General features: G+C 41.4%; 4 protein-coding genes across 8 annotated transcripts; 2 read left to right on the forward strand and 2 right to left on the reverse strand.

Annotated features, from left to right (window-relative positions):
* Positions 1-3,976: 3,976 nt before the first annotated feature.
* atxn1b (ataxin 1b) lies at positions 3,977-18,920 on the forward strand. Of its 3 annotated transcripts, XM_084943012.1 has the most exons (4): positions 6,604-7,010; positions 7,852-7,989; positions 10,548-12,615; positions 14,217-18,920. In XM_084943012.1, exons 3-4 carry the CDS (start codon positions 10,810-10,812, stop codon positions 14,910-14,912), a joined length of 2,502 nt encoding a protein of 833 aa, XP_084799138.1. In that variant the 5' UTR covers positions 6,604-7,010; positions 7,852-7,989; positions 10,548-10,809; the 3' UTR covers positions 14,913-18,920. The 3 variants fall into 3 exon arrangements, with proteins under 3 accessions (XP_084799139.1, XP_084799138.1, XP_084799137.1); XM_084943013.1 differs by lacking the exons at positions 6,604-7,010; positions 7,852-7,989 and adding an exon at positions 3,977-4,000; XM_084943011.1 differs by lacking the exon at positions 7,852-7,989.
* Positions 18,921-20,543: 1,623 nt separating this feature from the next.
* On the reverse strand, positions 20,544-62,732 carry itga8 (integrin, alpha 8). The gene is made up of 30 exons (XM_084943010.1): positions 62,284-62,732; positions 61,878-62,008; positions 59,083-59,183; positions 58,249-58,372; positions 56,479-56,540; positions 55,979-56,024; positions 54,014-54,139; positions 52,602-52,646; positions 51,236-51,279; positions 49,813-49,869; positions 49,619-49,671; positions 49,328-49,533; positions 45,760-45,957; positions 41,455-41,500; positions 41,259-41,366; positions 36,026-36,081; positions 35,035-35,192; positions 34,783-34,914; positions 33,783-33,850; positions 33,114-33,261; positions 32,360-32,452; positions 28,471-28,550; positions 27,903-27,983; positions 25,645-25,750; positions 24,347-24,505; positions 22,678-22,794; positions 22,453-22,566; positions 22,235-22,336; positions 22,025-22,147; positions 20,544-21,937 (listed from the first exon to the last, which is right to left on the reverse strand). The coding sequence occupies exons 1-30, from the start codon at positions 62,475-62,477 to the stop codon at positions 21,848-21,850; spliced, it is 3,168 nt and encodes a 1,055-aa protein (XP_084799136.1). The 5' UTR covers positions 62,478-62,732; the 3' UTR covers positions 20,544-21,847.
* A 1,929-nt stretch (positions 62,733-64,661) lies between these two features.
* On the reverse strand, positions 64,662-90,818 carry mindy3 (MINDY lysine 48 deubiquitinase 3). 2 transcript variants are annotated; one of them, XM_084943022.1, is made up of 16 exons: positions 90,706-90,818; positions 89,901-90,228; positions 89,507-89,586; positions 88,638-88,698; positions 88,309-88,515; positions 88,059-88,110; positions 87,255-87,369; positions 87,004-87,077; positions 85,208-85,287; positions 84,891-84,961; positions 82,493-82,573; positions 72,884-72,956; positions 69,355-69,427; positions 67,419-67,506; positions 66,461-66,532; positions 64,662-65,565 (listed from the first exon to the last, which is right to left on the reverse strand). In XM_084943022.1, the coding sequence occupies exons 2-16, from the start codon at positions 89,989-89,991 to the stop codon at positions 65,416-65,418; spliced, it is 1,368 nt and encodes a 455-aa protein (XP_084799148.1). In that variant the 5' UTR covers positions 89,992-90,228; positions 90,706-90,818; the 3' UTR covers positions 64,662-65,415. The 2 variants fall into 2 exon arrangements, with proteins under 2 accessions (XP_084799148.1, XP_084799149.1); XM_084943023.1 differs by lacking the exons at positions 89,901-90,228; positions 90,706-90,818 and having other exon boundaries at positions 88,638-88,666.
* Positions 90,819-90,880: 62 nt separating this feature from the next.
* Positions 90,881-116,819, forward strand: LOC146377640 (uncharacterized). 2 transcript variants are annotated; one of them, XM_084943019.1, is made up of 11 exons: positions 90,881-91,385; positions 91,533-91,645; positions 91,766-91,912; positions 92,026-92,178; positions 93,235-93,344; positions 93,439-93,562; positions 94,601-94,693; positions 95,381-95,449; positions 101,857-101,910; positions 108,493-108,645; positions 116,467-116,819. In XM_084943019.1, the coding sequence occupies exons 1-11, from the start codon at positions 91,196-91,198 to the stop codon at positions 116,644-116,646; spliced, it is 1,386 nt and encodes a 461-aa protein (XP_084799145.1). In that variant the 5' UTR covers positions 90,881-91,195; the 3' UTR covers positions 116,647-116,819. The 2 variants fall into 2 exon arrangements, with proteins under 2 accessions (XP_084799145.1, XP_084799147.1); XM_084943021.1 differs by having other exon boundaries at positions 91,536-91,645.
* The last annotated feature ends 7,661 nt before the right edge of the window (positions 116,820-124,480 follow it).

Genomic DNA, 124,480 nt, shown 5'->3' on the forward strand with positions numbered 1-124,480 from the left:
GAATGGCAACATACTGAAATATCTATCCAGCTCTGAGCTACAGCTCAAGAGTCACAGAGGCTGATGAACTGCCCCCTGCTGTGTGAGTTTGGTATTGAGCCTACAGTCCAGTATGGCGGGAGGAGCTGGCAGTCTGTCACTGGGGTCACTGAGGTCACTTCAGTCGATGATGGATTTCTTGACATGAATATTCAAATGTTGCGCTCATAACAGAGGAAATGTGTCTGTAGTAACTTTGACTCTGTCGTAGTGATAAATATAAGAAGATGGTGTTATTAGGGGAGGTTATTACTCATTACTCTTTCCTGTCTTGGCTCACAAACCACCCAGCAAAACACTTGTGAATGTCTTCAGAAACTGCGATTAAAAGGCCAACATTAACTTTACTTCCTGGCTCCACAGTGTGCTTATTTATTTATTTATTCACAATTTGGTGTCTTTCTGATTCATTTGGTTCGTGTGTTTGAACGAACCCCACTGAGCTCCTGCAGTGGCTGTATTCCTCCTCCACAAATCACTCCCACCCAATCCTTTAGTTGCCTAAACTATGTTCTGGAGATGTGCGTAAGCAGTGGCTTGCTATTTTCAGCTGAATGAAAAGAGTCTTGGCACTTGGACTCAGGATGAAATCTGTTTTGTTCTGCTGAATTTGGCTCCCACCACATGCACAGTATCTACATGAAACAGAGTTAAAGAACTCAGTTTAATTGTGTCCTGCAGTAAAACCACCACCATCTGACTGAGAGGAATGACTTTTAGAGTAATGTTTTGTCGCCATGGGAATCTGTCATATATAACGATGGCAAAAATAAACCCATTTTGATAGAATGCATTTGTTTGATGTCTGTTGAAAATGTTAATGCTAATCTTTCTGATCTTTCTGATGTAACAGGTTGATTAAAAGGTTGTCTACTCCTCCACATCAAGCATCAGCTGCTTAAACTATGAATCATTTTTAGCTCTTGTGTTTTGTAGGGAAAACCTTCAGACCCTGAATCAACAAAACATTTCCTAAAATCTACAGCTGACCTTGACACTATGAAAAGTTTTTTCAACGGCTTATTTTTTTAAATGTGCTTATTTTTTTTTTACAAAGACCCAGGGTAACATTTTTTGAAACATTTCAGTGCTTCATCCTCTCGCTTACACGTCATTCCTTTCATCTTTATATACCCAAGGACTCTGTTCAAGGTCACTATGAGCACAACAATTGCTCTATTGTAATTAAACCTCCACTCCTGTGATAATCTCTCACAGAAGCCCAAAGTGTACAATATCCCCTGTTCAAAACAGTGAAAACTGAGTCGATTTAATATTCGCACACCTCTCACGAGAGCACGCAGGACCCAAAACAAGAGGACGGGTCGGTATCGCCTGCCTCGTGGACCTGCTGTCCCTTTTTGCTCTTTTCATTAACTGCTAAATTCACTGGCTTTCAATAGGCTCTTTCAGCATGTCATGCTACACCACCACTGAGCTACAGCCACGTTGCCACCCATCTTTCTTAATGGGGACTGGAGACTGTGGAGCTGCCTTGTTGCCATGGCAGCAAGCGCTTTCACATTCTCCCCACATAGAGTGGAGTATGCATGTTGTCCTTCCGAACTGGAGCGCGCCACAGCAGAGACAGGTCTGCTCTCAGACAGGACTGAGCCAGGGTTATTTACCTCCTGCTCTGATACCAACTGCCCTCCTAATCCCACCGCCCACACTCCACTTTCCATTCTCGTCATTACTTATGCATAGTGTTTCCCTGTGGCTGCTCTCTCACAGAGAACTTTGCTCCAACAGGTGCTTTTTAAAATATTTCTTAAAGCTTGCTTGTTATTTTTCACAAGGTTGTAGCAGTGAAGTGGAACTAGTCATTGGGGACTAGGAACTTATCTATTGTTTAGATGTTGTGAAGGAGCCTTAAAATGAAATAAAAAGTCTGGGTTTTTCCCCATCTTAGTAAAGATAATGTTAAGAATAATACATCAGTAGCCCTTTGAGTGACCGGTAATCTCCCCAGGGTGTTCCTGGCATTACACACCTTGTATCTGTTGCTGGCTTTAGCCCCCCTACAATCCTCTAAAAGATAAGAAGGTCCACGGGTGAATAAATTAGGTTTGTATTATTAATAGTTTATTTAATTCATGTTACTAATATATCTCTCCAACAATAAAAGGTAATACAAACATAGTAAATCCTGGAATTAGAGGAGTTGGGATGTTTAGTTTAGTTGTTGTATAGTTTTCAATTGTTTTTCTTGAAAAGATTAAACAGTTATCAAATTTGATTGTTATTTCCTGTCCATCAGTCCACCAAGGAATCTGTTCAAGGTCACTGGGAACACAACAGCTGTTTGTAATTAAACCTGCATGGGGACATGTGCATGTTTAAAGCCAACTTTTTCATGTAAAACTAATGAAGCCTTAAAATACTGACAAAAAAATTATAAAAGGCTGACATAGAAAATATGGGTAAAATAAAATATTGGGTTTTTTTGCAAACCTCCTTATAACACAGTAATAGTGGGTTTATTACAAGCATAGAGTGTCTAACGAGTGCTGAAAAGAAAGTAGCCCAATTACAATTCAGAAGTATTGTATTTTTATTTAATTTTGCATGCTACTTCATCTTATTATTAATGTGACACTTTCCACCCCACTCTGTTCCCCTGTACAGGTGACGTTTTTGATCAGACTACTTTTGCAGACAGCTGATTCATATATTTGTTTCTTCTAGGCTGGACTATTGTACATTCTTTCTATAATGTTCTTCTAAAAGTTCCCTGAATAAAAGCCTGCAGATGGTAAAAAATGCTGCAGTGAGAGTACTGACCGGGGCTACAAAGACAGATCATATTTCTCCCATATTGGCTTGAATTTAAAATCCTTCTTCTCACATAAATAGCCTTGAATCCCAATAGAGCACTTCACTCTCACACTGCTGACTTAACTGTGGTTTCTGAAAGTAGAATGGGAGGCAGATCTTTCAGCTTTCATGCACCTTTTCTGTGCAACCAGCTCCCAGTTTACACTGGGGAGACAGACAACATCTCTATTTGTAAGATTAGGTTTAAAACTTCGCTTTTTGATGAGTCAGGACTGGATGACATGACCCTGAACTGTAGTTTAGTTATGCTGCAATCAGCTCAGGCTCCTGGGGACTTTCCATGATGCACTGACCCTTTCTTCTCCACCCCCTCTTTTCACCACCCACATAATTTACTACTGCTTGCTATAAAGTTTTGTCTTCTCTCTCATGTTTGTGTTCTGTCCCCGTTTCGCCAAGCCGTCCTTTTTTCTTCTCCCTAACCGGTCCCGGCAGATGGCTAGCTGCCTTCACCCCGACGCTGGCTCTACCAGAGGTTATACTTCCTGTCAAAAGGGAGTTTTCCCTTCCCACGATCACTAAGTGCTTGCTCATAGGGGATTTTATGATTATTTTCCCTCTAACAATTTTTTATGTGTCTTTTACCTTGCAGTATAAAGCAAGATGGTGTTGTAAATCGACGCTATATAAATAAAACTGTATAATTTCATAATTCATAATTTTTTGATGGGGGATTTTTGGCTAAATATTTATTGCATTATGTCAGTGCTGTTTTAGCTCTCTGGTTTATCTGAGTGTGACTTATTGTGTGGAACACCTATACCTGCTGAGCTCTTTGGACAGATGTTCTGGGGAACATTTTGAGAAACGATAAATGACCTAATGGCTACAAAAACAACTCACTATGGAAAAACAAACAAACAAACAAACAAACAAACAAACAAACAAACAAACAAACAAACAAACAAACATTTCATGGTCACATGATTTGGGAAAATCATGTGACCATTTGCATCGTGCAGGCTTCCCCTTAGTTGTGTGTAGTAGAAGCGCTTTTGCATGTCTGGACATGCCTTCCGCAGTAGTGGATGCTCACTTATGCCCGGTAAGTGGTGTGGATGCAGGACGGAATGCGGGTAATGATGCTTGGATAATTGTTTCTTCGACACCCACCAGGTTCAAGGTAGGCCTAATATGATGCATCTCTTTAAATTTAAAGCTCAACCTTGAAAGAGTTGCCCCAGAACTTAAATTGGTACTTGGACATGTTTGGCTTTGGAGTGAAGGTCACACAGCGTTATTGCCCACAGCAAGTGGAACCCACTTGAGTTTTCACGGTTTTTTTTCCCTCGCTGAAAACGACTGAGTGTGTGAGTAGGAGAGAGCGTAGACTCAGTGTATAGGAACATGTGTGTGTTTACAAATGAAAGGGTACGTTGTTTATTTTGTTAGAACGATGATATGCTGCTGCTAAAATCACTATCTATTACTAGTGCAAGTACTCCAGGACTATTACTGTCGCTACTACTACAGTGTAAACATTTGGTTTCATGCACTCACTCTCATTATGTGTGCACCATACTGAGAAATGTTGCTTAGACTATGCAGCTAGGCTAGCAAAACAAACCTATCGGGTTGGACCACAATAATCAGCATCCGATATTATTCAGTGTCTGTGAAGATGTCAACAGGGACTCAATATTCTGATCTGTGGTGAAGGCTTTCCCGACATACTAATGCAAGGAAGCCCTTGATCGAGATACAAACAGCCAGACACATTTGAAAGCTCTGTCTTTATGCGACTTCACGCTTGATTTGATCTCCTCTATACACTGCACATTTATTTCACCCCATGCAACTTAAGCTGGATTTGTGAATTCTCGGAAGGCAGCGTGTCAGATCACTTGTCTGACATTAATTCTGACCTTCAGTTTACAGTGAGCCATTTTATGGCAGTGCAAACCTCTGTTTGTTGTTGATGTCTGTTTCACAGCGGTTTTTTTTTTTTTTTTTGCCATGCTGCTTTCGGTTCCCTTTCTGTGGGGATAGTGTTGGTCCTGAGGTTTACATTGGCTTGGCAGTGTCTTGGTAGTAATATCAGTCATTGTAGGAAGATGAGGCTGTACCCCTTTGGCAAGAAAGACACACTGCAAGTTTATTTTCTTTTTCTCTCAGGTTCAACAGCTGGAAAAACACAGCTTCAGTTTGTACATTCAGCATGTGCTTCTGCATGCTTGTGGTCATTTGTATCTCTGTCTTCCATCTCGCTGAAGTTTCTGGCAATATATCAGGGTCTAATGTCTACATGGAAAAGTATGCATTTATGGTTTCACCCGTGCAACTCAAAAATTACAACTTTATACATATATATATTCATAGGTCCCACATCCTTTTCCTGCAACACTGGGATTGCAAATATCTGTTACACTGGGATTACATTTGCAGTAGCATTCCAACAGTTCCCTATTCTCATCGGTTGTGATGCCTTCTTGTTCCACTAGCTCACTTCTCATCAGAATGTCCTGGTTCCTTAACACGTGCAGCTGTGTTCAGTCATATTCTTCTTGATTGTACCGAGGTAGACTTGGCGGGCCTTGCCAGATGCCACAAGCCCTGGTTAGGATTTGAACTCCTGACCTACAATCAAGTGACGCCCTATGAGGAAGCACTTGGTGACAGTGGGAAGAAAAAACTCCCTTTTAACAGGAAGAAACCTCCAGCAGAATTGGGCTCAGAGAGGGGCAGCCATCTGCCACTAATGGTTCTGTATAAGGGGTAGAAGAGAGGAGAGAAGATACACTGTGGAAGAGAGCCAGAGATGAGTAATTACTAATGATGAAAGAGTGGTGTGTAAAAACACAATGTGCGAAAAAACATGAGTGAAGAAGAGACACTCAGTGTATCACAGGAAGCCCTTGCAGGCCAAGGCCTATTGCAGCCTAAGTAAGGGAGAATTCAGGGTCACCTGATCCAGCCCTAACTATAACATTATATATATAATTTTGTGATTTTGCCTGTGTATTACTGGGCTTATTGATGCAGTAGAAATGATTTGCTGTATTCTATAGCCTGTTTTTTTCCTCATTCAGCATCCATCTTAGAGCCTCCCCTGCTTGCCTCACCTGCAGAGGCCCAGGAAGCTGGCTGGTCTGGTGCTGAGTGCCTCCTTGTCTTTCTGTTGTGAACTGCACAGGATATGCAGGAAGCCTTGAGGAGGGCCCTGGTGCCAACTGGCCCTCCCTGCCTGCACCAAGGGAAATATCTTTGGGGAGTCCTGGGGAGACCTATGGTGGGTGTACTCTGAGCCATTTTGCAGCTGAATAGAGGCTGAGAAAGTAAACTGTAGACCAGCTCATAGGGCAGATTAGGAGATTTGGCTCTACAAGAGGAAAAATGCATATGAAAATGAAAAAGTGCAAGGCGGAGCATTAACAAAGCTTTAGTGTACTGAGCACCACAATCCTCTGCTGGCTTGTGTGTGTCTGCATGTATGTTTGCAACATTAATATCCCACGGTTGTTCTCATCCATGCAGTATCTGCCTGTGCAAACCCTTTCTGAATCTCCAGCTCTCCCTCCCTCGCCCTCCGTCTGTTGCGCCCTCCCCCTCCCTGCTCTCGCTCTCTCTCTGTGTGAGCGTAGTCTGGGCGCTGAGCCAAGTAGAGTGTGTTTTTTTGAATGAATACCTGATGCGGCTGATGAGGCTGGCTGGGGGAGGAGCTGTGTCAGTGGAGTACTGCGAGAGAAAGAAAGAGGAGGGAGGGAGGGAGTGGGAGAGAGGCAGAAACACACACTGAGTGAGAGAGAGAGAAAGCGAGAGAGAGAGAAGCAACCAAGCAGAGAGGGAGCTGGCGGTCTGGTGGCCTTGCATAACACACGTTAGAGCAGCCTTGCACGTAGGTCTTGGTGTGAGCTCTAGAAGTGGGGAACTTCCTTTACCGTCAGCTCGTTGCAGGGGCAGCATACCCTCCAAAAACCGGAATTCAGAGGCAGAGACAGAGAGAGAGGGAACGAGAAGGAGGCAGAACAGGAGCAGCTTTACAGCCCAGGCTCCAGGAGAGGAGAGCAGCACAAAGGAGAGAAACGGGAAGAGGAGTCCTACTAGGAAACACGTCTCTAACACAGACGCACACGCGCTGACAGGCAGGAAGAATCCTCGGACATGCTCTGCAAGCAGTGGCTGTGGTGAGACTGGTGAGCTATTCTTAGTACTTTAAACAGAGGAGAGGAGGAGGAGGGAGGAGGAGGGGGGGTCTCTCTTTTCTTCTTGATTTGTGGCATAGTAGTATTTTCTGCCCTGCTACTACACTCATGCGCTCTCACTGTCATCCTTAAGCCCCCCAGAGGCTACAGCTACAGCCACAGCATCAGTCCCACTGATCTGACCACAGTCACAACCAGCCGCTGGGACTGAACAGCAGTGACCACGCTCATTTGCAGGGGTTCTCGCTGAGAAGGGGACGCATGTATGCATGCACCCGTCTGCTGTGTGTCAAGCCGTGATGCAGAACTCTGGAGTCATTGTGAAGACAAACAGCCTGAACCCCAGTGCCTGTTCTTACTGTCTGCTTTAGTCTGCCACACAGTCAAGTCCGCCTCTTAAAGGCACAGGCGGCACTGTTGTACAGAGAAGCGGACAGTAAAATGGCTCTTTTGAATATTAGAAAAAGCAGTACGCTGTATTGATTTTTTCCCCTGTGCTTGAAGCAGCAGTAGGTGAAGTGAGGTCCTATTTGCGTGCAGCAAATCATAAAACCGAGGCACACATTGTCTTCCACAATACCTCCCCCTTCTGTTTCATGCCAGAGCTCAGATTGATAATGATGTTTTTGTTTTCTATATATAGCCATTTGCTGTGCAGGGTATTCACTAACTGTCTGTGTCTGCTCTAGCAGGTGAGCCATGATGTATAGTCTTGACAACAGGTTCATCACCCCGGGGTCATTGCACTAGCTTTCTGTGTAAATATTTGCCTAGATCTAAAAGATATTGTCATCAAATAATGTCAGTGCCTCTCTGCATAATCTGACTCCAGAGTAATGCTGCTGCTATGAAGCTGTGATCAATGCAAGGAGTAAATAGTAGGTCTGGGAGAAGACTCGGAGCTCTGGCGGAGGAAGTTAAGAGGCGGGGGGACTGGAAGAGCTGGCAACTGCTGCATAAGAGAGGAGATGTAAGTCTGCTCGGGGGGGCCTCTCACCTGGAGACAGCACACAGAAGAGGCTGAATGAAATCACCTCATCCGGACACACACCGCTGCACAAACCTATTTCTGTGGTTTATGTAGCTTTTTGTGAGTGTGTGTGGGAGTATGAAAAAAAGGGAAAGGGTGGCTCCATCACTCAGTCTGCGCTGAAAAGCATCAGTGTGATGAGTGGAACAGAGACAGTTCTGTCCACCCTCTCTCTCTCCCTCTCTGTTGTCATCCCTCCATGCATGTCTTAAAGGTGTCAGTCCCGGTCCGGGAGACTGACTCAGGGATCCCGTGCTGCGTGGCTCGGTGTGACACTCACATCTTGAAAGCTCGCCTTTGTTCTCCATAGTATCGCGTAGGCCTTATGTTTGTTGGTGTCAGTGTTCTAATAATAGGCTGACGGTGGAAAATCTAGAGAGGTTTTGGCTGCTGAGCCGTATGCGTGTGTGTGTATGTGTAACTGTGTGTAGCGAGTACCGTGTCCAGGAAAGGAGAGACAGCTTCCTGTTTTAGTCTGTTGACACTGATGGTGTGTTTTTGTGGCGTTTGAGAATCAAAGCATGCTGGCTTTGTCTTCCAGTGCTGCTGTGATGATAGGAGGTCCTTGTGCTTCAGATGTGATGTCATTACGGTGTTGACATGGTGTTGCTGAGGTGGGGTTGTTGCCACCGAGCGATGCCGCACAGTGTCTCTCAGACTATAGCGGCGGCTGCGTCGCCGATCGGGGATCTCTCAGCGAGGCGGGGGCAATGGCGCTCTGATGCTGCAGGCGCTGCTTAATGTGGGTCAGGAGAAGCAGCGTTCTCTGTCTCCTTCTCATTCCCTATTATTCCTCCTTCTTCCCAATTCCTAATCTTCTTTTGTCTCTCCCCTCGCTCCCTCGCCTCCTTCCACATCCTGTCGTTTTGCATTGCATTTCTCCTTCTCCTCCCCCTCATTCTCCTTCTTTCTTTTTCTGCTTCTGTTTCTATCTCTGCTGTTTTCCCCCCCTTTGTTACATCTGGTGGCTCTACTTGTCTGCAAGGCTAGATAAATTGCACAGGGGTTGTTGCTGCTTTTCGAGACAGTGACCTTGCCAAAGCTGGTGTCAGGGGTAGATGTGTTTGAGTAAAAAAGGACCAAGATCGTCTTCTGTGCATTTTTTTCCCCCCTTTTTTTCTTCCTTCTGTTTTTATGTAACATGTCTGTGGTTGCCTGCTGTAGTAAACCTCGGCCGTAAGATGAAAATACACTTTAGCATTTTCCAATAGTGGAGCTTCTATGAAAGGAATGGAGGAAGAGAAAACGAATGGATGGATGGATGTGTGTGTCATATAGTCCATTTCAGTTATTCCTCTGGCTAATGAACAACTCAGAGTCTTGTGCATTAACCCAGAGATAAGCCTGAAGGAAAAAAAACAGTCTCTCAGTAAAAGAAATAAAAGAAACACAAAATATGAGCCAAAATACTGCATGTTATTGTTGTTTGAATTTATGGAATTTGCATTGCCTTCTATGTGCATGTTTAACAGATATCATATCTGCGAGTACAGATGCCTGAATCTAAACTGAACCTTCCACTAGCTACTAACTAACCGACCCCCTACACATCAAACTTTCCTCCCTATTCCTGTGAATAAACACATTGTTTCACTTCTCATTTAACTCAGCTTTCACTCTGCCTCTTGCTAAACCGGACTGTTACCAAACTCATTCATTGTTTGTTTTCCGTCCTGTATTACATTGAACTTTGATACACTTTATAAATAAGGTATAGAAGAAAAAAGAAAATCAAGGCTCTTGCAGAATGTAATACAATCAGATTTCAAATTGTTGAAATCTTGTGTGCATATTGTTTTCGCTTCATTTTCTGAAGTACTCATGATGCCAAGGTCTTAGACTCTTAAAGTAAAGACAAAAACATATGGTCCTCTGGGGCTGTTTCTCTGTGTGCTGCTATCCCTTCACTCTGCCCTGCTTTCTTACACTAGACCCTGGAGCAAGATAACAGCCAATAGCAGTGCACATGAGACTGCACACAGACATGAAAACACGGCAGTTCTGAAAACTCCTGCCTGGTGAAAACATGAGAAACCTTTTCCACATTATGCAAATGATGACACACAGCATTGCACTGTATTTTCCTGTGTATTGCTCGTGGAAAGGCAGGCTGAGGGTTGAACTATGACTGACGAGTCTTTGTAGATCCTTGCAGATAGTATTTGGAGTCTACTCACAGAGCGTCGTGTAGCCTACACAGACTGCACTACGTGTTGTGTTCAAGCACATAGACCGACACGAATTACCTGCAACGCTTACACCAGCTACCACCTAGTGGCAAAACATGGAGCAGTAGCTTCACAAACATGGAAGCAAGGGGGTAGTGGTTTTGTTTTTCTTGTTTCCACCTCTGCAGAGCATTTTGAAAATATGTTTAATAATCGCTGCCTGAGCAGACTGGGATATTTCTACAGTGCCATTAGACTAATGAGATTTAATTCTAATTTCAGTTTATTTGTTTAGCACAAATGCTGACGTTAGCTTCTCTCTGCCTTCAGATTCCCATTGACATTGTGGAAGAGGCGGATCGATCAGAGATGATTCCTCATGAAGTCTTTGGGGCTCATTTTGTGAGCAGGAATGGCTCCGTCTTCTCCGGTGTGAGACCCTGAACAGTGAAAACAAACAACAGAGGCAGAGTCACCAAGCCCAGAGAGGCTGGCCCTGCATATAACCACTGAGGGGAGGTGAGACAGAGAGAAAGTAGCCTCAGAGGGACCTAGAAGCAGTGCCAGGGAATATTAAAACTGCAGCGGCACAATGAAATCTAACCAAGAGCGAAGCAATGGATGCCTTCCTCCTAAGAAGCGCGAGATCCTGGCTATGGAGCAGAGGCCAGTGGTAATAGCAACAGCAACACCACCTGCTGCAGTTGCATCTGATAGTCCCCACACAGAAAACCTAGCATGGCTGGCCAGTGTAGCCAGTGAACGCTGCAAATCCAGGGAAGTAGAAAGCCCTAGATGTCCCGTCTCCTCTGCTTCCTCCTCTTCTCCCTCTACTTCTCTTCCTTCTTCAGCCACACCTATATCTGCCCTACCCTTGGCCTCTCTGCCTGCAGTTTACCCCACAGCCCTACCCCAGCAAGCTGGAACAATCCAGTTTGCTCAACTGGGACCTAATGTTCAGTTCATCAGCTCTGGGCCCTATGCAGGATACATATCCTCTCATATTATTTCAACAAATGCTAATACTGTGCAAAACAGCTCGACCATAGTCGGACAGCGTCCCCAGCTGGATGGTTACACCACTGCCCTTATCTCGCCCAACACCAAAGGGGAGCAGCAGTTTCAAATAGGCCTCTCCCCCACTGAACTGGCCCCCGTGTCACTCCCAAGCTCTCCTCAAGTCACCAGCCAGTACATCCACCTGGACAGCAGAGCACCTCTGACTGTCAGCGGAAATGCCGTCGCCTCACCTACGGCCCAACTTCAGCTCCACCCTCACACAGCCGTCCTCCCCCAGACGCTTACGCTTGCTCCTTCCCAGCTCGTGGTCCAGTATGCAGATGGTTCTGCTGGAAAGAAACCAGAAGGGCATGCTAAGGCTGTGCTGAATGGGGAAGTGGAGGCAGCCAAACAGGCAAAAGCCACTAGTCAGCCAGCAAACCATCAGCAGGTGCAGAGTTATGAGGCCAGACATATCCTCCTACCTGCTGACTATGGCCAAAACCCTGCAGGACTCCAGACCTCTTTGGTGCTTGTGGCCCAGCCCAACCATGGAGTTGAGCACGAAACTGGCTCAAATAAGATCTCTTTAGTCCAGACTGAGAAAGGAGGGATTTGCTTGGGAAAGCCAGTGTCCAGACCTTCGTCTTTTGCCTCCTTTTCTTCGTCAGAAGTGGTGAAGTCTGTTGCTCCACATACTGTCATTCAGACCACTCTACCCCCTGACGAGATGCCAGCCAGTCTCTACTCTTCCACACAGGCACCGATCATTGGCTATATCACAAGTGCAAACCAGCATACTGTCAGCTACCACGCAGCACTGCCTCCACATCTGGTCATCCCGAGTGGCCAATCCCTTCTCATTCCAGTCAGCAGTTCCAATAACTGCACAGAAATGGAGGTTAGTCGTACTGTAAGTGCCCTCACCTCCACTACTACCCCTCAGATATCCACCGCCATGCCTCATGCCTATCTGGCCACAGCCCTGTCCAAGTGTGAGGCACTAGGGCCAGATGGAAATCAACCACCCAACGCAGTTGCACAGGCTCCAGCATTGTCAGTACTGCCTTCAAACCCGATTCCTGCAGTGGTGGCTACTCCCTCCCCGACTCCCACTCCGGTTCCCGCTTCTGTCCCTGCTGCCATCCAGGCCTCCCCCTCGGTTTCCGCTTCCTCCTCTCCTGTGGCGCTTCCTCCTTTCTTCATGCGGGGCTCCATCATCCAGCTGGCCGATGGAGAGCTGAAGCGTGTGGAGGACCTCAAGACAGAGGACTTCATCCAAAGCGCTGAGATTAGCAGCGAGCTCAAGATTGACTCCAGCACCGTGGAGCGTATTGACAGTGGTCAAAGTCCTAATGCTGTGGTTATACAGTTTTCTGTAGGAGAGCTCAAAGCCCAGGTAAATGATGTCACATTCATTTTATTGTTTATTTTTTAAGAGTCTTTGCAATCTCTAGTCTTTGGCACCCCCTGGTGAAAATCTCAAAAGATACATTGGCAGCAAAAATCTGTATTGCTTCCAAACGATGAAATCATGAAATCGTTGACAGCATTTCTGTAACAATCCACTTTTGCTTAAAGCAGCTGCAGTGTTTCAAAATTCATCCATAATTTAGAAATGAGGAAATTAAAAACACTCTTCCTGCTGCGCATCTTTATTTTCCAATCCTCTAACTCGCTGTTTTAGAACAGATGCTAAAAATAGATTTTACACAACACAGCACTATGTTTGAAAGGCTAAAAGTCATTACTTTTATAGATGGGTGAATCTGGGCATGTTACAGTTGTTTTAAAAGCCATATGGACTTCAGCCTGACTGATTCTAGAGTATTAAGGTCAACGAATGTCACCACAGCTAAAATAAATAAAAAAAATCTGACAGAGAAATCGATGCTCAAGTGGAATGTGTATGTATGTATGTATATGTATATATATATATGTGTATGTATATATATATACATATATATATATATATATTAAAATACATTATATTGAAAAAAGTCACTGCTGCTCAGATTTTGACACTTTAAAAAAACAAACAAACACTTTTTATTTCAGTCAATTCAGTTCAGTTTTATTTATATTGTGCCAAATCACAACAACAGTCACCTCAAAGGTGCTTTAGATCTGTGAGCAAGCACTTGGGTACAGTGGGAAAGAAAAACTCCCTTTTAATAGGAAGAACCATCCAGCAGAACCAGACTCATGGAGGGCCTGCCATCTGCCTCGACTGGCTGTGGGAAGAAGGGAAAGAAAAAAAAAAAAGCAGACAAGCGAATCATACAGTAGATGTGGCATCGCTGTACTCTTTTTAGTTGGTCATTAAGTATGGATTTATGTTAAATATATTATAGAGTGAACAGCTGATGTTTATGCATCATTAACACACACTAAACACAACTTTGTCATCTTTCATTACCGATGCAAATCTACCAATGCCGTTGACTTAGGCAATCAAGCATTTGTTTTTCAGTTGTTTTTTAATTGTTTTTTTAATTGTAAGGTAAGCATTTCAACTCCAGGTCCCTATGACTCAATTTTTTTCCCAATTTCTTTTGCCTTTGTCTCTTTCTTAAGTGAATTATTTGCTGCTCTTGGGGCTCACTTCAATCCAGCTGGCCCAGTAAGCAGTGACAGTTTGACAGTGAGCTACCATCCACCTTACGGGGACCCTGACACTGAAGCAAAAATAGAATCCACCCACTTTAAACTATTTTTTTTGGTGCTTTTTCTACTTTTCTTTTATTATTAACATGCTGTATGTATTTGGCTTACGATGGTTTTTGTTTTCCTGTGGTGGACTAGCGACCTGTCCGAGGTGTGCCCCACCTCTCACCCCAGGACAGAAAAAATAGACTCCAGTTTCCTTGCAACTTTAAGTTGGACAAGCAGTTCAGAATATAGATGGATCATTGAGGTGGATGAATAGATGGTTAAATGTTTTCTGTGTGTCTTTTGCAGAAATCTGACTGACTCTGTTGTGCTTGTTCTCCTGTCCAGGTGTGTGTGGAGGTGCTGGTGGAGTATCCTTTCTTTGTCTTTGGCCAGGGCTGGTCATCGTGCTGCCCTGACCGGACCACACAGTTGTTTGAGCTGTCCTGTGCTAAGCTCTGTGTGGGGGATGTGTGTGTGTCTCTGACCCTCCGTGGCATGAGGAATGGTTCTCTAACAGACAGCTCAGCTTTGGGGAAAAAGCTAAAGCCTGGCCACCTCTCTGACTCCTGTCACAACATGGATCCCAATCTAAGGAACAGTATGAGTGCAAACTCTGTGGGCAGTAACAACGGTCTTCTCATGAAGGCTTCCAATGGAGACAGACTGGAGAGGCAGCAGGCCACTGGTCCGGGACCAGGAGTAGAGCTACCAGCAGGATTGGGAATACTTCCAGGACAGGCAGAAGGGATCTACAGAGCTGGACCTGTGCTGGCAATCTCTGGGACTGGAGACACAAGACAGGAATCAGTGAAAACAGACGTGTCTACTCTGTCTAAACAACAATGCAGTGAGACAGAGAGACCTGCAGTCCGCAAGAGACGCTGGTCAGCACCGGAGCGAGACCAGACTGAGAGAGCTGAGGACGAGCCTCCCGTGACTCTGCCCAAACCTTCCTTCCTCCCTCACGAGGTCAAAATCAGCATAGAGGGCCATTCACGTACAGGGAGTGAAAGATGCTTGAACAAAAGAGTAGACTGTTGAGAGAATTTTAAACACCTGCAAGATGCGTTGTGTTTAGTCCCCACCCCCAGCCTCCTCCTTGTTTCTCTCTATCCAGACTACTGTAATATAAGACTAAGTTTACGCAGTATTTACATGTTTTCTTTTCTTTCATACAAGTCTGATACATATAATTAAGGACAGCGGAGTACCTTCATAAGTGGTATCACACACAAGATCAGTGCAATCAATGCTGAAAGCAAAAATGAATGCAGAGTGAATGTTGAGTACGAATGGCTGGCACACATCTGAGAGTCATTTGGTTTGCGTGTCACATATCATAAGCTGGCTCTCCGTTGGAGATGGACTTTAAACATGGTGGATGCAGGTCAGTTAACCATTTAACAAGAGCGAGCACAGACCCTGACGTCAGTGTTTAGAAAGTTTGGTTGTGATTCACTGTTAATTTGGTGTGTTGTGGTGCAAGGGAGTCGAAGAGAGACCTTCTGGTGTTTTGATGAGAACGCTCAGTCATAACAACGATAAACTCTGAGTTTTCGGGTTTTTTTAAACTTTTTATGCCGTTACAAATCCATATGCTACTGCAGGTGGCCTTGTCTGTGTATGTGTGTGTGCGTCACTGAGTGTTTGTGCCTGAGCGTTGGTCTCTGTGTGTGTGATTTTTTTTCCATGTCTGTTAAACAGACCACAGGATTAAAGCGTACATGTTGCTGGAAGCTATGAGCTCAGTTGTTAACCTGTAAATCAAGACTGATAAGGCCTGAATGTAAACCACTCAGTCTGTCCTCAGTACTGACTCGCGTTTGCCACGCCACTCACAAGATAAGGTGACGGCAGCTGCACATAGATGCATTCCTCTGGTAAAGTTCCTTTGTTGACTTTGCCTCAATACCTTGACCTTGAGTTTTAGTCTCATACTCCCTTTCAGCGATTGCGTGCTTCACTAAATTACATCTGTCGTTAGCTGTGGCTGCTGTGTACAGTGTTTCAGATCCAGAGATAATTCAAGTTTCAGCTAATTCCTGTGTGGATTGAGCCCTAATACTGCAATGCAAAACATAGCTGGCTAACTGCATTAACTAATGAGGCGCCCGAAACACACAGAGCAACATTCATTTGGAGTGTTTTTCAGACAGCCAGGAAGACGTTAAGTCCACTTTATCATACTTTTTAGCTTTTTTTTGTAACCACTTCCTGAAGAGTATATCTGGCGCTTGCTAATCTCTGCATCACCAGCTAGTTGCTGAGACGCTTGTCTGCTGTTTGGTGCTGGACGAGTACAAGCTAACTGAAATCAGCTGCCAGTAAGAGCGTAGAGAGTATGTTGCAGGCCACAACTGCACAATATTAAACTGAACGATGCTGAACAGCTCTGTGGCTCTCTTATTATTGCAGTGAGCTTACTTTCATTACAGAATCTATGGCCTTAGATCTATAGTATGTATCTAGTTCACAGCAGCACATGGTTCTTTGGGGTTTTCTGTTAAAAACCTTAAAGGCGGTGTGCCTTTCTTAAGCCCATACATGTATTTCAGAGCACTGCTGTTCCGATTAAAACAGCAAACTTTACTTTCTGACAGTAGATTAGTGGACACGTTATTTCTTTCCTAAAGAAATATCCTACAATTCATACTCAGGAACAATATATGTCTGTGTGCGTGTGAGCAGCCAGTGTATGCTGTGTGTGTGAGTGTGTGTACGTGTAGGCCTGAAACAATGTCGTGTATGTCCACAGTCATGTGTACATGTGTGTTTTGACAGCAGCACTTTGATGAAGCGTCCGAATGGAGTGTGGTGGTGGTGTCCCTCCTACTCAGCTACTATGAGATATTATGAGAATAACTGACTGTTTTTCATCGCATCACATGTCCTAAAGGTTTATCACTGAGAGAGAGAGAAAAAGCATTATATAGCGGAGCAGGGAATGTAAACACACATTGGGTAAACTTTATTTTTGATGATTTATAGAGCTACTATTCAGAGAAAGAAAGAGAAATGCAGAGTTAACTAGCCAGCTAGTGTTGATCATGTACAGTGCATTGTAATCTAGAAAGTGTACAGTGTGTATTTAACCCTTATGTAGCCTATGTACTGTATGTGCCACGGCACCTCCTTCTTCAATCATTCCATTAATGCACCAAAACCAAGTGGTCCTATCGTTTCCGTCACTTCTGGTATTGATCAAATGTCAATGAATGTGCTATACCTCTTCATAATTAGGGCCTCCTCAGACGTAGTTTGATTTGCACACTGCAACATTACAGTATGTGTGAATATGGACTGCAGTTTCTCATAATAGCCATTGAACTCCTAAAAGGTGTTTATTGTAAACCCAAGTAACCAGACTGTTCTGTTTGTGTTTGACTGCTCAGGCTAAACACTGCCCAGTGACTGTTCTCCAAAGCTACGTGGTCTTATATCCTACTCACTGTTACAAAGCAGAGCTCCTGTTTGATCCATTTCCTTTTCCTAGCCTGGCCCATGTTTGTATTTCCCTAAAGCAAATTATTTTTCAACTGTAAGGACTCCATGACACAAGAAAAAAATATTTGAAATGTCAAGTTAATGTTTAAAGGAAAAAAGTTTTTTTTTTTTTTTAACTTTTTCTTATTGTCAACAAATCTCTTCGCTGCCCCTTGTCTGTGGCATCAAACTATACTCGTTCCTACTGAATAGTTGGTGTTAAAGCTAAATCATAGTTTATATTTCATTGGACATAAATTAGGAACTGAACCATATGGACAAAAGTACCAGACCACTGCACATTGGACCTACAGGAGCTGCTCGGCCACGGAAACCCATGCTATGAAGCTCCACTTTTGAATGTTAGTCATGATTTCCTTTGATTATGAATCTTCATGTTTTTTTCATGTGTTTTTGTTGACAATAAGAGAAACATGTTACCAGTCTTAACGTCAAAAGCCCTGCAGAGTCACGCAGTTATTGTTGGTAGTCAGTCCTCTACTCAGCTGTGCGTGCTGTGAATTAAATGGTGTGTATTAATAAAGGTAAATAAAGGTAAATCACACTAACGGGGGGCAGAGTTTGTACTTGAAAAGGTTGGTCTGCACTTGTAACCACACGTGTAAGCGCTTTACTGCAAGTTCAAGACCTTTGGTTTCCCCCCACAGCAGCCATTATGACACAAAATGATACGTAAACGCAGAAATCACATGAATTATAACGCTGCACCTAAACAGAACAGATGGTTCATTAATGTCAATAATAACTCCTGCGTTTTCCACCTAATTCATGCCAGAATGGCTGCTGTGAAGTAGGTCTATATCACACTGTTGGAAGGGTTTAGTAATAATATAGATCCAACCCCTTTAACTCTAATTTATATTCTAAAGATGGGCCCCTTAGAATATGTAATTTTCACAGCTGTTCTGTACAATGTTGAATATGGCATATAGGTGCTGCATTGTGGTGATCTATGGAATTGCACTTTGACATATGGGTGTGTGTGTGTGCGTGTGTGTGCGTGGGGAGGGGTGAAAGCGTAACTGATAAACACAAGTAATGTACAGCATGTCTGGGAGGAATTGTACGCTACCTGTACAACATCTCAGCGATTTGTAAATAGCCAAAGTCTTCCATTCTAACGTTGGTATGACCTTGTTGCCAGTGGAGAGGAAAAACACTGATCCCCATGTACAGACCTTTAAAGTGACATTTTATTTCTATAAATACTTCATCATTTATTTGACAAGGATACAAGATACTGCTTCACCTAAGATATTTTCTTTTTGCACCAGCTCAAAAACCCAGGAAATAACGGGAGTCAAAGACTAAAAAAAAAAATTAAAAAAAATATTTTGTAATTTGGGTCTGTTTGGATAAATCTTAGCTAAGATAGAGTATGTCCTATATGCGTACATTATGTAGTAAGTATCAATAATGTTCCTTTATTTTGATGGTGTTGATATTTGCTAGTCAGAAAACTGTTAAATCTTTACTCCAAATGTTTGATTTTACATTTGATCAAATATATTCAAAGAAATAAAGAGATGATAAAGAATAAATGCAGCACGTGTCTTTTCATGTTTCCTTTCCACAAGATGTCCTTGCTTACCGCATTGTAAGGGTGAAGGTGGGGAGGGGGTGTTTTTGTGTTTGTGAGTGACAGAGGTAGAAGGAAAGGGTCCGTCAGCTGTGTTTTCATGTTCAAATGAGGCTTACCATCTGTGAGAATATGATAAATGTTTCCACTCGAGAGATATCCGATAACGCCTTCGCTTCCACTCTCCTGCTTTGATATTTCTGACAACGATCTTTCATATTCTGAATAGCAGTCACAGCGCTGCAGAGAAGCTCTTTGAAGATTGTGATTGCCGAAATCTTTGCTAAATAATAAAATCCCATTTCGTTTCTTTCTCATAAAACACCAAATAGCGTGGGTTTAGTGTGGCTGCCCATTAAGTCTCAGTTCATATTGAGCACATGCACACATTCATATTAAATGAGCAGATTTACCTCTTGCAGGATATTTTATCAGGAACATCTTCGTGTCCTGAAAACCGAGAACTTGTAGTATAGTAAATTTGAAATTGCTGCTCCTTAATGGAGAAACTCCAAGGAGCAACACTACTCTCAACAGATGTGTTTTCCTCTTCAAGGTAAGAAACTTCAATGAAGAAATCAGCTTTGGAAAAATAAACTGTATACAGAGTGTCTGTACATCAAACTAATTTTACATTCTTAGCCACACCCACTTAAATCTTTATCTTTCTATGTGATAAAGAAATGCTGCTGTAGTAAATGAAAGAAGTCTCTCAGTACGGCTTTTTGGCCTTAAACTGTAAGAAATAAACATGGAAAATGACAGAAATTTATTTTTTAAAGCAACTGTAAAAACACACATTTCTATATTAGATAAAGGAACAAAACAGGAACTTTCTGTAATTTAATTGTTTATCTATTACTTATTTACTTGGTTCAGTATGAGAGGCCATAGGTGAGGTCTTCAGAAGGGACGATGCAAAATGTATGAAAATACATTTAAATATCCAAAGTTTATGCCTTCCTCCACTTTTACCAAAGCCGCCCCGCAGGCCCCTGGACCTTATGTTGGACACCTCTGACACAGAGTGTTGTAAATAACTGTAAATGAACTATAAAGGGGGAGTTGCTTGCATGTTCTCCCCGCACTTTTGTGGGCTGTCTTAAGGTACTCTGGCTTCCTCCCACAGACCAAAGACTTGCATGCATTTGGTTAATTAGCGATTCTAAACTGATCGTAGGTGTTAACGTGAGTGAGAGCAAATGTCTATATGCGCCCTGTTGAATTGGATAAATGGAGTATTAAAAAAATGGATGGATGAACTATAAAGCCCTTTACATGCCATCATTATCCTCTATGCAGAAGGTGTATGGCAAATGCACGGCACGAGATGGCACTGTGTTTCCTTAGATAACAGTTTCTTTGCACAGACACTTCTACACTCCACCACCTGGGGGAGCAAGAGTCCTTCCTCTGATTTGGAGACAGTCGACTTAAACACAGAGGACTGAAATACCCAATTTATTTATTATCCTTGGGTGCAAAACTTCTTTAAAACTTTGTAAAGAACTGCAGAGGCTGTCATATTGGAAAATGAACTTGTTAACCTTGCTCCTTTGACAAGGCACAAAGCTATTGTACACAGTCTATCATGTACAAAAGTTCTTTACTGGTTTTCTGTGCACTTTGCAGAAAATACATTTACTATTTCTTTAACTTGTAAGCGGACACGGCAATGTGAAGTTCAGCAATCAATCAGTAATCAAGCAACACTTTATTCTAATAAAACTTCCCAGGCGATACAAAAATCGGAAACAGCTCAAACGTACACGTTAACTTTTAGATTTTAATTCAGGGAAATGCTGATGTTCTCACTGCTTTGTTCTGCATGTCTGTGCAGGATACAGATAATTAACAAACATTAAACGCACTGTTAAGTAATACACAGTGCACGCAGTAATGTACACCATCTCTGTCTCGGACTGCGTTGCGTTTCTGATACGGACTGTGGCTTTGCAGCAAGTTTTTGAAGTCTTGTCAACCGCTATTTTTTTTTTTAAACATCCAACATGACAGACAAAACTAATTATCAGGACAGCGCTTCAGCCGTGAATATGCGGCCTGTTCCTCGAAGATAAATTCTATACTCACTATAAGAAAATAATAAGTTATTTTGTTCTTAATGGTATCGCTTTGTTCCTCTCTTTTTGATTGTTACGTGTTGGCTTAAATCAGTCTAAAGAAACGCTCCATTCAGCAACAATAATATCACAATTAATCACTTACAGTATGCACACAAACAATGGAAACGTTAAGCTCTAATAAAATAATGCCAGTGTAAACAAGCTTAAGTATCACACAACTCTCAAATTATTGCACATACATTCATAAATATACACTTCAACTTTGTGCCCTTTCTGTTTATGCATGTGGCTGCATCTCATGTGTGTGTGGGTGTGAACTTGGATAAATTAAATCTGGTGGTGATAGACATCAGTAACTGAATGACACAAGTGACACCTATTAGACACGTATGTACAGTACCTGCACACACACCGACTTACACATACACACACTCACAACAGCACTTGTCCATAGATCTAAAGTCTCTTTCTCTGTTACTCAAACAAAAATGTGCAGTAACACATTTAAAGCATTGTTTTGGTAACAAAGTCCAGTCTGTCTTCAGTTCTGGTGCTTCATCGCAATCTATAAACAAAAGACATGTGTGTGTGATTGAGCTTGTTAAGTGTGCTGGTCCAACTTTGCTTTGGTCCCAGTCTGTGTGGAGCTGCAGTTTTCAGTTTGTCCTTTCAGTCCGGTTGATTCACAGAGAGACCTCCAGCCAAGGAATGTAGGTCCCGACTAATACAGATCCCAGATCTGATTTAAGTCATTCAGAAGGTGCGCATCCCTCCCAAACCGCTGTCTTACAACCAGCAGCTGTCATGTCTTATGCATCACCTGTTTGATCAGACGTCAGTTTCTCCTGGTCAGAGATGTCATCATCGGCAGGTGGCCGCGCCCGGTCAAAGAAACCACACTGAGGGAATCACATTAGCCAGTTAGTAGAGTTTTTAATAATTAAACTACCACAAGGAGTTCTGAGGATAGTGGATGATGTATGTACCTTCCACATGGCTAATGTCAGGATGGCCAGGACCAGCAGCCCCAGCAATATGGCCAAGATGATGACCCAGAGAGGAACAGCGAATGATACATCAGGAGTCCCCCATAACACCAGAGTCCCCATCTGCAGGGAAAAAAAAACTGTCTATAAATTTTTCCTTATTTCTCAAAGCTTGGCATAAAGACTCATTTTTATTGCTTTTTATCATACCGCGCTTCTGTGCTGAGGCAGCGTGGCGGGTTGGATGCGATAAGGCATCGATGTGACCGCAAAGGACACGGTAGAGTTGAGAATGTAGGGGTCATTACGCCGCTTTAAGATTAAAAAGTTATTATTTTAAAGGTGGCGTGTTACATATCAGACCTTCCTGCTGAGTGAGTTGAGCGATTAAAGTAAAACACAAAGTTAACACAAAAAAATCAACTGACCTGCAGGAAAGTGTGCGCCCAGAGTCGCGATCGGATCTTTACCACAGCACTCTGCCCGCGATCCAACCGGCCGACCACACACATTATCTTCAGACAGGAGACATTAGTGCAGTTCTGCATAAGGAGAGGGTTGGTGGAGGGAGAAGAAATATATCAAACACCTGTGAATGGCTAATGAACATTTGGCTTAGTTTGTTTTCTTTAGAGACTTTACAGTTGGCTCACCAAGGTTTTATTGCTGTAATCCTGAGCGGTGCTGATAGATCGTTTGTGGCGGTGAGGAGGACTGCTGGTGTTCCTCAGGAAGCCCAGTAATTCTGGTGTGTCCTGGAGAGTGGAGATCTGAAACAAACGGGAAAATGTTATCAATACTTATTGTTCAAGCAAGTAAAAATGATCATTTTACATTTGAAAGAAAAGAAAATTTGATATATGATTCTCCAACTGGTCGCGGCAGATGGCTGCCCCTTCCTGAGCCTGGTTCTGCTGGAGGTTTCTTCCTGTTAAAAGGGAGTTTTTTCTTCCCACACTCACCAAAGCACTTACTCACGGGGTGCCATATGATTGTTAGGATTTTCTCTGTTTTGTCTGTATTATTGTAGGGTCTTTACCTTACAATATAAAGCGCCTTGAGGCAACTGTTGTTGTGATTTGGCGCTATATAACTAAAATTGTCTGCCTTCTTGTATGAAAGGTACCTTGTAAATTAACTTGCCCTGTCTGTTTCAGTGCTTACAGTTCATAGTGCCAATTTAATCGTACTCTAACATGTGTTAGTGTATTCTGTCAGTCCAGACACCTTATTAAAACTCGTTGTTTCACTGCGGCCTTTTTTAGGATTTTCTAAGATGTTTTAGAAGACATAATAATATTACGCAAAACCTCCAGCAGAGGAATAAAAAAAGCAAAATGTTAAGAAATCTCATCGCTGATCTTTAGTCGATTGAAGGGTTGAAAACAATTTAATTTCCTGGTCATACCATGAAGCTGAGAACAGCGAAAAGCAGACACGAGCGAACAACCTGAGACTCTTGAAGTCACAACTCTGAGATTACAGATAAAGAGCCAGAATGGTTTCTCCTCTAGGTGTTTGTCTTCACTGTATAATTACATTTAAACATTTTAAAAACTGGACCAGTTGTGCAGGAGATGAAACTACTATGACTCTTACATCAGCTAAGAAAGCAAAGGATAGCAACAACAGGTATGCCTTTATCTTCCTGCAGCTCAGTGATTAGCATCTCTGCCCCAGAGATGGCACTCAGAAAACAAGCCACAGATGCACGGCTAACTGATTTACCGACTGTAAGTAACACTGATGTTGAGACACCAATTACATAGAAGGAATTTGGAGAACATTATGTGAATCTCTTTGCTTGTGCGATCTTGGTATAACACTTCGCAGTCAGGTGAAAGAAGTAACTACTGTAATCAGTCTCCTCAGAGGATCTGACACATGCTGCTGTTTTCATAGATTCATTCACATTTTCAAATAACTCCATGTTTTCTTTTCCAATTATCCTACGCGTGATATCATAGATACCGGAAATGATTCCAGCTCTCATTTCTGCTTGTAAACATAACAATGCATCTTACTTGTATGGAGCCTATTGGGTGAAAAAAACACACAAAGAACACAAGAATAATTTGGAGTGAGCGGCATAAATGGTGCCATTAAGGGATAAAAAAGATATAACTAATGGTATAAATAAAAAAATGTACCTAAGCCGGTTTGTATGAGTAAGTGCTGTAAATGATCAGTTAGAAATGCACAATGTGCAAACATACTCATTCTTATTAAAAGCAAAACACCCACATGTCATTCTTGAGATTGTTTTTTGGCTGCATACTTGTGTTGTGCTCTGTGTATTGCGCACTGTATATTTCATGTTACCTCTAAACCATGCGGGTTAAGGCTGGTGTTTGTCCGGCAGCTCACTGGTCCGTCAGTTTTAATCTCCATGGCATACAGCAGGTTCTCATCGCGGAAGCGAGACGGCCAGCCAACGTGAAGCTCAGCCTCCCTGATGCTGCTGGGACCGGAGTTATGGAGCTGCGGGTGAGAGCGAGGCGGCAGAAAAAACAGCGAGACTTGTCAGTATTCTCCGGCCTCGGTCTCAAGCGGCCAAAGCTCTAATCAGGTTATCATAACTGTGGGATGATGAAACGGGCCACCTGTGTTTTCATAATAATGAAGATAATACTAATGCAGCCTTGAGTCTCTCGGGATTGAAATACAAGACAAGTAAAACCTTCACCATCACCAGCTTCATCATTCCACATCTAATTTAGGATGACTGAATTATGAGCTTAAATGAACCATCAATTCAATAAACCCTCTTTTGTACTCGCCCCTTTCTTTGTCTATCGCTCTCTCTCTCTCACACACACACACACACACATATATATATATATATGTCCTCACATATACACACGGTCATTAACACTGAAGCAAGTCATCCAAACAGGACATGATCCTGTTGCTGCAGGGAAGGAATTCTGCAAGAGGAAAAGAAAAAAAACCCCTCTGTCCTCTCTAACTAGAAGCAGCTGCCCACTGGGAAAAGTACGGCAAATGAAAATCATTATCAGCTGCGGGACAGACCAGACACCACAGCGCTCCGGTTCATTGAAGCTGCCATCCATTTAAAATAAAAAGAAATCACATGTATAGGAGACAGATGCACGTATGCACATGCCCCTATTGTTAAGTGTCGCCGGCCTGTCTGCCACCCCCCCCACTATCCTGTTTGACCTTGTTTTTCCTCTTAATAATTATTATTTATTACACTATGACCCCAGTTAAGAATGTTTGCATCCATGCTCCCTGCTCGCCTTGTTTCCTCGTTGCTCCTGGTTCCCGCTGTCTTGCTTTTTCCTGCCTTTGCAGCAGTAATTGCTCTTCAGCTGGAGACCTTCGATCAGCCAGAGTTTAATTCTTTATAGAGCTACTGGTTTTACTGTGTCCTTCATCTTGCAGAGCCCCTACCCTTTGATGTGGCCTAATACACAAGTTTCCACACCTATTTTCCACTCTTTTCATCCAAGACGAGACTTTCTGAACAGCACAATAAACACAAAATAGCTCACCTTTCCATTTCTCAATCTCTTCATCTACAAATTCATCCTGTTCATTTCCTCACAGCTGATTAGACTGCCCAGCTGTGTTTCAGTGTAAGGGAGGGAATTTACCTCATAGATGTGTGTGACTTGTGGTCCAACATCATCCTCTTTAATGGGCTTCTCTTTCGGTTCCCAGTTTGGGAATGGCAGCACCACCTGAGAGGGATGAGACACCCTGGAGAGAAGAGAGAAGAGAAACAGTGTGGTGATAATAATGCATATACACATGGATAGGTTTGGACTTTTTCTAAGTGCATTTGCACATATAAATCCTGATTTAATACTTTTCAGTTTTTATTAGAAATATTGTGTTTAAAGGCAACGGGAACTTTCTAAATTTGTATTTTTCTTATTTCTAAATATGACAAGAACAGACCATTTAAAATATCCCTGACAATGCTGCCTGATTATACGGTGCAGCACCAATACTAACTACCTTAGTTTTAACATACACTCACTGGCCACTTCATTAGGTTCACTTGTTCAACAGCTTGTTAGCACAAATATCTAATCAGGCAACCCCACATGTGCTGCAATTCAGCACATTTAGACATGCAGACATAGCCAAGTCGATTCGGTGAAGCTGAAACTGAGGATCAGGAGATTTACGCAACTTTGAATGAGGCATGTTTGTTGGTGCCAGATTTTCTCACACAACCATCTCTAAGGTTACAGAGAAAGGTCCAAAATGAGAAAAAATCCAGTGAGCTTTGCTGATGTCAAAGGTCAGAAAACAGCCAGACTCCTTGAAGCTGATAGGAAGGCAACAGTAACTCAAATAACCACTTGTGGCAACCAAGCTTTGCACAAGAGCATCTTTGAATGCACATGAACCTTGGACCACAAGACCACACCAGGTCCCACTCCTGTCTACAATTCGCGTAGACTCACCAAAATTGGATAAAAGAAGACTGGAAAAGTGTTGTCTGGTCTTATGAGTTTCGATTTCTGCTGCAACACTCAGATGGTGGAGTCAGAATTCGTTGTAAACAATTTAAAAATTTAGATCCATCCTGAATTGTTGTGGTTTGGGCTACTGGTGGTGCTGGTGTAATAGTGTGGAGGATATTTTCTTGGCATACTTTTGGCCCCGTAGTACTGAGTAAACACAGTACTACAGCATGTCTTTTATGATCACGATGTACCCATCTTCTGTTGGCTGCTTCCAGCAGGATAACACACCGTCATAAAGCTCAAATCATGTCAGATGGTTTCTTGAAGATGACAATGAGCTCATTGTACTCAAATGGTCGACACAGTCACCAAGTCTCAATCCAACAGAGCACCTCTGGGATTTGGTGGAACGGGAGATTCCCATCACGGATGTGCAGCTAACAAATCTGCAGCAACTATGTGATCCTATCGAGTTAATATGGACAAAAACCTCTGAGGGATGTTTCCAGCACTTTGTTGAATCTATGCCATAAAGAATTAGAGCAGCTTTGGAGGCAAAAGAGGAACCAACCCGGTACCAGCAAGATGTACCTAATGAAGTGGCATTGTTAGTGCAGTTTTATATATATATGTATATATAAAATAGTAAAATGTTTGAAGATTTTTCTGGTGTGGAAATGTCAGTACTGTAGGCTATAATTGCCTCTTGATGATGACATTCTGATAATTTCATGGTAGTCTAAGCTAAGTGGGCAAAAATGTTTACATCCCCCACTGTGGGCATAATGTTTGCAGCTAAGTGGACATAACTGAGCCAGTTTAGCAAACAGCAGCTCTCCATGATGAGCTTAATTAAAATATCTTACTTAATTCCAGGATTAAAGTAGACATCGCATCAGACTGAAGCAAACACCACCCCCACTAATAACAGAGAATTCAAATGTGAATTGCTAAATTTTAAATGTTCATCTGAGCAGGGACATTTTTACAGTGCAAACATAGGAGCATGCCCTCGTCTTGCTTATACCAGGTCCCGCTGTGTTTGTGTGTACGGCTGACCACACCCAAACAACAACAAGCAAGGTTCCAAGCTTTGAAGTGTGTGTGTGTGGTGTGTGCGCTTGTGTGCATCAGCAGGCATACGGGAATCCATGAACATGCCAGCGGCTCCAAGGTTTTCCATGTGCACGTGATTAGCTTAGATTTATGACTAGAGATGTGTTTTTATGCTCTTTGTTTTTATCTGCAGATGAACAGGGAGCACAAATTCAAGCATTTTAATAATATCCTACAATAAAAATAAAGAAGTTTAGCCTGAAACAAGATTGTCATATTAACAAATTATCTTTAGGATAATTAGAATAATGTTTTGTTTCAAGGCAACAAAGCATTCGGCGACCGTGTCTCAGAGACTTAAGCAATGGTTGACTCACCCACGTAAATCAAGCTGAGCTTGGGCGGTGACAGACAGATTCAAACTGACCAGGTTGCTGTCGGAGTTATCTTTGTTGGAGCTGTGGAGACATTCATACGGTTAAAATAAAAGAACTATAAAAAGAACAAACTGATTTTATTATTTCCAGTGAGGCTTTGATACAGTGCAAATAGAACCAAAACTCAAGATGAACTCATAATAAAGCCGGATTTTCAGGTTCAGATGACTCTGACAAGAATTCCCCTAGCAGGGGGATTGCAAAAGTCAAACATCTGCATCTAGCGATGTGAGATATTGAAAATAACGCTATTAAGCACACAGTGGGCATCTTGTGTAGAGCTTGTCTCCTGTCTGGAGCTCCTCGGGGCCATCTGTATTTTTCTGCGTCTGCGGTTAGTTTCATCAAACCACAGACAGCAACATGATCGGGACAGACACGAAACGTATTTACATGGATCAGATGAAACACAAAAACACAAACGGCTCTTTGTGCGTGTATGAAAGAGACAGAAACAGTGACGATGGTTGGGGGGGGGTATGAGCATGACTGCTGGTGGGTGTGTCACCTGTGGATCTGTAGTTCAAAGCTGATTTTTGGTCCAGCATCTTCTAGCCTTTGGACTGAAAACCTCAAGCCAACAGACAGCTGGTGAGGGCAGGAGCATGTAAAAAAAACACACAAAAAACAGGTTGAACTGATCAAAAACATGACAGAAAGAATGGGTGTTGGGGCAGGGGCTGTTAAAGAAAGATGACAGAGAAATAAAACCCATCTGTACATAAAAAGTCACATTCTTTTTTAAAGTGACCAGTAACAGAGAGTAAAGCCGGCGTTAACTAGATCTCTTTCTGGGTTCTCAAAGGCAGATTATCAAAGTTGTGTGTGTTGATAGCGCGCAAGATTCTTAAATCTGAAAAAAGCCAGACTACAGACACACAGACACATAAAAGCCACAGTTAAGTTTCTTGTGTCTCCTCAGTTTAAATCCTCTGTCCTCTGGACTAACTCGAAACACATGCAGGAATTAGTTCATCATCGATGGCATGGCAGCGTGCGCATGTGTGTGCACGGGTATGTGAGTTCTGCTGAACAACAGGTCAAGCACATGGATCAGAGAGGAAAATGACAGCATGCAGACGTGCGCTTCAAGGGGCAGGCCTGGGGGAGGAGAGGGGGAGTGATGGTGGAGTGTGGGACTACAAAGTCAAGTTATCTTTATGGATACACATGTGAGAGATGAGCAAGGCAGAGAAGCTCTACAGAGACAGGCACCAAGTGAGAACAAACCATTTGGAGAGAAGTCGTCACTTTTACCTCCCGTTTCAGAGAGGGTGAAGCTAAAAATCTGTCTTTAGGGCACCTGGAACTCTGTGGTTGAAAGCTGGGAGTTAATGTTTGCAGTACTGTCCTTCAGTCGCTGTGGTCAGCTTGAATTTAGGTCGGTTAGAAAATGGGTTGTGCTTTCATGGTGCAGAAAATCTTCAAAACATCCACCTAAACCTTCTCAAAGCAATGCATCTTTGTTATATTCTCTGCCTTACGTCAGCGCACTCTGTGTATTCCAAAAACTGCAGCTTGGCTAAAATACTCGGCTCCTGTGTTTGGCAGCCACAACGCTTCGCGCAGTGTGTTTAGCTCATAATTTAACAGAACAATGATTCTTTGGAACGACAGAGTGAGAAGTGGTTTATGCCAATGAAGTGGTTTGAGGGTTTTCCACTGACACTGTAATACTTCTTGTCAGCATCACAAGGTGGTCACTATTATTAAAATTTCAACTGACTGTAGCGACCGTGTTTAAAGACGGATGAAAGTGCAAACTTTGAGCAACCAGCTGGGTGGTTAAAAGTGGTTTGATATGCAAAATGGTTAAGATGAAGGACCCTTGAATTCAGGCCTGTGAGGCATGCCTGAAGTGAATGTTAATAACATCAAGAACATTCGATCTATGTCACAGTGTGACTGATGTTTACAAACTCAAAATCAAGATCATGGATCACGTTGAACTCACACTCCTCTCTTTTTCCCTGCACACCTGACTCTAAACTACGATACCTGAACAAAAGTACACATTACTACTCATCATTGCTACAAGAGCTGCTTGGTTAAATACCATGAAGCTCCCGGCTCACATTTTGTGTGCTGATGTTAACGTCAGAGGTTTGGAGCTGTTACTGAGTCAGCAGAAAGTTGGTGATTTTTACACACTGTGCGCCTCAGCACTAGGCAACCTCAGTTTGTAACTTTACGTGGTCTGCCACTTTGGGGTTGAGTTGCTGTGGTTCCTAAATGGTTCCAATTTGCAATAACAATTCAATTCAATTCAATTTTATTTATATAGCGCCAAATCACAACAACAGTTGCCTCAAGGCGCTTTATATTGCACAGTAGATCGTACAATAATAGATACAGAGAAAAATCCAACAATCATATGACCCCCTATGAACAAGCACTTTGGCAACAGTGGGAAGGAAAAACTCCCTTTTAACAGGAAGAAACCTCTGGCAGAACCAGGCTCAGGGAGGGGCGGCCATCTGGTGCGACCGGTTGGGGTGAGAGAAGGAAAACAGGATAAAGACATGCAGTGGAAGAGAGACAGAGATTAATAACAGGTACGATTCAATGCAGAGAGGTCTGTTAACACATAGTGAGTGAGAAAGGTGACTGGAAAGGAAAAACTCAATGCATCATGGGAATCCCCGGCCGCCTACGTCTATTGCAGCATAACTAAGGGAGGATTCATTCACCACATAACACCACTTACAGATGATCATGTAATATCTAGGAGGGACAAAATCTCATGAACTGACGCGTTTGAACAGTCACATCCCATTACAGCATCATGCTTGATTTCAGTGTGCTCTTTAGAACGAGCCACCCTTTCAAAATGTTTGCAAACCGACTGCATGGCTAGATGTTTTTGTACAACTGTGGCAATGAGACTGAAAAAAACCTGAATTGAGAGATTAAGACTTCTGTGTGTTTGTTTGAAAAACAAATGTTTTTATTCAAATGTGGAATTGGCGACTTCTTTTCCAAATGGTGGAACAAACCGAGTAGCTGCAGAAACTCTACTTTGGAAAAGAAAAAGAGCCACAGTGTCAGAGTAGTCACAAAAAAAGATGAAGCAAGAGAGCGACAGAAACTAAAAGTAGTGCAAAAGAAGAGTGAACCACTAAAGTGAAATGTAAGATTCAGATTTCTTCCTTTGCCTTATATATGTGAGCAACAAAAGCGGTTAGCTGAATACATCTGGGTGTTTTAAACCTGAAATCAGTCTGGATTCAACGGTGCTAGGGTGGGGAGAGTTTTTTTTATTGCCATTATAAATAAAATCTGTATTTCTGATGTGATGTGGCTAGAACTGATACTTATGTTAGATCACTTTGTGGTTTGGAAACTGTGTACAGCCATTACTCATTCCATTAATGCTCTCCAGTAGCCTCCAGCTACTATAAATATGATGTGTGTATAACTGCATTTCTCTTATAGCAAAAACTTGCAATCAATTAATTTAGTATTTTTCATTTATATTTTGCTCGAATCAGTAATTTAAGCACTGCAATTTTGTGAAACACTAACAAAAAACATATCTTCAAAGTAGGACTCCACTGATTGATAAATGACTGAAACTAAGATTTTGACCAGTAGAGGAAGAATGATGACAGAGATGCAGGCAGGCAGATGAATGCAAATACCAAAGCCAAAAAAACTGCTTCCCTTCAGGCGTGTACCCTTAACTCATCGCTCTGTTCATGCAGCAGAGGGTTGACCACCAGTGATGAGAACTATTTAGCTGCACAATACAACCAGAATCTGTACGGGGGACATGGAGGTATGTTCTGCATCAGCTCATGGATTCCTGAACGTTCAATGGGGCAAGCGCAGAGTTCAATATGGGAAACATCTGGATAGCTGGAGAGCTGCGCACACACACACACACACACGTGTATGCATGCCTTGTCCTTTTACACGCTCTTGTTATGCTCTCCTCCCCCAACAGTGAAACATGACCGCATAATTGATTTATCAGAATGCTATGTGTCACCTCCAAAGAGCAAATGCACCTCTCTGCCAGCCTTGACGCCTTTAAAAAAACAACAAAAGCCCACATTCACACACATGTCATGCTTTGTAGCACATCTCTGTGTATCTGAGTGGTAGAATTTCATGTAACATGGGACCGCTCTTTACTTTACAAAGCCTTGGCTTCCTGCATGTGTCAGCCACGCACGAGCTAAATGGATTATTACTACACATGCACGCTTGGACTGAATGCAAAGCCTAGCCCTGAGAATCAGACTGTGTGGAATGGAGGTCAAGGTGAACATCAGCAATCACTGGAAAGCATCAATCAGGGCGAATTAAACCTGAGGCCTAACAGTTGCGCCTTCTTAGCGTGAGTGTTGTTGAAACGTTTATGTGTGCGTTTGCGCTTACGTGCGAGAACTCACCTCCGTCTCGGCCACCATCGGGTTCCCGAGGTCACACACCACCATCCTGGACTCATTGATCAGCTTGTACTCACAGTTTAACTGAGAGAGAGACTAGAGGAGATCCAAGGTACGGAAAGACAGTAAGAGTGGGACAAGAACAGTGAATGAAAGTGACAAATAGAAAGCAGTGAGAGTCAAGTGGTGAGCGAAAAGACAAAGGGAGGGAAGTATAACATCATCAAAGGGGGATGGGAGTGAGAAGGGTGAAAAAGAGAAGGAGAGAGGCAGGGGGGAGGACAGGAGAGGAAGAGTGATGAATGCTCTGACAGTAACAATATCATCAATCAAACAGCCCCATTACACACTCATTAGCGCACACACGTGCAAACACACACACACGCAGACGTAAACACACATACGCACACAGAAGTTGACCCTATCCATTTCCGTGGTCACTAATGCAGCTTGTAAATCATAATAGGGGCTTTTGAGCTGTTGCCAGTAGAGCATACCCGGCTGATAGCCTTGCCTTAATCATGTCTAACAAACACAAACCACAAAGACACAACAGGATGTGATGCTGGACTGTAACTGAAGCCTCAAATAGCCCACTTCCCAGTTTTTGAACTTGGCTTCAATGATGATGAGACAGCAGTTTTGGTCTTATCTATTTTCAGCATCCACCCTTCTGGCCCTTGACATTAAACTGGGATAATTGATGTCAGACAAATCTGTGTGCAATGTGTGTAAAAGAGTGTGCGTGAGTATTTACCTCCACCCTGCGCTCTACTCCGATGTAGTCAGCTTCAGGCGGTAGCAATGTGTAGAGCTCTGTCTCGTAGGCTCCCTCTCCTCGGTTCACCGCAGTGATGGTCAACATGACCAGGTTGTCATCTGCAATCACCACCTCTGTGCGGTCCCTGTGTTTGTGCGTTTTATTGCAGGAAGAGAAAAAAGCAGAGGCAGGAAATAAAGCACTTTGCTGTAATTAAATATAAAAAACAAATGTATTTTTTTTTCCTGTAAATTTTAGTTAATAATTTTCAGGACTGGACATGTGCAATCTCATCAGCTGCAAAGAATGCAGTACCTCCGACCCCAACAATAACCCCACCAGCGCACGCGTGTGTGTGTTAATCAGTCAGTAAATGCTGACAGGATGTTTGCATAATGCTGCCATGGAGATATCGAACAGCTGGAAGCACTGTGGAGAATAGGTTAATTCACATATGCAACATGCACACAAGCACACACACAAACACACGCTCCGTGGTAAATGGGGCCATAATGTGAGCAACTTTAGTGTAAACTTGGCGCATTGTGTGAGGAATAACAGACACAGTCGCTTTGGTTTCGCTTTGTGTGCGTGGGTGCCTGCGTTTGGCTGTCTGAAGTGTTGGGTGTTTAGAAGTTCAGGTCAAAGGGTGCCGCCGCGTCTTACATGCTGGCAGAGAGCTGGAGGTCCGGGATACAAATATTGTCGTCGCCGCAGTCGAGGAGGATGTAAGCCTGAGAGGAAGAGGGGCACAAAGAGAGGAGTGAGATGAGGACACGGAAGGATGCAGGTGCTCTATATATAACATATACACATTCACACAGGCCTTTGGTTTGTTGACTTCTGTCTCTCTGTGGCTACTATGATAGTCCTCGGTTTGTTGCTGTTTTGTTTTATTACGACACTTAACGTCCAAAAATTTAAGGAAGTGCAACTGAGTGAGCTAATTTTAATGGAAACAATAAAATAAATCCTTCTTATTAAAAACGATAAACAATATGGGCAATGCTCCTCTTTTCACCATGACCTCATATGATCCATGTTTCCAGTGAACATAGTTCAGTGCTGAAAAGCTTCTTAATATTTATTTTAACTCAATTCACACATGGGAGCGCAACCAAATGAGTGCATATTCTTCCATCATACCAAGTCTGAAAATGGCCTAGAGCTGGATCTTAGCGTACATCAGGGCCTTTCTTAGTTTTTTGCTATTTTTATTAAGTAAATATACTGCTCCAAACTCTAGATTATAACAGTTTCATCTGCAAAGGTAAACTGCGCTGTCCCATTCCGGGAAATGATAGACTCCAAGTTGATTTTAGGTGAATCAGATGGTTTTTATTTGGGAGTCAGTCTTTTTGTGTCCAAGACAAGCATTTTAAATCAAGCAATGACTGAATGAAATATGATCTCAGGTCGATTCCTGATCTCTTTTGGGCTTAGCGAAGTTGAGTTAGTTCAATTTTTTACAGCCGAGTGTCACAAATCACAAATTTGTTCCATAGGTCTTCAACAACCTAAAGCCTCCTTTCTTCTGATAAAGAAAAGCTCCCCCAAAGAATCCATTAAACAGGGCCAACTAAGGAGAAATCCTTCTTTGATGTGCCGTGTACACTGTACTGTACAGCATTATGTGTTTATATGTACATACAACATATATGCTTACATGCTCTTGGAGGAAGGTGCTGCTGTAGTGGTTAAGGACAGGTGGAAGACTTTGGTCAACAGTAGGTGGAGCCAGGCTGTAGTTGAGAGCGAGTGAGATGGGGCTCAGCTTGTCCCTGAACTCATCCTCCTCCTGGAATAAAGTGTGAATGAGAATGATAGAAACGTGCTGTCAGTCATTCACAACCTCACTTACAAAGCTCATTAACTATTTCTTGTATGTGTGTTCGTGTGCACGGTTTGATTTGCTCACTCTGAGGTAAATTGTGTAGCTCAGGCATGCACGTGGGCGACTGTGACCCAGCCTCAGGAGTCCCATGCGCTGAGGCTGCTCGGTGTCCAAGAAAAGCACTCTCTTCACTCCACCCCTGGAGCCTTTGAGCCAATCGAGCTGCAGCTCCGCTCTCAGGTCTGCACAGAAGATAATAATAAATAAGTAAAGATTAAATTTGAGTTAACAGGTAGACGATTCAGCCAATCAGACACTACTTAACTGCTGAACCTAAAGCGGAGATGTCAAACTCATTTGACATCACGGGCCACATTCAGCCTACTTTGATCTTAAGTAGGGCAAAGCAGTGAAAGACATTTAACTAAATATTTAATTCCAGAAAATTTCTTATTGTAAGTAAAAGAACTGCAATTTCAACAGTGGGTGTTTTCTTTATAATAAATAGATAATTACAGGAAAAAATCAGTTAGCAGATTGCCCAGGGTGCCCTGTACAAACAGAACATACAGTTTTTATTAATTCATATTTTTCCACTGTGGACCCACTGTAAAAAAAAGTAATATAGTATACAGTGAAAAAGAGGAGCTTTTCTGTCATTTCATGATTTATCTGTGACTTAACTACTTGGTCATAGTATGAATGGCAGTGGGGGAGGTCTTTATGAATAGAAAAGCTGTAAACTTGATGAAAATACAGTTAAAAGTTAAAAATCTGTGCACTACTTCACATTTTCCAAAGTTGGCCAGTGGGCTGAACTGAAGTCTTTGTTGGGCCTTATGTTTCACAGCCATGCTCTAAAGGGTCTGGGTTCGATGTGACTTTCCATTAGATATGGAATAAAGTCCTATTTGCATTTGCGTGTTTGTGTGTCTTCTATCTCATCTATTGCTCCTCACACCCACCTTTGTTCTCCACTCTGATTGGTGTATAAGAGCAGAAGTTTCCCAGCAGGAAACTCTAATAATGATACAGTATGTACTACAGAGCCAACTTCAGCTACACAGCTGCTTACCTACAGAGCTGGGGATGCCCACACCACTCACGGCTGCACAAACATCCACTTTGAGGCTACAAGAAAGGAAAATTGGAAAAAGAGACAAGAGGTAACAAATTTGAGTCTCACACGTGTTCCGATGGTAGTTCTAGTTAATTTGTGTGTAAGAGAACGCAAACTGGTGCACGCTATTTATATACATGACTGGAAATGTCAGGGTTTTTTTAAAAAAGGATTTCCCAAGTGCTGTTAAACAGAGAAAGGATTTTTTTAACATGGCTTTTCCAAAGATCCTAGCTAGAAGTTTCATTTTAATTTAATTTTATTATTTATTCATTTATTTGCTGCATGTGTGTTCTCCACACATTCTCATGACATTTGTATAAATGTTAAAAAAAATCTGAATGACTAAAAAAAACCAACAACCCACAAACAAGGCACTTCTTCCTTCCTGCACTCCACGGGGCACTGGGAATTACCACAGTGCCCCCTGCCCATTAGACACACAGATATGGGAGACTGGGAAACACTTCTGCATTTCCTCAATTTATGTGGGTATTACCCTATGTGCAAGTGTTTTTCTAAGCGTGCATGTGCGTTATCGCCTCTTTAATCAAGAACAGGAACTCTCACACAGGAAGGCCTGTGCTGTTAATAACCACTAATCTGGGGAAGCTTATGGATGCAACGCTCCTCTTACACTGACGACTCAGCAAGTGTGAGCCAGTGTGAGGGAATTACAGTGCTTCATGTGATCATTATTTCTTTGGTTTCAGTTCACCAACACTAACAAGCAGAATGCAGCTGTTGCAGATTCCTGTGTTTGCTAATAATTAGGTTCCCAATTAGATGACACAATGATGATGAGCTGGTTTTTCTTCAAGTGTGATGCAGATGTTAGTTTGCGTGTGTGTGTATGACAAAGTGCAGGTTCTCTTTTGTTAAAAAATGCTCCCCTGAGTCATTATAACCTCTTCAGGTAGTTTCACACGTAGTAAATATGTGTTGCATGTGTGCGGTGTTTGAGGGTATGCTCGAGTGTGATGTTAATAAGCACTGTGTGCCAAACTTAAGTGCACGCAACACAGAAATGACCCCTAGTTTACTGCCGACAGCCCCGGCTCTTTATTTAGCTGTTACTGTATTGAACTTTCCTCCTCTAGCCTTAAATAAGTCACAAAATAGTTGAAATTAACTGATATTCTGCATCAGAGCTGCTTCTGAGGTTGCACAGTGTCGGAAACCCCCCTCCCCCAGACCATTATGACATACAATTGGAGAGGGGGGGGGTTAATGGTTTCTGTTGTCGCTGCCCCTCTTTTTTATGAGTGTTTCTCTTGACCCTGGCCTTGAGTGTAGCCATTTGGTTCATATATAAACACTTACATTTCCAAGACGACTGGATAACATGTTGCGCAGTTCTTTTCTAAAACAACAGGCCCTAAAACTTGTTACTGACCAGTCACCTCTTTCTCTTTCCTCTACTTCTTCATCCTCTTTTCCCAGCGCCAGTTTCTGCCGTATCTTAACCACTACATTGAAATCAGAGAGCTGAGCATGAGATTTTCTGAAAAAATAATTACCAGCTAATCTTTAAAAGGGCTGTTTAAGCTTGGGACAAATTGTTTTTGGCCTCACAAACAAGCTATGAACAGAACATGCCGTTGCCTCTTGGGTTCATAGGGAAAACATGTCAAGGCTCAGTCACACCAGAGTAAAAATAAGATCACATCCTCTTTGTGTCTAGGAAAATCGGTGGCTGTCCGGTGATCGCACCGAATGTTTTTGCTATCACAGGCCGATTGCAAGTAGCTGCAGCCAACACTTGTGATTGCAAGGCAATTACAGATGTCACAAAGTGAGATGTCACTATTTGCGGGGGGATTTTAGAATTCCTGTTTCAAATATGTGAGGTTCTGTCCATATATGAATTTCTGTTTAATGTGAATTTCTGTGTCTGCAGATGGCAAAGATCTGCGATAAACAGCAACAGATTTATCACATTAACTATTATCAAAAACAGACTACGTGTAATTTCCAACTGGACCCCATTCAGTTGCAGACTGAGAGCAGACTCCACCTTATGGCTGACTGTGAGTGGTCATAGATCTGGTAACCGCCATCGAAGCAACCATTGGAAAGGCGATGAATGAGTTTGCACGAAGTCACAATCATTTTGTCATTGTTTTCCCTCGTGTGACTGTAACATCAACAAAGATTTCCCTACTTACCACCAAAGAAGTGAGTGGGTTTCCTTTTAAACTTTGCCTTTTCGTCTCCTCTAACTGATCTGTCAAGCTAAGAGAACCCACAGTTAAAAAGCTCATTTCCCTCACATTTAAAAACTGGATTCCAAGCAACAACAACCTAATCAAGGAAGCTGGAAATGACATTTAAAAAACATGCAAACATAATCGACGTATGCTTTAATTTCAGTTCCTGTTGTGCAAGAACCTGTTTCATCTAAAGCAACCGTGTTTGTTTGTATTTGAGGGAGAAAAAAGTACAAATGTTTTATTCTTTTGATCCTGGAGCAGACAGAATATTTTAGAAGACAGCGGAAGCACTTCAGACAAACACTCAGTGTTGTTGTACCACCTTCAGAGTCAAAGACCGCTGGGTAATTATTTTTCAGGAAATCAGATACTTAACTATGTGACTGAAATGTAATGGAGATGTATAAAGCACAGGCTGGCGCTATCACCCTTTATGCTCCTTTCTAGTTCAAATTGCAGGGAAATGTCTCTGAAACACAAGAGACTCAAACAGCCTTTAATTCTATCGCTGCTGTTTGAATCACTGCGTGTTTGCGTATGTCCAAAGTCCTATTTGATTCCATACCTTGGACCATAATTTTATAGCGGTTTATTTAAATAGGCTGAGTTTTGTTTTGACAATACTCCACAGTATAAGGCTCTATGTCAATCCAGCCCAAACCCCTTTCTTTTTTCTCTCACTGCCAATATTCACACACCACTACGCAGACACCGCGATGGCATAAAGCCGAGCCCACTTCTCCATCCAAACAGTCCTACAGCAGTTCCTGTCCCAAAAAGTCAGGACCGACAACAGACTGAAGCGAAGCCGCAGGAGCCTTTAGACTGGCTCCCCTCAACTAAACTCACCCCCAGACCGTTCAAAGCCAGCGTGCTCACCCCCACCAACAATAATATAATCAAAACAGAATTATGCCGTTTCAGATTAATTGCAGAGCCCCGTAAATCTGAGGTTCCGGGTCATATGAGTGTGCTTTTTCAGTGGGCTGCTGTGTTATTGCAGCAGAGACACTGACAAACAGACTTTGGCCGATGGCAGACATCTAGAGCGCAGAGGTGAAATATTTGTCACATCTGTCAGTGAGGGTGTAATTTGTAAAATGGGAAACTTTATACTGCACAGCATATTATGATACAGTACGAGCAGGATGGTTTCTGTTACAGATCTGAGGTTCAGAGCAGCAGTGGGCCTCATTAGTCTTATGTTTGCTTAAGACTTTGATCCCTTTAACTTTCATTCACCTGCACATGCACTCACACATCTGCGCACACACAAGCACACGCAAGGTCCGTTTCCAAACTGCGAAATAATTTACAACTGACCAAAGGCGTTAACGCTAGAAAAGTGTCTAATTTAGGTACTAAGAGCTGTCACTCTTCATTTTTAACTCGACCGTAGGTGCAGATTTGACTGCCTTTTTCTCACCATGCCATGCCAAACGGAAGCGGCAGAGTGACCCTGCTGGAAAAAATTACAACAAACTGTAGACTGTGGTGACGAGCTGGAGAAACATCTCACAAAACAAAAGGAAATCAACGTTTTATTCTGTGGGAAAGGAGTCGCCTGTTTAATTGCAAAATGTGCAGCAGAGTCAGAATCTAGCTTTCTGTAATGATGCACATTCTTTTATTGTACTCTTGTAGATTTCAGTTTTTCTTTGATTTTGTTTATTTAACCTTGAAAAAAAATCTGACTGAGATCAAAATCTCTTTTTCAAGAGGGACCCTGCCAAGAGCGCTGCATGAAAACATTGGTACAACAATAAATATCCAGTTAAGATGTATAAATAGGTCCGTTTCCAAAAGTCAGATTGAAAGTAAACAATGGCAGTGAAATTAGAAGAGGATGAAGGAGGCTTTTGACTAACCTCCTTCAAGCTCAAGGAGTCAGCATCTGGTCAGAGTAGTACTGGTTTCAAAAAATGTGTAACGTTTATGTCTATCGGTAAGGAGACGGCAGCCCAAGAAGAAGTTAATACACTGGTGCTTTCAATCACAGTTAATACACTGCCTGGCCAAAAAACAAAGGTCACCACCTGGATTTAACTAAACCAACAGGTGAGAGCCTCCTATTGGATAATTACTGCAGTGATTAAAACATTTCGGCTGGCAACTGCTGAAACTAAACGGCCAACCATCTTCAAATTAGAAATGTAGATGGAAAAAAATCTTGACTGTGGGAAAATCAGACTGTAAAGAAATCAACAGTAGAACGTTCATGTTTAACAGTGAAGGTAAAAACATTTCCACATGCACAATGTAAAGACGGCTCATGGAGTTTGGGACTAAACAGCTGTGTAGCCTTAAGAAAAACACTTATCAGTGATGTTAATTTAAAAAAAAAGTTTCAATTTGCCAGGAAGCATGAAGATTGGACTCTGGAGCAATGGAAAAAGCTCATGTGGTCTGCCGAGTCCAGATTTACCCTGTTCCAGAGTGATGGGTGCACCGGGGTAGGGAGAGAGATGGAGTGATACACCCATCACGCCTGAGGCCAGATTTACTAACACTGGATTTTGGCAAAAAATCCAGTGTTAGTAAAAAAAGAAAGAAAAAAACAAACAAATAAAAAAGAAACTGCATAACTTTTGTAACCACAGCTATGAGCACTATTCAGGGATTGTGTTCACACACAACTTTGCCCCGTCTAGTGCCTGTCATACAAGCCTGTGGGGCCGTGGAGTCAGTTTAACTATCTGAATATACAGACTCATCAGGTTTTTCCATCAACAGATTTTTCTTCCCTGATGGCAGGGCCACATCTGTATATGATAATGCTGAGATTCATCAGGCTCAGGTTGTGAAAGAGTGGAGAATATTATTGTAACAGTGCAGAAGCTTATCGAGACAATGCCATCGTGAATGCGTGCCGTCATCACCTGAAGGTGGTCCATCAAAATATGAATGTGTGACTTTACTTTGACCAGGCTATGTTATATTAATACATAGTTATGAATTGGAGACACTGTAATTACCAGGTAACCATGATATTCATCTGAGGCAGGTGACACTGTCGGTCGTCGGGATTAAGGATTTTGGGGGTCAGGATCATTTCTGCTTCCACAGATACTACAGCTTGCGACCTGCATATACACAAACAAACAGATGCATACCTGTAACACGATCCAAAATCCAAAAACTTGGGAGTCTTGCACATTTTTTTGTGTTTACCTGTACACTGACACCTTGCCCACGCCAAACGCCCCCACGATCAGATCTGCGTAGTGAGAGAGAGCAGCAGAGAGCTTCAAAGAATGCCACAGATGGGACTGATTTCAAGGTCTCCAGCAATCTTCATCAGACACAGACTTCTCAAATCAACTACACACAAATCAGCTACACACACACACAGACTGTCATATAGAATTGATATTCTGATATCGTGTTGCTTTGCCTTTCACACATGACCCTCTTCAGACTAAATTCACAAACAGCGTTTGCACGACTGTGTCATGCGTGTGCTTTCCCTGTGTGTTTGTGCTGTCAGACAGGGATCCTGCATTCCAAGGCCATTAGAAAGCTCACAATCACATTTCGCTAAACAGCAACATTTCCCAACAGCCCGCGTAGCAACGACTCCTAATTGCAAGCAGCACCAGATTTCATCTATATGTGATTTTTATTTGTTTTCATGGGATTTGTGATGAACACACACTTTTAATTGGCTCTCAAAGTTTAAAATGGAGCCGGTATTTAATGGCTGCGGTCGGGGGACACATACCAATGAAAGCCGCACGCCGACACAGACTCACATATACACACACACGAGAGCTGATTAAAACAATGTGAAACTGAAGAGAGGCACTTAATGGATGCAAGCCACCGCTGCCAGATGCAGCAGAAACCTAAGCCGTGTGATGTTGAGAGAGACTGCACAGCGAGAGGCCACGGGGGCTACAGCAAATGACTATTTTCATTATTAATTCATCTCTTATTATTCTTATGATTAGTTTATTAATGTTGGGCCTTTAAATAATTTAGTCTCCATGGTTGGGTATAAGGGCAAAAGTTCAAATCTCCACGGTGGAAAAATTGCAGCATCTCAGATTCCATCTAGAATTTCTTTGATATATCATAACAAAACTGTAAAGACAAACAGCGAGAGACACTTAATCGGTTTTGTGCTGATAGCATCATTAATCAGCTGACTATTTCAGCACTAATATCAACTACCAGCCCCTTCGTGTTGTGGTAACCTGTTGCATGAGGACAACGGATGGAAGCAAGTGGAAGTGTAGTCTTGTAACCCTCGCTTGTCATTTGCTGTGCCACTCCTCTCCTGTGTATTTAAGAAGAAAGGGACTAATTGAATCTGAGTTAGGCACATCTGTTTCTGCCTTTGGCTGCAGTCACAGAGTCCCCCTGAAACCACAGCATTAAACATTTAGGCCTTGTCTCTTTTCTCCTGGGGTGTGCTATGTCACTATGTAAGTGTGTGTGTGTGTGTTATACTAAAAATGCTACAATGAGGACGGATGTGAAGATGTTGGTATTTTGGAGTTTGGGAACGGAGGGGGAAAAGCAGAAGAAGGTGAGGTGTAGACAGAAAAGGATGATGTTTGGCTTTTAAATCACAATCTGTGAAAGCCATCAGAACAAGGTGTGTTTTTTTTAGCAGAAACAGAGAAGGAGGTGAGAGGGAGAGCCCATCCAACTGTAGCAGTTATGTAACCTGGAAAATGTAACTCCACTCATGACATCAGCTGGCTGTTTTATTTTAATGCTTGTGTTTGCTAAAAAAGGCTTATTTGAGGATAGGGTGCCTTCAGGGTTAAGAGTTTAAGTTTGCACATGGCTTCATCCGGAGCTAAATCAACCAACGGCCTACTTTCCTTTTCCATGTTATTTCCATTTCCGTATACACAGGAAAGCTTGCCCACCACTGTTGATTTGAGGTTGGTGTGTGTACAGAGACCCACTGAGCCATAGCCACACACGAGCAGGCTGCATCACTCAACGAGGGCATCTCTAGGTGCAGGTATGATTTCGGTAATTGAGCTGCTAGCTGATGGTGTCCATCCTGGGCTATGAAAACACAACCTCCATCCAGAGTTTAGACAGACTGTCAAGCTGTCAGTGGATGTATGCCCTGAAAGCTGCGGGGGATCGGACACGATGATGAAATGCCAAAGATCAGTGGCTCTCAGTGGAAAAAGAGGTGGTTTTTCAGAGAGAGGTTTTCCTCATTCTTGGATTCATGTGTGGTGTTTTAGGACAATTCAATAAATTGCCAGCCAATACACATATTTGAAACACTATTTTTACACCACAGAGCAGGGTAATTGCCTGGATTATTTCTAGATTGGATAGTATGGCAGGTTTTGTTTAAATTGCACCTATGACACACTTAGTGCTTCTATTTATTTTGTCATATATAACCAGGGGTGTTAAAGAGGTGGTTTATATTAAACACGTCAGAGATAGTAATCCCGGTGTGCCAAAAGCTCAGATTACTCTAAATGCTCTGTTTCGGTCAGTTTTTGTTACTTTCTAGGCTCTGTGAGGTGTCACTGAGAGGTTAAATCCTTAATATGGTGATCTAAGGCACTGAAGCGCCACCCACCTGCTGTTCAAAAAACCCTGAGAGGGGCAGCCAATCAGAGGAAAGTTACTTAGAAGGAAGGTTAACCTGTGCTAGACTGAGTGGCTGTACCAAGGCCCTTTTTATTCTCATTTCATGCATGAAATGAGAATAAAAATGTGCGCCAAATATTCGAGTTGATTTGGAGGCCTTTAGTCAATTTTGCACTTTCCAACCAAATAAACACGAATCAAAAAGTCTTTCAGCGAGAGTGACTGTCAGGTAAACATTGTGGGTTTTTGGCCTTTAACCCGTTAAATGAAACCGAAATTGCATTTGAAGGCAATGTGACCCTTAAGATACACAACTGACCCCGGCCTTTTTGCACAAAATCAGATATGTCTGTGATTTAATGAAGCTTGATTTGAAGCAGTGAGCTGTGTGTGTTATTTTGATCCCTGTACCGCCTGCTTTTTCAGGTTTTGTCCTATCTACCTTTCATTTAGTTCCACGCTGCTTGATCTGAAATGCAAAGACAAATATCTGAAATGATTCTTAAAGATAAAAATCCATAAAACTGGAGCACAGTCATCATCCATCTTCCTGTGGTCGACTAATGACATTTAATCACAATGAGAGCGCATGGCAGCTGTAGCAGGTCTCCCAGACGCCTTTGCAGTCCTCTCATAATGCTGATCAAACGTCTCAGGCTCCTTTGAACAGTGTGACTTTACTAGCCTGCCAACGACACACCGTGTGCGTGTGTGTGTGCCTCACTTCCGTCAGCAAGCTCTCTAATGACAGACGACACGAGCCCTGCACGTCTGTGTGCGCGCGTGTTTATACGCCATGTTTGTGTGTGTGTTGGCAGAAAGCTGTGCCACCCATGAGTTTCTTCTCTGCGTGCTCCTCCCAAAGGGCCTCCGCCAGTTTTAACCTGTAACTCCTGTGTGTGTATTTATTGTACACTGTTTTTAATTCTGATCTCTGATTTGCAGTGGGTCTGCGCAGGTCTAACTATGACCTGGAGCCTGGCCCGTGCTCAACATACACTCTGCTAGCTGCCAGTGAAACTGATCACAAGCCATGCATGTGAACTTGCGCGTTATTATTTCCCTTTGTATCCTGTTTGTGGAATGAAGAAATCTGTTATTGCAGCAGAATGAAAAGGGAAACCGCCAAAGAGGGGGTAGGAGGGGGCAAAGACAAAAGGTGAAACTAAACAAATTCTCATTTTCAGCCCAATCTGTGGAAGCTTTAAGCAAAATTAATGCTGGGAGCCGGATGGCTCCAAATTGGGGAGAAAATGAGGTAGTAAAAGCGTGGTTTTACAGACCTGCTTTGTTTCAAATCTTTTTCGTGGACTAGAAACTTGTGTGTTCTACAAAAACCTCCAAATGGCCCCTTCTCTGTGTGTTCCAGTTTAGTTTTGACTTTATTTTCAGAAGACATAAGGTGAAGGTGTGTGGTATAGTAAGAAGGTGCCAAAAAAGGCTAGGGAGTTGCTGCATGTAAGTTGATTGAATGCTGCTTTGTCTGCTCACAGTTTTGAGGTTATACACAGAGGCTTGTAGGTCTGGCAGACTGAACATGAGGAGAATGTGTTATTATGCTTCTTCTTTTTTCTCCCACTCTCATGTTTTCTCTCCTACTTGAGTACTGTAAATCTCTAAAGAATGGATGCGGCAGAAGTTCATGGCACAAATCCCTATACCCGCTTCTGATGACTTTACCAGAGAAAAGGAGGAAAGCAAAAATGGGGAGAACATGGAGATGGTAGTGGAGGGGTGCATGGGGGAACGGTGAAATGTGGAGGTTAAGAATGAAGAGGAGGAAGGCTGTAATGAGAGGAGCTGGAAGGAAAGTGGAGAAGCGAAAGAATGCGAGCCTGAGAGAGAATTTTGATTATAACGCGGGGAGCTGAGTAGAGACGGGCCGATTTGTTGAGTATTTACCAGGGTACTGATTGTTGTCCACATCTTGGCCTCCTCTCAGAGTGAATCCAAATCCAGGCAAACTGTCACTGGGGGCGTGGGCCGCCCTCAGCTCCTGGCTGAGCGTCATACCTTGTGTGGATATGTCTTTGTTGCCATTAAAGATCAATACTCTCCCTCCACGCTCCTCACCTCCGAACGGACAGCCCACTGCCACGTCTGAAGGATGACAACACACACACACACACACATACGCATGGTTTAGACATCAACAGGGTTAAAGTCCCTTTGAGACAGGAGCAGAGGAAATTATACAGGTACGAGGAAATGGAAAGAGGAAAGGAAAAGAGCTTGACCGTCTTAAACTGAGCGATCATGGCAGCTAGGCCATTTACTTACGTCTTTTTTTTGTTTGTTTTTCTACTTTTTTTACAAATTTATTTTTAATCTTGGCTCAGCTTTATCTATCCTTATCTCTATAAACACTGTTTATGTTATGCTCAGCATGGGAAATATTTGTTTAAATAGGAAATGGAACAAGGTACCAAGTCATGGAAACAGAGGAAAAAAATATTAACTCGTTTTCTTATCTGCTTATCCTGATGCTTAGGATTATGGCAGGGATGGAGCCTATCTTAGCTGTCACTGGGTGAGAGGCCAGATGAAAACCGGAGCATAGCAGTTAACCTGGCTAAATGTAAACAAACCTGCCTACCAGCACCTCTAAATTGGAGTCATTACCACCGTATGCTTTAAACTTCTAAAACAGTGCATAAACAGCTTGCTGCATTTAGCTGTTAATGTCTTGGATGAAATATTGTACTCTAAGTGTAAAGTGTAAGTGTAAAAAGTAGGTAGTTGTATTTTGTTACTGTGGAACATATTTTCTGATTTAACTCTCAAGAGGAAAGCAAATAAGCACATCGTTCACCAAAATATTAACCTTTCCTTTAGAAATATCTTCAGACATGTAGATATATACACAGCCAATCACAAGGCAAACTCGATGCATTTAGGTGTAGACATGGTCAGACAATTTGCTGAAGTTCAGACTGAGAGTGATCAGAATGGAGAATAAAGGTGATTTAAGTGACTCTGAACATAGTATGGATGTTAGCACTGGTTAGGATGGTTGGCTGAGTATTTCAGAAAGTGCTGATATACTGAGATTTTCCCATACTCTGACATAAACATGCCTTGTTTATGTCAGAGGTGAGAGGAGAGTTGCCAGGCTACTTCGCGCTGATAGGAAGGAAACAGCAATTCAAATACCCACTCGTTACAACCAAGGTATGCACAAGAGCATTTCTGAATGCACAGCATTTTGAACCTTCAAGCATATGGGCTACAGCAGCAGAAGACCACACCAGGTGCCACTTCCATCAGCTAAGAACAGGAAACTAAGGCTACAGTTAGCACGTGCTCACCAACACCGGACAATAGAACACTGGAACAACGTCGCCTGGTCTGACGAGTCTCGATTTCCACTACAAAAACTGCTGTAAACAACATGAAAGCATCTTGCCAAATCGCAATAGAACACCTTTGGGATGTGGTGAAATGGCAGATTTGCATCACGGACCTGACAAATCTGCAGCAACTATGTGATACAATCATGTCAATATGGACCAAAACCTCTGAGGAATGTTTCAAGCAGACTGTCGAATTTATGCCATGAAGATTTAAGGTAGATCTGAAGGCAAAAAGAACCAACTCGGTACTAGCAAGGTGTGACTAATGAAGTAAGTATCTGTAAAGGAAAGGGGGATCTAAATGCAAAGAAAGAGATATAAGCATTCGGATACAGTAAGCTCCTGTGCAGATGAAGTAGAAGCAGATTTGAGTTTATTGTTTTACCTCTAAATTTCTGTGTCACACCATCCTGTATTAAAGTACCCATTAGCACTGTAGCTGTCCAAGCACCTCGAGATATCCTGTTTGTCTCCGGACCCCCCCTCTCTCAGTCTAAACAACTAGTTCTACATGAAGCAGATTGTGGGGTAGAGAGGATAAATGCAACCATGTGTGTGTGTGCAAGTGTATATATGAGCCTGTGTGAGAGTCTGTATGTCTATGTGTGGGTATGTGTACATAACTGAATAGCTGAGTTAAGAAATTTTTTTTAAAAGTCTTCACATAATGTGAAAGTCACTCATGGGCATTGCTCAACAACATCTCCGAATGTGCAGCAAAAAGAAGAACATCAAGAACACCCACTGAACACCCACTGTGATCACTGAGACCAAAACTACAGAACTGTTTCTCAGACAAAAACAGGCCGACACTTTGTGAAAAATACTGACAGCGTTGGCCGATAAAAATGAAAAACAAAAGAAACCACATGGAAAATGAAATTAGCTAAATTGCAATGTGTTGACAGTTGACAGCAAGTAAAGCCACGGAGATGAGACAAAATGGGTATGGTTCCACTTTTAAGAAGAATCTTGGAAATGGAGTGATGATCATGATGTGGAAGAGCTCATCGGAGAGAAAGAAAGCGGTCTGTTTCTGATTATATACGGACACACGAGGGCACAGGTATGGTCCACGGTTTGGGTTTGACATTAGCAAAGAAAAGCCGCTGAAAGCCTTGATCACAGTCCCTCCTTTGAGATTCTACACTATAATACTGAATAATGAAATCATGCACAGACGTGGACGTGCACTCAATAGATTAACTCTCAGTAAGTACTTTGTCTCCATGGCACTTCAGGAGGCAGATCTTAGGTCACATCAGTGCCCCTCAGAGACCGTTGCACGCTAACAGAGAGCAGATGTTATTTACATTTCTAGTCTGAAAAACCATCAGTATTGATCCAGTGGTTATTGATCTAATGGTTAATGACTTTAAAGGCGTGGTAGGCTCATTAACACATGCTGTCCATGAATAAATAAAAGACAATTCAGCAGGATTGATGTGATAGGAGGCTTAGATGCGCCTTCATTCATTTAATTTTTTTATAGCCGCAATCAACAAGCCTTAGTTCTGCAGAACATTTGGGCTCCAGGCTGCATGGTGTGCGTTTGTGTGTGTGTGTGTGTGTGTGTGTGTGTGTGGCTGTATTTGTACAATCAATATGAGGATAAAACAAACACATCGAAGAGGAATGAACTCCAGGCTGCAGGACAAAAACTCCCAGATGATTTTTATCTCAGGGCACATCTGGTGAGCTAAAAATAACTCAGACACACATAGACACATGGCCTTTGGCGGATCGTCACAGGAAGACACCACTCACACGGACAACCTTTCATCACTACACTTCCTGATTGGCAGGAGAACTTTAGGATTTCTCACACAGCAGCATCTGATAGTATTTCCTCAGCCAGTGACATAACCATGCAAACAGCACAGGAACAGAAAAAAAGATTTGTTCTTTTATCACGTTAACCTGAAAATATTGGCCCATAAAAGAAGGTTCATTCAGGTTTAGGAAAAATATAATCAAACTAATTTTCCCTTCTCCATATCTGTCCCCTTCTATAGCTCTACTTGTATCTTTTCATTTTTCTGATTAAGTTAATCCATGTCAATTTATCTTTTTTCTTTTTTTTCCTTTCTCCTTGACTTGGAAAGTCTCAGACCTACCATTGAATCCATCTTGGTTGACATCTCCTAGCGGTGCGATAGCTGTGCCGAAGCGTCCAAAAGTGTAGGTGCCGGTGAGAGCGACAGGTTCAGAAAAAGTGAGCGGAGCCAGCTGGAGGTACAGGTATACCCTGCCCACCTCCTTGGGTTTGCTCTCCGTCTCTCTTTCCATGAAAAGTGGTGCTCCAACCAGCACGTCATCTGTCCTGGGAGGGTAGGGTGAAGAATTAGTGATCGTACATAGAATAGAAAGTGTAAGCATCTGGAGAGACCGAGATGTTTTCTACTTACTCATCTCCATTTAAGTCAGTTACAGCCACAGAGTAGCCAAAATAGGAGGCCATCTGATGGAGAGACAAGGAAGGAAGGCTACAGCACTTTAACCAAACCCCGACAAAGCTGCATGACTTTCATCTAATACTAATTTCAAATACGCTGCTTCGTATATGTGATAGTCTGAGACTGTGATGTGTTGATGGCCCTACCTGTTCCCCTGTGAAGTTCTGGATGAACGTCATGTTGGTGGAGTTGATCATCGCCACCTAAAGCAAGCAGACATGACTAATAAGGCACCGAGCTTTGTCCCCCTAGTGTACGAGCAGTAAACATGGCGGAGCAGTCTGACAAACAGGCACATAAAGAATGTTGGAAAAAAGTCAGAAACCGCATAAAAAACTGTTTTATTTAACCAAACACCCCCCCACCACCACCACCACCACCATCCTCTTTGTGCTCTTACCATTTTCCCCTCATCTCCCCCCCCCCTTTTAACCCTGGTTGCAGGGAGAGATGGAGGAAAGGGGGGGAAGGCTGAGAATTCCTTCATAAGAACTGAAATAACAACCACATGGAGGGAGCCAGAGGCAACACATACACACACATGCACAGACACACACACACACCCTCACATGTGGAGGATACAAGCTGACCCAATCACACATGTCTCAGGGACGTACTAAAAAGGGATAGACTTATGAACACAGACAGATGAGGACGTGTAAAAAGAAATATTAAATCAACAACTTGAGATTTCATTTTCCTTTGCTCTCAGTTGTCAAATATGTTGCAGAGAGATTCTGATCAGGACTGACAGCTACTCCACTGTCAGGTCTACCTGCATCACTCCATCTACTGCACCAATTACCAGCTACATCCTCCTACTCTGTGGCATCCAGTCTGTACACCAAGGGACAGTCTTGCAGCAACTACAATGTCGGGATGAGGAACACACTGTCACAGGTCGTATGTTTGTGTATTTGTGTGTCAAAGAGGGGTTACGTGGGGCCACTGGCCTTCATATGCAGCAGAAGCTGCGTGTCATTACGGAGGATTGACACAGTGAGCCCCGGGGACAAGTTCCCATACAAGAAAAAGAGGCAAACTAAAGTTTACTGGCATACGCGCAAACATAAGTAGATTTCTGTGTCAGCAGACAAATTTCAAAGACTTGCATGAGTCTTTGAGAGTGCATGTTTGTGTCTGAGTGCAGGTTTTTCACACATCTTTACAATAAAAGTTTACATGCAGATGGAATACAGATGCAAGACAAATTAAAGGAAACATCTGCATGAAATGTCTTATTAGGCTACCGAGCCGCCAATTATATCTAAGATATCTGTCGACAAGTCACTGGCACTCAGCTGAATGAACATCACTCTTCTCGAAGATATTGAAAAGTATTTGGTCATAAAGCGTCAAAAATCCCACATATGCAATAAGCTGATTCAAGATCTGGTGACTGTGAAGGCTACAGCATAAGATATTTCTTCTTTTTAAAATATTTAACATACTTTAAATAAGCATCTATATTTGCTGGACTTCCCACTGTTTCATTTTTCTTTTGTCTCTCAGTTGGTTGTTTCTAAATGAAACTGCGATCTTCTAACTGGCTTGTCCGTCCATACTCACATATCCAAAGTTCTGCGCTCCTCTTGGGACTCCAGCTAACAGCTCTGGAAAACATAAAAATAAAGCAAAGAGTCAAATTGGTGCGAGAAAGATGCACAACGGAAAAGACAGTAGGAAAAAAAGTGACAGAGGTTTGTCTCAAAAGCCTGAAACCCCCACCGACCTCACAGCCAAGTGTCGCAGAGAACAAAGTAAGTGATTGGGTGCTCGGGCTCTGCGTGTGTATTGATTGATGAGTGCAGTGTTGTGAACTTAAAGTGACGATCTGAGGGTCCCACCCAGAGCGAGAAGACAGAGTCCCTACTTCCTGCCTTCTGGCTCTACTCAACAGGCTGAACCGCGGGCCTATTAACCAGTAATTCTCAGCTTCATCTTCACTCAGAGCTCCCAGTTACAACCAGTTCTCCAGTCTGAAGAGGGTTTAGGGAACAAGACCACAACAAGCTTTGCACCACAACACAGTGCATCAGCAGGCATGTGTAACCTCTTTAGGCTCTCTTTAAGACTCTCTGACATGTGTTGCGCTTTAGGCAGTTCAGGGCCTTTGCAGGGTTGGTATGGGGGTATGTAAACACAAGGTTGTCCCGTAAAAATCCCACTAAATGCTGATTAGCAAAGCGACACTGGGGAGGGGGGGTGTATAAAGCTAACGTGAAACCGTGTGGTGACGCTGTTTAAAGAGGAAGTAAAAAAATTGGTTTAAAAAGTGATGTGGTGACACTGTGGCTGGAAACATTTTGTTTTCTTTTAGTTTTGGTTGAAATTGTCCCATTTGAAACACACACAAAGTTATGGCATCAAAAGCAGCACCTGAAGAGAACCCACGATTATATACCAGAGTGTATCTACGCGGTACAATACTTAAAAAATGAAAGGATTTGTACATTTCTAGTACTCATAACTTATATGAATTTATTCTGGCTCTAAAAAGCACACATTTGAAAAGCTGAAGATAAATTCAAAGGCACTTTTCCCCACCTGCAAATCCTTTATAAAACACAAATATGTGCATGCCTGAGCGCTTTTTCACCTAATATTTCAAATCCAGACGAGATTCTGGACCCGCTCTAGACATGAAGAGGTTTGCAGAGTCTGCCAATAATCATTCTAATCACTCCAAATGGAGGACAGGAAAGCCCTTTATCAGTAGTCCTTGAAGTCCTGTCCACTCAGGGTCATGACCCAGACGTACAGAGACAGTTTTAATTACTGCCGCTAAGTTCAGACAAAGGCAAAGTCACACAGCTGTCCACTCTCTATCGCTCAGAGAAAGCGCAAACATGCAATGTTTTAGACGGCGCTGCAGGAGAGACTGCCGATGTTCTCGGGAGGTTCCTCAAATCTAATGAATTCTTGGATTTCTCACCTTGTTCTGAGTCTCCCGTAAACTCTCCCACTGCCACAGAGTAACCTACGGAGAAATCAGTTGCACATGTGGTTATAATTCAATTGCAGTTGTCTAATATTATCAATTGTGTTATGATTTGTTCATAAAGTTGGGTCCATAAGTATTCCGACATTTCCAGAGGCTCAAATGTAACAGGGAAAATGAACTAATTTAAAACATGAAGGTTTTTTAATACTTCAATGAAAATCGTTTGCAATCAATGAAGTACAGAAGCCATGAAGAGCTCTGTTTCCTCCATTTATCCTGCCACCTTCAGTTGCTGCTTGTTTCTGAGTCTCTCGGTCTTCAATAAATGAACCACACACTCTGTAGGGTTGAGATTATGTGACTGACTTGGCCACTGAAGAATATCCCATTTCTCTGCCATGACAAACTCCTGGGTCACTTTTGCACATTTTAGTATCCTCATCCAATCAGTTTCGCTGGATTTGTCTCAATCAGAGCAGAGAGCACAGCCCCCACACCTCACATTTTATCCTGATACTTCTATCAGTGGTTATATCAATGAGCAATAGTGACCCACTTCCACTGGCAGCCATACATGCCCATAACATAGTATTGCCTCCACTATGTTTCACGGGTGATGTGGTAGGATTCTGATCACGAGCTGTTTCTCTCCTTCGTCTTGCTTTGGAAATGTTCAGCGTCTTTTAAATGTCATCTGACAGTCAAATCGGATCTTCTTGTCCTTGAGTGTAAAGAGTGGTTTGCACTATGTTGTAAAGCCTCTTGACTTTCCATCATGAAAGTCTTTTTATTGCAGAGTATCAGAAATACACAATGTTTTTGCTTTAGTGATGTGTTTGAAGGGCTTTTTCTTAACCAAACAAATAATCCTGCAGTATGTTTACCTCTGCGGTCATTCAAGCCTCGAGGTGTTGCTGAGCTGACCAGTGCACTCCTTTTTAAGAATGTACCAGACTGTGGATTTGGCCACTCTCTTAGGGCGTTTGCTATCTGTTTGATAGGTTTATTTTCCTTTTTAGCCGAATGATGGCCTCCTTCACTTGTATCTCATATCAAGAGTTTCATTGAAAAGATAAAAAAAGAAAGCTTTACAATTTGCGTTTAATTTCTGTTTAACTTAAAATGATGTGAGAACAACCTCATGTCAGTCAGCTGTCCAGCTACATTTGAGCCTCTGAAAATGGGGGACTGTGTATAAAAATGGCCGTATCTCTTAAAGAATGAATAGTAAACTTTTGTTAAACCCCTGGAATTAAAGCTGAAACTCTAAACTTTAATTAAATCTTGATTGTTTGATTTAAAAATCCACTTTGGTGGTGTACAGAGGCAACAATTACAAAAACTGTCTAAATAATTATAGACCTGAATGTAAGCTTGGGTGTGTGTTTGTTAATGCATGTTACCAAGGTAGCTGTCGTCATGTGTGTCTTCAGCAGCTCTTGTGTGTTTCTCTCCCGAAACCTGTCTCAGCACTGCCTTTAACGAATAGCCATTCAGTATCTCGGCTATCCCTGCTGTCATCACCTGACCTGCAAACACACACACACGCAGATGGAGAAAAACAATCAATCTGAAAGCCACATCTGTTTATAGGCAGCGGTTTAAGCTCAGACTCTGTGTAGGGAGCCCTGCTGTCCACTGTTGCAAATAACTGCTGGAGCTGGACGGCTCGCTCCACATGAAAGACACAGACAGCGCACAATCCTCTCAGAGGCAGAAACACTTACACATCTTAGTTCTTGCAGAACAAAAAGCTGATACGTTTGGCCAATACGCCTTTAAAAACTCCCAAGAAGAATGCTGCCCTCTCCATCACAAGGTTTCTGAATTATAGGTGTGTGCACACAAACAACACCCTTCCTCTGCTGTAGAACAAGAGGTCAGACAAACAAATGATTTTATCTGTGGCCGCCTTCAGCCTTCCATAAATCCTCCTTAATGTGTGTGTACTGATGGGGAGGGAAATGTGCCCTCTTAACCCTCCCTTCAGCTCCTCTCGCAGCCCTTCATCCTCCCTCTCTCACACACTGTGCCGACTTTATCTCATATCACCGTGTCGACTCATTATTAAACTACAACCTGATTGAGGAGATAAACTGTTAACAGAGATGCATAAATCAGTGCTGCTAATTTCGAGTTATTTTTCACTCAGCGATAACAAGGCTTTATGCGAGTTTGTTGGAGGATGAATCAAGCTGAAGGCTGAAGATAATTGTTGTATATTAGAGGCCATAAAATCCAGGCTGAGTGCTTTTATAAACATTTGGAGGAAGTGTTTTAACTGGAGGCAGGCTGCCGTGCCAGTGCTGAGGGCACGGCGAGAGAGAGAGAGAGAGAGCAGTCCATTAGGGTGTGTATGATGTCTGTCTAGTGCAGTCCTTTATGCCACAGCATTCATTATTTAACAATATGTAATCATTGTATCTCTGAATAAAAAAATTAATCTATTTCCTTTCTCTCTTTTTTGAAAAACACATTATGTCTTACATTATTCTTTTTTTTAAGCAGCTGATGTGCCTCAGAGGCCAAAGATCATTAGGTTACAAAGAAAGTAAAGAAAAATGAGTTTGTTCAAGTGATGAATAATTGTGTCCTTTCTCCTTGCAAGCAGCTGCACAATGTTGGATAACGCACACACACGCGCGCTGTAACACCTGGAGTAGGGGGAGTACCGCTACACTTCCACAGCTTAACTATGACACACTCAAGCTGTGTCTACACCTATTAAGACACTTCATCCCTCTGCTTAGACTACCCATGCATATCCAGCAATCTGACTGACCTCAGCTCTGACTTTATCAAGGAGATAAATCGTTCTGCTTCTTTGCTCTGTGTCTGACTCTCATCAACATACTCCATCACTTCTCTCTCTGTCATCTCCATCGCCGGGCTCTATCACTCAGGCCGTCCTGTCTGCTCTCTCTCTCTGCCACCCCTTTCCTTTGTCCTTCTCAACCCTGCTGCCTCGGCTTGAGGTTCTTCCTCTCCCCTCAGAGCTCCCCAAGCTCCTCTGAGGAGCAGAGGGGCAGTTCCTCCACTCCATTACCCCCTGATCAGCTCATTACAGAGCCCAAACACCAACTTCCTGTTACACTGTTTCAGACAGAGCGACGCATTAAGTAAAAAAAAAAAAAAAGGAGGAAAGGAAAAGCGAATATAAAAGGGTTGCAGAGAAATGGACGCATTTTTTTCCACCTTCGCTTAGGTAAGATTTGGAAAGTGTGTCCAGTGTGCATATGTGTGTAGGTGGGCTGTCCCGACTGCTAAACTCATCTCCATTCTTTTCTCTGATTTGAACACTGTCCCACTGATGAAATCACTGCAAGAGAGAGAGTAAACAAAGGTTTACACACTGCTGTTTCAGTTACCTTGCCAGTAAAAGCTTCCAGGTCCTCCTACCACCAGCTTTCCTTCCTGGAATAAATACAATTAAGTAGGCTTAGTCATAGTGGAGGAATTGTTATTAAATAAATTGTGCAAGTGTGACTAGAGGTTTATAAAATGTGTATAGCTGTGTGAATGTGGCCATATGATTCCCGCTGCCTTCTGACATCCTGAAGAGAATGACAGCTTCCTGTACGCAAGGAGGGTAAAGCCGGACCATGAGTGAAAGGTCAAGGTTCATACTGACTATACAGTGAAAGAATGCGTGTGTATATGTTAGTGTATTTATGTGTGTCTGGTCTATTGTGTTACGAGGCGATGGGTCACATCGGGCGTGGAGGCTTCTCTAGGGACAAATGCTCTCTGATCTTCCCATTGCCCATAAATTTTGATGGGAGTCTTCTCTGCGTGAACTCTGAGAAGCGACAAATTGTGTGCAGGAGGTTTTTGGGTAATAAAGTGTAACTGCCGCTCCAGTCTATACCTTGGTGAAATCCACACTGAAACCAGCCTGGCAGAATCCCTGTCCCTCTGGGTCTGGATCATCTGCAAGCAACATGAACACACATGCAAACACTGAAACAACAGAAGCGCTCAAAGGAATATCTTACTTATTTTAGGGAAGTACTTTTGGCTTGCACATAGAAACTACCTGAGATTGAAGAGAGAGCGAGAGAGCAATTAGGTGTCACCCACACAGGAGGGAAGAACAGTTTATGGTTCTCCACTGACTTTCTTAAGCACGAAGGGGCCTCGTCATCGAGTTTGCAAGAAAAATACTGATAAATGCATGTGGAGTGGGATGCACGCAGACCTACACACAGTGCAGCTCTAGTAGGAGTGTTTTTTGGGTTTTTTGAACAAACTGCATTTTACTGTCTCATTGGGAATAATGCAGGGCACAAGTCTTCACAGGAATTAAGTAGAATTAAAAAAGAGGGAATTTATGATTCTGCTGTATTAATGTTGAACGGTCTGACAAAATTCAAGGAGTGCAACAATTAATTGGTACTTTTTTTTGTCTTGAGACAATTTCCTGGTATTCAACTGTGCCAAAATCATAGCTTCTAATAGATGAAACCATGTAACTACAAAAATCCCTACTGTCAAAATAAATATTTAGATAATTAAGATAATCAAGCACTTACGGCATACATAAAAATGTAAAACCACTGTTCTGTTTAAATTACTTCATCTAACGGCGCATGAACACACAAAACATATGTGCCAATCATAAATTGTTCTCCATCTCAGTGGCCCCCTGGAGTGACCTTTAATGATGCGTAACTACACAAGCGCACTTGTAAAAAATGTGTTACAGCCTGAATGGTTGCACATACATGTTAAGATAAAGCAAACAAAAAAGAAAAAGCTTAGAAACATGACGCAGAAATACTTCCCCTGTAAAACAGGGCACAGTCGTTCCCTCCTCAGGAAGAGCTGAGTTTACGGCTTTGAACCAACTACCAGAGGGAGCACAAGTATGAATGTCTGTGTATGTGTGGACAACAAAGGCTAGGTTTTCTCTGCTGTTTATGATGTGCCACCTGATAGCCTTCATTTCTCCTTATCAAAGTTTAATGCCGGCTCATATCGCTGCACAGGGGGAGAGAGATCACAGGAAGGAAGTGAGAATGAAAAAAAGAAAATCCCATAAATTCCATTTACAGAACTGATGACAGAAAGAAGAGGGCCACAGAGAGAGTCTGATAAACTGTTAGTGACGGATATATTTTCAGGTTACTGTGGCAACTTGTAAAACATCAGAGAAAGTGATTTATTCTGGAAGCACAATTCCATACCTTCCCTACCCGGACCTCGCCACGCACACGGTTTTTGTTTTGTTCGTCTGGGTTTTCAGATATCTTTGTAATCCTGACTGTGATGGTCACGGGAGAGAAACTGAGGATTATTCTTGCTCCGAGCAGCTCATTTTATATACGTGCTGGAAATCTCAGGCATATATCTCAAAACCAAAACTAAACCAAATGCTATCTGTAGGCGCAACAACATCACAGACGATGAATGCAAGTTTTTATGAAATTTTAGTGAACATCAGCTTTTTCCTGTCCACTAAAATGAAAAATATGCACTTTGTATACGTCATGTGATATCGTGGTGCCTTACTGGTCGACGCGACGTGGTTAATTTTATGTTTATCCTGATAGCAGAGGCAGAAAACAAAGGGAGGAGGGGATGAAAGGAACGACAGGTTGATGGAAACATTTCCAGACAGGGCTGCAGAGTGACTCACTGGTCCTGCATGGCGAGTACTCTGCGTAGGCGCTGAAGTTCTGGACGGCTACATAACAGGTCCCGACTGGGTCTTTCTCCCCACTCATCTTCACTGTCCGCCAGTGGTACAGAGGAGCGCATGCCTGCCCAATGAAAAAAAAAACACTTTGATTCCGGTTTTAAAAACAAATGACGGCCATAGTTAGTTTTGTTTATTATCCATTTGGAAGTTCCCTTTCTGTCAGTGCAACTGCCAGATAAATACAACCACAACAGAAAGGACATTACAGTTACAGGAAATACATTTAAGAACAAAGTGCTCTGCAGCAGCGTCGCGACAATACACAAAAAAACAAAAACTGTGTGCATCACGGCGCGAGTGCCAAACTCCTCAAATCACCTGGATTTGTTTAACAGTTATGTTGGAAGGTATGACGGAGAAGTTGGCCACAGGAAGTCTGCAAAGGCGGTGTCTTGTACTCCCACCCTGATGGTGACAATTTCTTTTCACCAGACAGAGTGTGATATATTTCTGAGGAATGCTTGCTCTTACGCCATTACATGGAACTTTTTAATTTCCATTTATGAAAAAATCTTGCAGCTTTTGCATGAAATTGTAGTGCCCTTGTACCTGAATCCCCTGACACCAGTTAATCACCCTAGATATTCTTATTAACTTACGACTTAATATAATATGGTCACCATGAAGAGCTACTTGCTGGTGCGTCTTCCCTCTTGATCTGAAATCAGTTAAGATTTCGTCAGTTTTCTTTAGAAAAGAGGGGAATGTAGAGGGAAAATCTGTGTGGGATAAGTTAAATGATTCAGATAATATCTGACTTTTTCCACTCACCACCACTTCGCCTTTGTGTGCTCTGACCGATGCTCCAAACCACTGGTGCGACTTAAACTCCAGAGGCTCTCTGGTACCATTTACCTTAATCATTCTGTTATCTGGAGAGAAAAAAAAATAAAGACATAAAGGGTACCGTAAGAGTACAGAAAAGATATAATGTATAATGGATGGCAGTAAAAGCGATATTGAGATATTGACCATTGAGGCTGCCTGTAGCTCTGCTTGTGAGCACAGAAAACATTTGCCCTAGATACAATAAAGATCAAACAGCAACATCATAAACAGACCAATAACACACATCAGAACAACATCTGTCCCCCACAAACAGACATTTGTCAAACTACAGAGACGGTTTTTTTAAGTTAAAGCTCATAAAAAATAACAAGACTTAAGAGACTCATTCTGACCCTACACAGATACATAGAGCCCCCACCCCCTCCCCACAAAGCGCACATGGACATGGTTCCCGATTGGAATTACAATTATGTGTCGACTTGGTGTTAAGTGTGTGTACATGTTTGTTTTCGCTCTGTTGTAGGTAGTTTTCAGTGTTAATAAAGTCCAGCCATGCAGTGCAGACCTCTCTTCATTAAACACCTTATTTTAGCAAGCACACACTAAAGTTACAGACAACCAGATGTACAGTACAAGTTTGCCAGCTAAAGTCAAGATTGATTTTAGATTATATATAATGTAGATTATATATATGTATGTGTGTGTGTGTGTGTGTGTGTGTGTGTGTGTGTGTGTATTTTTAAAAAGGATTGTAATCATTAACATTGCAGTGCTGGCAATACAGGTTCAATTAAGTATCACTGCCACTTTTATTCCCAAAGCCTGAGTAATAGTGGATGAGGGTATTGAATGATTATGATGATCGGGTTATGCGAGGTGTTGCTTTCAGATGTGCATGTATTTTGTGCGATTGTGAACATTACCTACATCTCTTCTTGGAAAAGGAAAATAGAATTTCAAAAATATTCATCATTTTTAAGTGTTTCTAAATGAAAACATCATTTTTCTGGTAAACTGAGTAGCAATGCATCAGCAGAGCAGACGTGGAGCAGTGGAGTATTCAGCTTTACTTTCCAGACTTCTTAACTCACACGGACATCCAATCTATCATTAATCTGTGATAGCATATCATCCCCTCTCCTATTCACTTCACTTCACTGGCATGACTTGACACATCTGCATAATGTCACTGAAACCATGCACACGCATAATCAGATGCACGTGAAGTTGATATATGGACATTAACCAGTCAAGTGCACACAGATGCTCAGCACTCTGCTCTGAATACTTTGTACAGTGTGCATCAGTGTGTGTATGCATGTGCCTCCTACCTAGTTTGGTTTATACCTGTAAGAATGGGTCTGCTGTAACTCTAGAAATATCCACAGTGGCCACGGTCATCAATCAACTTGTGCATAACCCCCCATTGTAGTGGAAAGATGCACACATGACTTCACACACAAATTTGTTCCACCAAGTTTATGCCTCTGTCCCTCAAACCTGAAATTAACCCCCAAAACACTTCAAATTATAACTAAACCCCCCTCGGTGAAAAATAACTGTAATTAACTTTAGAGAAAACAAAACATCTCAGTCTTTATCTTCATGGAGCCTTGCTGTAGTTCAGGCAGAACACTGAAGCAGTGCTTTTATCAGCTGATCAGCTATCAGCAGTTGCATTTCCGCATCAGCTGCTTGTTGATAAATTATCCAGTCATAGTCACACTGTGGTATAATAATATGACAGATATATGATCTCTGCAGCAGTATGGCTTCCAACTGCAGCTTCATCTTCAAAGGTTTTTTTTCTTATGGATTGAAGGCTTTTATGTTAATTCAGTTACAATCTGCTGTTTATATATATGTTTATCTTTCTATGGATCCTGTTGGATATGTTAGATCTGCCCATAACACTACAAGAGAGCAGAGTTACTCCTATCACTGCACTGATAAGCCAGTTGCTTCACCACTTCACTTTTTGTGGTCATCACAAAGATGTTAGAAGTCCTTGTAATAGGTGAGAGAGAGAGAGAGAGAGAGAGGGGGGGGAGAGAGAGAGAGAGAGAGAGAGAGAGAGAGAGAGAGAGAGAGAAGGACAGACTGATGGAGGGGAGGGAAAGGAGACAGGGTTACATTTTCAAGATCTAATAAAAAGCAGACCTCGCCCAATCCCCCTTTCTTCCGAAGGGAAACTAAATTCCCATGTGCATTCAGTTTACCCCCTCCTCTCTCTCTCTCCCTCTTTCTCTCTCTCTCTCACACACACATGCCAACTCAGATAGAGAAGCGTGTGTCAGAGACATTAGGCCCACCAACAAAAGTTGATTGGACATCACTGTTGATAATATACTGGATACCATAATCAACATGATGAAGAAATCCACCAGCAAACCTGCCATACTTTTTTTCTTTCTTTTTTTTTATTGTTACAGGAAGCTGATGAGACCCACATGTCTCATCTCTCTCTTTTTTCATCCAATAACACTTGCGCCAACTTAAACAGACACACACAGGTTATAAAACAGTGGTTTCAATTCCAATAACATCTGGGGCCACCTATGATTCTAAAAGGAATTATTACAAGTGAAATAAATGATGGTTCAATTTCATCTCTGGTATTAAATAAAACACTTATATGAGAACTCGTGAAACAATGATTGTGACAGGCTCACAGTTTGTCCAGCCTTTCTATTTACTGCAAAGAAACCAGCAGTCTACCTCATGTTTATTCAGGTCAGTGAGAAAGACAGAGAGAAAACAGGCTTCAGGTAACTCACTGGAGTTGTCAAAGGGTATCTGTCTGCAGCTCTCAGGCAGCCCAGGCCAGGGGCAGTAATAAACGGCTCCAGCCTCTACGATGCCGGGCTGGGAGGTGTTGGCTTTGGGAGCCCCAACCAGCACACTGATCCTAATAGGCAAAAGAAAAACCAAGACACATGCAAGACAATGTACTCTTCAAACAATGCATAAACTCTCATACATGGCAGGTCCTTTTACTCTGTTTTTCTTAATCTGTCAGAGGTAAGACAGATAATGACGCTCTTGGAATTTCATTATTCCCCCCATCACTCTTTTTCTTTATTATTTTATTAGTATTAGTGTTAGGCAATGTGTTCAATTTGTGCAGGTACAGTTTAAGAAGAACTTCTGCAGGACAGCTTCAGCCCTGATGTTGCCACTCACGTGTTGCTGTCGGCGGTAGCTTGGTAGAAGTCCACAGCATAACCGAAGTAACTTCCATCGGGTCCCCTATAAACTGTGGGATGCTCTGCGTAAAAGTTAAACCCCCAAACTCCGTTTAGCGCCGACGAGAGCACGGACAGAACACCCAGAATACACATCCCAGCATATGAAACACCGTCCCATCCACGCTCCATCCCAAGGAACAGCAAGCTTCCCACTATTCCCAAAAAGTGAGACAGGGGGTGAGAGAGATTCCAAGATGCAGGTGAGGTTTGCTCGCACAGTACAGAGTTTAAGCCCGCCAACTCTCCCTGCTCCCGGTTTCCTTCATGCACTCTGCTGCGCTCGCCCAAAACTGACTCTTGACACCCTGAAACCACCAGTCTGCCCAGAGCCTCCACACTACACAGCCGCGCCCCCGCCTTCCGCACAAAACTTTACCCCCCACACATCACAAGGCAAACCCCCCCACATCTGAGCGCGCAGAAGAGACTGGCGCGTCACCGCTCCCTTTATAGCACAGGAGCTTTTCTAAGACATCCCGAAACAATAACTAATATTAAACACTGGGCCGAGCACGCGCAGATATGGCCAGTGCGCACGCAAATGCAAAGAGACTGGTAAATTAAAGCACATTAGAGCCTACTTTTACGGGCTAACCATGCCGTTAAACTGGGCTGCGTTTCCTTCCGTGGAGAATAATCACTTGTAATTATGTCAGTAATTATTATGTCGACTTGCAGGGGAAAAAGAAAAGAAAAATCGAGGTATGTGCTAGTTTTGTTAGGCTGCATATCTTAGAAAAAACACCCCCCTTCAAAAAAATTTTTTTGAAGAGGTGACAGACCACGCAGTAGAATATATTTAGCTCAGCACACATCAGAGCCTTTTTTTAAATTGAAAATAAAAGGAAGGAAACAAAAAGACAGAAACCCGCAAGTTGCCTCTTATTATCATGGGAAGTTTGTTTTAATGAAACCAAGCTTTATGGGACGTTAGTGATAAATTAAGTTCCCCTGGCAGGCTCGCAGGGTTGTAAAAAGACAGTGAAGCAGCGCAAAGGTGAAGCGTTTTTTCTCATCCCCCCGCAAAGGTGAGAAGATGTGGTAACCGTCACCTAACAGATAAAAGGAAAACTTCCACACCTGTACAAACCCTGCCTGTGTACCTGTGTCCTCTGCTTCATTTTACTTTATTATCACAGACTTGTTCGACTTTGTCTGCACATCTCTCATCCCCCTTTTCCCCTTTTGTACAGGAGTGAAAGGTTTGTGTGTCTGCCCGTGTGTGACAGAGAGAAAATGGGTTTAGGGAATGTCTCTGTTCTTTCTCAGCTGTTTCAAAGTAAATCTAAGACGAACAGAGGAAATAAAGAATTGAAAACATGAGCAGACAGAAGCAGGCGCAGATGTGTTTCTTTTAGTTTCGCTCGCAGGACGACATGGCGAGAAGGATGATGGAGTGAAGAGACACCAGACGTCCTGCGCTTTTTGCAGTCTGTGTAACGCCATCATTCTCCAGGTTTAGAGTTCAGTTTGAGTATCCGGTGTGCACATTCCCATCCGTAATCATTTTGTCCACTGCCTTGCCTCCAATAAAATGACCACAGACGTCCTATTTCCAAACGTGGAACCATTACTTCGCATACTGTTCATGTTACTTCCTGTCAATCTGCCAGTGTGTCCTGATCAGAGATTTACTGCAGGTCACTGTGGATTGATGACTGCACGAGAACAGTGGTGGTTTATGTTTTAAACACTTTGACTTCATTTCTCTTCTCTCTGTAAAACCTCACCATAAGACTTTTAAAATGAGCGTTATGTCGGATTATAGCCACATCCCTTCTCCATTAGAGACACACCCAGGTAATATTACACATCTCCTGTGCATAGACGGAGAGAGGAACAAGCGTCTTCTGCATCCACATATAAACACACAAATACATGTGTGCTGAGCTACAAATGCTTCTGTCATAACCCCGAATCGAGACTAAGTAGCTAAAATGGTGTAAATTCTCACTCTGCAAACATTCACCACTTGTTTTGAATTATGAGGGACCAAAGTGTGAGGACATACAAGACCGAGTACAGACTGTCTCGTTTGTCTTCAACTGGGACAATTTTGAGCAAACAGAAACATGCATTTTTTTCCTCTTAGGAGGATCTCCTGTTTATAGGAAGGTACTTAAGTGACCATCAGTGTCTTGTAGATTTAGAGTCTCTGGGGAGCACAAAGCATTCGCTTGTGCGTGTGATTTAGTGGTGAAGGTCCTGACCGAGCTGGGACATCCGACACCTTATGTTGTTCCATGTTTGGTCATGACAGGATACTTAAGAAGGGAATTTCTAGGATTTTAAGTTACCAAACCACACAGCATGTCAACAAAAAAAAGGTGTTTATTTCACAATTTTTGAGTGTTGGTAATAAATACATGAGCACATGTCCAACATCCAAGTGTAGTGCATGAAGCACTCACACAGAGCACCTAAACCAGCTCCGTCTTGGTTAAAACACTGAAAACCTCCTGTCATATCTCTGCGTCCGGGTTGGTCCCTTTTACGCTGTAAACTCTAAGCAGTCCGTCTCTGTGTTCTCTTATGTGGAAGGCTTTGGTAGGTTTTCCCTTGAACAGTCCTATAGCTGGGTTAACAGTAGTGTTTCACAGTCGACTGGCTCTACATGCGATTCAGCATTTGATTTGATGACATGCTCCAGTCGAATCAAACTAGTATGCTAACGGTTTACTACCAAGCTGTAGCAGAGGTGTCGGCACAGAGCAGACCTGTAAAAATAAACAGTCACTCTTTTTGTTTTAAATAATCACATCATAAACATCTTCAGTGTCAGTTACAAGCACTGGTGTACAGACAATAGCATGAAGTGTAGAGGTGAGTTCGTGTGGAATGTGAGAATGACAGAATGGATCTCTGGCTTTAATGTTTAGTCCATGAACATGTATCGCTTGAGTGCATTTGTGTCTTTTTTTGTTTTCCTTGTTCTCATTCATCTGTGTTGCATGTGTTTCAGTTTTGTAGCCTGCCGACCTTTTGGGGTCATTGTGCAGAGAGGCGTGCTGTGACACAGTAGTGGTCCATCTGCATACACAGGACCACGCTGCTTGTTGTGTCAGTGCTAGTTTAACGATGGAGAGCGATCGGTAGTCCACAAAAGCTCGATGTAGGGCCACTTGGTCTGTAGGCAGCGCTTCACTGGAGTGTCATCCGTCCGCACCATGGGGTCCTCAAAACCAAGCACCAAAGCAGTCCCCTCCACGTACTCGACCTGAGAGCGCACATAAATGCAGGTTAATACACAGCAAATATCCTCCCCCCAACATCTCTTGAATGACCAATTAACCTAACCTCATGCATGTCTTTGGGCTGAGGGAAGAAGCCAAAGTACTTGGAGAGAGCCCATACAGACATGGAAAATATGCAATCTCTACACAGAAAAGGCCCCTGTTGGGATTTGAACCAAAGATGTTCTTGTTGTGAGACGATGGCGCTAACCGCCCTAAATGCAAATCAGTGTACTTCAATTCTGACTGTTCCTCTGAGGGTGTCAGCAGAAGGGATGCGAGTACACAGCAGTCTTACACAGAGACACAGGCACACAGTCAGCAGGCCTGTTATTCCCATTTGGAGCTATAGGAATGGAAATGCCATCACAACCTGCCTCTTATGTGAGTAGGTGTGCACTTTTGTGCGGGCACACATGGTGCCATTCCTACAATTTCAGGTAGCGGTATGGGAAAAAAATGAGCAATTTTACACACCAGGAAACGTGACAGATGAAGAAACTGATATTTTTGACTGCCAGGTTTGTGCAAAGCCACCAATGGTATCTGCTGATAATCATCCATCAAACTAATCCTGCTTAACAAGCCTGTGTTTGACCATTTATCACAGAAAGCCTGCTGACAGTGGCCTTCGCGTTGAAATGGCTCAGAGAAACGCGAGGCTAAGCCAGGGTTTTTTTTGGATGGACGGACAGGCTATTAGGCTCGCAACAGCTACTGTTTATTTTGGAGTGGCCGGCTGCCACCAGCTGTGTGTATGTGTGCGCATGTATGTATGAATGATGACGGGAAAAGGAGCGGAGGTAATTGGGAGAGAGACAGAGAATATGAAAAGGGAACCAGTGCCATTAGTTACCGTGAAAACCCTGAGTGTCTTACCCTCTCTTTGTGGTTTGACTGTTTAAGACCATTGTAGTGGTAGACGGGAAATGAGTCTGGGATTCCTGAATCCTGAAAAACAGGCACAGAGTGAACGGGGTGAAAAACATGCTGTGTTGTTGAAGACTCTCTGAGCAATCTTTTCTCACTGAGATGGAGGCAGAGACCCACAGAGGCAGAACCTTTGCCAGCTGAAAAGCAAAAGTCAAACAGTCACATCTCTGGCTGCAACCGAAGCTTAATGTTAAATCCCAGGAGTTAAACAGAAATGCGTGCGTAACTCCAAATTACCACAAAACAGCCTACGCTACAAAAAATGATCAAAACAATGACAGCGAGCCAAAACACTTCCAATGACTTTTCTTGAAGGTGCAGAAAGCTAATTGGGTGTGTTTTTTGGGAGCGTGTCCAGCTTCTCGTGTTTATACGGTATATATGAAACTCTAACCCTCGCCCCAATCCCACGTGTGTCTGCATGTGTGTGTGTGTGTGTGTGTGTCCAGTTGGCTAATGGTAGTATAATTTTTTTGCGGCTCGGGGCCATTCTTCTGGCGAGTCCCTAAAGCCCTGATCACTTTAACACAGTTCCCCTCTATCTCCCCCACCTCCCCGTCTTCCTCACTCGCCCGGCCTCATAAAAGCATCTTACCGCTCTTTCTTAAAACTTCTCGGCAAGCAGCATCATATGATGGTGAGCACACACAGGCACACATGCATTTCACATGAGACACCACAGGAATGTTATTGGCATAATGCTAAAGCAGCACTCCACATATTCTTTGAAAACATACCTAAGTGTCACCCATATGTGTTTGGGCACAAGTCCTCCTCCATATGTTTTAACTGTGATATGGATTGTATAACGGATGGAAGGCATTTATCATGCAGGGGCTGTATCGTAGAAGTTGTAGTTGACCTCCATCTTCATGCACACATACACACACACATGCACACATACCTGATCAGGGAAAAACTCCAACAGGAATGGGCCCAGAAGAATTATGCCCAAGTTCTCTGGATCCAGCTTACTCTTAACCAGAGTCACACTGAGAAGGAGAAGAGAAAAGAAAAAAAAGGGGGAGTAAACATACAGTGAGCAGACAAAAACAGATTTACAGACAAAAACAGACCAAAAACAAAACCCAGCATAAAATGCCCCAACAAAACAGATAAAAACAAGTTTCAGGAGAAAGGAATTATCAGCACAAAGGAAACAAGATTTGTGTATGAAAGTTGATCCAAATTTACAATCACCTCATCACTCAGCGTGGATTCATGATGCATGTTTTGGGAAAGCGCGTGCATATTTTCGTGAATACTGTGGTACAACTAAATATACCTCTGTCCAGACATTCCTATGTGTTAGATCAGTGTTATTATTATTCCACTGTGATAGAAAAAAAATCTGATCAGATTGCCCTTTTAAGGCAGTGAGGAGAAAAGTGAGGAGTATACGCAGACGCAGAAGGAAAAGAACGATTATTTCTTCATCTGCCGATTTGTTACCAACTGTACATGCAGCAGGAGCACGCAGAGTAAGACTCAGTGTCACTGAGCAACCCTCTGAAATACTAACAGCTTCTAGCTGACCTTCTGCACCTTTTGTATGGAGGAAAGAAACACATGATGAGAGGAATCAATAAAAAGAAATAAAAATCCCACTATGAAAAACTTGTTCTGTGTTGATGGGGCTCAGCAGGGTCAGTTGTTTTTGGTGGGTTATATCAGTAAATGCTGCATGACTTACATCACTTAAAAAATGACTGGACGTGAGATTAATCTGCACACACCGAGTATGCCACAGTAATTTCTTCTCAGATCGTGTTTGTTTGTTTAGGAATTGCACAAAGAAAGTAGATTAGCAAGATTGGTAATATTTGATTAAGATTATACCTAAATATCAAAATGTAGACTACTTGAATTGTCCATCAGTGGATTTCTTGCACTGGATATGCTGGATTTGCCCAAAACATAGTAAGGGTGCAACAATACCATCTAAGTGCTTGTAGATGGCAATAAGAAGACTCATTTATATTCTTCTCACCCTGTAATAATATTTCACCTCACTTTTTGGTTCCCATTATGCATCACAGCTGATTACTTAATTTCCAGACATACAGAAAGTGAATTCACATGTTCACCAAAACAGTCTATAAGTACATTTCTATTAGTACTTATAGAATCAAAATCAAATTATATAGAAATGTATCCATGTGTTTAAAATCTCAAGAAATAATCATTTGCCAAACATAACAAAAGTCTTAGAGCTGCTGACTGTCAAAGGTCACAGGATAGATGGAAACAAAAAACTTTCACTGCTCTCAATGACGATGTTTACTTCCTAAAGTCTCGATACTGCTATTAAATACTGATGTAATCAAGATGCTATTTTTAACATAGGAATCCCGGTGAGATCTTGTTGTGTGGTAAGGAATGAGACTCTCCTGTTAGCACTGGGAGTCTCCCGTCAGTTTGCTGTGTTTTGTTGTGATGTATCGGTCATCTGGGGGTCTGTAGACCAGATTATTGGTCCGGTTACTTGGCAAGTCCAGTGACTACAGCATTAAGGCTTACTGTTCCTCAGAGGAGAACGTGCTTCTGTTTGAAGCGGCACTTTAAAGTGTTTCCTCGATCTCTCAGTCTTTCTTCCTGCAGTTAACGATCTCCCCGTAAGCCTCAATTTCTGACTCTTTCTTCCCCAGCCTTTATAGCGGGCTCTCTCTGGTCTTGCTTTATAGCAGCCTGGTAGTGAAACATGAGCAAGGAGGTGCTGACCTGGCCTGCCAGTGACTTTGGAGGTAGAATCTAAGAAGCTCTACAGGTGCCACATGGAGACGGACACACACACAAGCATGCACACACAAACATAAAGCCTTGAACATGCAAGCACTTACTATTCAGGCTCTGAGACAAGGTCAAGAGCTTTCATCACATCCTCCAGCAGAGACTCTGGGATGAAACCATTATCTACAGAGAGCGAGCGAGAGAAAGAGACATAAAGAAAGACTGGCTGACTTTAGACAAAACATAAGATACAAACTTGAATTAAAAACCAGGCAAAGCCTTCACCTACACACATGTGGCATAAGAACTATTTACATCACAGGCCCTGGGCAATGAACTCATCTGACACACATTTCACACAGACACCTTGTCTTTTCTCTCTGACCTACATTCCTTAAGCGTGATGATCGCTTTACCTGAGAGGAGAAGCTTTAAACACTAACATGTGTTTCTGTCCACTGCTGTCTGGCCAGGCAGTTTTATGTCATTTAAACATCAGCATGTGAGCCTGTGCGGTCTCTTGTTTAGATATACACATAAACCCCAAATGCGATCGAAAGAACACTAACTGACAAGTGTGCTGCTAGTTCGCTCTCAAAAACTCAATCTCGTTCTATCAAGACGGAGAGATATTTTCTTAGAGTAGCAGCTGATGGTGTGACAGTGAGCAGAGAGGGCAGACAGCAGGGACAATGGCAAACAAATGTTTAAAAAAAAAAAGTGCAGTGGGTTACTGAGTTTGTAGTTCTTGTGAATCACTGTCGTGCGTGTGAATGTTTCTGGCGCCATTTTTCCACAACACAAGGGGCTGTACTGACCGTACATGCGACACAGACAGATTTATGGCCCTGTTACGCAGCACTCATCTGTACAGTGCATTCTTCTTTCATGTGTATATACGTATCCCTATAAGATTGTGGGTCCAACTACTGGAGCTCACGCATGTGTTTGTTTGAACAAGTGTTTGGGAGAAAAGACCATATGGCATGCAGAATGTCCTGGCAGATGATAGCAGAAGCGGATTTGACAACAAGCAAAGTGGTATTCTGTGCAACAGGAAGAGACAAATGAAGAACAAGGAAAGTGCAGATGATGGTTGTGTTTACATATTTGTTGTAAAAGCTGTTGGAGCCTGCAAGCTTGTTGTCAGCTGGTAGGATTTAATCATGCGGTAACATCACATCACACCACATTAAAGCTGCGCTATATCATATCGTCAATGTAAAAACGCGATATAAGCAAATGTAATTTGGAGATATAATTTCAGCAGCCAGCCACGTGTCAACATCCTATGACAATTGACCTGAAAAGGGAGCTACTTCAACAACCTCCAACAAAAGCACAATGCTTTGAAAAATATGCACGACAAGTGTTCCTGCCAAAAGCTAGAAACGACACTCGTTTCACCATTTGAGGCAAAAAACACTGTTGAGAACAACCAGGCTACAAAAGAGGAGACACTAGCAGCTGGTGATGCGAGACCCAGATGTAAACAAATGACTCCACCGAGCTTTGCTGGAGCACTCATTAGCTGCACGCCATATGACAGGAAGAGCAAAAGGGTGGATGGAAATTACTGATGTGGTCAGATCGTGGAAAAGCAGCGTTTTAAGCAGCTGGTTAAAATCCCTCAATCCAAGATTCAGGAGTCAATATCCCAGGTAGAAAATATTTTTATGTGACCACCTTGCACAGCTTTTGAAGTGTTACACAGGAAAGTTTTGTTATTGTTAAGTGTTAATCAGTTATTATATACTTTCCATTTAGAGTTTCCAGGTAAAATACTACCAAGGCTATTTTTGGGCTTATATACAATTTATGCTGTTATAACACCACTGCACTATAGCGCTGGCACCTTCAAATCAGAAAGTGTGTCATCAATGACAGTTATTAATTATTAAAAAAAACCCCAGGAGGATAAATGCTGCTGCCTGCAAGTACGGACAGTACTTTTGTTTTCCTAGATCGTCATAAATATCTGGATATCATTTAGAGATACCCACCCCTATACAAAATACAGAAAGACCTCGGCACATATCGTGAATAATGCAGCTTACAGCAATGAAGGACAGCACAGTTCCTTTGAAAATAGGAAAACATAAATATGTGTTATAACTGGTTCCCAGCTGATAAAATAGTTCATGCTCAAGTCCTGTGTACGGCTCCTGACATCTCTTTACTGCTCACTTCACTCTTTTGTATTCAAGCAGAAGGAAAAACACTGCATGGCAGATGTTAACACTAAATGTTTCATTGCATGTTTCTCTTCTCTGAGTGAACATAAATATCTAACAATATAATCCTGAAGCTGCGTGAATGAAAATTACACACAAGATTTTCATTTCTACTGACATGACAACCTGCTGCCTCTGCTGTCATTGTCCCACTCTCTCTGTGTCTTTCCTGTGGTCTTTTACACAGTGTCTTGGAAGTGACAAGAAAGGTTTAAGAAAATAAGGAAGAGAGGGGGAAGAAGCAGGACGGTTGACTCAGCTGTTAGCTGAGCTGATCTCACTAACCTAAACAACAACAATGAAGATCAGAGGAGGGACAGGGACCCTTGTTCTCTTTGCAGAAGAAAATAATGGTGATGAGAACAACAAAGAAAAGAGGTTATGACTGCATCTGCAAGCAGGGAGAAGGAAGGAAAAGACAGTTGGGCCAGGATGTCTTTTTCTCAGTTTGTGTGTAGCTGTGTTAGTGAAAGTTCGGAATAAGTAAAGTACATCCGTGTGCCAGGTTACATATAACTGGTGTATTAATAAGCAGATAAAGTAAAGTGCTCAATCAAAACCTGTGCACAGCTGGTGACAGACAGAAGGTGAATAACATGTGGACTGTATATGAACAAAACTGAGGCAAGCCAATCAATACTTAGTGTATTACTGTATCAATACTGGATAACAGCCTCAGTGCTGGTTCAGGTGTTCAGAGCAGGGAGCCGACCTCTTAAATTCAAGTCTGTGTTATTCTAAGTTTAGTATGTCAGGCATCAGCAGCAGTGCGCCCATAAACTCTTACATTTTGCAAACAGAACTTATATAGCATGGAGAGAGCTAACAACAAAGGGTGAGAGGCCTGGATGCATTTCACTTTTACTGCTAGAACAAATTCTGTTAGTGTTTTTTTTTCGCACTGTAGTCTTTGATGGTGAAATCCTTTTTGGTTTCTCTCCTCCAGTTATTTTAGTTTTTTTTTTAATTATTTATTTTATTTGGTCAAGTTTAGACTTTTTCTGCAAAGCTTTTTAAACTTCACCCGTGCCTGGTCTGCGGATAGTGAAATAGACACATTCACAGACTTGGTGAAGCAGGGAGCAGAGGAAGCTGGGGAAGAAACTATTGCAAACATAGTTGAAAGTCTCTTGTGTTTTATCAAACTGCTCTCAAATGAAATAAGTGCAAATAAATTAGGCATTAAAAAACAGTGAAAAGTTTAAAAAAAAAATGCCCATTTTACTTTTTTTCTTGGCCTTGTTCCTTAAGTAAAGCCTGATGCTGCCTTACATATAGAAGAGTCATGCAGAGTCTCTTCTTCTCCTTCTGTAGTGAGGACTACTAATTTAAAACTGGTATCAGTCAAAGCAAAACAGAGCTATCAGTAGTACATCTTAAATACAAACACTTGATTTTCCGTTACCTTCAGGATCAAATGACTGGAAAACCCTCCTTGCCTGTTCTGATGGAGACTCTGGACCAACCAGTGACATCTCCTATTTGGAGACAGTAGGGACAAAGAGACAAGACATTAAAGACAAGAGCAAGTAAAAAACACGTGTGCACTAGAACGTGAAGAGGTTTAACCCTAAAGTGACCACACACATCCAATATTTGTATGCAGAGTGAGGAGAGAGAAGGAGAAGAGTTAGGTCATATTTCTGTCATTTTAGATGATCATCTATATATCGCTATCTTTCTCTTTATCTATATCTATACTAAGAGCAGATTTCAATTGGTCCTGCCCAAGTTGAGCAATACTAATGCACCAAACCCACTCTATATTCTAAACATGCAGCCAATACAGAGCACCACTCATAGCAGTAGGTTTGTGATTCACTGTTGGTACATTAAGCATGTATGTGTGGAACCTAAGGGGCCTGTGCAATCACCAGAGTTCATTGGGTTATTAACTGATTTGCTGATAAAGTTAGATGGCTTGTTTTCACTCCAAACACAGTGTCAGGAAATCAAGTCTTAAATATCTAGCTTGTGATTTATGACGAGCTCTGCAATGTTTGTATGTTGGTAAAGTTTGGAGAGAGCAACGCTGACAGGCGCAGCAGATGTGAAGAGTTGTGTTTATCCATCTATAAGTGGTTGATGCCTCGTACAGCGTGCTTATGCGAAGCCTTCATTACTCATTCTATACTTAGGAAATTGGGAATAAAAAAAATAAAATCAAAAAAAACCCACAACTTATCAGACTGTTAGACTCTGAAATTCTTCCTCCCACTCCATTCCACTTTCTGACTTTGTGATTGACATTTTGTCTTACTTCCCAAAACTAAAAATATGAAAGCATGAACTACAATCTTCAGGGGTGATAAAGGTTTAGACCCCTGTTTTTGCACACAACTGAGTTCTAATAGTAAAATCAGGAAAGTATTTTGACCCACAAGGAGGACATGACCGCAAGGTTTTTACCCATTTGGAGTATAAACAATTTTGCCTCTGGACGCTGTTGGATGATGTGTTTGAAAATCAAGTTTGTTTAAAACATACCAAACCCTCAATACAGCACTTTAACCCCAGAGGCCTGCGATAGATCTTGTTGGACACCCCCCCCCCCAAAAGAAAAGAAACGTCCTGACTTATCTTGCATTTAGGTATTATTTGATATTTTCAAACTTGGTGTCAGATCTTGTCAAGATTATACAGGTTTTAGAGTCGAATAACCAAAGTGTCTGATAAGCAACACTGAAAGCAATCAGTGATAAGGAGAGCGAAGGTAAATGTTAAAGTGCCCCATAAATATTTTTCATGTGTAAACACTGAAAAGAGTTTAAGAAAAAAAAAGCTCACAGGAGATGGAGGGAATATTTTTAAGAGAAGAGAAGGTAAAGATGAAATACTTGTTCAAAACGTGAAGACAAGAGTCGGAGGGTTCTCACTGTTCTTCCTTACAAGACTGTACTTATGACAATGAATCATTGGACAAACATAATGTTTTGGGAGAGCAAATGAACCCTCCACATCTCCTTTAGCCAGCCTTTATTAAAGCTTGAGCCTCTGATCCACACAGGCTGCTTGGGTTTCATGGTCCACTTATTACTGTATTCAGGGCTTACTTAAGGAGAGAGGAGGCTTTTTTTTTTTGGGGGGGGGGGGGTCAGGGGGACACATCCAAGAAGAGATGACTCCCAGCTGCAGGCTCTTCAGATGCAAAGAAAAACAGTCACACCAGCAAACGTACGCTCACACACTTTTCTGTGACAGAGTACAGCAGAGGCCTGATGTGTTAACATTACAGGCTCCATAAATCTGACAGAAGATTTTTCATTAGTTAGATGCGTCTATGCTTCACTTCCAAGATTGAACAATTCCCAGAGGAATAAAGTGCTGAAAAAAGTTCAGAAGGAGTTGAACAAATGTCCGTATCATGAAACATGAACTGTTTTGATAAAATGTAATTAAGCCTTCTACCCCAACTGAGAAAATAATCCTCATTTGAAAGACACGGGGCTTAATTAATTTAAGGCTACATATAGAGGTCGAATAAGCCTCGTGAACTGAGAGTCAGTTTGCCATGCTCACCTGATAATCTAACATTTACAGATTGCGTTCCAACGAAGACACAAACACTACTAAGTGGTCATCAACACACTAAACAAAACATATCATTATGGCCGACCATTACACACAGATGCACACCAATATGAGCACAAGAAAGGGACTAATAAAGACAATGACTCATGTGAGCGTCAAGACCATGCACAGGCACATAAAATGACAGCAAAGCCTACATGACTGTGTGTGCAATGATAGGTCTGCTTGGCCATCTTTGATCTGTGTTTTATTAGAGGCCTGGGGAAGACGCTGCTGAGTTGGAAAACATGTCATGGAGCTAACAAACTCTGCAGGGAAGTGTGTGCACGCATGTTGTGTGCCTCACAATTTCATTCCACTCAAACTAATTGAGTAACAGTTCATGTCAGTGTGTATGTGCGAACGTCTATGCAAGAGGTAGTGTCAGTGCAACAAATAAATTGCATCCTGTGATGAAATTCATTTGGTACAGTGCTAATGCAGAGAACCAGTGCAATGATACACTGCAGTACCAAAGCCAGGTCTGAGATGCAAACGCTGCTTGTGAAGGAGCACATTCCAATCTCTGCAGTGCAACCTTTTCTGTGCAAACCCGTGACCTCAGCAAGGGAGCGAAAACAAGCTTCTCTAAAGGAACAAAAGTCATGCAATCATAAGGACTTAAATATACAATGTAATGTAGAACATTTGCTTCAAGTAAAACTGGAATACATTTACGGTCCTTGCCAAAAAATTTTAAGAGACCGGAAAGAGGATCCGAGTAAGAATTCAGGAATGTGTGTTTGTCTTTCAATCAACCGTCCTTTTCAGCAAAAAGTCTTTTTATTAGATCAAGAGCATTGTTAGACAAAACAAATTACAGATAGGAAATAAAATTTGTAATTATGCATATTTTAGGTAATTAACTCATGTTACACAGAGAGGAAGTCTTACTTTAGCCAACAAAATATTTAAGATCACAGACCTACTTGTGCAGTAGCTATTAAGATGATGATAGACGAATACTAATTATTTAGGTTTACTTGCAACCTTCGATTTCATGTAACAGGTGATGATGTTCTTATTCTTTTCAGATGAAAATACTAATTTTTTTTTAAAAAGTCATGAAAGCAAACACATACAGCAACCGATGCAAGAAAAACCCCAAGAACAAACATTAAACTGGATGAAGGAGTGTTTTGTGTACTATTGTTATCTGATGAGCACACCCCAATTTTAGGAAGTAATGCCTGTTGGATTTTGCGATTGCCACCTCCGTACCCAATGCCGTAAGAGTATGAGAAATGAGTGCATATCTAATGAGATCAACCATAAACAATCTAATTTTGTATTTTATCAACACAGTTAAAAAAAAAACAAACGTTATTTTTCCTCCCTAGCTTAAGAACAGCAGCCCAAGATTTACTGCAGCATGTTCGATAAAGTACAATGCTCGGCTGATCTTTATTATTTGTGTTTGCTGACTACTGTCTTCAACGTCACCTCTATCCATCTGCTTTCATGCTGCACTGTGCTCACCAGGCTGAGAGGCTCTCTTAGGTTGACGTCTCATGCCCTTCCTTCTTCCCCTTTCATTCTTTCTCCCTGCCCAGCTCGCCCCCCCCTCACTTACCTTTTTCTGTGCTAAATAGGTACTCCAGTTTTGGAGTATTTCCTCCCCTCCCTCCCTTAACTTTTGTTCCATTTTCTTTCCACCTTTCAGCCTTTATTTCCACATGCATGTAGCTACTTCAGGTAAGACAGGTAGACATAGCACTTTACTAGAATTACTCTCTTTCTCACCGGTCCATCCAAAGAGCTATTGTGTTGCTGAGAGGCTTTGAGTGGCCATAGAGTGCGTCTGTAGAGATCAGTTTCAAAACAACAAAGCAGAGGTCTTGGGCAGTGTCTCCCATCTTGTTCCTAGCAGGTAACGACAGACTCACTACATGACAGGCTGAGAAGAGAGTCTGTGAGTGAGGGCTTGTTATGTAGACTGTATGTGCCCCTTTAGTTCACCTTAACTAGCCTGTGTGATCACAAGTACAGAGAAGAACAGAAGCTCCGTGTCCCTCTTGCTACATAATGAGTGAGTGCAGTTTCAGGTGTGACAAAGCAGGCTAAGCAGTGATTTATGAAACTGTCTTAGATGGGCAAAAACGTGTCTCACCAGAAAAGAAAGGAGACACCAGAGAATAGTTATACAGCGTAATGATGCGTCTTATAACAAAGAGCAGCACCTGAGGGAAAAGGAAGAATAATGCACACATACAGTGACAAAGATAGACTTTTATCCTACTACAAAGACCTTTGGTCTGACCTGTCACAGATTATTAATGACTGTTAATGTACACCGCTTTGTTAGTTTGTGTTTGCGTGTGGCCCGCGCCCACTGATCATATGGAGACCAGAAATTAATCGTGGATGACCAAACAAACTTCATAAAGGCCCCGCAGATTATTTTCCTGTTGTCGTTTTAAATATTAATTCTTTAAGAACGCAATACATATGTCGTTTTGCAAACATGCACTGATTGAGTAATGAACAGGGAGATTTGCAATTTACTTTATTACATCAAACACACGAGTTGAAATAATATGTTACACATTACACTGAAGAATACTGTGAGCTGCAGACAAGATATTTGGAAAGGGATGGCAAATGCACCTTAGGTTTGGAATATTTTATGTTGAAGATATTAGCCATATTCCAGTAGCAGTAAAACACCAATGAATTAAAGCTAACTGTGTCTGCACACAACTTCTTCCTCCTTACCAATCCCTGAAAGACATCCTCTGTCTTTGCAGACAGAAGCTGGAGTCTTATGGGACACAGAGCGCCATAGCGGCTGCTCGCTCTCCTAGTAAATCACTGACCCAGAGCACAACTACTGTACACGCATGCACACACATAACTCCCCGGAGAAGCGCAGATACAGCCTGTGAACCTCATCACTCAGTGAGGGCAGAGTAAAGAGCGATGAGAAATGTCACAGGGGGGCTACCCCCACCTCCTTTCCTGAGTGACCACCACACTGCTCTTTAAAGTGCATCCTTCCTTTCTACTTCCTTTCCTCCTCTTTCCTTCCCATGAGGGACCAACAATCTGAAGAGACTGGCTAAGGTGCGCTGGGGAGTCCTTCACTTGGGCAATAGACCAAGCTTCAGCTACTTCAAAGAAAGAAGGAAAAGGAAGGATGGAAGAATCTTTTTTTGTTTTTTAAAAAAAAAAACAAACATACTATATGATACGTCTCATCTGTCACCCATCTCTCCACTTCTTTGCTTTCTGTCCTTTTTCCGGCGTCTCAAAAAACTCTCGTCCAGAAACAGATCCCATTACATGCCATTATACACACTCAGACTCTCTCTCTCTTTCACATGCACACACACATTAATACATCTGAGAACAGAGTGCAGGAGGTATTGTGGGTACAGATCAAAATTGGCAGGATGGTCTTTGTGTAGGCAGATTAGATAAAAAAACAAAACAAAACACTAATGGCATTAAGCTGATGGCCTGAAAGCCACAGTCACACTGACAACCACTCAGGGGAATACACACCCGTCCCCAGTGACAGAAAGAAGGAGCCACTGACACATCAGAAGCGGGGATCAGGTTTTCTGTTTTTGTGGCGATGGTTCTATATCGGAGCTAAAAGCTACATAACCAGGCACGTTTATTTTTGTACCATAAAGCCCAGAAAAGTATTCTCGAAACACAGATTCACTTCACAGTAGGACAAGGTCACACTGAATGAGGCCCCACATCTGCCTTCCTGACCTCAAGCTCAAAGTTGTAGAGCTCGTTACTGTTGGCATAATGTATAACTAGCCTATGTTCCTCAGTACATATGCATACATGAATGAGTGTGTTCAAGTGTGTTTCCAGTGTCTAGAGGTACAAATACATCCAGATGAGAACATGGGAGTTATATTTCCTTCAAGAAGCCATCCACCTAAAGCAACACACACACACACACACACACACCTAATGCTAATCAGGATTAGGTTTCCTGTGCTCTGGAATGTGTGTGTATATGCGAATATGTCACTAGTGCTGGGGGAATTGTAGAAATTGGTAAGTCATCTGTTCACGCATGACGACTTTAGGTCATAGCGGAGGCAAAATACAATCCACTCACACAGTAGGCATGAGATTATTCCCGTAACTGAGCTTTTAATCAATGATATATTAGCAGGGTAGCGTTATGATGGAGATGATTACTTGGGAATTTTTTTCCCCCCTCTGGTGCAATTTTCACAACAGCAGAGATAATCGATTTGCTACAACTGAAACTTCCAGCTTTAATTCACAAGCTAAAGCAGCATATTAAATTACATGTTCACTAATGGAGAAGGCTTGTTTGAGTGTATAACTCAGATGCAAGTTGATACAAGTAAAAATGGGACAATAATTCATTCATACTCCCAAAAAAACAAAGATTTATTTTTCCTCCCCTCAGATTTCCAACAACATGTTTGGCCACAATTAGAGCCCTTCTGGTACATCAGGACTGAATCAGTATAGTGTGTTACAGAACACAAATCTCCAGAGCGCCTCAATTTGTAAAGGAATCTCACACAGTGCTACAGTAATACTAGTGCATCTCATCTTCCTCTTTACAATGTTCCATAGGTTCTCATTTGGGTTCAGGTCAGCTGATTTGGCTGGCCAATCACAGACAATAATAACATGGTCAGCAGCATGGTAGCAGTTTTGGGACTGTGGCCAGGTGCTAAGTCCTGTTGGAAAAGGAAATTGACATCTCTATAAGATTTGTCAGCCAATGGAAGCATAAAGTGCTCTAAAATCTCCCAGCAGTTGGCTGTGTTGACTTGGATTTGATAAAAAAAGAGAAGTAACAACTGTTAACATCAGCAGGCGACATCCCCCCCCCCCCAAAAAAAAAAAATACATCACAGACTTCAGACACCTCACACTGGACTTCAAACATCTTGAGTTCTGTGCCTTGCCACTGTTCCTTCAGATTCCAGGACCTTGATTTTCAAATGAAAAGCAAAATGTACTTTCATCTAAAAAGAGAACTTTGAACCACTGTGCAATTCTTTCCAGTTTTATTTCTTTTTAAACCTGGTAAGACGCTTCTGATACTGTGTCTGAGCGGTTTAATATTAGGAATGTGACAGTTGCTGCTCCTTTCCTGAAGAGATCAACCTCAGTCAGCTCTTTGTGGAGCTCACACCAGTTCTTGAATGGACTTTTCTCGACAAGGTTAGGGTACACCTTTTCCTACCATACTTTTCCCTTGTAGTCGGCTTGCTTTGAAACGTGACTCTTAAAACAGCCAGCCTTTTCAGCAATGACCTTCTGTGCCTTACTGTCCTTAGAAGGGTGTTGATAATCGCCATCTGAACAGCTGGGAAGTAACCAGGCTTCTCTGAGAGAGAAGACTGGATGAGCTTTTATACTGCTTGATTGGCAATTTGCTCAAACTTAAAATATTCTAATAATCTGGGATACTGGACTTCAGATATCAGAGAGTTTTACATGCAATTAATGTAGAATATACTGTATATAGAATATAAGCCTATATTTTTTAACCAAACTACCAAAAATATATTTTCATAATATCCTAATTATTTGAGATTAGGGCTGCCACAAACGATTATTTTGATAGTCGACTAGTCACCGATTATTTTTGCGATTAGTCGACTAATCAGATCATCATCCATTGGACGTAAAACGTACAGCTTATTGCACCAGCATCCATCTGCTCTTATATAACTATCATTAGCTTACAGCTTTAAGTGTTTAAGGTATGTGCTAACTAAAAATAAAGACAAGATGATAGTTTATTAAATGTTAATGACATTTGCAGACAGCTGAGTTTAATAAACTCAACTGTCTGCTCCTTGCTATCTAAAAATATAACGGGAGCATCTCACACTTCTGATAATCAGCTGTCTGCCTGATGTTTATTCAGCTGTGTAAAAACTATAACTTTAATCTCAGCCAAACCGATTTACTCAGGAACAAATAAAATACTAAAAAAAGACAAACAATAACATTTTTAAGTTATCTAAGTGACTTATATATATATTTAACCTGAGTAGCGAAAGACGGCGGTGGGTTTGAAAACGATTTGCCGGGAGTCCGGTGCTCTCACGGGCTTTAATGAGCCTTGCCCCCTGCTAGCTATCGAGCTAGTGGGTAACAGACGTCTCCGAAAACGTGGGAGCGCTTTTGAAAATATGTGGTGTCCTGATAAACTGAGCAGATATTTGAGGTTTACACAGCTACATTCTCACCTGAAAATATGTTAAACGTTTATTTTGTGACCCAGAAAGAATAATAAAAGTAACATTAAAACTAACTAGCTGCCGCCATTGTTGGAAACTGTTCTGGGCCGCGCTATGAATTCTGGGACACAGCTTCTTCTTCGGGGTTTAACGGCAGCTGGCATCCTTGTACATGCAGTGCTGCCATCTTCTGTTTCAGTCCGTTATTACACTCTTAAATCCTACTACTCATTCCTGCGTCTTTTGGGATCTAACAAAGCTTCAAACGACGAGTCGACTATTAAATTAGTCGTCGACGATTTTAATAGTCGACGTAATCGTGACTAGTTGACTAATCGTGGTAGCCCTATTTGAGATACAAGAGTATGTGGGAGTGCATTGACATCTGGGATTATTAACATTAAAATAACTATTATTTCCCAAGTACTAACAAAACAGACACTGGATTAAATACTTAGACCAACATTCGTTGTGCTGTTTGGGGCAAAGTTTTATCTCAGTATCTTGTTTTTAGTGTCAGATTATTTTGGCATCTTGGCTCACAGTAAAAATCTCATACCAAACCACTGCCAATAATCAGTTGTGTTCCATTTGCTTACTTACTTACTGACATTTCCTGAAATGCAATGGAAAAAAAATCGTACATGCACTGGGAGCTACTTCTGATTGTTGTTTCAGAGGCTTTATAGCTGTCGTGACAACGCTGTATAAAAAACTTGTGCCAGAAGAGAAAAATCTGTGATCCATACTGATGGATTTAACCTGACAGTGAAGGTGGTTAGAAGTGCAGACTCTTGCTGGAGCACAAACTCAGCAGTTTGCATGCTTGCAATACTTAAAAATAAACCACATATTGTTTAGTTGATCACAGATGGTTGATAAATTAAAACTTTGTGTGTTTGAGAAGTGAGAAGGAGCGAGAATGCAGACCATGTCTGTGTGCCAGTATTTGTTAAGTTCATCTTTGGGAACTGAGCATTTTTCCCCCCCATACTTGTTAGGTGAAAAGCCAAGAAAGAGCACCGGCCATATATGACTATCTTCTGTACTCATTTTTCTCCCCCCTCCCTCTCTGCCTCTGGTTTTTCCCCCACATTGATATCTGACCTGCACTATTTTAAAGCACCTTCCATATTCTGGTTTTTCTAACCTGCTGAGAACACTGGCTTATGTTACACATTGTATGTCTCTGTGTGTGAATTATATGCTACCTCTCCAATGGATGTGTGTATTGAACTTGCCTTGGTGAAAAATACAGAGAGGTGAGTTTCACTGCCAAGGATCCAAATAGGGAACTTTGGAGACTTGAGGAATGCCCCAACCTGCAACACACACACACACACACACACACACACACACACACACACACACACACACACACACACACACACACACACACACAGAGAGGTAATGCTTAACCTGTGAGTGTCTATTTCAGTAAATTTCATCATGAATCAGTAATCGCTTGAAATGTAACATGCAGATTTTCCATTCAACATTAATATTTAAATAACAGCGGCATGTTATTTCTCTAAAACCCTCGACAATAATATGCATAATGAAATGCTGTAAAATGACAATGATAACTTAAACCGCCATGAATAGCATATAAATGCGCTGCTTTGTAAGGTCGATCTTAAGAGCTCTTTAGTTACTTTGGCAACCATCTACTTGCCATTAACCTATTACAGCTGCTTACTCACTTTACCTGTTCACAGGCTCCATATCTCAACTTCAGCTATTTTTGGCTTGCTTATATTGATAAATGAGCATTCCTGTTTTTCAAGCCAGCTGAATTATTTTGTGGTACAAGCATTTTTATACGTTTTCGTTGTGATTGGTTTTGAATAAATCAGCCTTTCAGTACACGTTTTCCAAAAATAACTGTTCCTTCCAAACATATTTTCCCCTGGGAGTACAAACTTTGGCCTATGGTTCACAGTTTGAAATGTCAGAATTACAACTAACAACAAGTGTTTGTGTTTTTATTTGTATTTGTAGTCCTCCTTTCAGTTTTCACAATGGGCGTCATCTTTATTTGCATTCAAGCTTTCTTGAACAAACACAAATCCTCTGCAAGCTCACAAACAACCACCACTGGACAATTTGTTTATACTTTTAAATTATGCTTCGTGAACCTACAGAAAAAAGTTGGCAAGCTGTGTAAAATGTAAATGAAAAAAACCTGAATGATTTGAATCCATTTCAACTCCATAGCTAATTGAAAACATCTTTAATGCTGGAACTGTAGAAAACTGTAGTGGGTTTTGAAAAACAGAATTGGGACAGCAGCTTTAAAAGACTGGAAAAGTTGGGCAATACTAGACAATCACTTTGTGGAGCATTTTATAACTGATTAGATTAACTGGAAACAGTCAGGATGATGGCTGGATATAAAAAGAGCACCCCAGAGATGCTGAATCTTTCAGAAGTAAAGATGTGGAAGGCATCATCATTTGTTGAGAGACCATATGGTCATAATGTTAAATAATTCAAGAGTGTTTCCAAACATAAAATACCAAAGACTTGGGGCATTTCATCATCTACAGTTTGTACTACGGCCAAAAGATTCAGAGAATCTGGAAACATATCTGTACGCAAAGGACAAACCAGAAAACGAACATTTTTCTGATCACTATTATTATAAATGGACATAGACTATTGCTGGTAAACACAATTTGCAGCTGTATCCACAAATGCAAGTTAAAACTCAACTATGCAACCAGAGAAAAACAAACATCCTGACAAATCCACATTTAAAATTCTTTTTGGAAAACTTGGACATTGTGTCTCTGAGGAACAAATGAAATGGACTGTCTGGCTTGTTATCAGCATGAATTCAAAATTCAGCATCTATGATGGTATGGCATTATGTGTTTGCATTGGTGCATAAAGTGAGGGCATCTCAACTTAATTCAAATGCATTTATAAAGCACAAAAAACTGAATAGATAAGAATATGCTAAACATAGGAGCACAGGAGACACAATGGGCAAATTAGACACTCAAATGCCAATTAGTACAAATAAGCTTTGACTCAATGAAGGAACAGATTTGACTGTGAGGGGAATGCTGTTCCACAGTTTGGGGGAAACACAGTGAATGCATGACCTCTCCCAAGTTTAAATCTAGAGCGCAGGACAGTCAGAAGCATCCGATCGATTGAGCAGAGGGACCTGGAAGCAGCGTATTGATGTAAGAGGTTGGACATGTAATAATGAATCAGACCATGAAGGGCTTTGTAAACAAACAGAGCCTTGCACATCGGGCAAATAATCATTATTTCTTAGCAATATATGCAGGAATCAGTGCTACACTTGCTAACCACATAAAAATGTCAAATGCATTTTCAAGAAAGACCTCGCTTGCTTCACTAAGACAATGCTAAACCACAATTTGGACTCATTACAAAAGCATGGCTCTTTAGCGCCCCTGCAGGCCAATCTGTTGCAGAGCGGATATTTTTCAAAAGCCAATACAATTTCTAGGCTTCAAAATTTGATGTTCACGTAGTCAAATGACATGTAACTACTACCTGTAACTACATGTAAGCTTCATTTGATTTGAAAACTTTATGTTTTGTGACATTTTAGAGAGCTTTCCAAGCTTTGTGAAAATGTAAGTGTATCTGTGTCTGTACCTTGCAGTAGCGTAGTGATTCCATCAGTGTGAGAAAACCAACACATGCCTGTTTATGAATTCCCTGTAGTTCTGCAAGACAAGAATGGGGAGAAAAAAAAACAACAACAAAAAAATAAGAGTCCCAATGATGTCAAACTGGTATTCATTTTTAGTTTTGTGCAGTGCTGTGAGGTTTAAGAGTTATGACAGTCTGGTGACCAGAGTTTAAATCTTAGACCACAAATGACTTCTGCAACTCTCATATGTGTAGATGTTTCTTTTGTGCGGATTTGGTGTCTTTAAGCATCTCCGTGCAATGCTTAATTGAAGTCTTACTCATTCCAGAGCACTCCCGGTCTCCATCCCAGACATTAGAGACAGCATGACCAGTTATAAGAAGGTTCACCAGGCTTTGACTGCAAAAGAGGGGAAAAGACACATCAAGAGGGTGAAAAACCCCCAAAAAATCCCCCCCAAAAAACAGTTCCACATAAAATGTAAAATATCTACCACTTGCAGCAATTGTCATGTTACTATACAGGGAGTGCAGAATTATTAGGCAAATGAGTATTTTGTCCACATCATCCTCTTCATGCATGTTGTCTTACTCCAAGCTGTATAGGCTCGAAAGCCTACTACCAATTAAGCATATTAGGTGATGTGCATCTCTGTAATGAGAAGGGGTGTGGTCTAATGACATCAACACCGTATATCAGGTGTGCATAATTATTAGGCAACATCCTTTCCTTTGGCAAAATGGGTCAAAAGAAGGACTTGACAGGCTCAGAAAAGTCAAAAATAGTGAGATATCTTGCAGAGGGATGCAGCAGTCTCAAAATTGCAAAGCTTCTGATGCGTGATCATCGAACAATCAAGCGTTTCATTCAAAATAGTCAACAGGGTCGCAAGAAGTGTGTGGAAAAACCAAGGCGCAAAATAACTGCCCATGAACTGAGAAAAGTCAAGCGTGCAGCTGCCAAGATGCCACTTGCCACCAGTTTGGCCATATTTCAGAGCTGCAACATCACTGGAGTGCCCAAAAGCACAAGGTGTGCAATACTCAGAGACATGGCCAAGGTAAGAAAGGCTGAAAGACGACCACCACTGAACAAGACACACAAGCTGAAACGTCAAGACTGGGCCAAGAAATATCTCAAGACTGATTTTTCTAAGGTTTTATGGACTGATGAAATGAGAGTGAGTCTTGATGGGCCAGATGGATGGGCCCGTGGCTGGATTGGTAAAGGGCAGAGAGCTCCAGTCCGACTCAGACGCCAGCAAGGTGGAGGTGGAGTACTGGTTTGGGCTGGTATCATCAAAGATGAGCTTGTGGGGCCTTTTCAGGTTGAGGATGGAGTCAAGCTCAACTCCCAGTCCTACTGCCAGTTTCTGGAAGACACCTTCTTCAAGCAGTGGTACAGGAAGAAGTCTGCATCCTTCAAGAAAAACATGATTTTCATGCAGGACAATGCTCCATCACACGCGTCCAAGTACTCCACAGCGTGGCTGGCAAGAAAGGGTATAAAAGAAGAAAAACTAATGACATGGCCTCCTTGTTCACCTGATCTGAACCCCATTGAGAACCTGTGGTCCATCATCAAATGTGAGATTTACAAGGAGGGAAAACAGTACACCTCTCTGAACAGTGTCTGGGAGGCTGTGGTTGCTGCTGCACGCAATGTTGATGGTGAACAGATCAAAACACTGACAGAATCCATGGATGGCAGGCTTTTGAGTGTCCTTGCAAAGAAAGGTGGCTATATTGGTCGCTGATTTGTTTTTGTTTTGTTTTTGAATGTCAGAAATGTATATTTGTGAATGTGGAGATGTTATATTGGTTTCACTGGTAAAAATAAATAATTGAAATGGGTATATATTTGTTTTTTGTTAAGTTATGCACAGTAATAGTCACCTGCACACACAGATATCCCCCTAAAATAGCTAAAACTAAAAACAAACTAAAAACTACTTCCAAAAACATTCATCTTTGATATTAATGAGTTTTTTGGGTTCATTGAGAACATAGTTGTTGTTCAATAATAAAATTATTCCTCAAAAATACAACTTGCCTAATAATTCTGCACTCCCTGTATAAGGATATGGAAACAACAAGTGAAGATTTGCTTTACTACCTTCCATGGCCATGTACAGGATCTATGAGAGGCTCCATTGTGTCCTGGATCTCATTCCTTATATTTTCAATGCCCTGCACAAACAGAACCAGAGGAAATTAATGTATTTAATTTTTGGTTAAACTGATGAATGACGATGATTTAATGCAAAAAATCAAGGTCTTAAATTCAGCAGCGGTTTCATTCACATCATAATTATTTCAGTATTGTAGTTTTCTAACAATCTCTGTCTAGTGCTTTCATTTCTTTACCTTAGTGAGGATGACAGAATAAAGGAAAAGCAAGACTCCACAGCACCCCCTCCAGGTGTGGTAGAGAGACAGCACCTCCTCTCTGAGATGGGCCACTGACATCACCATCCGTTTGCTGCAGGAGGGAAACAAACACAAGAATGATGTATGAAACACTCAAAAGACAAATGTGCTGGGCTTCAGGAGGTGTCAATTTGACAAATGCACTAACTGAGTTTGTGATGCCCAGATGCCCTTTCACAACAGGACAGGCATCAAATAAATGAGAGGGTGAAGAATAATCTGATCTTTTGTTTGGAGCCACTTCCCTCCTTTGCTCAACCTTGGAAAGTTTGGTAGTGAAGCTATTCGTCTTGGTTTGCGTGCACTTCCTCACAGTGAGTCAGCACTGCTTTTTGCTGACTACCGTCTCAACTGCCAGTGCGCTATTTGATGAAATTTCAATATTTGTCTGGCAAACACACCACTGCATTTATTTGGCTTGTGTTTGGGTGGCAGACGGTGTGAGAGAAAGGTAGTTCTTTTTTATTAGGCAATCAGTGAAAATGCTGAATAAGCAAATTGTGAGCAGTGAGTGAGTGAAAAAGGTAACACCGATGTGAAAGCCAATTCTTGCAGGCTTAGATTAATCTAGTTGAAATGTGCTGCTCTCTAGTACAGTAATGCATATTGACATCTGTCCCATAATGACTTACAAAGTCCAAATCCCTCCAGAATACCAACAGTAATTACTTTATATTAGGATTTTATGGGTATTAAAGAAGCTAATTGTTATATATGGACAGAATATTTACTGTCACTTACTGGAGAACACTGTGAAATTGCTCAAAGCCAAGCTCCTCAGCAGCCAAAGCAGCTAGGCACAATAAAACACACAGAAACCATAGTATTAGAGCATGTCACATTAAAATACTGGATCAAGTGATTAGTCATTAAACATTTCTATTTAACAATTAAATATTAAGACAAGTCTTCATTTAAACAGTAAAAATACTTCTGCAGTTTCATTTTCAATGTGCATCTTTTATGGAAACGTGACAGACGTAGGACTCACTGGGTTGCTGTTCCTGTGGTGGCTGACTGCTTGCTGGCTCTGGCATGTCCTGTGTTTGCGACTGTGCCTGTGTGATTGTTTGTGCGCTAGTGTGTGGGCTCTGTCCTTTGGCCCAGGTCACCAGGCAGAACCCCGTGGAGGTGCTTGAGCAGACAGACTCCAGGATTTCGCTTAGCGTCGAACAGAGTGCCATTTTCTGCTCCTCCTCTAACATACACAAACATAAAACGTGCTTTAAAAAAAAACAAAAAAAAAACAAAACCATTCTGACCACATAAAATTAAGAGCACAGGCAATTCAATGAATGAGGTTTTTTTTTAAGAAATTACCTGACATTTGTCTCCAGTTGGAACTCTCTCTGTTAAAGAGGACATTTTTTAGGATATAAGCCTGCAAAGAAACAAACTCTGTAACCAAATTTGCAAGAAATATTGCATGGTGCAATGTGCTTTATCTCTTAGACATTGTTTGTCCAAAATCAGCAATCACAGACTAACAGAAACTGATATTTACTTCATTTTATACAAGTAACCATTTTTATGGGGTGGCCAGTTATACAAATTAAATTTTTGATCAAAACAAGATGGTCAAGATTATTATATTTTTCACAATGTTTGTCTCACTTTGTCTTCTTTTATAAATCCAGTGTACTTTTTTCCTCGTGATGGGATCTATTATACGTTTCCTTAATGGTGGATGTTTACTTAAAACAAGGACTATGTTTCAAAATGTGAGGTCAGCATATGTGCATATAATACCTCTTAGCTAAACGCTCAGGTGCTCTAAAGTGAGCCACACATGTCTGGCTGTGAGTAGCCCTACCTACTGTTAAATAACACCCTTTGTTTTAAAACAGAAAATTGTGTTCAAGGGAGGGTAAAAGTGGCTAAAAATGTTTTATAGAATGTGGATGAACTGAAGAGCTACACTACAGCCCAGTATAAGATAAAATACAATTATTTTAAACTATAAGTCAAACAAAGCTATTTTTGAGACCAAGACCACAAGCATGGAGCTGGAAATGAGCATAACACATCTCCTTTAAAGCAGAAAACCTTATTGTCATCACATACCAGTTGGGGCACATTTAGTTCAGTTTGCATTTATTATAATCTCAATTTTCACCAAAATAATTGCATACATTTATTTTATCATAAATGAGCAGGACAAATTGTCAGAAGGCTGAATACGATCTTACCTGGACAGGTGCAATTACAGCACAGGGCCCTCCTTCAAACTGCTCCAGTGCTGTGAGCTCACTTTCACTAAAAACAAATCCTGTGATAAACAGCAAAATGATTTTGTGTCAATAACAACTTACAAAAACAAAACAAACAAACAAATGGATATCCAGCTGAAGACCTGAGGGCCACAGACCAAAATCAGGGCGTAAACCGCAACATGCAGGTAAGTATTTATACTTTCATTTTCAGTATTTTACATTTTAACTTTGTTTCAGCTAGAATTTCAAACAAAATCACTGCTTGCTGTCTTTTGGTTTAAAGTCTGGATACAGTGGATTATTGCTTCATACCCCCTTTGGGGGAAATTAGTTTAAACTCTTATCAACATACTGAGAAAAAGTATCATACCTTGGGCCCATCTACGGAAAATGGAGACAGACAGTCCACTGGAGGGTCTCCCCCAAACCAAATCCACCACATCTTTATTTAACTCTGACATGTTAGCTTTCAGTGTTGGATGATCCAAAGTCAGTCCCTCTTCAGTCCAACAGCCAGGTGGAGAAAAGATAGGTCTGTTTACACCAACTTGCTTTTTCCTCTTGCTGCTGACAGTTTACTTCTCCGGGCAGGTCGAAACCTGTGGCATTGGCCACAAGCTGCCTGTGCACGACAGCCTGACTACAAGTACTGACAGCACACTGGCGGGTAGGAATGACATCAACGTAACCACAGCAGCCTACCAAGTGATAGAAAAGACACCGTGCAGTTTATGAGAAAAACACATATTCATGTTTCGGTCTGTGGCGGAAAATGTCCATTAGGAATGGCAGATTACTTTCATATCCACGATGAAGACCAACTAGGTTTTTACTTTGGTAAATGAATACTAATTTATACTTCCCGGGGTTATAAACCAGCTAAACATCTACCAGGTAATTTAAGAATCGTTTATTAAAAACTGATAACTAGATAACAATTTGCTTATTTTTGGCGACGTTGTTACCTTGCAAGACATTTAAGAAAATAATGCACCAAATTTTGATCTTAAGAACCGAGTTAGTTTGGTAATGTCAACAGTTAGCATTAGCATCACTACTAGCAGCTAATCTTTCATTGCTTTGTCATTCATTTACTTTGCACATTAAAACGACGGCTAGAATCGTTACATGAACTCGCAGGTTTTCGATAGCTTTATACTAGAGGCCTTAATTACCTTAATACACAGTCCGGTAATGGTATCCTGTATTGATGAAATTTTCTGGTAGCAATTTCACCGTCAACCGCGTCTCTGTCATTCGTTTATTTACAACGGAATTGTGTGGGAAAAAGAGAAGAGCGTACAATTGACGTACTTGTCCATTGGTTGAAATCCAGAAAGTTCCAGATGCGTCAAGGGCTGCGGCGTCAGCGCGTCGCCTCAATAGTCTACAGACTTGTCAATCATATTAAAGAACCCCGCCCATAAATGGAAAGTCGTTTAACTGAACTGAAGCTCTCCTTAGCAACTTGGAGAAAGAAAAATATCATTATTAAAGTCTCGGAAATCTTCTCAATTAAATATATTTTTTTAAATAAACGGACTCATACCAACAGGCATATAAAATATCCTCGTTCAGCGTTTCATTTTACCAGCTTTAGTCAGGACCTTTGCTTTTTTGGCCACTACCCTTCTCCGTAGGAGCAATAGAGTCACAATCCGGCGCATGTGCACTGTATACTTTAAGCTAACTTTAACTTGCTGTCCACACGTGTTTAGAGTCTCACTTTGGGAAAAGTGGGGTTTGAGCCCAGGGATTTTAGAAATATACGACGCGTTTTTCTTTAGAATGGGTGGTCAAGCTAAGGGTAAAAAGAAAAATAAACCGAAGAGGAAAGATAACCGTCCAAACAGGGGTGAGTTCACTGGTTTATCATTTTATTTACTGTGTATAACGTCAAATTCGTACACACAATGTTTATAGAAAGGAAGGACTGTTATGTTTTGTTTTGAGTGCAGCTCTAATAAGAACTATTGTTACACGTGCACTTGTGACATCTCAGCAGATGGAGGATTTGTTGGTTTATCACCTCAAGAAAGGATGAAGGTAAGAATGCAAGAAAAAGCCAAGAAGAAGACAGCGGAGAAGTACTCAGTACAGCAACTCCTACAGAAGGTAATGTTTACTACATATCCACAACAAAGGCAGGACCCAAATATGTCATTGCCTTAATATCCTTTTATTCTTTAAATTCTAATCAGCTACTGAGCTTTCCTTATGTACTGTGGTGTACAGACTGAAGAATGCATGGACAGTTTTGACTTTGAAATGGCCAGCCTTTTCTGTCAAAGAGCCCTGGATGTGGAGCCCACCAACCTGCAAGTTCTAGACATGCTGGGACACGTTTCCTCTGAATTAGGAGACACACAGAAAGCTAAAGAAATATCCTTTCTCGCTGCTTGTGTCCATAATTTTGTAATTTCACTACACTGCCGTGATAATTTCATTCTACTCTAATGCAGTGATTGTTGTGGCTTCCTTGACTCCCCTCTCACGTATTTCTACGTGCTGTGGAGCTTAGCCCAGATGTTGGCCACAATAAGTACATGTACCTGGGACAAATCCACACAGGCCGGGAGGCTGTGGACTACTATACCAAAGGCATACAAGTCCTACTGAATACATTGGAGAAACAAGGAACAACAACAGTAAGTGATTACACATAGGACTACCCCTCTCTGTTTCTCTGGTTATGGAAAGTGAACTAGATGTCATGACTTTGTGTTCAAGGCTCCTGATTTTTTTTCATTTTCACAAGAGGGTGCTATTGGACAATGCATGTCTTAGTGACATGCATTGTTATGACAGATTTATGTCAAACCTATAAGCATCCTGTTGTTTAACTGTTACTCCAGACCTGTATTACTAATTTACAGATATTTACAAAACACTTTACCGACACTACAATGCACTAAAAACTATGAACTGTGAACTCAACTTTGAAACAAAACAAATTTTACACCGAAAATGTGAAAGAGTAAAATGGTAGTTTTGGAAATGGTCAGAGGATGGTAGTTTTACAACTTCTGTCTTTCCCCCCTCAAATATAGTTATTTATTTAAAAAAGAAAATATTGCTCCTTAAGTTTTTTGCGTAAGCAATGATAAAATGTTTGCTCATTTAGAGGACATAATAATGTGCCATGCATTACAATATTAACATTAAATTAGAACAAATGGAAGGAAAATAGAATAGAAGAATAAGGTTAAAAATGTTAGGATACATTGTATTAATTGCACATGTATTAATCTGTCAATTTTACATTTACTTATTCAATATTCTTGTTGTTTAACTTTGTGACACCATGTTTATTAATATCATTGTGAGGTGTCTTTATTACTCTCATTCAGATGTCTTAAATATATTAGCTAGAAGTGACACTTCTAGCTAGATAAGTGTGTCAGTACTCAATAACTGTGACAATGAGTCAACATGAACAGAGCAATGACTCTGAAAGTAAATTGGATAAATTTAATTCACGCAGTTTGCAACTCTGATGTTACTGCTTCCTTCCTGCTGTGACATGTTAATATGATTTCAGAGGAAAAGGCTTATTCAGATGGTGTCCCTTTTTATTCTGATCATTTCAAAAAGAAAACCTGTCTTAGATTCTGTTTCATATACGTCTCTTTCAGTCTCTTTTGATTTGTAATGAATAATATGAACTTTAGAAACTAAAGAAGTCTGCCCTTTGATTCATGCAGGCTCTGGCTGGAGCTGCTGCCCCACCAGATGAGGACCCCGAACTCCCCACAGAGAAGGATGTTAGTGTAGCCTACTGCTCCATCGCTGAGATTTACTTAACAGACCTCTGGTACTGGAGCACACAGTTATGCACTTGACACTGATAGGCCTGCCTTTGGCAATATTTTGAGATTTTCTTTTTCTGTGTGTGTGTGTACATGTAGCATGGAGGAGGGGGCTGCCGACAAGTGCAGAGAGTTCATAGAGAAAGCATTGCAGTATCGCCATGACAACCCAGAGGCTCTACAGCTTATGGCCAGTTACCTGTTCAGTACAGAGAGAAACCAGGTCAGTCCCCTCTCTCTCTCTCGCTCTCTCTCTCACACACTCACGCACCCACACTTGAGATGAGTTATCACCACATTAAAGCGGGAATCTGCTGAGTTAATTATTCTGAGCAAATTGAATCGTATGCGATTAATCAGCAGATGGACAGGTCATGCCGATAGGAATGTTAATTACTGGGCGGATCATTAAGGTCATGCAGTCATCTGCTAAAACGAGAAAAGATGAGGGAAAAGCATATTGGACTAAATTTAGAAAACATTCCACAGGACCTTTTGAGTGTAACATTTGACAGTGAGTTTAGAACAATATCCTAAATAAACTTTCTGTATTTTTACATTACATGTATATTTGTACATGCGGGAGACTTTGCTAAATGAAGAGCATCTTAAACCACTGTTAATAGAAGGCATTCAAGGCAAAGACTTTTTTGAAAGTATTTAAACATGTTTATTGTTTACTTGAAATGTAATCTAATTGAAATATGGCCTTAAATTACCATGTGGAAGTATTTGTTGGCAGTGCTGTCTGCCTCAATCATACTCAACATGCACTGATGATACAATGAACAACATTCAGTTCACCTACCACTGTTTTTTTGCAAGCTATATGTAATGTGTATTTTCAAACCTCTGCACTGTCTCTCCGTACTCTCCATGCACTGGTATCACCAAACTGAGCAGCGAAGGATCTGTAATACTACCTGTAAGCTGTAGGGGTCAGGCTGGTTCCTGTCTCACTTCACACCTTTCCACATCCTGTGACAAAGTCTCTTTTTTTGGAATTTTTTCTAAGAAACAAGAAAAAATAAATTGTTCCCAAATTAATCCAGGGGTTCTTGGTTTCTGTAGAAAATCTAATAGCTAGTCTGTGGAAGTAAATTATACAGTGGGATTAGTCTGTAGGAACTGATTTGTGTGAAGAGTGCATTCTCCAATTACTAACCCTTACTCCTTACTTACTCCTAACCCTTGCATAAGAAATGAAATGTATATTTTTTATAAAGCTTTTTATATTTATATGCTCTTTTTCTGTGTTCAGGAAGGCAAAGATTACCTGTTGAAGAGTGTTGGAATGTGGCTACCTGCGCTAAAACAGAGAGCAGCTTCGTCCAGCGCAGGGGAAGACATTCAGGTAGGTTGTAGCTGTGGGCTGGTATTTGTCTCACTTCCACCAGCCCCAGTAAGATCCCGGCTTATTTATAAAGCCCCTTTAACTAACAAGATTTTCACAGCATGCTATGCGGTATGCGCAAATATAAGGACAGCTGTACAGATTTAAAAAAAAAAAATAGTAAGAGATAAAGAGGGAATGATAGAAGATGAAAGGTGGAGCACAGACTTCACAAACCTGTATGTATTTGTGTTAGAGTGCACAGAGAGAAAGCAAATAATAAATTCAACACCAGGAAGGGTTTTAAAGTATAAACAAGAAAAGTACAACATGGAATTTGATAAAGGAAAAATGGCTATAATGTCAAAGCTGGATGGGCTTTGAATAGCTCAAAATAAATTGCAGATTCAAATAATAAAAAAAGTGATGTAAGAGGGTTTGGTGTGATGATTTGATACAATAATCCCAGTGACACCACTCTTATGACTGTTATCTTCGGGAGCAGGTTGATGTGAACACAGCCTGCTGACACTTTGGCTGTGATTAACAGCCACATAGCTGAAAAACGTTTTGTACCTTGAAATTGGATTGTGTTATTATCAGACAAAGGAAGAACTATGTTTGTGGATGCCTGTGAAAGCACTTACTGCAGAGGTGGCTGTATTGTCCTTTTTTTTTTTTTTCTTCTTCTTTCTTTCTCTCCTTCAGAATGAGATCCCTCCGTATGAGTCTCGCATCACCACAGCCAAACTGCTCATTGAGTCAGAGGAGTACGAGGTAAAATGTTTGCTGTGTCGTGCTCGTACACTCCCTTGTTGTTGTTGGTCTGTGTTTGTTTCGTGGTGGGAGGGCGGCCTGGCATTTTTTGCGTGTGCGCACATCTGTGTGTTTGTATGCTTTCCTTTCTTGTGAATAGCACTGAAGGTGGGAAGGCCATGCCTGGTCTTTATCCCCTCTGGAGTTTAGTGTCAATAATTGAAGAGTGGTATTTACAAAAAGGGATAGGGCTAAGGGGGGCACACAAGGGTGGAGGGATTGGGAGGAAGAGTAAAATAAAAAAAAAAAAAAAAAAATTGAAGCTGTGGTCTGATGAATTGCGGCCATATCTCGAAACAGCATACTTCTCTACTAAATCACTCAGGAATTTCTGGTATTAATGGCCTTGATTTCAGTGGCTCACTGCCTTTAGTTCAGTGCTAAAACTCCTAACGCTGTCATTAACGCTTGAAGTCATTTTCGGTGATTACTGCCACACCAACAGCAGTTTAGCTACTTTCTATTGTGATCCAATGATTAATTTTCAGTCACTCTTGTTGGGTGGTTTATGGTTATTACTTACGGGAAATGAGAACAGTGTCCTTTCCCCCCCCCCTTTTTTTCTCCTCTTCCCCCTGCTCACACCCAAATAGCTCAGCTGCAGTTATATCTTTGGGTGCATGTGTGCGGGAGATGGGCTGTCAGGTGTATCAGTAAAATGACAACGTCTCGGTCCACAGTTTCTGACATGTCGTTTGTCTTCATCCTGCTGTTGGTGTCATGAAGCCCGAACCACAAACCGCACCCATTCCTACTGCTTTATAACGTCAAATATTTTGCCATGTGCCCAAGTATGTGTACACACACACACACACACACACACACGAAGGGCTATTTGGAGTTTCTGGCAATTGCATTTAAGGGTGAAAGTAGAGTAAAAGCAAACAATTTTCTGTCTGTCTCTCCCAGCCTGGGATTTGGGACTTGGATTTGATAGGAACATCCTCTCAGCTCTTTGCTTCCGGTACTTCTCTGTCACACATACTCACACACACATTCTCTCACTTTCACATTTAGCATCTCTCACTTAGAAGGATCTATGCACAGTTTTATGCTCTTTGTAAACTTTGCGTAAAGTTGTTTACTTCCAGTAGAGTTATTAGTTGGAAGGCTGTCTTTCGAAAATGGTGCCAGAATATAACCAATTGTCTCTTTCTCCCCATTGAATAATTTGTTTGGTCCCCAAAGCTGGGCCAAGGCTTTGAAATTTGCATTAATATATTTGCCAAAAAATACCCCCAAACATATTAAAGAATTTTTTTTGTTTGTTTGTTTTCTGTAACTGCATACAGCCACGACTAGTAAATAAATGTTAATTTTAGAATGGCACGAGGTGTAGAGGTACTACCATGTTCTTTGGCAGAAACTTCATCTCATGGTCTGTGTCTGTACTTTTGTATTATGTGGATTGAATTCAAATTAACTAGGCCACGATAAGGCAGTGTTAGTGTGGTTATTATAGTGCATAGTGGTGGGAGATAGAAGTTTACTAAAAGAGTGGAGACTTCCCCAGAAGTCTCCACTGTCTGGTCTTATTTTCCACCCCAAAAATTCAGATCAGCACCAAAATTGAGCGGGTTCTTTCTTTGCCTTATGCTCTATCTCCCTCCACCAATTCTCATCGAAATGAGAAAGATTTTGCTGAAAAACACTGGGCAGATGTTTTCAAGACAAACTGTCTTTAGTGGGTAGACACTGTCACGTCTCTTGGGCACACTTTACTAGGTCATAGACCCGTCTCCCCACTTTTTTTGAAGATTTGCCACAGTTAGATTTAATTAAAACTCATGGTTTTCTTATGAGGGTAGTTGGTTGTCATTAAAAAGCGTCAGCAATAATAATGTCAAACTCAGAGCATGTGCAAATATTACAGTTTATTTATTTTTAAAATACATAGTTATCTTTTATAGGCAAGGCAAGTTTATTTATATAGCACAATTCAACAACAAGGTGATTCAAAGTGCTTTACAGAGACATTAAAAAACAAAAACAATAAAAAGCACGATTTAAAATTGATTAAAAAAACCAGTAGATAAAATCAGAACAGTAGATAAAATCAGTAGTTAAAATATAAGTTTTGAAATTTTTTTTATAATAAAAATTTGGTCAAGACTGTGGCTTTCAGTTGTTTTTTGGAGGAAATCTTTAAAAATAAAAAACCTTTGCCACATGAAAAGCTGAATGTGATAGTAAATTTGACTGAGAAAGGGATAAGAGCATGAAAACCATGACATAGGCTGGTTGTACTTGTGCTCCATTGTGCGATTGTCTTGTTTACTTTAAAAAATGTGATAGAAAACATTCCAAACACACTGTGTTAATAAATTCATGAAAACATCAGTTTCACAATTGCTGCTCTTCTCTTCAGTCAACTGTTTCTGCAAAACATGGATCTGTGCCACATAAATTAGAAGAGGAGAAAAAAGTCACCAAAAGGCTTTTGCGAGTCTTTTTTTCCCTCCCTCTTTTGATTAGTTGAATAACTGCCAAGTTTGTTTGTGATTTCCAGAATGGAAATAGATTAAGAGCGCACAAGGGTGCTTGAAAGCAAAAGAAGTGAGAAGTGAGACAAACATTTTGGTTTTATTGTCAAATATCCCCATATTTGTGAGAGTGCTTGCAGTGCTTAAACAGATTTGTTATTGGTTTGATTGATGGAAAATTAATTAGGTTTTCATTTGGTTTTAGTCATTTGTCTTCATTAATGTTTGGTTCCAGCGTTTAATATGGGATACTTTGCTGCTGTTAAAAATCTTTAATCTGAATATATCTGATATTTTCAAGCAGTTTGAAGACCATGTTTTCTGAGGTTTCCTGATATTTTATAGAATAAACTCTAAACAGTTTAATGCAATCAGTGTGGAGATGATTGGTTGCTTACTTGTTTGTTTATCAAGCAAAAATACCAACTATTATATGGTGCCCATCTTTTCCAATATGAGGGTCTCTGTAGTATATGGTAGGAAATATCATTAAAATAGTCACATCAGTCTATTTGACTAAGTTTGTTGACCTTTGAATGGGAGTGGGGGCATCAGTGATTTATAGGAATTATGTTTATATATATATATTTACATACATAATTTATTTTGCTTTATTCTTCTATGGCATAGTTTGCACAATGTGCTGCAAACATTTTAGACCATACCATCTCTGAATCTGCTGTTCCATCCCACAGGTGCTCTGTTGGATTGAGAGCTGTTGACTGTGGAGGCCATTTGAATGTATTGCCATGTTCAACAAACCACTGGGGTACACTGTGTTGTTCACATAAAGGAATTTACATGGTCACTAACAATACTTGGGTAGGCGGTGATATTTAAATGAGGCTCAGGGGCCCAAGGCATATCAAGAAAATATCTCCCACACAATACACCACCACTCATCTTAGCATATCTTATCTTCTCATCAGTGTTTTTTCCAATCCTGGGTTGTTCAGTTTTGATGAGACTATGCACATTTTCCGTTTCCTGTTCTTAACTGACAGGAGAGACACCAGGCCTGGCCTTCTGTTTCTCTTCTGCATACTTTGGGTGTCATAAGTGGTTGTTTGAGTTACGGTTGTCTTTTTATCAGCTTGAGGCAGTTTGACTATTCTCTTCTGATCTCTGATATCTCATCAACAAGGCATTTTCTCCCAAAGAACTGCCACTCACTGGATATTTTCCTTTATCGGAGCATTGTCTGTAGCAACAACCAACAACCAAACATTACAAGTCACTTAAATCACCTTTCTTCTCCATTCTGATGCACAGTCTGTAGCCTCAATGCATATCATTGGCTGATTAGATATTTGCATTAACTAGCAGTTGAACAGGTGTGCCTAATAAAGTGGCTAGTGAATGATGTATTTTATAGTCTTGATTTAAAAAAAATCAAAAAACAGCGTGGTAACAGCGTTTTCCCTACTGTAACACAAACATTACCGTGATCACCCATCACAACCACTGATTCACTTGCCACACAGCAGACAGACAGACAGACAGGCACCCTCCCCTGACAGCCATTCAAGTGTCTCTTAGCTGAGGCGTCGCAGAAGCTGATGGGTAGTTACGCACCTTGTCATTGTCACTCTTCTTTGGCTGTATTTTATTTATTGAATGTTTCTGTTCTTATATTTAGTTCACAATGTACAGCTTGTACTTTGCTATATTGCTTGCAAGTACAGTTAGCAGTGACATCCCCAGGATTTATTTACTTAAGTCTCGATGTCCCTGTTTACGTGCGTGTGCGTGTATGTGTGTGAGATATAGCTTGCCCTTGCTTGTAAAGTGATTTGTCTTTCTCCTGTCTCTGCTGTGCGCTCCAGTAAAATGATTCTGTTAAACAAAATTGCCTGAAGATTACACAAATGCAGAAATGGATACATGAGCGCACGCGCACACACACACACACACACACACACACTGTGCACATGCCCACGATGGACATTATAAATGAGTTCCTCCACAGAATGCAGGGGTTTTTTTTCTTTTGGTTCCTTCAACAGTCCTTAAAATAAGGAGGACAACATGTATGTATCGTCTTGCATGTGGTATTGGTTGTGTGTCTCTGTAGCGCACTATTGTTTTTCTTGAACCACTTTTGCAATGTTTATTAAGATTTTTTTTTTTTTTTTTTTTTTTAACCTCTCGGCCAATTTTCTACCCCCCCCCCCCCTTCGTAGTACAGCCTCTTTTTCTCCTTATCTTCATGGGAATATTAATCTTGTTGTTGTTTAGAGCATGAAGCGGCCTAAGAATCTCTGAATCTTTCATTACTCGCCCCTGGGCTGACTGGTGTAGTTAGGAAGATGTGCAGTTGGAGATGATATAATGGTTATCATTGCTCACTTATCCTGGCTCCCAGATATCTCTTGTTCTATTTTTGTAGCTCCAAAACTGCCTGTTCTATCACTTGTTTAATACCCAAGCAGATCTTTTCTCCTATCTTTTATATCTAGTGCTTGGCTCGATTTACTGTGTTTGAATGTGTGTGTGTGTGTGTGTGTGTGTGTGTGTGTGTGTGTGTGTGTGTGTGTGTGTGTGTGTGTGTGTGTGTGTGTGTGTGTGTGTGTGCAGCTTGTGTGTCTGTCACTTTGTAGTGATACAGTGAAAGTAGATAGTAGATCATTCTGAAGCTGGACATGAATCCATTCATCATCGGCTGGGATTAGATGTTTTTGTTTGTGTATTTTTAATCAGTCATTAATTAATTAAGGACAATGGTATTTCAGCTGATAATTGGTCTGGCAATCAATCAACTGACTCCCTGACATGCATATTTGCACAATCTTAATGAGATACTCTCAATTAACCTGACACCCCTTACTCTATGCAGCCAACAGACCTCTTTATCGCCACCGGAACCGCATAGACTTAATGAAAAGAGCAGAGAACTCCAACGAGCAGGAGGGGGGAATTAGGAAGCTCTCCAGCTAATAAGACTCCCTTAACAAGAAACAAGTGCTGCTTGTTGTGCTCATTGTTGTGTGCAGGCTTTTTTGTAGTGTGTGACTGTAAAGTGGTGTGTGTGTGAATGCACAGGTCCGTGCGTGTCTTTTATTCTTGCCCTTCACCACGGGTGATTGGCTAACAGTCGCCTCCAACCTGAAGTAGACAAAAATCAATATATCATCACCTGGGGCCTCACACACAAACACACGCACACACATATACCACAACCACAGGTTCCACAAGGAGGGAGACAGAGCAAAACAAACACCCAGCCTACTTTAGTCAAGGTCTGATTTCTGTAATGGAAACTTCCCACAGAAACTGACCCAGACAGTGCTGTGACAAAGGTCACCTAACATTAAACCCCTTTGAGACCTCACACCACCTCCACAGGACACTACAGGGAGGAAATCAGACAAATGCTTTAGAGGAAGGGGAATACGGGCTCTGGGTCTGGTTGGTCTTTAGGTTTATTGCGTATCCTAAGGAGTGGAGGGGGCTACTATGAATATATGGTATTGACTGCTCTGGTCTTTCCCTGCTGCTCGTCTCTAATAAAGACAAAATGCTGGGAAAAAAGGCAATGGTAGACGGTGGCTAAAGTGACTATCGAATGTGTGATAAGTACTTGTAAGTGTATCTATTGACGATCATGTCTGTTGCCTTGTTGGTATTGACGGTGCTGTGTATGGGTTGCTGACCTGTTCAATGCTTATCAGACCCTCTGATCCATCTGATTGATTGGGCTGACTGGAAGATGTGTGCAACAATATTGTCTTTACCTTTATGCATGTTGGTTTGTCAGTCAAACCTGAGAATAGAGGGAATACTGATGAATTTCTACAGACTAAAATGAGTGTAGTATGGCTGTTGTTTGTAATTTTAATACATTTTTAAAAATGGTAAATATCTGTTTGTCTCTCTTTAAATTAGATGGCAGTAGATGTGTTGGAGAGTCTACTAGAAGAGGATGACGAAGTTGTCCAGGTAAGCGATGAAGTCCTCTTCCGGCTGTTCCACACTGTTTAAATTTTAGGGTAATTTAAGGTCTTTTTTTTGTTTTTTTTTTATTCTACTTTTCATCGTAATTATTTCTCTCTCTGAACTTGAAAATTTAGCGTTTTGCTTAAATGCATGTTTTCTCTTTTGTTATGGGGTCTTTCAAACCGGTTGTGGCAGATAGCTGCCCCTCCCTTAACCTGGTTCTGCAGGATGTTTTTTCCTGATAAAAGGGAGTTTTTCCTTCCTACTGTCGCCAAAGCGCTTTTGGCATTATATAAATACAACTGATTCGAATAGAAAGTTGTTGTGAGCACATTTTTCTTGTTTCCAGGTTGCTTACCAGCTTTGGTTGTAGAAAAGATAACATTACCGCAGATTTTTAGGCAGGATTAACTTCATAAGCTACCAAACTGTTGGAGGTGTGATCAAAAAGTGGCACAAAAACTTGCCTGATTTAAAATGTGCCTTAAATGTGAGACTAGCCAATCTTCTTGGTTATGTCAAGACAGCTTCTAGAATGGCTATTAATTTTAGATCAAGTCCTGTTCTGAGCTGTTACTCTGTGATTTCAGCTTCTGCAAACAGCAAAATTCAGTTGCAAACAGCTTCAGATTTTTTTGGTTATACCTTTTGTGTACCTGTGTACAAACTTGCAAACAGCAGAAACAGTGTTGTATGGATCAAAGTGTGGATGTGATTGATACATCTGTAAGTAATCCTGCAGAGATAACTGAACTCACATATTCGCTCGAATGTCTTTTAAAATTGGCAGACGTGAAAAACTTGATTTCAGTTTGACCAGGGAATACAACCAAAAATACCTGCCATTCTACTAGTTTACCTGTCATAATACTGGTCCCAGGCAAAGTGGGGAAAGAAAGCAGCTGAGTCTAAATTTCAGGGTAGTCTGTCCAGACTAACTTTGGCGAATCTTAATCCTGAGTCACCCATTTTAAAACTTTTTTTTTTTTATATTTTGTTTCCAATGAGCCAAACTGTTTGTAAATTTTTTATCATGGTCTAGAGCAATAGTTCTCCAGGCTTTCTTGTGCTCTTTCAAAATTGTTCTTTGGAGATTGGCTACTTTTTCACTCATTTTCGTTTGTTACACCACTTATGAATCATCAAGCATAAAAAAGCCACTTTACTCAAGGAAAGATCCAGTGTTGTGTATACATATAACAGACAACTTGGCAAACAACCAATTTTAAATTGTTTCCGTAGGCACTTTATTACTAACAGTCTGTCACAAAAACACATAATTTGTTCCCCTTTCTTTTGTCGAATCGATGAAAAATAACAAAGATAACGCAGTTTGACAGGCTTAACATACCATTTTTACAACAGCAAGGTGATTCACAAGAGATATTAACTGAAAAACATTCTCGATATGGTGCGTAGTGTGTCCTTAGAAAAATTAAGGAAGCTGGACAAGTAGAATGCAAAGAAAGACAACAAAAGGACTAAAGAAAAAAGTACCTGCAGTAAATGAACAGCGTCAAGTGATTTAGAAATAAAAAATAAGCAAACATTAAGGACCCGACAAACAAACATTAAAGGTTGCTAAACGAGGTCATACCAAATATTGACTTTCAAGCTTGTTAGAATTGCGCAAACTCTGTTTTTGCCTTGTATACAGGATTTCCATGTGTGTTTGCATATGTGTCAATAAGTCACTGCACTTGTTACCCATTTTCCTAGCAAATATCTAAAAAATGATTAGAGTGCTTGTGAGTTTTGCTCTCTACTGTATGTGTGCGATAAGATTTGATGTCATTTTTGAGTCCAGTTGATAAGATGTTTATATACAGTCATTGGTCCTCTTGCATACAGTCTTTTTATAATACAGTAGAAACTGCTGGGTAGGTATAAAGCAAAAGCAACTCTTTTTCATTTCAGTGGGAAGGATCATCTCAGTTTATATGCTTAGACAGTATATTAAAAAAATGAATTTAGACTCCAGGTTCGCAAAATGATTGAATTTTGTAAATTTTGGACTATGATAAAGCAGGTTTGGGCGAGTGTATCTTGTGTTGGCTATAGTAAGAGCTTGTCACATTCAGTTTCAAAATGCAAAGAGTGCAATGACCAAAATGCTCACCTCAAGGCTTCAAGACAGAAATACAGTAATCTTTGGATGACGTCATAGCGGTTACATCTAGAGCTTAGTTCCTTCTGCTGAGCTCTGTGTACTCCCTGCATTTGCATTGCTTTATCTCAGCACTTATGTGCTCACACATAGAGTCTGGCGCTGAACTTATTAGAGTGAATTGCAGTATTTTTCTGTGCTTTAGTATGAGCTCTGTGCTGTCAGTGTGCTCAAAATCCCCACTGTCGCCGCAATAGAAAGCGAAGGTGTGCCACTAAGTGTCAGACAGAAAAGCACGGTCGTGTCTCTCTCTCTCTTTCCCCCACTCCCCCTCAGGCTCAGCCTCCCACACACCCCTCAGCTGACAGATTGAGAGCAGTCATCAGGGGGCTGAACTTTTAAACTCACTTCAGAGACGCACTGCTGTGACACTCAATTTGAGCATGCCCACAGCCAATCAAATATTGGTACTGTCACCAGTTCTGGTGGTCAGAAAGTGTATCGTCTGATCACAACATGGGTACATTGTTAGAGTCATATCTGTGATGTCAGAAATGTATGACAGACACATTTAAAAGCATTATATTCTCTCTCTCTCTCCCTTTCTTTCACCTCTTTGTCTTACTTTTTCTCTTATTTCTCTCTTAAGTGCAGCAGATAAGAGGTTAGCGCTCTACTCCTTCTTCTTTCTCTTGCATATCTCAAAGTTGGAACCTTATATAACGTTAAGTCTGCAAAAACAAGTGAGCTACTTTCTTGCAAATCTTGTTTCAAAGGTATTCTGTTGATCCATGATGCTTTTGTTCTTCCTTCAGTAGCACCATATGGAAACTGAGATGTGCCTTCACTTTGAAATTTCAATAGTCCCAGCGATTTGATTGACAGACACAAAATGTATTTTATTACGTGTGCCTCGGTCTGGGGTTGGAGTAGGACACAGTGGATTCTCTGAAGTTCTTAATTAGCAAACTTTCACATGTTTTAATTCTGAGTGCAGATGCTCAGGCAGACTATACTACAGACGCAAATATTTCACAGTGGACCATCTGCACAGAATTTCCTAGCATTGTTCTGAGTGTTTAAAGACGGGCTTCTTATTTCTGAAGTTAAAATTTTGAATTTAAGTGACCCAATTACACTGTCTCACTTGAATTTACACATTTTATTCTAACTTCTGCATTCAGGGAAATGTTTTAGTGATAAAAATGTCGTACCGCTGGGCCTGCAACAGCACTACATTTATCCAGTGCTGCTGTTGTTCTGATAAGTATGGCTGCAGGGGGTAGCCTCCCACTCAGCATGCTGAGTGGCAATTCTGAATTCAGTGTGCCATGCCTTGATGTGTTTGTTAGCTAAATGGTTGATTTGGCAGGGGTGCTGGTCCCTACTGCCTCTGCTCTCAGTGAATAATGAATAAAGCTAATATTTGTGTCTTGATGCTTGAAGAACAGTGGGTGGGTGATCTTTGGCCTTAGATGAGAGGCGATCTCACACCTCCAAGTTCACAGAGTTGAACATGAGTGTTTAGAGGTAGAGGATAATGCACAAGTTAGTGTTTGAGATTATGCAGAGGCAAAATGTGTTATTGTGAAAAAGAAAGAAAATTAGGTGCTTTGGTGTCTTACAGCAAAGTAACTTACAGTTAAAAATATCATTCCCTTTTTGAACTCTGTGGAGCAAATTATCTATTTTAAAAATATTGCTCTAGGTTTTTTGATATATATTCAGCTGAGACGAATCTTAGTGAACTGATTCTAATACTGTGACTTTGCTAGGTACACCTTTTCAACTGCTCATTAACAGAAATATCTTATCAGCCAGTCATGTGGCCACAGCTTAATGGACTTAGACATGTAGACACGGTCAAGACATGACCTGCAGTTCTCTGGATGAAAATACCTCGTTCATGCCAGAACTCAGAGGAGAATTGCCACACTGCTTCGAGCTGACTGGAAGGCAATAATAACTCAATACCCAGTCATTATTCCAGAGGTATGGAAAAGAATATCCCTGAATGCTCTTCATTGAAGCAGATGGGCTACAGTAGCAGAAGACCACACCAGCTGCTCAGCTAAGAACAGAAACCTGAGGCTACAATTTGCAGCAGCAAAATTGGACAACTGAAGATTGGAAAAATGTTGCCCGGTCTGATGAGTCTTGATTTGTGCTGTGACCTTTAGTTCGTAGGTCAGAATTTGGTGTAAACAACATGAAACCACTGATCCATCCTGCCTGGTATCAACAGTTCAGGCTGCTGGTGAGGGTTTAATGATTTTGGGGTATATTTTCTAGGCACACTTCAGCCCCTTAGTACCAAATGAGTATCCTTTAAATGTCACAGTTTGCTTCCACCAGGATATTGTGGTGTGACGTGAACAGTGACGTATAGTTCGCTGTGCTCCAATTGCCTCCTAAGTCTCCATATCTCAATCCAGTAAACCAGCTTTGGGATGAGGTGGAAAATTTGATTTTCATCATGGACGTGCAGCTGACAAATCTGGAGCAACTGTGTTATCCTATCATGTCGATATGGACCAAAAATCTCTGGAAGAATGTTTCCAGCATGTTTGTTGAATCTGTGCAGAAAAGTTCTGAAGTGGAGTAACATAGTAATAGCAAGGTGTACCTAATAAACTGTCTGGTGTATATGGTACAAAACTCTGATTCATACATGATAAATAATTGTTTTAGCATATTAAGTAATACTTCAAAATGCAGTTTATTTAATCTGGTGTTGTGTCAAAAGATAAAAACATATTTTAAAGCACATATTTGAATATTCTCACATTGATAGTGAGCTAGCAATTCTCTGGTGGACAAATCAAAAATCCACAATCATATTTATTGGTTTAAAACTGTATGGTATTTAAAAAGCTTGACTCAGTAAATGAGTATTACACAACAGAACAGATGTTTTTCTTCTAAAGCAGACGCAAGTATTAAGTGGTAGAAAATCCCTCTTTGCATTTTATGAGCAAGAAAAATACCATACTGTGAAAACATTTAGACACTTAAAGAAATGAAATGGCATTTATGTTGCATTGTTCTACTCCTATTCATACCCTTATAAAGGTCTTTATTGAATTTGTACAGTGCTTTGTTTATTATACACTTATGGATGGATGCATTTGGAAGTGTGTGTGGGTGTGGGTGTGTCGAACCATCAACAGTCTAATTTTTGATAACCTGCTCAACTTCCCAGGTAGGGAGGGGTTTTAATAAGCCTCATGACTGTGACTTATTCACGACTACGAATGTTTTTTGTTTATCAGTTCACTTCATTTAGTGGTTCTTCATGTAATCCCAATGTGTAGGTGATGCATCTCAGTTTGTTTGACTAGTGTGATGATAGTATACTGAGCCAAGTGAAAGAGATGGGGCCATTCAGTTGGCAGCTAGATTACCTGGTTAATTCTAAGAAGGTATTTGGATGTGGTAGCCTAATAACAGCCTGTGCTAAAGAACAGCTTATCTATGATTTAGATGCATTAGAGCTGTTGTTTATCTGTGACATCAGGATTTATTCTGTCTCAGAATAAACCTTTAGGATGTGATTGCATGCTTAGGCTCAAAAAGCCTCGACACAGTAAAGGCAGGGAGTCGGTGTTACTTTATTTGAGGGAAATCTGTGTATATTCTTGCTTTTCTGAGCATTTGATAAACAGAAACATCCATGATGTTTGTGTAAATGATACCCTAATCATCACAACTTCTAAACTAGCAATTATAGTTATTCCTAGGGATTTCTTTTCTTCCTTTCAGTATTGTCGCTTACAAAAATCAACAGATTGTAGAATGTCCTGTTTTGTGAAATATCATGCAGTCACAGATGGAGTCTAAAGCGTTGAGACTCCTTGTTCTTATTTTTAGTGTGATAGTTCTCGGAGTCTTTTGCTATATGTTTGGGATCACAAAAACATACTTGTGAGGAATAATAAGGTACAACACTCGAATTATTTGTGGAATCAAACCATATTAAAACCATCATTTAATGTAATAGCTAGTGCAAAACTGCCAACAATCTAAATTGTGAATATGATATGAATTTAAAGGCCCAGATGTTATTTTCCTGAGGCAATTCATTTTTTCATTATGTTATATTATGTTACAGTTGAGTATTTATTTTACTAATTGCATCTTTTGCTACAGAGAGGGGAAAAACAAACTGAAAATTGTGAAAACAAGAAGTTTGAAGTTAATGGGAAGCTACACTTATGGGCTATCATTTGTAAATGAGTACATTATGTCACGATTTTGTCAGGGTGAATTATTATGTGAGTGACTGATTGCCTGTGCGTGTCTGAGCCTGTGTATTTCTGGTTCCATGTAAAATGTGCGAAACCCGTTTGTCAAAGACGGATGTTGGATTTCATTCTCTCTGAGGGTCAGAAAATGTTTTCCCCTTGTCGTAACTGACTGTCACTCTAAATCTTTGCACCTCACAACACATAAACTGTCTGTGTCTCTGTGCCTCGCAGGTGTGGTATCTCTCTGGCTGGGTGTGCTACCTCCAGTTGGAAAAGGCAAAGGAGCAGCAGGAGAGGGAAGGAAGAGAAGCAACAGAAGAGGAAAAGGAGGAGGGGACGGCATTGAAGGAAGCTGCCAGATCATACTTGACTAATGCTAAGAAGGTAGTCCAGTCATAATGACCTCATATATATGTTTCTAAGCTAAAAAGCTGGGGTGTAGTGGAAAGAGTGAATAAAAACTGAAAGCTGTCATTTGAAATTATCCAAACCCTTTTATTAAACTTGGTACACAAAGTTAATAAAAGGTTAAGATGACTCCTTTATTGATGCACTGATGACATGTGTTCACTGGCAGTGGTTTTTGGAAGTGTCCCTGAGTCTATGCAGTGTTTTTCATTACACGGTCGCATCTGTTTTTAATGCAGTACTGACTAAAGGTCTGAAGAGCAAGGCAACTCAGCATTGATTTTTAGCCTTGTCCCTTGCTTAGAAAGATTCATTCAGATTCTCTGCATAATTTAATGTTATGTTGCGTAGATGATGAAATCCACCATTTTTTTTTTTTTTCAAGCACTGTTCCTAAACGTTTGAATCATTTGTTCAACCAGAGTTGTAAAGAACTCCAAACCCACCTTAGAATCTGCTTTTATACCCAGTTGGAATACCACATAACTTAAATTAAGACGTGTTCCAGCGGGTTTAAACATTTGTTCAAAGTCTGTGTGCTACAATTATTCAGCTATTTGATGATGCAAGTCATTTTTTTTAAATGTGCATTTTACATAAAAGAAAACAGGGTTGTAATATGAGCCATTAAATCTAAAGCTCAGTATAGCTATCAATTATCTGTGATCTCAAAATAAATGATTCTTTGACACTGCACTGCCATTGTAACACGTGTGTGTGTACTTTACTAAAGCATGTCCTTTCAGGACTTTTTTTACTTCTAGTACATCACATTTATCCATCTTAGTTATCAGAATCCCATGGCCAGTGCCTCATTGTCTTTTGGCCGTATACATGCAAAAATGGAACAAAATATGTTATGGTCCCGACTTCTCAATGGTGATTATTTGTCTTACATTACAGTTAACGAAATGTTTTTCTGGTTCGGCAAAAACAAAGAACATGAAGATGCCACTCTGAGGTCTGACTAATTGTGATGAACATTTCTTCCTATTTTTTCCGTAATTAAAAATAAAATTCTTCCAAATAGATCGAGAAAACAATCTTTAGATCAATCTATAATTAACGCATGATTAGCTGCAGACCAATATACAGTTTGTATTTTTATATTCTAGTTATATGTGTTTCCTTTTGTAGTAATTGTGGGTACAGATGGTTATATCCAGCACACTGTCACAATAGTTAATTCTTCTGAGAGCTGGTTGTCATAGAAAGGGTACATGCAGTACTGTGAATGTGAGACGATCCTAGCTAAGCTTCATTGTTGCTGCGGAAATGTCTTTGTATAATCTCAAAGAAGTGTAAATATACCCCCTACTCTCTTTCCTATTCCCCCTCACACGCACGAGCACACTGTCTAATTCATTCTGTCGTTCTGTCAGGGAGTAATGCCTCTATGGAGCAGTGATTCATGTTAGTCTAAAATCCAATAGGCTTGTAAATCAGACAGCACGGAGTGACGGATGGCAGGCCCCACCTCTGATTTTTCTTTTTTCTTTTTTTCTTCCACTCTTTGCTTTCCTCTCCATTTCACCTCCTCACCCAACTACACACCCTTTTTCCTTCTCTCCTACCCCGCCGTGTTCTTCTAGAGATGAGTAGGGACAGCTTAGTGACAATATATTGACGTCTGTCTCTGTGGCCAGCGGTGTATTGATGGGCCTACCTAACAGGCTTCCACTGGTGATGTCCACAACTGAGATGGGAGCGAGGTGGACTTGGAGCTGCCAAGCAGGAGAATGGAAGAATCTTATCAGGATAAAAATAAGTGTGTGCAGTGTGTGATATTTAATAACTGGGGAGAAAAAATAAAACAATCAGAAAAAAAAAATGGAACTGAGAAATAGGGTCATTTAAGTACTAAGCCATTCTTTGCATGGACAAAAAAAAGAATGCAAAGGAATAAAAAGGTGGCTGGTAAAGAATTGGGTGAGGCATCGGAGCATGACAAGTAAACAGCAAAGCAGTTTCTTTGTAGAGTGAGCGAAGCAACAGGCGCAGAATAATGTGAAAGGTAAATGCACAAAGACCTTGAAAAGGTGAGATGGAATGTGGAGGGGAAAACAGCCCCCTCGTGGTACATTTAATTCCACAGCTTAGTACACAATGTACAGATGTGTGCATCTGTGCATTGTGTAGCCGCGATGTGCAAACAAAGCTTGGATATAAAAACATTTTTTTAATATAGCCGAGCTTTGTTTCTGAGCATTACTGTGAGTGTTAATAATTAACGACGAGTCAGTCTGCTAGTTAAAATGGTCTCCAACATGGAAATGAGGCCTCAAAGCCCAATGGCTTGTTTTGGCGCCGGTCCACTTCTGTGCATACTTTATGGCTTTGTCTGTGTGTGTGTGCGCCCGTGATATACTGAGCGTTCAGGCATTCATAGGTGCTCTTATGTTGATGCATACATTTAATTTAGTTGTGTGCGCCAGCTTGCATGCATATTATTTGTTAAGAAATTGTTTGTCATTCATCTTTTTTCCTGATCGATACTTGTTCACTCTCATGCACTATATTCAGCTGTGAGGCTCTACAAAGGAATGATGGGCAAGAATGGATGGGTCAAGAGGACAAATAGGAAGTGTAGGAGGGAGAGCAGGAGTGGAAAAATAAAAAATGGGGGGGTGAGGAGGGAACAGATTGGATGTTGGGTGTGTGTAGGTGCAGGGCGTGTAGCTGGTGAATAGTGGCGAGGGTAAAATCAATAGTAAACCGGACGTGAAATGGAATTTGAGTCTCAGCCAGATAGGGTGCGATTGAAGAAGGATCTGCAGTGTATGCACAGAGGACAATGTTATGTGTGTGTGTGTGTGTGTGTGTGTGTGTGTGTGTGTGTGTGTGTGTGTGTGTGTGTGTGTGTGTGTGCAAAGAAGCTGCAAGGCAGCTAGGGCAAACAGAGGTCAAAAGCTTTACTATTTGAAGTGTCTGAGATGGTATCCCATGAGCACAGATTGTGGGTAGGATTGGTCTAAGGTGTGCTTGTCATGTAATTTTAATGCCTTTCCCTGCAAGGCTGTGACTGGATGACTGAGGTGTTAAGTTGTAAGCGTGTGCATGTGCATATGTGTGTGTGTGTGAGTTTTTGGTCATCACTTCACATTCAAAGGAGCTCTAATTAGGGGCCAGCCTCAAAACTATATCACAATATTACAAGAAAACGTATTTATCTAAAGATGTAGCAAAAAATACTGATCAAAGTTTTATCGATGCTTGCAGACACCAGCATTTGTGTATGTAAGAAATGAAGGGCAATTTTCATCTTCCTTTTCACATGAGCTACTGTCATTGATGGCATGCTTCCTAATTCAAAGTGTGAATCTGTTCAGTCAAGGTACCAGCAGCAGCAGCATTAGTGGTGACACACCATTATATCCAGGTTAAATGTAAGCATAAAAGTAGCTGATTTTATGTTTTTTTTTTCTGGAAATTGTAGCACTTTAGATTAACAATGACTAAAGTAACTTAACCTTGTAAGTGTTCAGGAGCTATGCAATAAAACTGAAAAACATTTTATACCTGGGAATGTTTTATCTTTTTAAGCAGCTGCTTAAAGCCCTCCTTTACTACCATGTAGCTTCATCAGTAGCTAGCAATGCTTGGTTGTTTATCTTTGGGTCGCACATCTGCAGCTGCTAGTAGCTCCTCGTCCTTCATAGTGTGGTTCTAATCCACAGTGATTTTTGCCTTGAAACATGTTTGCTTCATGGGAACTGTTTTCTGGGTTCCTACGAAAGATGTTGGGGGTTGTTGAAGTAGCTTCTTTTTTAAGTAGCAAATTGTCATCTGAGGGTGACATGTGGTTGTTCTGCACACTTTTCCATCATGTCTGAAATTATTATGGGTCGTTATCGTGGATGATATGATGAGCTCTAAGCACCATTGCTGGTGACAGAGTGTGTTGATGTTTTTGCTGACAGTGATACAGAGAAGTTAAAAGTTAGAAAATGTGTTGAAACAATTACTTTAATTATAGCTCTCGTGTTTTTGGGAGTGCTGTGTTTGGCAAAGAAAAAGATGGTGATAACTTGATTGTAGTCACGGAGAAACTTAAAAGAAGAGTAAGATTTTACCATTATTCTTCAAAATAGTGTGTGTGTGTGTGTGTGTGCGCGCGCATCAGTACAAGTGCTTGATGAGCGTAAGAAGACCTGTCTGCCTCCTTGACAGGAAGGTCATTTGGCAAGAATGTAAGTGAAAGAAGGCAAAAGGAAAGTGCACTGAGGGAAAATAGTCAGGAGACAAGCTGGGAGAATGAAGGTATTACCAAATGAAATAAAGGCTGAAATGAAAGTGGAAGTTAAGCACAGGTGTGGAGCAAAAGTTGAACAATGATGGAATGATTAGGCTTTTACTGCGTAATCAGCCTGTCCTTTTATGCGAGTTCTAAAAAAAAGGTTTCTACCAAAAGACGAGAGGAAAATATGTTTTCTGTGAAGGGTACGTTTGTGCTTGTTAGACTTTCGTCCACTTCGTGCTGGACAATCCTGTTAATCTATGGTGGCTCTTACCATAGGAACAACACATCAGACATCTTTGTCTTTGCTTAATTGGAGTGTTGAGTTAATGCATTTTTGACTTTTTATTTCTTCTTTACTGTTCGATATTTCAAAACAAGCAGAAGGCCCCTGCAGGTTTTATTTGATGACCATAAACAGAATGAGGCTTCATTCAGCTCCCAAAGCACCGTTGCTTACTTGAAATAAACATAATTCTGTTTTGAATTAAATTTCATGGGCCCATTCAATTCTATTACCGGTGATCAGAGCTGATGCTGTTGTTATCATGAGCTCAAATTTGCCAACTCTTCTCGGCAGAAATTTCTTCACTGAGTGCTGCCATGTTGATTTATAGTGGATCGCGTTACTAAATGTCGGAGAACCTGGAGCTCAGTGATGAATTTTAACTTTCAATTTATTTTTCTCCAGTTCCCAGGTGAACATGCACTGGCAACAGGCACAGCAGAAACATTCTTGAACCTTAAGAAATAACATACAATACTAATACATTTTATGTGCACTCGATATTTTTTTTTTTTTTAAAGTTAATTCTAAAGATATTCGATCAAATTTACGACTCACCATCTTTTAATTAAAGTTGTCATTTCAGGAATGCCCCATGATGAAATAACAAAATATGTGGCCACACTTTGAACTCTCTGAGGCTCTATTTAGTCATAACACTGGTTTAAGCTTAAAGATGCCAAGATTTTAGTTTGGAGTGACCAGAAGGGACAGGATTAGAGATGAGTACATCATAGGGACAGCTCAGACGGAGCAGTTTGAAGACAAAGTAAGCGAGGCAAGATGGTTTGGACATGTGCAGGGGAGGGGTAGTGGATATATTGGACAAAGGATGTTAAATATGGAGCTTCCAGGCAGGAGAGAAAGAGAAAGACCTCAGAGAAAGTTTATGGATGAAGTGAGAGGGGACATGTAGAGAGTTGGTTTGACAGAAGAGGATGCTAGGGATGGGGTGAGATTGAGGCAGATGAACCGCTGTGACGACCTCTAAAGGGACCGGTTGATGGAAAACAACCAGTTTAAAATAAATACTTAAGGAACTTGTCAGTGTTACTTGTCAGTGTTGGTAAAGATGCTAACAGGCTGAAGAGTATCATTACTTTTGCAGGTATGCTGCTATAAACCAATATATGTTGGCAGAAGTTACATTTTGTTTTGATGATCATCCTGGTAGAACAAAATTTGGTACGTATCCTTTAGATAGATACTGAGATACATCTTTGAATATGGGGCACAGCCAAGTCTTTGGTCATTACCCTCTTGAATGCATGCACTAAATGTAATGGCAAATAATCGAATAATTGCTGAGATATTTCACCCTGGACCCCAAACATCAGAAGGCAATGGAGCTGTATTCACATCTGACAGACAGATCAACATTACCAACCTCTGAACAACGGCTTAAAAAAGGAATAGCAAGCGCGCATTGCTGTCGGTACACCTCTGCATGTGCAGGTGTATAATATGCTGCATGTATGTGAGTGTGTCTGAGTCGTTATGTCACTATTCAAGCATGCTTTGGGCAGTGACTTAGGGCTTGAAAGTAGAGCAAAGTGGACCATGAAAAAGTTATACGATCAGCCGCATTCTCCCTCCCTCTTCAGGCAGCTCTGTGAGCCGTGAAAGGGAGAAGAAAAAACATAGGCTGTTGTAAATGAGAAATGCTTGCTTTTTTGCGATGGCAGTGCTGATCTCAGCAGCACTCATTGCGGAATGTGTAAAGAATAGCTCTGGTTTGTTTAGCTAGCTGAAAGTATCACGTTGAATAATCGCACCCTGTCCAGCAGACACAATGTGCTATTGATTTGTAGTACGTATATCTACATATAAATACAATTTCCAAGTAACGCTCAGTATAGTAGAACATAGAGCACCTTTGCAGATGTTCACTGTATCTGTTATTTCCTTTTTGAAAGACATCCACTGCCCGCTACTTATTACCCAAGGCTGCAGTGTGCAATTATTCTGGGTATTGAGGCAAATCTAGTATAAACACAACCCAACTTTTATTCAGAGTGTTTGGTGTAGAAAAACATCTCTAGGCATTTCAGAGTGACACTGGCAGAATGAGAGAGTGTGTGTGTGTGTGTGTGTGTGTGTGTGTGTGGTGCTCTAAAGAGTCTGAGAGGGTCAAATCCCCTCTGCATCAGACCCTGTGCCTGGACCTAGGTCACACTCCACCTCCTTGGAGCTCCAACCTGCAGAGACAGCATCCACTTAAGTACACACACACACACACACACACACACACACACACACACACACACACACACACACACACACACACACACACACACACACACACTCTGCACATTCTAACGCTCCAAATGAGTTCCCATGGGACTGCATGTCTCCTGTCAGGACCTGCTGTTGCTTAGAGACTGGTCCTGGGGCAAAGCAGTCACACACACTCTTCTTCACTTTCCTGGCCTTGTTACACTTTTAGTAAGAATGATGGCACTCAGCTGCTGATTGTCCGTGAGCATAAAACACTGTGTGCTTGGTTGTTAACTGCATTTGGTAGACGAAGTAGAGTTATATTCTTAGATTATATAAATCCTCTCTCCCGTGTTTATGTAATGTATTTGCACACAGAAGCGTAGTCTTATGCTCGCTGTCCTTATTGGTAGCCCGAGTAGTTTTATCACCCAGCTCCATTTTAAGTTCAGCAATTACACACAAGCAGAGTATTTTACCAGAGATAAATCTACTAGCTGCTTAGAGAACAGGACTTTTCTATCTTGCTTTCTCACAGCGTGTTTCACTGGGGTAACTTTGATTATAACACAACCATATGCGCTTCGATTCAGGATACATTTCTCCATGTCTGTGTGTGCATGCATGTTGAAAGAGGAAGATAAATGGTCTTTCTGCCTCCTCGGCTGGATTGTGCATCAAATGTGCTGATTTGCCAAAATAAAGACAAAAACTGTTTACCAGCATTTTGTGGGCTGCTGTGCTGACAGAATGCAGATGATTTTGGATATTTCAAATGTCCTAACCGACACTTAGAGACTTAAAACCTGAGAGCTGCTCACTTCCCTCAACTCGAATCTCCTGCTTATGGATGTCGTAGTGACCAAGCTTCTGCTGAGAGCCTTTCACTCACCATATCATTACTTCAGTTGCCTCTACAGTATAATTTTGCACTTTCTGTTTGGATCTCTGCTTTATAACCTACGTTCTATTCAACATTTTCATGTTTTCCAGTGTACCCACTACTCTGTTATACACTTGCATCATTCTTTGTTTTTTGTCTTTTTCGCTCTGCCAGCTGTACAATAAGCTGCGATGTGACGACCAGCCGATGTTGGAGCACGTGGAGCAGCTTCTGGGCGAGCTGGGAGGAGAGGTGGAGGGAGAGGATGCAGATCCAGCCTTGGATGAAGATTTTGAACCCTGTAGTGATGATGATGATGAAGGGGAGGATGCAGAAGCACCCATGGAACACTGACCGCACCTTTTTGTGATTTCACTTTTCTCCCATCATGTCTCTCTGTAGTTCATGAGATCTCAAAGGGTGCCTTTTTTTTAATGGTTTTCCTCTCCCACCTGCTTATCAACGATTAAATCTGAAATCCACTGATATGCACAAAAGAGCGGCATTAAAAGCAGCAGTCTCCTCAATCTCTTTCAGCCAGTTGTTTAATGCTTTCACTGAAATAAGTCCGTACTTGAGTAATGCTTCCCTTAATCTCCTTGACAGAAGTTTATTAAGAAATGAGTTTTAAAGCTTTACATCTCAGCAGCAGCAGAAGCTGAGCACCTTTGAAGGCTTTTTTACCTCTTTTGCGCACCCACGCTCGGTTTCTACAAGCAAACATACACGACACATACAAACAACAACACAAAGGGAGCATGTTAATTACTTCAGCTCTTCCTCAGTACGACAGCAGGAGCGTTCCCCTCTGAGAGTGCAGAGTGAGCCATCTCATGTAAGAGTTACTCGAAATGGCAACTTTACATGCAGCTCTGTTATGTTAAGTTTATGTGCATTTAATTTCATTCTCCTGCTTTAGAGCTCATTTAATTCAACAAGACATAAAAGAGAATTTGACTACCTGATGCAGAAAGCGATTCTCTGAGCTTGACTGTTGAAAGTGACTTGAGCCCTTTCAGAAAGGAGAAACTAGCTTTTAAAAGCTCAGGCAGGGTTATGTTTTGTCGTACCTCAATAACGGACAGAAGCTTTTCACTTTTTTTAGAGCCGAGTGCAGCAAGGTGAAGAGAGTGCTTTGAAATCTGAGTGGGTGACTGTGTACGTGCGTGCATGTGTGTGGCAAGATAATTATGTCGCTCGAACAGTTTTAACAACAGCAGAAAAACCCAAAGTGTGAAACATTCACAACATGGCAGTTAACTAGATGATGACATGTTTGAAAGCTAATGTATGAAAAGTTTGGATAGAGTTTTTCCACACTGCAACCCCGTATTATCCTTTTGTTGCCTTTCAAACATGCAGGCAGTCAGTCGGCGTCTCTTAGCTGCCTCAGTTTTAAGCATCTGTTTGATTTGATTTTTTAGCATAGAGAATGCGTGTCTCTATGTAGGTGTACGAGCTGTGACTTTTGCGCTTTGATATATTTTTGGTGCGTGTCGAGTTTTTCTCCCTAGATGCCTTTAGCAGGAGGGACTGCTCCATGCGACATACATTCACCAACGCACAACCTCCACGGAGTATTTCTCCATGCACCATGCCTGTTAACAAACATGACACACCACAGGCTTTCGGTGCTGCACGGCCCCTTTGAAGAATTTCATAACCGGTAAATGGGAACGTTATCTGAGATCCCAATCCCGATAGTGACCCGACTGCAAGCTGAGAGGTCTGTTTGGGAATGCGGGGGTTCAGATAGTGTGAGTTGATAGTGCGCGTTAGTGTTTAAGGAGCATAAAATACAGCTCAGGAGAAAAGTTACAGATATAATGCTGTGTGTGTGTTTGTATATGCAGCAGATTATCGTAGCTTAATGTGATCTGATGTGTTGTTATTTGTGGACTGGGCTTTGCTCAGAAATATTCAATGTCTGTGATGTTTGGTACATGGTAATGTACCAGTGCAGGCCTTGAGGAATGACTACCTGGAGCGATGCTGTCATCTAGCATTTGCCTTTTATAATTAAAACAAGCTCCACTGTGTGTGTGTTTTTTCTGTGCGTGTGTGTGTCCGTCCATGCGGCTCATTTGTGGTGCGGTGTGATTAATGACTCCAGGGGCGAGTGAGCACTGGCGGTCAGCCCTTTCTGGTTATTCTGAGCTGACCTAGTGTGAGTGGGCCATAGTCGGCACAAAGCCTTAGGTGATCTCAAAATCCTTGGCCATTCTCTCACCTGTGCATCAGCTTCAGCACCGCAGGAATACTTTCTCTCGCTGAGAGAGGGGTGTGCAGATTCTACACAAGGACACACATTCAATCACCGGTAAAGGACACTCACTGTTTGCTTGCTTTCTTTCCAGCTCTGGCTGGAAATTCCTCTCTGAAAGGCCAGAATTGGTCTCTGAGTGTGCCAAAAATACAGTAATAATCATACTTCTATTAATGTATGACCATGCCTTTTTATCTATAAAGTGTGATCACTTCATGCGTTAGTGATGAATATGATCTAGAAATGCGTATTGTGTACAGGGAGTGCAGAATTATTAGGCAAATGAGTATTTTGTCCACACCATCTTCTGCATGCATGTTGTCTTACTCCAAGCTGTATAGGCTCGAAAGCCTACTACCAATTAAGCATATTAGGTGATGTGCATCTCTGTAATGAGAAGGGGTGTGGTCTAATGACATCAACACCGTATATCAGGTGTGCATAATTATTAGGCAACGTCCTTTCCTTTGGCAAAATGGGTCAAAAGAAGGACTTGACAGGCTCAGAAAAGTCAAAAATAGTGAGATATCTTGCAGAGGGATGCAGCAGTCTCAAAATTGCAAAGCTTCTGAAGCGTGGTCATCGAACAATCAAGCGTTTCATTCAAAATAGTCAACAGGGTCGCAAGAAGCGTGTGGAAAAACCAAGGCGCAAAATAACTGTCCATGAACTGAGAAAAGTCAAGCGTGCAGTTGCCAAGATGCCACCAGTTTGGCCATATTTCAGAGCTGCAACATCACTGGTGTGCCCAAAAGCACAAGGTGTGCAATACTCAGAGACATGGCCAAGGTAAGAAAGGCTGAAAGACGACCACCATTGAACAAGACACACAAGCTGAAATGTCAAGACTGGGCCAAGAAATATCTCAAGACTGATTTTTCTAAGGTTTGATGGACTGATGAAATGAGAGTGAGTCTTGATGGGCCAGATGGATGGGCCCGTGGCTGGATTGGTAAAGGGCAGAGAGCTCCAGTCCGACTCAGACGCCAGCAAGGTGGAGGTGGAGTACTGGTTTGGGCTGGTATCATCAAAGATGAGCTTGTGGGGCCTTTTCGGGTTGAGGATGGAGTCAAGCTCAACTCCCAGTCCTACTGCCAGTTTCTGGAAGACACCTTCAAGCAGTGGTACAGGAAGAAGTCTGCATCCTTCAAGAAAAACATGATTTTCATGCAGGACAATGCTCCATCACACGCGTCCAAGTACTCCACAGCGTGGCTGGCAAGAAAGGGTATAAAAGAAGAAAAACTAATGACATGGCCTCCTTGTTCACTTGATCTGAACCCCATTGAGAACCTGTGGTCCATCATCAAATGTGAGATTTACAAGGAGGGAAAACAGTACACCTCTCTGAACAGTGTCTGGGAGGCTGTGGTTGCTGCTGCACGCAATGTTGATGGTGAACAGATCAAAACACTGACAGAATCCATGGATGGCAGGCTTTTGAGTGTCCTTACAAAGAAAGGTGGCTATATTGGTCGCTGATTTGTTTTTGTTTTGTTTTTGAATGTCAGAAATGTATATTTGTGAATGTGGAGATGTTATATTGGTTTCATAGGTAAAAATAAATCATTGAAATGGGTATATATTTGTTTTTTGTTAAGTTGCCTAATAATTATGCACAGTAATAGTCACCTGCACACACAGATATCCCCCTAAAATAGCTAAAACTAAAAACAAACTTAAAAACTACTTCCAAAAACATTCAGCTTTGATATTAATGAGTTTTGTGGGTTCATTGAGAACATGGTTGTTGTTCAATAATAAAATTATTCCTCAAAAATACAACTTGCCTAATAATTCTATATAGGTAATGTCTGAGATGCAGTAAGTTGTTTTTACATGTGTGCAAAAATGTCTTTGGAGACCTTTGCACCGTGTGTTCAATCTCCAGGGAAACCAGTCCATAATTAGGGTGTGTGTCTGTGTGCATCTGTATGTGGGTTTTTTCTTTCTTTCTTTTTTTTTTTATTTAATAATCGACGGTAATGAGATGAGCGGAGGGGAGAATAATCCTGGATTAACAGCTTAAAAATGCATGTGTTGTCATAACAACCTCCTGATTGGGACTTAATCATTGAAATACAGTCACACAAACACTCATTCTCTCTCACACACACACACAAACTCCCCAACCCAGGAACCACCAGTTGTCCGTGCATCAGATAGCTAGATACTCCTAGCTGTGTACGTGTGCTGTTTATCCTGTGCTGGTGAATGTGTCGTTGACTTAATTAGAGAGTTAAGCAGGGTGCTCCTCTGAAGGGATTAAGGGGGAAATTATCAGAATCTGGAGACTTAATGCTGAAACCAGTTAAACGGAAGCAGGAGGAGGGGGATCAAAGCTCAGAGGAGAAAAGAGTTTGAGAGGTAGTTCGACTGTTTATATGCACATTCACATGTTCATTTATGTAAACTGTCCCCTTGAAGTCACACTTGCACTCATATTTGGTTTAGGGTATACAAGCAATTTGTTCACCCTTTCAAAGCTGCTGTTTTGGCTCTTTTTGAGTCTTGGGCACTCGGGATGCTGGAGAGGCTCATGGATATTCTGGGATGCTAAGCAAGAGCCTAGGAGGCGACAGAAAATCAGATAAGCAGGACAAAGACGATCGGACAAAATCGTCTCGACTGACTTTAGGATTGACAGGAACTGTGCGTCCCTCATCCCCATCATGTCCTTAACGCTGTGGCTGTGCATCCAAATTGTGAATTAACAACGTAATGCAAGTGATGGTTATCTAACCAAAGGGTTTTCCTGACAGCTGTGAGAAGCCATGAATAAAGTGACCTTTATCCTCTGCTGTGAAACCATTTCGCCTATAGAACAGTTTCCTAATAGATGAACTGTGTGCACGGCCTGGAAAACCTTGCTGATGAATTGACACACAAACCCCACAGCTTTGTGGGACTTGTGTGATCATTAAAATATTCAGTGAGGCGCAAGGTTATGTCCGTTATGATTTATTTGACTCTTAAATGTAAGATTTGTTGAGGGAAAACGTTGAGGTTTTTTTTTTTTCCTCATTAGTTTTCTGGAGAAACTCTCGTAAATAACTCTCAGAAAAGTCATCTTCATCATTGATCTGTGTTTTTGGTCAATATGGCTATTTTAGACTCTTCCCACTGCTGCTATTGTCTGAGGATTGAATGGGTTTGTGCATTTCTGCACGCTCGCAGTTTGTGTGTGTGTGTGCATAGTAATCTTTGGTGGGAACATCTGTCTCTCAGAGATAACATAACCGAGGAATTAGGCATGCTGTCTTACCACCGAGCATCACATCTCACTATTACAGCCCCCTAAATTATACCCTATTATACCTCTCTGTGTATATATGTGTGTGTATGTGTGCAGATGAGTGTAAGCAATGTGCTGACAGTGTCATGTCCTTGGGGGACTGTGCCACATGTTAGAGTATCGCTTAGCCCACCACCTCCCCTAATCCTTAAATCCATTGTAGACCAAAATTCACATAGTCATTTCCACATAATACAAGTCTTACGCAAACAAGTTTTGACTCAACGAGAAAGCCGAGCAAAAAGTAAATAATTGAAATAACACAAAAAAATAGACTAGCAATCTCTATGATAAATTGGCTTTACGTGGTTCAGAATTATAAACAGTAATGCAACGTTTTTGATGTAAAAGCTCTAAACAGCCTGGATCCGCTTAGCTTTCCATATATTACACCTGTCTGAGCAGTATCTCTTATGCATCAGCGGTGACAGATTACTCTTTGAAGTGTACTCTTTTATGGAAGTTCAAAAGCTCACAAAAGCTAACAAGGTGATGCATCAAAATCACAGAAAATTCAGAGTCCTATATGATAAAATATGTGATTAAAGGATCATCTCACTATTCAACTCACGAAAAAGAGAATTTCTACCCTCTTCTTCTTTTTTACATTATTTTCCTTTTTGCTTCAGTGTCATTTGGTGGTTGAGTAAAACAGTTAGAACAATACTCTTGCTGTTAGTATAACACCTACACCTAGCAGTCACAGAGATCCAGTATAAAGAGGGAAAATTGGAGAGAAACTGTATTACAGTCTCTTTTACAGCACAAGGAAAACTTTTAATGAATGTCACTGTGGGGGGAAGAGGAATAGGAAGGGCGCTGTAATAATAACACCACAAAAGCACATTGCGCTGCAAAGGTCTGTGCAGTACAACAGCATTCAAACATGTACAAGATATGGTCTGAATGAAGGGAATTGAGATGACAAAGTGTAATGGTGCCTTTCCTTCTGCACAGTCAGAGAACAGCCGGGGGAGCTGAAGGCAGCCCCACTGACCTGGTTGAATCAAAGAGAAGGGTAGGAGGCGAGATCGCAAAAAAAGGAAAGAAAGGAAGCGAGCAAGAGACGGGGAAGTGTCTCATTTATACAACACTGCAATTTAGGTCGATGGAGCATTTCAGTAGCCGTAAGGGGCTCTTTTTGCTCAGTGCAATCTATAGCCTACCCGCAATCTAACAATCAAATGCGGTGCCAATAGAGGCGACCCTGCCTCAGCAGTGAGCTCTCTGTGACTGCTGGTGTATTTTGACCGAGTGCCAGCTTTAGTTTTTATTCCTCATTAATTCTCAGAAGCGATTGACTGAAGAAACCGCTTCCTCTCCATCATAAATCAACTCACACTCCTGAGTATGTGTGTGTGTGTGTGTGTGTGTGCTCACACAGCAGCAAAACATGTACACACCAGGGGGCGAATCTTGGGGCTTAGGTAATGGTTTAATCAGTCACTGACAGAAAGTACAGTGATATTGCGATTGCTAATTTTCATGTGACCCCAGTTTGGATAAGCGTGTGCGTGGGAGCCTAAAAATCTAGTGATATAATAATGTGAAGATTCCGCTATTGCCTCGCTATTCATGGATAAATAGGCTTTTGAAATGACACGCTGTGTTTAGCGTTCAATCTCCACCTTTTAGGTTCTTTTGTGTGTGACTGTTTTCATGGATTTCCCCATTAGAGAGTCGGAGTTATGAACTGGAGCAGTTTGCTTTTATATGATCTCTGTGATTATCAGCATTTGAGGACGCAGAAGTTGCAGCACATTTGAGTGTCTCCAAATTAAACTCTGGGAAACAATGGGGTAATAGTGTGTGTGCGTGTCAGAGAGGGAGAGGTAGCGATAGAAAGGTTTGATGCTGTAACAGCTGCTAATTATTGCTGCTCTATATTTCACACAGTCTGTTTGATCTCCGGTCCTGTGGAGAGAGATAGGGATTCTCGGTTTCTGTTTCTCCCAAATTCGCGCGCTTTACACACAGGCTCAAGGGTCACAGGGAGGAGAAAGCAGACCCGTGCTCTAATTACCGAATCTCTGCAAGAGATGACTTATTTGTAGCCAACGCTTCAGGACAGAAAGTGTACATTTTGTGTATTGCTTTTGAGCCTGTATTTATGTCACCCCTTGCTGAAGCCCCCCTCATGTGTTGGGCTGTGTTCACTGATATCACGGAGGGCAAATCAATCCAATCTCTCAAAGCGCTCTGGGTAGTCTAAGCCCATAGACCATCTGGATACCGCTCTGTTCTCTTCTGTGTTCTGCTCCCCGAGTGCCGGCCGCTGCAGTGATCAACTATTTGGCAAGCAGCTTTGACACATCACCAATCACCAGGCTTGAATACATAGCAACAGTTACCAGCATCCATAACCCTTGGCGAGATATGTAAGAAAGTCATCTGTGTGTGTGTGTGTGTGTTTATTCTTTTTTTAGTGATTAAATAAGTTTTTTCTTCTACATACACTTTTAAAAAGTGTTGTTTTGAAACAGCTAGATGGTGAAATTTGGTTAAAGAATAAACAGATCTTTAAAAAATTGTAAAGGATAATAAGATGTACAGAATGTTTCGAGTCTTCTTCTACGGCTGACACAAAAGTGTCACAATTCGTTTTTCTTTCGTGCCTCTGGGATGGT

The sequence above is a fragment of the Perissodus microlepis genome, chromosome 11 (assembly GCF_051167445.1).
Source record: "Perissodus microlepis isolate ML-2025 ecotype Zambia chromosome 11, ASM5116744v1, whole genome shotgun sequence".
In the NCBI taxonomy this organism is placed as follows: domain Eukaryota; kingdom Metazoa; phylum Chordata; class Actinopteri; order Cichliformes; family Cichlidae; genus Perissodus; species Perissodus microlepis.

Excerpts from the sequence above, each read along its gene's own strand:
- atxn1b (XM_084943013.1), top strand. The coding sequence starts at position 10,810 with ATGAAATCTAACCAAGAGCGAAGCAATGGATGCCTTCCTCCTAAGAAG. Across the intron at positions 12,616-14,216 it reads TAGGAGAGCTCAAAGCCCAG|GTGTGTGTGGAGGTGCTGGT; the intron begins GTAAATGATGTC and ends TCTCCTGTCCAG.
- LOC146377640 (XM_084943019.1), top strand. The coding sequence starts at position 91,196 with ATGTGCACTGTATACTTTAAGCTAACTTTAACTTGCTGTCCACACGTG. Across the intron at positions 92,179-93,234 it reads AGAAACAAGGAACAACAACA|GCTCTGGCTGGAGCTGCTGC; the intron begins GTAAGTGATTAC and ends TGATTCATGCAG. Across the intron at positions 94,694-95,380 it reads GCGCAGGGGAAGACATTCAG|AATGAGATCCCTCCGTATGA; the intron begins GTAGGTTGTAGC and ends TCTCTCCTTCAG.
- mindy3 (XM_084943022.1), bottom strand. The coding sequence starts at position 89,991 with ATGTCAGAGTTAAATAAAGATGTGGTGGATTTGGTTTGGGGGAGACCC. Across the intron at positions 88,111-88,308 it reads ACCACAGGAACAGCAACCCA|CTGCTTTGGCTGCTGAGGAG; the intron begins GTGAGTCCTACG and ends TATTGTGCCTAG. Across the intron at positions 69,428-72,883 it reads CCAGTCATTTGATCCTGAAG|ATAATGGTTTCATCCCAGAG; the intron begins GTAACGGAAAAT and ends CGCTCTCTGTAG.
- itga8 (XM_084943010.1), bottom strand. The coding sequence starts at position 62,477 with ATGGAGCGTGGATGGGACGGTGTTTCATATGCTGGGATGTGTATTCTG. Across the intron at positions 49,534-49,618 it reads ACTGACTTAAATGGAGATGA|GACAGATGACGTGCTGGTTG; the intron begins GTAAGTAGAAAA and ends CTACCCTCCCAG. Across the intron at positions 35,193-36,025 it reads GGGCATCCCCAGCTCTGTAG|ACCTGAGAGCGGAGCTGCAG; the intron begins GTAAGCAGCTGT and ends TCTTCTGTGCAG.